The 144,179-nt window shown below is 41.4% G+C and overlaps 4 long non-coding RNA genes across 6 annotated transcripts in view; 3 read left to right on the top strand and 1 right to left on the bottom strand.

Annotated features, from left to right (window-relative positions):
• Positions 1-490, top strand: part of LOC111928953 (uncharacterized) — a 13,615-nt gene extending 13,125 nt beyond the window's left edge. Inside the window, exon 4 of the long non-coding RNA XR_015287164.1 lies at positions 1-490. This exon is cut by the window's left edge and continues 2,270 nt beyond it. This is a non-coding gene — a long non-coding RNA (uncharacterized LOC111928953).
• Positions 491-34,758: 34,268 nt separating this feature from the next.
• Positions 34,759-73,686, top strand: LOC111928801 (uncharacterized). Of its 2 annotated transcripts, XR_002864316.2 has the most exons (6): positions 34,947-35,106; positions 61,167-61,336; positions 66,611-66,727; positions 67,673-67,784; positions 72,078-72,199; positions 72,586-73,686. It is a non-coding gene; the product is annotated as an uncharacterized LOC111928801 (long non-coding RNA). The 2 variants fall into 2 exon arrangements; XR_015287103.1 differs by lacking the exon at positions 61,167-61,336 and having other exon boundaries at positions 34,759-35,106; positions 72,078-72,591.
• A 2,108-nt stretch (positions 73,687-75,794) lies between these two features.
• LOC147653116 (uncharacterized) lies at positions 75,795-78,089 on the bottom strand. Its single transcript, XR_015286792.1, has 3 exons — positions 77,671-78,089; positions 77,168-77,244; positions 75,795-76,447 (listed from the first exon to the last, which is right to left on the bottom strand). It is a non-coding gene; the product is annotated as an uncharacterized LOC147653116 (long non-coding RNA).
• A 163-nt stretch (positions 78,090-78,252) lies between these two features.
• LOC111928800 (uncharacterized) lies at positions 78,253-120,804 on the top strand. Of its 2 annotated transcripts, none has more exons than XR_015286791.1 (5): positions 78,253-78,429; positions 113,254-113,332; positions 113,631-113,700; positions 115,198-115,245; positions 116,457-120,804. It is a non-coding gene; the product is annotated as an uncharacterized LOC111928800 (long non-coding RNA). The 2 variants fall into 2 exon arrangements; XR_002864314.2 differs by having other exon boundaries at positions 78,257-78,429; positions 115,764-120,804.
• The last annotated feature ends 23,375 nt before the right edge of the window (positions 120,805-144,179 follow it).

The following is a 144,179-nucleotide window of genomic DNA, read 5'->3' as shown; positions in this document are numbered from 1 at the left end:
GCCTCTGCTGGGAGCCCAGCTCGAGTCTGAGGGATTAAATCTGGATGTTATTAAATTCTGCTGATCAGTGACAGAAATGCCTTCAGAAAGCAGCACTGAGCAGCTGCTTAATATTGTTTTCATGGTGGTAGAGAGGCAAATGTCTCTTGCACTGGCTAGAAAAAGCAGTTTGTCTCATTCCTAGAAGCATTATATTGTAGAAACACAGCTCAGAGCAATACTTCACAGGCTGGCTGCCAAAACTTCAGCAGAAACAGAAGAGCTTCAAATAATTAGCTAGACAGTGCCTAGCAGGTGTCACTTTGGAACTCCTTGGTGATGATAATCCTCAAAGACTGCAGAGAGGTGATTTGACCAGAGAAATCAGGTCCACTACTCACACATTCCTTCATGAGCAACCACTCTCCTTGCTCATGCAGCAGTTCTGATAGGAAGCAGCTTGACAAAAACATCTGCAATTTGATCTAGAAAGAAAGAAAGAAAGAATAAATTACTTTTTTAAGTTGGCAGGGAAAAAAAAAAATAATCCCCCTACCCCCTAACAAATCAATACAATGTCTTGCATTGGGAAAGGATGCTGTGTAATTGGAATACAGATCCTGCATGAAACCCTGATTCTAATCTGAGGTATTTAATGCTTTCTGCCACAATAAAAGAAGAGAATTAATGGACTCAGTGGGAAATCTAGATGGCATTTAGCTCTGAATCAGACTATTATTTTACACTTGGCATTGATAGGAGTCAAAATGGGGCCACAAGCCCAAGACTTTCTCAGCAACTTGTGAGTGCCAATTCCCTTTATATTCCCATGATCCCTGCTTGGAGGCTTCCCTTTCTCCAGCTCTCAATCACAGCAGCAGCAAACTGAAGTAATAAATAATGAAGCCACTTCAGGCTAAATGTGGGTAAAAAATGAATGCATTCCCTCTCTTTTTGAATGTGTGCCTATTGCACATACATGTAAGATGTATCTGACAGATTATAAAATATATTGTAAGAAGGCAGACATTTATTACAGAAAAATTGTTTTTTGAATGCATGCTTCCTCTATAAAGAAGGGATGTTTTTCTCACACTCTGATCTTTATATCATGCATGTATATTTAGGATAAATTAAATAGCGAGAGGATCTCAACAAATTTTTGCACTTTCTAGTGACAAAAATAATTATATATTTTTACAATCTTTTTTTTCCCCCAATATTAAAAGAGCATGTAAGAAATGGGGCAGGGGAGAGAATGTCATGAATAAAACAAAAACACGAGAAGCTCTCATATCCATCCTAGAGTCTCCTTCCAAGGGCAAGATTTATTTGGAAGGCATCTTTGCAGTGGCCCTCAGGATTCCTTGGATGTATCAGAGGGCTGTGTTGCCCTTCCCAAGCTCACTGTTGTGCTGACTGCAAACCACATAACACTGTGTGTAGAAGCTGTTATTTATAAATGTGGATGTCTGATGAGTCCTCGTGATACCTTCAGGAGCGGATGTGTAAGGTTATGAATATCATGCTCCAAGCCAAATGGCAAGCAGGGAGCAGAAATGAGGCTGGGATTCGAGAGCTCCCAGTTCCCATGCCTCTCTTACAAATCCTGTCACACAAAGATGAGGTGTGAGAGCAATAGCACAACAAGAAAAATGCTGCTGATGATCACCAGGTGCCATGTACTCATTCTGATGGTATTCTGGATGCTTCCCTTCAAGCAATCTGGCTTCCTTCTTGTCTGAAATACCTAAGGATTGGCCTCAGGTGTTTGGAAATGAAGAGGTACAGCAAATCATCAGCAATGCACTTGCCAGATCCCACAGAGCAGGGATGCATGGCTCAGCAGGAAAGAGGAGGGGCAGCCAGGCACCCTCCAGCAAAACCAGATGATGGACAGTAGGAAAACAAGGAGGAACCCTACTCCTGCAGGTCTTGTCAGAGACAGGGCTGTGGGACTGCACTGGGGAACAGAGAACCATATGAGCAACTCCTTGGCTTTGGGCTCAATGGCCAGTTTCATTGCAAGCATATTTTTTCCCTTTTACTTAGAAACAGATGTCTAGAAAGAGAGAAGAGAAAATCTATTTGAGAAAGACTTAAGAGGGGTTTCTCTCTCTTTCCCCAGAGCAAATGCTCATAACAGGAGATTGCACTGTGATATTGCTGGAGCCACAGAAACATTTTCAGGCTAGAGATACCCCATCTGAGTGCTGAGAGGAAGGGCTCAGCTGCAGGGCTCAGGTAACTCACGGCTGACTGGTTCCTTTCAGACCTGCAGTGTTTTGTTTCACAAGCCAGTCAGGCTCTGCAGAGACTTGAGCGTAGCTTGACAGAAGAACAGTGGTTTTGTCCTCCCTATCTTTTCTACCAAATTACCTTTGCCTTTGTAATCTGATGGGCTCAAATGTTTGATAATCTCAGATTTGTTGGTAGTGGATATCGCGTGTTGGCAATCCCCAAATTGTGCAGCCACGTTTTAAAAATAATTGTGCTGAAGTGAAGATAAGCTATTGTCTCCAACTACAGGCTTTAATAAAGCCTGTGTATCAGAGGATGGTGATCCAAGCCAATTTAACCTAATTGACCCTCCTAAGCCTTCTTCCTTATCTAAAGGCTCATTCTTTCCCAGTCAGGCTCACGATACCTGTGGCTTGAAAAGTGTAATTTTTAATGACCCATTATCTACAGTATTTCTGATCCAGATAAATAAATGCAGATATCCACCTCTAGATGGATGATTGATTTAGTTACAGTGGTCATGTTCAGTCATTTAGGGAGAAGCAGCCTGCTAATGCCAGCAAAATGAAGATGAGATTGGAGGGGGGCTGAGCATAGGGCTTACCTTGGCAGAGGAAGCAATTTCAAGTAAGGGGAATCCAGTGTTGCCTATTTAATAATCCATGGAATATGAAAAGGCCTTTCAAAAATAATTATTCTCTTTATAGTGTTGTAGCAAGGAAAAATTTAGTTGCTGCACAACTAATTCAAAATTTCCCTGTAAGTTTTGATGGCTCATTTGGCATCAGCTTTTGGAAGTGGAGAAGGAAGGAGCACGCCATGCTGATCAGCTCAGGGCTGGGTGGCCTGGGAACATGCTGCCAACAAATCTTGCTGGCTACAGCAGGAAAAAGGCCTCCAGCACAGCTCTTTGCTTTTGTTGTCATGTGTCCTGCAGTCCAGTGAGAGTGTTCAGACAAGAGAAGTGGGAATACAACTCCTGTGGCATGATGAGGAATACCACATAGCTCGGGCAGAGAGGGAATTGGAGAGTGATGCTGGGAGCAGGTAGATTAATCCATCTAAAGGGCACACAGTGGTTTTGCTGGATACCTGATGTGAATGCAGAAGAACAGATCTCCTTTTTGCTCCTGAGTGGGAATACAAATGAGAAAATCAACTCAAACCCTTTCCACCTCTTAAAGACGGAAGCAGGACCCAGTGTGCTGCTCCACCAAAAGCAGGGCAGACCCAGTACAGTAACAAGGCTTGCTGGGAGGCCTGAGAAATCTACTGATTGGACATTTTTGCTAGTTTTTTGTTGTGGAGGTTTGCTCTGCTCACTCCCATGGGCTCTGCTGGCAGTGGGCAGCTGTTTTGAATCACTGACCCCAGCTGGCTGGAGCAAACATCTGCCTTTCATCCAGACACAGCTGCTTCTGGGGTCAGGACTGCAGCATAAGGAGGAGGCTTGCCCTCAGTTAAACCTTATGTTGTTGCATTTAGGGGGAGGAGTGGAAAAGAAGTGTTAGCCTGTATTTAGTCCATGTATTCTCTGCTTCTGTTCGAAGCCTCCCTGTGGAGGGGTCTCTGTTTTGCTGTTGGCTCAAAGGCTTGGTGTTCCTCATGCTGTTCCTGGTAACACAAGAGGATCATGTGTGCACACACTCACATACATGCATACACTCACCTACATGCATGCACATGTACCTACAGAAAAGCATGCAGGCTTCCTTCTGCCAGCTTTTGGGTAGCATCCTGAGAGGCTGTGTCGAGTGGCACTTTCTATTGTTGGCTCGGGAACCATAACCTTTGGTGTTCCTGCCTGGTATCAACACTTGCATTTCCAAATGAGCCCTGTGTCAGGCAAGCTATTCACACTAGAGTCAGTCAGGGAGACAATCTGGGACCACAGACTGCAGTATTTAGCAGGACTCAGCTGCAGCTTGCAATAAAAGACATCTCTTTCTCCCACCTTATTCCCCTGAAAACACACTATTTCTGCAAAGCATGTGGAAGGATTTGACTCCACAGGCAGCAAAGAAGAAGGGGCTGGTAGGACTGACACCTTTGTAGCATCAAAAAACGTCCATGGAATTTATTTTTTTTTCCCTTTTGCTATTCATATTCCATGTATGACTTATTGATGTAGATGCTGTTGCTGTTCCTTCCTGCTCTCTGTGTCTGGTGGAAATGGGCAAGAACTCTGTGGTCATTGGCAAATAAACTGGAAGTAATGATTGTAATACATGGAAAAAGGATGGTTTTGACAGGAGGGCCCACACATATTGCCCTAGGTTCCAGTCTGTGGCAAGGAATTTGCTTTGGGACACTGGCAGGACCCACCCACCACCACAGCAAAGGTGGTCTCCTAGACCTCTGCTGCTATTTTTCTGCTCTAGCCCGAAACTTTGACTTCTGCAGCATCTCCTGCCATATTTAGGCTTTAAAATAAAATGTCTGAGCTGTACCAAGCTTGTTCACCATGAGTAGAAAATTATCAGGCACCATGACATTAATAGACCCTTCGCCTGGGTCTCCACCTGCAGGGTCCACCCTTAGCACCCACCTGAGCCCTGGCCCTAGGCATGGCTGAGGGTGCTGGGAAGCATCATGTGCTGAGGAATAACTTATGGAGCAAAATGAGTTGGTGGGGGTACATACTTGTCTCCTCCAGGAATTATGCAGGTTGAGTGAGCCTTTAATCGCAGTCAGGGGAGTTCAGGAGCAGCTGCAGTTCCTCTTGCTTCTGGTGGTGTGAGAGAGTGCAAGTCAATGCTGACAGTCCAGTGGCTGAGCCTGTGGTCTGCTGCCTAAAAAACAAGCAGAGATTAAGGTAGGGACTTCTTTGTCCTGGTTTGTAGGGAGCAGTTGCTCTGTTTCTGAGCATGATGTGATGTATTGTGGTGTTTGTGACCCAAGTGTCATTTGAAAGCAGTTTCTCCTTCTCTGGAATGCCTGTCGGGGAGAAATCTGAGCCCTTGGGGGAAATTGAAGTCTGCAATGCAATCTCAAGGGAGGACAAGATGTTTTTTACCAAGAAGGGTCAGAGATGGGAGGAATTAAGTCTGTTGGGCCATGGTGTGAGTTTAGAGAGACTAGGTTAGGAGGTAGAGGAAGGTGTTGCTGCCTAAATTACGGCATTTGACCTTTTGTGCCTATAATAAATATCCCAACTGAATCAGAGTCCAGCTGCACCCATCTCATGCTTGTCTCACTGACTATCACCACACTTGAAGATGCTTCAAAGGAGCGTGCAGTCAGCAGCTGGTGTTAGTCAAGAGTAATCCCACCCTACTGGAAAGGAAGCAGGGGAAATATTTTTGACAGTGAGTGAAACAGAGCAATTTCAGTAGATTGGCCCAGACCAGATTCAGCAGAGAGGGAAATGTAGAGAGGCAGCCCAGAAATCAGTGCATGGAGGAGAATAAATGCCACTGTGTGTGTCAGGAGAGACGTGATGTTTCAAAAGCGTGTGGTGAACTAACGTAGATTTCCCCTGCGGATATACGTATTTATTTAGCTACAGAAACAGAAAAGGTGACATTCTCTGTTTCCACAGTGTGGCCCACCTACAGAATTCAATATTGTAATATTAGAGAAAAGCCATTAGTATGGTCTTTAATAAAATACTTGGACCTGACAGGTAGGTTATTGACTATTATAAAGCTGTTAGATTTAATATGAATCTCCTTGGCAAACCCTGGTATTCATCACATTTTCATGAGTAGGGAGAATTTGTAGATATTGCCAGATGTGGTCTCAGAGTGGAGAGCAACTCAGATAAAAATTGCAAAAGCAGCTAAAAGATGCATGGGCTGAAATCCCACTTCCAATCAGACCCAGAGGATGCTGTGAAAAGATTTAGTGAGTTACCTCCCAGCAGTTTGGAAGTCTTCTGAATGCTTTACCCAGTTGCCTTAGGAGAGAGTGGAGTGGGCAGAAACTGGTTAATCTGACCTTTATATTAATTTTATCATACAGATTACTTTAAATCCTGAAGCAGAAGGTTATATAACCCTGTTAGTATTTGTTGCTGTAGCTTTGAAGTGCAGCACAAGTGTCTGATCCCTGATTTTGTTTTGACTTTTTTAGCATCTTACTGTAGGCAACATCCAAACTCTTTTCGCTGTATGACATGCTGCTCTTTTTAGCACTGCCTTCAAGTTTACAATTTCTCAATAATATCTTGTGTGATTTTGGAAAAATAACCTCCCTTCTACTTTCCCTGGCACACAGTTTATTCAGTCCTAATTGATCTCCCAGAGAGGAGAGGGAAGGGCTGCTGTGAACTTCCCTGATTTCTCCTCTGTAACTCCACAGCTTCTATTTTCAGCTTTTAAATTTATTTTGAAGTCATGCCCAGAGATGTTCCCGGTGAAAGTCTTAGTGCTGTTCCTCTAGGTACTGTACAAACACAAAAAAGGAACCCCATGTCTTTGGGAACAGGAGCTGTGGGGTTCCTAAACAGAAGGGATAGGTTTTCAGAGAAGGGCTTTGCTAAGACTGATCCAGCTGCTGCCTATGAGAGACGTATACTCTTGCAATCACAAAGCAAACATGCATCATCTGATTTCCCTGTGCTGGGATCTTCTTCCTTTGTATGGTTTGGGGGTTTTTCTAAGATAAGATGCTATAGCACAGCCTCCCTGCTGAGCATTCCTGTTGTCCAGGCTTGTGCTATCAAGTTTTGCCTTTGCCAGTTGGCTCCTGCACTTGGTGTTTCCATAAGTCTGGTGTGAGCTGTGAATGCTGTTGTGGCCTCTTCACGGGCTTCTGAATCAGATCAAAGGGTTGCATTGAGGGAATTAACACTTTTGGCATAAGAGATGATAAATAAATGGTGATTAAAACAGGAAATTTTTTGGTAAATTGAAGGCATTGGCTGAAAAACTTTGGTAAAAAAGTTTTTGGAGATTAAGCTACTGTCTGACAGATATCATTGTCCTAAAGAAAGCACCTAAATATGCTGTGTGGACAACAGTAGGAGAACTTGAAAGAGTTAACATCTAATCAGAGATTTGGTTTCCTTGATTGACAGACAATTTTCAAAAAGAGTGTGGTTTGTCAAGAAGTCATTCCCTTCTTCTTCCAGAAATCTCTCTTTGAAACCAGGGCAGGCAATTTCCTGCCTGTGATGGCATTCAAGACATGAGATACCCTTGTGTTTGACAGCAAAGGACACTGGTTTCATTTGAGCTTTTTCCTTTATCACTGACAACAATAAAATTGTCAAGTGTGTGATTTGAAACATCAAATTCAGTATGAACTTTTGTGTAAGCAAGGGACATTGGACATAATAACTTTTTTCTCCCATCTGTACTGATATATGGGACATCCAAATTGACAAATGGTAAAGATCGGCTGATGTATGTGTATGGTAGCTTATGTATGAACTATCAACACACCAGCAAGGTTATAATGAAGTCATCTTTTGAATTTAATAATAAATTTCCCTTTCTCTGCATTGGTCCAAGGTAATGAAGTGGTGCTTCTTAGCAGTGAAGACAAAGAAAGGCTTTGTAGCTGAGGAAGTGCCCATTTTCATTGCAAGTATGGAAATAGCGTCTGTCAAATCAGGGTAGTACTATTTTATTTTTATAGAGAGGCTGGATGCATTTGTACCTGACCCAAACCCCCAAAGCTATCTCTTTTCATTTAGAACATATCAATCATGTTAAACAACTGATGATTCTGAGTATTTTAGTTCTTGAGTGCCTAAACAGTAAGATTTGAAAGTCACCTGCATTTTAGATTTGCTAACTTCAAGTCTGTGTGTTATGTAGAGACAAATGAGATCTTTATATCTCCTTTCAGATACTGGCCTTGAGCTTCACTTTGTTGAAGTGTAAGTACTACAAGGTGTGGCTGAGCTGGTTCATGGAGAGGAGAGCAGTCTTTGCCTCGTCTTTGAGCCATGACTTCAGTGTGAAATGTCAAACCACTAATCTTTGTGTGATATGTATCGCTGTGTTGTAGCTCTGGCCAGGTGAACTGTAAATATTAGTTTTTAAACCTGTGGCTGAGTCCTTAGAAGGTTTCAGCTTGTCATGGGTGTGACACACTTTTCAAAGTTTTGTGGGCTTTTTTGTCTTTTAAAAATAAATTGGCATTACCATGAAACTGTGCCTCAACACCTTTTAAAGTGGGTCTTTATAGGAAGAATTATCTCAAACTACCAAATATTGGCCTGTAGACTGAGAGCAGCCATATCCCTAAGCCAAAGTTGCTTGTCATGAGCAGGGATAGAGCAAAAGGTTGACAGTGATCAGAGCTTACATCAGCTACGTAAAAGTTCAGTGGAAAACTAAATGGGCACGTGTTTAAATGTGATAAACTCACAGCAGTGGTTGGTCTCTGATAGAAATCACTCTCCACACTTGTGCTTTTGCCCCTCCCCAGGCACACTGCCCTGCACTTTCCCTTTACCACTGGGGTTAAGTGCAGCTGTGGGCATGGCTGGTTATAGGGTTGGATCTTGCTGATGTTAATGTGGTGTATTGCCATAACCCCACTGCATTCCACATTGTGCCTACACCCAAAATTTATCCAAACAAGAAAATTGGTGGCACTATCCTGAGCTGATCAGAAACCTGTAGGGTCCCATGGAGGTGATCCAGAAGCATCACTCATTTTTATGTTAGTAGACAATGGCCCCCAGGCCAGAACAGTGCGTTGGTTTTAACTCCCAGACCTCTTTCCACTCTTAAATTACTACTACCTCCAGCTCCCAAGGAGCAGAAATACATGATGCCACAACTTCTTTGTAAGAGCAATTTAGCTTTTGGTGCTGAGTGGCACTGTTACCAGTTGAGTTATGGGGAAAAGCCTGAGTCTAACAGGGTATTTATTTTACTTAGCAAAAATTATCCAACAGTAAAAGCATAGTTGCTGCCATTAGAAATATGACTGTTTGAATAAAAGTTATGGCAATAGTAAGATTCAGCTATGGTATGTTAATTTGAATGTGCAGTAAATCTGTCGGGATTGCAAGTCAGTTTAAGAGCTAAAATATAATTGTTGTAAAACACTGAACTGCAATTTATATGTATTTTTCCCAACTGCTTGTGGGCTAGCAATATTTTAGTTCTATAATCACCATTTGAACTTTTTAAAAGGGTTTGGTTTTTTTTATACAAGTCAGCAGAAGTGGTATTTTATTACTTTTCTTTTTGTGGAGTTCTTTGAATGCAATACACTTTTGGGGAGGAAAATGGTTTAGGGATAAAAATCAGCAGAGACTACTTTACACTTGCTTCTCTTTTCTGAAAGTTAGACATGTCTGAGTGTGCAATGAATAATTTGTCAATCAATTTGCAGCTCAGTGAAAACAACTGTCAAAGTGGGCTTTTGTTACTTAGATTTCAAATGCCATTTGACCCTGCAGATATGCTTTCTGCAATGATGTTCTGTGATATCAGGTAGATATGTTTTTTAAAATAAAAAAAAAAACTAGCAACCTAATATCCTTTTTTTAAAGAAATTACCTTGTTTGCATAATTGAGTAGGAAAAAAAAATCTTATAAGCTGCTTTCATTTTGATTCAAAAGTTAAATTAATGCTCTGTCAGCTTTCAGTCTCAGGCATCTTCAGGAATGGTGTTTCAAGGCAGTTGCCTTGCCTGCTGGTTACTCAGGATCCACTGCCCATCTCCTCAGATGAGCTGTGTTGTCTCTGAGGAAGCAGAGGAGACATGAGCCAGGCTACTGCATCTTGCTTTGAACATCTGGTTAATACCAGTTATGTGATGGTCCTCATACTCTCATTTGAGAGCAGGCAACACCTCTGAAGAATGGCGTGTAAGCATCACCCCCCCAGCAGAAACTCCAAGGGATGGTGGAGAAGAGGCTTTAGAACCAGCCCAGCCTTCACCAGGCAAAGGGTTTGGTGCATTCCCATTAAACTCATCTTCACCTGGGTTTTCAAGAGAAATGTGTTTTCATGTTGCCTGACACCCGCTAAAGAAAAACCCCAAATGAGTTGGATGGTGTCTTTTAAGTCCTGAATGTTGGTGCATATCCTTTAATTAAGTAAGGAGGTTCTCTGAGCTTTTAGAAAAAAATCATCAGCTTGGGACAAAGAGATAAAAAATTTATATTGTCTGTTCACAGGCAAGAGTTTTGGGAAGGAAGTCTCCAGGAGCCAAATGCCCTGTTTGCAGGAGATAAACTCATGAAACAAGATTTGAGGGGGACTGATGGCTTTGGGTCCTTATGGGTTAGTGGTGAGACCTGAGGCCTTGGGGTCTCCTGTGGTCTCTGCTCACACTTGGGCTGTGTCGGGCTCCTCAGAGGGGTTATTGCCAAGGGTGTGGTGTTGTGTTGAGTTCAGAGCCACAGAAGATCCTCCAGAGGTACCCTGGGAGCTGCCTGAGGAGGAAGAGAAGGCAGCCTGTTCATTTATCCTTATTAGGAATTACTTTTCAAAAGCTTGTAAAGCTTCACTGCTCCAGAGGAAAGTTATGTCTGCTGATTGAGGAGAGGAAGGGAAACAACAGAACAAGTTAGGCTAATGCAGCCTTTTGAGTTTTGCAGTCAGATGAGCTTGAGAGATTAAAAGGAAAGAGAAAAGGATGGTGCATATGCTTAAGAAAAGGATAAATCCTCCTTTGTACTCATTACTTTGCTGTGGTTTTGCATTTTACTTCCTTCATTTTGGAGATTTTTAAAGCATTAAGAGAAAGAAGACTTGACAAATCTTTGGCAGATACGAGCTGAGCCTGAATTAGTGCAGTGAGACCCATCTGCATAGCCTGGGCTGCTGTGACTTTCAGAGCTAACACACTTTACATTAGTATGGTGTGATGGTCAGAGCACAGAAAAAGTGAGAACCAGGGATAATTTTTTTAATTTTCTTGTTAGTTATGTTGAAGCATGGCATTTCCTGCTTGCTGCCAGGAAGGGGCCAGGTGCTGCTTGCACTGAGGGGCACATCTTGCATTTAAATGGCTCTCTATCAGCATCTCTGGGCAGAGGATGCAGAGAATACCCAGCCCCAGAGCATTCACAATCCACTTCAGAGACAGGAGGAATAAGGAAGAAGAGGCAGCATATGGAGAGTAGATTCCCAGTAGAAGTCACTACTGGCCCCAAATCCAAATGAGGGAGTTCTGTGGATCCCAAGCAGGGATAATTGTCACCATGCCTATAATACCACACTGGTCCTTCCCTGGCCATGAAATTCCCCTTGTTGCAAGTCTAGTTGAACCATTAAACTAGAAATTCATTCTCTGCAGCCACACTCAAGGCCTTGGCAGGGTACCAAGGGTGTGCCAAGGTCCCTCCACCGGCAGGAAGGGCAGGTGCTTGCAAGGATATGGGCCACTGGCTGTAATTCAGCACCTGAACTGGTGTTTGCTGACAACTGTCTCTCTGATTGCATGTGTTTTTCAAAGTCAAGAGATTGCTGCATATAATGGGAGAAAAAGGCCTTTCAGATGTTGTTTGTGGTCTTTGGGTTTCAAAATCAAGACATCATCCATCTGTCAGCAAACACAGCATACAAAACTTGCAGGAGAATCCTCTCCAGTTGCTCTTTCCCTGTAACAAGACAAAACAAGAAAGAAGAAAAGGCATTTTATTGTGAAGTCTCTCAGGCTTGCAAATGCACTCTGCCATCTCTATGCTTTCTTTTGTTTTGTGCTTGGCTTGGCAGGAACCTGCTCTGTTATCCTTCCCCATCCCTCCTGCTTCAAAGCAAAGCTGCAAACCCCGTTAAGAGTGAAGTGCAAGGGGTGCAGAGCTTTGGACAGGGGAAGGAAAACAAGCTGAGAGAGGCTGCAGGCATAAGTGCTCATACTGCATAGGTTAAGATGGAGAGTGACAGGGCCCAAGAGCAGGATTTAAGGGAAAGGAAAAGCCCTCCCAGGGCAGAGGGGGGTGTGTGGTGACACCATGAGACAGTCCCAGCAGGTAGCTACTGTTAAGAGAGAGTTTGAAAGTGTGGAGCTGCAGAGAACAGTGGGATGGTCTGCTTGTTAGACCCTGGGGACTGCAATGAGAGGATGACCAGATGCCTCTTCCCCAGAGCTCTCTGAAAAAGCACATGACAGCCACTGCCCTTTCTTGCCATTTCCCCCCTATTTTTTATCTGCTTTTGCATCAGGTAGCACACTGTTTTCCACCTCCTGACTGCTCAGGGCTGGAGGTCACAGAAGTGGAGCATGCCCAGTGCTGGGGCCAGCTCTGCTGTCCCTGTCTCATTGTTTAGGAGCAAGGCATCAAAACCCCCTGTTCCTGCCCGTTTGGCTGGACAGGGCTGAAGTAATTTCTCTCTAAATATAACTCTGCGCACATGGTGGAGCCGAGCTCTGCTGGCATAGCAAAGCACAAGGAAAGGGAAGGCCAGATGGCTAATTCATGCTGAAAGGCAGCATGAGGCAGAAAAAGAAGACAGGCAATAACTTGGCATGGTTACCACTTTCTTGGATGCTTTTGGAGAGAGCATTTTACCTTTCTGTGCCACTTTACCTTGGCTTTTCAAGTTTTTTTTTCAAATGGTGATACCTATTTGTCAGGGACTGTACCTCCCAGAAGGGGATAATCATGGCACACAGACTTTAGGCACGTAATATATGAGATATTTAATCAAAAAAGGGAAGCAGGTGCATCCTCCTGGAAATCCAAATCATCCATTTCTGTGACTACAGCAAGTCTTGGCAGGTAAGTATGATGGTGACTTCACTCATTTGTACCAAACCTGTGTCCTGTAGGATCTCCTTGCCATACATGAGGTTAGAATTCCCTTAAGTCAGCTGGGGATATCACTTTTTTGTTTATTTTAAGAGGACAGACAGTACCTGTTGGAGCTGACCTCTGTGGATTTGTATGTCTTTTTGGGGGAAGGTTATTTTGGTTCTGTGAGCATGGACCAGCATGACTTTTGGCTTAATGCCATTTTTTGACTGAGTCATAAATAAAGGTTTCCCTTCTTGTGGAGCTACAGGTCTGACACACAGGTATTACCCAGAACAGATGCTGATACAGATTTCCTGCTCCTAAACAAAGTGGGTGAACAGGATCTTTGTTTGCTTAGGACTCAAAAATGGTTTAGTTTATATGTGACTTTACTGTGACTTTACTCAAGTCCTCCCTTTTTGTACCCACTCTGCCTGAAGGCAAGTTTCCAGAGTCCCTTCAGTCTGCCTGCCAGAATGGCTTTCTGTCCTCTGGTCCTCAAGCCAGGGACCCTCTCTGTCCAAATGTGCAGGTTGTCCATGGATGCAGCTCTTTTCTTGAGCTGGAACTCTGAGGGCTTGCAGCCTAGTGCTGTAGCTCTAATTGCTCATTCCTTGCACAGGAAGCTTGAGTGCTGGTCTGTCCATGGCTGGCTTAGATGTGTAGGAATGGGGCACAAGGGAGATGGAAGGATGGAGTGACTCCTCAGTGGATGCTCTTATGTAGGAAAGAGAGGAAGATAGCACTCAGACAAAGTTTCTGTCTCAACACTCAATATTTGCCTGGGCTGTTGTATTCTTGGGGGCAGAGTTCTGTCATCTGCTCTGGCACATGTTGGCTTTGCAACTGCTGCAAGAAAAGGTTAAGGACCACCTATATCCTGCTCAGAGTGCACTTAGGAAAGTACACTGTGCCACCAAATGGAATGCTCACAGGTATTTCTTCCAGTGTATGTGTGGTTCATGTGTGCCAAGAGTGGAGAAACTGATGCCATGCTGTGCCCCAGGCTTCAGGTGACACAAACAATTACAGATGATGAATTATGTGCAAACATTGCAAATTATCACCTCCTTTGTTTACAGGAGGAAGATACAAGCCAGCTGACCAAAGTAGCACTGTGATGATAAAAGCCTGAAACCAAAGCAAGACAAAAGGTCTCCAAGACAAAAGGACAACCTCTGCTAGCAATCCCTGAGATCTGGAGCTGGGATTTCTCCTAGGCTGGGGAAAATGAATGCAGTTAGTTATTGGCTACTTGCTGAACACCCACAGACACCATAAGTGGGATGTCAAAGTAACTGGCTGCAGGGCTGCAAGGTTTACTGGGTTGCTATTGAGCCACAGTAGATGAGATGAACCCCCCCAAATTTGGGATAGATTAAAAGATCTAGAACTTCAAGGCCTTCCAAGCATCTAAACAGAAACTGACACAATGGTCTAGAAACTTGATTTAGTAACAGCAGGAAAGGCGTGGAGAAAAGAGTCACAAACCCGAAGTTTACAGCAGTCAGCCCGGTGTTACAGTGATTTAATCTGCAACAAGATTGTGCCAAGGCGTGTGAACCATGCCTAGTTCAATTCTTGTGGCCCCTCAGATCCTTCCCCATGCATTTGGTGTGGTAAGAAGGATGGTCCCACACACCCACATCTGGTTCAAAAAATGGGGTGTTGGAAGAAGGTAGCACAGCAATGAGTGCGTGTTTGCTTCTCAGCTGTGCATTAAGGAAGACATGAGGGCAGAAACAGGGAGATTCTGCAGTGAAGCCTTAGAAAAACCCAAAGGCAAACAGGGACAGAAGTGGCACTGAGGTAGCTGTGTAGATCTGCTCTGTGCTGTGAGTGAAGGCAGAAAACCTGTCTTCAAGTTCTCTGGATTAGGGAGAAATGTTGCTGGCTTACCAGGTGACAGTGTGAAACACTGCCTTTCTGCAGGAAAATGAGGCCTTTGAATAGTTCCTGTACTAAACTACTGTGGCATTTAGAGTATATTCAAGCAGAGTCCAGAAGTACAGTTTGCTGGCTTGTCTACCTCTTGAAACCAGCTTTACTGATGATCTCTGGGCATCTTGGACCTGCCCCTCCATGCCCTTCTCACAGTGGAAAGTCGATTATACCATAAAGTATCTCTGCTATTCTCCTTGGAGTGTAAAAGGAGTATAAAAGATATCAGAACCTCCTCTGAAGCTTGCATTCCCCTGCCACCGGGCACACAAACATTAGTGGGATTTCAGACTCCTAGATTCCAGAAAGATTGAAATCTTGCTTCCCAGGGCAAAAGATTGACTTGGTTATTTGAAGAGAATCTGGCTGCCAACCTTTTGCAATCTCTGCAGAAGGAAATAGCTTCAGTACTGCTTGCTTTATTCATCTGCCATGCTGAGTTAGGAATGGCTGAGCACAGGGCTTGCAAAACAGGATCCAGGCTGTGCTCACACATCCTGCTCCAGCTGCAGCTTTATGGATGAAGCCATTCACTCCCCCATCCTGGGCTCCCTCCCCTCTCTTCACCTCTTGCTGCCAGGCATTCATTTTTTTCATGCAGCCAAGGCAACTACCAACCAGAGTGTAATTGTACCCAGTCAGGCTTAGTAAAACATACAGATCAAGATAAACCTATTTACCTGGTCAGTCTCTGATGGCACAGCCCTGAAATGGTTTGGGGAAGGATGATTTGAGACTGCTGGAAAAGGCAAAGGAGCTCGAGGCCAAGTTGCCTGTGGGGTTATCCAACATCAGCCAGGTCTGGACAGGAGCAGAGCCCCCCTTCAGTCGGAGCTGCCAAAGAGGAGTTTTGAAGGGGAGCTGCTGTGGAGTCAGATGCTCCAGCAGTTCAGCATGGGGAAGACACAGGAGGGCCATGACCCATGGGATATGCACCTTGTGGCTTAGAATGGCATCACCTCGCTGAGCAGAGCACAGCAAGCTGCACATCTGGAGCTGTGGAGCCTGTAATTACAGATGTGAGGCACACTGGGTCACTGTGCTGGCTGCTGAGCTGCTGGAGCTGTTTGAGCCTGGGCTAACTTTGGTGTGATTCATGGTGTTAATGATGCACTTTCTTTGCAGTGAAGGAAAGAAGCCTTTTGTCCTTTCTTTGTTTCAGGATGGCTTTGCTTTACATCTGTCAAATATTATTATTTTGTCTCCAGTTTGTATTAATTTTTGCAAATTGGTCCCCACAGTGAGAGTCTGTACAAAGGTTTTGTGCTGCATCTTCTAAGCCTGCCTTAATGTCAATGTTTATCTTTTGAAGCTAATAATTAAAAGGGAAAAAATACTGTCTGTGGATTTCTGTCGTGATGCCAGTTGAGTCCATTTTCTCTTGTTGGTAGCTATCAGATCTGACTTGCACCCACAACAGACTGTGTTTGTGGGGGGAAAAGTGTCACTGCTTTTATTTCATGTCTGGCCTGACAAGAATAATAATGAGAGCGGCAAAGCACTTGCATCCCCCAGTTAGCCAGCTACAAAACAGGCAGGCTGAGTCCTCGATGTACTGTCAGTTCTGTGTGTTGTGTAGGCAATTAACATTGATGCTGAATTAATTAATGATGAGAAAACATCAAAGGGTTGGGGTGCTTCAGTTCAGATGAGCACCAGAAGCTCAGATTGTTATCAGATTGTCTAGGAGTTGTCTGAGGGGATCTTATAACCAGTGTTTTGATGCATGCCAGGAAAAGGCTGTGGCTTCCACCCTGTGTGTCATGTGTTCAGACCTCTAAAATGTTCTAGGAGACATTTTTATGGAGAGTGAGCATTTCTCTTGTATCTATTATGACCTGTTTTGCAAGTATCTCATCAAAAGTCTTACAATTGTTCTGCTTTAGAGATACATTGCATGGATCTTCTTACAATAGGTTATTAGTCTCGACTTGTGCATTTTTAAGACAACGAATGAATTCTTATAAGCATGGTCCCTGGAACAGGCATAAATAGAGGGAAGGAGGTCAGCAGTGAGGCTGCAGGTACAATTTGCCATCTAAGGCAACATTTCCATTCCCCTGTTTCTAGAGGTAGAATTAGTCTGTGTATTTTATGGAATTATAATTATTGAGCTTGCCTTGTCGGATGGATCAGAGAAACCCACTGGATTAAGTTTGTGTGACAAGGTTTTGGTAGCAAAGGGGCTACAGGGGTGGTTTCTCTGAGAAGCTGCTAGTAGTTTCCCCTATGTTGAAACTAGATTATCTTTAAAGTCTCTTTGAACTCAATCCATTCTGCCAGTTTTTGATATGTACACGTTGGGGGTTAGGTGTCCTTCCTTTTGTTCCTTCTCACCTATAGCATTTCCCCCTGACTTTCGGGGAAACCCAACTGCTGGTATTTATTGGGTGCTTGAGAAGGCAAAGAGTTTGGCTGGGCCCAGGGGGAAGGGGGGCAGGTTAAAAGGAGGATGGGGGCAGCTGTGGTGGGGCTGGCTTCTTCATCTTCACAGCTCCACACACTTGGGGCTGGTCTTGCTTGGGGAAAGGAATTCACCATAACCCAGATGGAGCTGCTGCTTTATCTTTTCTTCTTCTGCTGCTACTGCTTCTGCTTCTTGTAATTCTCCTGATTCTTCTCTTCCCTCTTTGTTGGTGGCCTCACACTCCCTGTCCTGCCGGGACGTGTGGCAGTGCCAGCCACCACTGTGGAGCTGCTGATACACCTCAGCCACCGGCCCAGGATCTCAGCTCATCCCTCTGCTGATCCACCTCAGCCACCAGCCCAGGATCTCAGCTCATTCCTCTGCTGATCCACCTCAGCCACCAGCCCAGGATCTCAGCTCATCCCTGCTGATACACCTCATCCACCAGCTCGGGATCTCAGCTCATCCCTCTGCTGACACACCTCAGCCACCAGCCCAGGATCTCAGCTCATCCCTGCTGATACACCTCAGCCACCAGCCCAGGATCTCAGCTCATCCCTGCTGTTCCAGCCGGCTGTTCCTCAGAGCCCTGCAGGAGCACCGGGACCGCCCGTCCGAGGGGTTTGTGAAAACAAAGCCTCTCCTCCATCCCTTCCCATCTCAGCCAAGAAAGCTGTCATGGGGCCCCTGGTTCTGATTTCCTGCTAATACTGTATTTATTGTTGTTTGTTTGCCTGGTTATGCCAGTAAAGATCTATATATACTATATCTATATATATATATAGATATAGATATAGTATATACTGTCCCCAGATCTCTGCCTGAAAGCCCCTTGATTTCAGAATTATAATAATTCAGAGGGAGGGGATTTACATTTTTCATTCCAAGGGAGGCTCCTGCCCTCCCTAGCAGACACCTGTTTTCCAAACCAAGACAGTACAGCAATGTTTTTGGTCCCATCCTACAACCATAAATGTCTATTCTTCCTACAGAGCAAAGCAAGTCACTGTGTTAATGGCTGAACTGTCAGCTGTAGGAAGGCATGAGAACCAGAACTGATCAGCATGAGAGACATTGAAAGGAAATCCCACCAGTGTGTGGAGTGTGGCATACAAGAGCTGCTGCTGGGCCACGATGCAGAATTTCTTCCTGCATTTGTCCTCAGAATATAATTAGGTGTGTGATCCCACATGTGCGCCTGAAAAAGTTTCTTACTGACAAGAATAGCAAAGTTTTAAAATTAAAAAAATATGAACCAAAGGGAATGAAAGTAGTCAATGTTTTATTATCCAAAGAGAACTTTGATGTAGAAAAGTTGCACACAACCCAAACCATCAATTAAATTCACCTCATCTGTGGCCTGCTTGATTTCAAAGGTCTTTGACAGGACTTGTACAAAGAAAGTTTTAAAAGTTCTTGCATTGTAGTTAGTATTTAAAAAATCATGACTTTTTTTTTTTTTATGACTATACATACCCCATGCCTCTTCCTAAGGTAGCAAACCAAACATCTGTTTTTTAGTCTCAAAGATGCTTGGATCACGATCAAAGGGAAAGGTTGCCAATTAACCCCCATGATCTCCCCACCATGTGTGTTTGATGCCATATTTTTTCCATCTGATTTATTTCATCTAAGCTTGATATTAAATCCCTTACCAAAGTCAGATTAGCCATGGCTTTCCTATTGCTCTCACAACACATCAAAGCTCCAGAGGACCCAGAAGATTGAATTAGCCACTGTCTGAGTCTTCATTGAGCTGCTCTTAGAGACATCTATCTGTGTAAGGAACAAAGGGAATAAGTGATATCTCTGCTCTGAAACTTTCAGGAAAGTTAAATGTGTATAAAGAAAGACTAAGCTAAATTTAAACAAGTACTATGCAGAGTGAGCTATACACAATAAAGTGGGCTCTTATTCCTTGTAGAAAAATTACTAGAAAATAAGCAGCAACAAAGATCTTGAATAAATTGGAATAATTTTAGTACATATTTCATCAAAATGGGATGCATTGTGTTACTAAAGGAAATATGTTTGCTATTTGTATTAAAATAACTTTAGAAATGGAGGGAGGAGTAAAAACACACTGCTTATTGCAATCATTAGTTACCTTCTCAGCCCTAAGGGACAAACACTTTAAGTCTGTCTCAGGGAGCTAGGATACTGCCAGGAGGATGCAGCAGTGAGGAAACTTGAAGGTAATGCTTGGGAGAAAGAGGGTAACAGTTTGTTTAGAAAGGGGGAAAAAAAAGGAGACTCTGAATTTAGCCTTTAGAGCTCAAAGTTAAAAGACATTGTGTACAAGACTGGATTGACCTCATTGTTCAGGTAAGAGAGGTGTGCCTCATCCCCAAGGAGGAGAGTTATTTATTTTTAGGAGGCTGCACATGTCCCTCCCACCTCAGTGAGCAGTCTAAATCAGAAATAAATGAGCTGACTTTGGTCCCATGCCATTGGCACTACAACAGTGACAATGAGCAGCGGGTTGGGCAGGGCTTTGCTGTCACTTTCTGGGGCAGCTCCCTGCATGTCCTCTGTGAAGGCACAAGTAGTGTCAGATGCCATGATGTCTGTATAATTGCATCTAGTCCATTCTGTGGGAGAAGGTGCAAAATCTTGGCCCTAGCAGTTGAAATTAGGATTCTGTCACAAGGGTTGTTCAGAAGTCAAGGAAGACCAGTACAAATCTTTAGGCCCATGCCATGCATTGTTTTGTGTTTCTCCTTCAAACACATCTGCCACTTCCTGGTGAACCAATTAAAAATTTTTCTGTTTTGGAGACTGTGGGGAGTCATTTCAGATTCAAAAATGAGAGGAAAAGAGTAAAGGAGGGAGTTGTGGTTTGATGAAAGGACTAGCCAAGATGTGGGGCTGAGGAAATCCTTTGGGACCTTGAGTAGTAGCTATGCAGGATGGGAAGAAATACCTGTAAGAGCAGTGTGGGTTTTATTTTATTTTACAAAGGCAATTGTGTAAAATAACAAAGCATGATACAGAGGAACTGGAAGGGCATTTCTTAAAAAGAAAAAAAATCCTTGTTTTAAAAAAAAGGAGACGGTCAGAAGAGAATAATATAAAATACAGAGTCAAATGTGGTCACTCTCACACAATGGTCTGGTGGAGGAAGGCTCCCCACTGTAAGAAGCAGTGCTTGTGTTAGGTAATATTTATGCTGCTAAAGCAGGTGACTGAGGTCGGAGTTTGGAGCCATGTTTTGTTCTCAAGCCTTGTCTTTAAGTTGTGTTGTGTGGCCAGGTATGAAGGCTGCTGTGAAGAGGCAGGAGATGAGCTGCTCTGAATGGTGGATGGGACAAGGAGAGACAGTTTGATATGGCAACAAGAGGAAATATTCCTGGCAACTGGCTAGTACTGCCTTGGTCTTAAGCCATCTGCAGGAGCCTTGGAATATGAAACCTGAGGTCTTGCTCCACTCAGGTATATTTAAGTGCATGTGTAAAGCTGAGTATGTAAATTAAACCATTTGTTTTCAGTGTGTGATGAATCTAAGAATGTTTATTATCTACAGCCTTTGAAGTCTTGGCATATACTGACATAGTTGCTGTTAAACTTTGGTGCATGTGTGTGGGTGGAGGGGCAAACATTGAAACAGGAGAATATTGTTTTTCAGCAGCTGATTGGAGTTATGGGCCAGCAATGGCCAATGTTATGCCAGTATTTAGTTAAAAAAGAATTCCAAAACACTCACAACTACACAACTTCAAAAACAGACTTATCATACCCATCAGCATCCCAAATATGAGTCTGATGTAGGAATGTTCAGCAAAGATTCAGGAATTTATGTACTCACATCTCTAGCACTTGGAGTTTAGTTTTTCCCAAATGTGCCTACTCAATGCCAGCAGAACTGTTTTGGTTCCTTTGCTTCAAAAAGATATTTTAAAAAAAAATGTTTTTTCTCTGTACTGAGATCACGTTCAGCTGTACAGATGGTTTTGATTTTGTTGTAGCACAGTCTTACCTACATCACTATCTTCCTTTCTAAAATCTTCCTTCCTTTCCCCTGCTTTATTTATACTGGCTCTTGGGTAACATGAATCTCAAATTTTTCTCTTAATAACAAGTGTCTCCAGACAGTTTATTTTCAGACAAACCAACATTCATAGGCAGATCATGAAGTTTTCTTCCAGAGAAGTGTTGGAAATCTTGTGCTGTTTAATGGTGAAATGGGCTTTGTTTATTTTTAAATATTTTTTGGGCCAGAACAATTTTTTCTTTAGAGTGCTAAAATGAGCCAGAATAGAGCCAGTATCATCTGCTGATCCCCTTCAAAATACAGGGCAGAAAACACTCTGCTGTTCCTGTCAGTAAACCTGGCAAAGCTTCTTTACCTAAAACATAATTTCCATGAAGATCAGTAGTCCTGACTCCATGAATTCAAAAGGAGAAAAGTCACAGTGTTTTCTGGCATGTCTGGTGCTTACTGGTTCTTGCCATTAGAAATCTTGTACTTCAGTCTTAGCTGACCTCATCCAGCTTTGATTTTAGCTATGAGTATTCTTAATGCTTTGTCTTTGGAATAAGGAGAAAAAAAAAAATTGGTTTCTCAAATGCCATTTGCAGTCAGTCAACAAAAAAGAGGCCATTCAGAGCAGCTGAAAAGCAACACTGAAATGGTAACTGAGGTATGAACCCCGGTTCAACCTGCTTCCCCCAAGTTTTCATGTAGGCTGGGAAGGACAGGAATCCATGGGAAGACTTTCAGAAGCAGAAGTGATGAGAGTTTTAAGTTGCTTTTGGTTATTCCCTTTGTTGTTCTCAACCCTGGGACTGAGCAGGCAGAAAAGAGAGTGGAAAATGCAATGGGAGAGGCACAAAAATGAGGCTGAGTGCTCAAAAAGTGAGCCCCTCATAGCCAGACTATTTTCCCATGCTGCATGTCTGAAGCCGATAGTAGAGTTGGTTACAGAAATACAGATACTTAGAGCTCAATTTTCAAAATCAGATTTTTAATCCAGCAATTAAACACCTGCACACTGATTATTCAGAAAGCCTGTCAGCACTTACCTCTTACAGTGGGTGTCAAGTGCCAATTTTAGGTCTAAGTGCAGATGTAGGTGCATGAACAGAGGGTTTCAAGATTGGAAGCCGGGCTCTTAACAACAGGTTCATCTGCCTGTGACTCCCCTGCACTGAGCAGCAAAATCAGCTGAGCTTAAAGGGGTAAAAGACTAAGAAAAAGGAGCACAATCCAGCTAATAGCTGCTGTTATGAAACTGTTGGTAGATGACTTGCTGCCTGACAAGGAAAGTCCCGTTCTGCGGAACAGGGCAGCAGGCTCTTCAGTTCCACATTTACATTTCCTTGCTTTGCTTCCTTTTAGCTTCTGAACTGTTTTTCAGTGCCTTTCCCTGTAGACTGAGCACATAATTTATTTAATGGAGTACAGCACCTTCTGAACCCAGCGAGCCTGGCTGCTGTTTGACATCCTTCTCCCATGGGGTAGTGGTGCTGTGCTGAGGGGCACCAGTGTACCCTACCTGCCAAGGAGTGAACAAAAAGCCTGAGTGCTAGAGTCTGAAGGAACAGAGGAAAGGAGTGTAATGAAAGACAGGATGCAAAATGAGACATTGAAGGCAGCAGGGCAAACACAGCTCCTGTCGTCAGGTTTCTCCCTGATCTGGGGACAGATGGCCTATCATTCCTAGCTTGTGCTTCAAGACCCCCTGGGAGCTGTGGTCAAGTATTTTCTTTAAATACAGGCTAACACATTGATAGTGTGAGCCACATATATCACAGATTTGAGGTATGGATTTCTGCTTTGTTCAAAGTAAACCCAGAGAGAAAGGCAGCCTTGTGCTAATATCTGCTGGGATATTTCTTGTGTGAAGGAAAGGAATCAGCTTCAGGTTGTGAAAAGGGGGGCTCTATTTCTGTGCATACCCAGCCAGAAGCTGACTGAGAAGAAGCAGCAATATTTCCAGTTTGTAAGGCTCAGGGCTGGGACAAAACACCATGAATATATTTGAACAAGACTTTCTAGAGAGACAAAAGAAAACCCACCAAACGAAGGAGCTCAAGCTGGTGTAAAGAGTCCTGCAAATGCCAGTAAATGGCGATAGAGCCTTGCTTTAAAAAGTTCAGCTCTTTGAAAAGAAAAACCCCTTCTCAACTAGAGCAGGACTCCTCTGGTTCACCTCATTGAGATGAACAAAAGCCTGAGGTGTGCAACCAAAAAGGCAAATTTACTGTGGCCTTGAAGGGGGTGGAGGAAGTGCTCTGTCAGTGAATTCTCAAAAGTAAAAGTGATGACACCCCAACCTCTTCCTCCTTGTGGGTGGGAAAAGCACAGCAAGAGCTAATGTTCTTCCCACTATCAAAGGAAGAGATGCTGCCTGCCAGATAAGTGTAGCAGGTTGAAGTGGCATTTTAGAAAGCTGCCTGAGTTAGCCCTGGCCTCAGGAGAGGTAGCTCAGTGGTGCTGTGTTAGGAAGACTGGAACATCATGAAGAAAATGCTGCTTGGGTGCCATAGGCAGCTGCAGCTCCTGCAGCATGGAGGCTGCCACCTCTCCTGAGGATGGCAAAGGTGAAGGCTCCTGGAGGGTTTAAGATTTAGAGCATTATCAAAGTAATATCTAACCAGTCCAGACCAGAGCCAGCAGACCTTTGTTCTTGTTTGCTCCTTTTCTCTTGCAATGTGGAGGACCTCTTCTCCTTTGCTGTTCATTTGTTTACTCTTTCCTACCCCCTCATGTGTTCCTTATCTCTGTCATGAGTCTTGGCACTACCTGCTTGGAAGAAGAGTGTATGAAATGAACAGCTGCCTAGAGATGCTGGGGCCTCAAATCCTTTTCAAAGCAAGTAAATTGGGAGTAACCACACCCAGCTGGATTGGTGGAAAGAGGTAAATGATTATTATCAGTATCCTAGAAATGTCAAATGATGTTATCAATAGTAGAGCCCCAATGTGCCTGATGCTCCTGTGCATCCGTTGAGGGAACACTGCCTCTATTCAGAGAAAGCAGGAAAGAGTCAGAGAGGGGATGAATTATCTTACAATAAATCACTGCAGGATTAGAACGTTTGTTTCTATTTACACTTGTGTCTCCTTTCTCCAAATTGCATAACTTATTCTAGAAAAAGCACCACCTCCCTGTCTTATGTCATGCTGGTATTGCTGAACCTTGAGTAGATGCCCTCTCATTTGAGGTTGATGGTGCAACAAAGCTTTACTGATTTAGTTGCTGGGAATTTAAAAAAAAAAAAAAAAAAGCCCCCAGTTATTAGACTTCTTGTTAAATCCCACCATAGCTGAATAACATCTGGCTTTCTATAAATACAGCAAGCCAGTCATTAACAGTGGGACTATTCACTGTTTACAGAGCTGCATTTGAAAAGAACCAAAATGCAAAGTATTTGCTGAAAACCACACAGCATCTGTCTGCAATAGACTTTTGATAAACCCTGTCTTACGTTCCAGTCATCTTCATATTCCAGTATTTGGATATTTTGTGTATGACTAGTCATCTTTTTTTCCAGTGTCACAGATACGTTGCTGCTACAAACAACATGAAGGTTTCTAACATGCACAAAAACTTCTCGTGTTCAGAATAACAACCTTGGACCCCTGTTTCTATTTAGGTATGTGCAGAAAGTTCATCAGAACCAATCAGCCTTTTATCCAGGTAAAGCCCTTTGCTAGATCAGGCAAAATAAACACAAGTTGTGCATTACGTTGGAGATTTCTTAGAAACATGTTAGTTGAGATCACACTGCAAACCCCAGCCTCACAGCTGTATGTTGAGAAAGCCAGAGGAGGTGTGCAGAAGTAAGGATCTCCATCCACTGAGGTTGAGCATCTTTATAATCCACAGGACCTCTGATGCACACTTAATCCTCTGACACTGCAGTCCCTCCAGGATTGGGCTGCCCAGACAGACAGACCTATTTGGAAATAGGTATGTTGAGCCAGACTTCCTTGCACATGCTGACAATTATGAAGCCTGGTTTCCACTGCCTTTTTCCTGTGCAGATATGCTGATGCTTAATAAAACTCATTAGAAATTTCCCCAGGGGCTAAGGAGAGAGGAATTTTTCCCTACCTACAACCCAACTCTGTCGCACACGTCTAGGAGCTAAGTCTGTGTAAGAGATCCATCTGTTGTACGTGGCTAAAAATTGCCAGAGAGGTTAAAGAGCGACCCTTGGGTGGACAGGCAAGACTATACACAATGACATTTCACAATGATTCCTTTCAGGGAAAAAGAAGACTGGAGGGGGATGTTTGCAGTCCATGACAGAAGTGCCTGGCACCGAGGCACTGGCCCTGTGTGGTGAATCCACATTGGTTTTTCTCTCAGTGGGGCTGCTGCATTAATGATATTTCCCAGCAGGATGCTCCAAGGAGGTGACACAGGAGGGCCAGAGAAATCTTTTTTATTCTGTGAGAAACGCCCGATAGCTGGCAAGGCTCTCAGCTGCTTTTGCAAAGGTACGTTCACCCATGTCAGGATGTGCAGGCTCCAGCATGTCTTGTAATTATGTTCAGAAAAATCTGTCTCTTTTTTCATTGTGAATAGACACAGACATGGATTCTTGCACCTTTTCCTGCCTGCTTCATGCTGCTCCTATCAGTCTGACCTCCCCTGCTATAGCATTGGTGGCAGGAGTCTCCTGGGGAGGAAGCCTTTCTGAAGGAGAATGAGTTTTTCGATGCATTAGAAAATGGATGGGTTTGAACTCAAAACCATTTTGAGTTTAAATTTTAATTTTAATTTTTTGGTATTATACTGCTATCCATGGCTTCTGAGTGTCTTCCATATGATAACAATTAGCAATTCTAATTAGTAATTTTATGGAGTCTGCTAGAAAAATATCCTTCAGGACTGTGCCGTAGGGCTGTAGTTTTCAGTTTCACAATGGTAGTGCAAGGCACAAAATGCCTCTTTTGTGGAGGCTACTGGTGACACATTTTCTGGTGTTATAGACTGGACATTTGGGGGAACTGGAAAGAATATGATCATTAAGTGTTTCCTGGATGATACTGTGGCTGCGTTCCAGTCTATCTGCATACACACACCAATACATATAGCCTGAATATTTTTTAGCCTTTTAAGAAAAAGATGCTTAAAAAAATGTCCTCAGCAGAAATACAAAAAAAAAAAAAAAATAAAAAGTGAAAGGAAAAATAGCATAGGGCATAGCCATTCACAAAATCTGCACAACAGAACTCCTGAGTGCAGGACATTCATGGGGTGAGATCTATAGGAAGATCCCATAAATTGCGTTTTTGCCTGGGACACTAAGTGCAGTGGTGTAAAGTGAGTAAATACTTTCCTGCTTTGTGTCAGCCCAGAAAAAAAAAAGTGAAGTCACTGTGAGTGACCCTGATCAGAGATTGGTCGAGTTATTTTTTAATCTGTGCTTACCCTTGGCTGTATGATGGATCATGAACCTGTGGAGAGCTGTGGTGGAAAATGCAGCCACAGGCCAAGATCCCGTATGGTGTGCTCTCCTCTAGCACTGTGTTCAAGAAGGCAAATGTGTTGGGGGGAGGAGGGAGGATGTGGGGGGCTGAACACTTTGAAACTCAGCTCAGTAACAGCAAGTGCTATAGAGTATGCACTATTTAAATATAGTCACTAAACCAAGGAAAGCTGTCAGAAATTGATGTAACTTTTGATGTTCAAAACAGTAATGGTAGAGGTTATTGCAGTTTTATGCAATATGGAAGGAAGAGATATTTTAAATTAAACAGGAAATTAGCATATAGTGATAACAGACAGTAATGTTTATTATGAGATACTTTCAACCTGTGGGACTGTGTACATGCAACATGTGAGCAGCATTTCTTGTTGAAACATTCATGTCATGTGCCCAGCCCAGAAAGAGACATGAAATCACCAAATTAGAAAAAGAGGCCTTTCCCTTTAAGTAAGGGAAAAATACAGGCACAGGAGGAGTATTTAAGGCTCTAAGAGACCCTCACACTCCCTTCATAGTCTGATCTTCAACCCATCAGAGCTTGTGGGGACCTTGGTGTTGAGTATATCTTATGGTTTCTAGAAACCATTGATGGATTTAAGTAGCTCAGGTCCCACCTGAAGAGAACGACAGCCTGAGGCTGAGATGTAAAAGTGCACAGAGAGCCAAAGCCACAGCCCCAGGGCCATCACCTCCACCAGTAAAAGCAGTGTTAAAATCAAAGCAGCGGTGCAACGAGCTCCTCTCCATGGGCAACACTCAGTGCCAGATGGAGTGAGCTCCCCAGAGCACCTGCCTGCTGAATCCCCTGAAACCACAGCTGTGTTATTCCTTTCACAGAAATTGGGGGGACGTTCTCAGCTCACTTAAATCTTTGGCTGAGGTATTAACACAGAACAGGAGAGGAATGAAATGAAGTGTGCACGGGACAGAAATGCACACTGGGTCTTCTGCTGGCTCCTAAGAAGAAATCCCAGTGTTGAGCAGTTTACTGTGGCCAGCTGGGATGTAAAAGTTGCACATGCTTGCAGGGCAAGACAAAAACTTCCCTCTTCCTTTCTGAGAGTTTTCTCCCCTCCATAAAGCTCTCTACTGCTGTGTCACCCTGCAAAGAGACTTAGCCACTCCATGGGGATGTGTATCTGCAAGCCCTTCTGGCTACATAGTTATCTACATATAACTAATCTGGGATAAAAATGACTCAAAGCTGGACATTTTCCAGCTTAATAAATTTCTTTAAAGCAGGGGAAGCCCAAAAACATAACCAGTATAGTAATATATTGCAGGAAATACTCTTCAGTTTTAATTTAAAATATTTTACTGCTGGCATAAGCTTTAGAATGGCTTTTAAGTGTATTTTTTCTGGTATTTCTATGAGATAAATTTTAATTAGTCTTAATCAATGGAAACTGGGAGAAGTGTGCACTGCCATGTAAAATGAGAGTTGCAACCCTGACCTATGCCAGCCTTAGGGAGCAGATGACAGTGGATGGTAAATGCAGGTCTTGTAGTATGAAATAGCAAGTTAACTGATTAGTAATTACTGTTGCTAATAAAATGCACTCTGAAATTGGTGCTTTACTGTGTTAATAAATTTTTGAGTAGTTTTTCTCTGTAAATATTATAGCCTTACCATGTTGAGACATTTTCCAGCCATAAACAAGGAGGCTGAACATGACAGTGGTCCCACCCTAGAAGGAGAAAGATTCTATTCCCCACAATAAGTTCCCCTATTAAAGCCCGTCTCCAGTGCTTCATTCCTCACATAAACACTTGCTGCAATTTCAGGTTGGTACTAAACTGGTAGGACTGTACCACATTAATGGTGTGTGAGCCCAAACTGCCTGAGAAAATACTTCATTTAAATTCAGGAGCCCTTGGATATGGCTAAAACAGCGGGAGCCATCTAACCTAATATCAGCCATCTAATAGTACTCTACCCCATGGGCTTTTAAGCTCCCCATGTGATTGATGCATAGTTCAAGGCACCTCTAAGAGCAGCCAAAGGTGTGGTGTGTATCCATAGGGGCACAATTTGGGCTTGGACATAGATGGCTTTGTTTGGGTGGTAGCACCACCAAACTGTGTTACCCACAGTGTTACTGTGACTGTAACTCAAGTCCCTCTTTCCTTGTTTGCTGATGTTCTTTATCTGCAACAACATTCAGAGGTTGTCTATCCGTAGCAGTTTTCATACAATGGATAGACTCATTCTGGGCCAAGTAATGAGAAAAAATGCTTAAAGCAGCATGAGAAGGAATTTATATTTTTCCCCCCTATCTGTGCCTCGTGAAAACCCCTTGATCCTCCTTCAGAAAACCAGGATCTTGGTAAGATGTACTCTAGCTTAAACCACAAGCCCCTAGAGTGTGTGAATATGTATTTAAAACAGATTTTTGGAGGAAAATGAGCCATTATTCCATTTTCAACTCTTGTTGCCTCTGCAAAGAAAAAATGTGGGACCTGTGTTATGCCCTGCACAAACGGGATGGAGGGCAAAGACTGAAATCAGGTGTGAAGGCACCTATCCAACACCATGGAACAAGACACAGCAGAGGCACAGGGAAAATTCTACATTGGGGGTGGAAGGAAGGAAAAGAGACTTGAAGGAAACTCAATGAAAAAATACACCCTCTCCCATTTTATTTTTCTTTTTTTTTTCCTTAAACCTAAATCTACCTGGCATAGTGTTAAGCACTATTCCAAATGAGTGTTGTTATAAATAGTGCTCTGCAATGCAGCCTTCACATATGACTGTGTCAGCCTGCCGACAGCAAAGCGTGTCTCCATTTATAACCTCACTTTCTTACCTTGGTTCATCACCTTAATTTGCCACTGTTACCTGGGAGCTGACAGCTTCCAATTACAGTCACATTTGCAATTCCAACAAGGAAGCATCAGGGTCCGGGTTTTAAAGGTTTGGTCTGTTCTTTCCTGAACAAGTGTTCTCCCTGAAGTCCACTCACCAGCTTGTTTCTGAGATTGTCATCTTTTTCACAGAGGTGTTTTGGACTGCAGTGAAGTGTAACCTGTGTGGATCCAATGTAGTTCTCACTAGAAATGTTATACACCATTACTGAAGATTCCAGGTGCTACTTTGAAAGTTTTCTGCATTTATACTAAGCAAATGACCTTTAAATTTGGATCAAAGTTTTCTTTAGAGATTTCTGCAGGTATAAGCTGCTGAGTTGCTCATTTAAAGTGGCTTGGTGAGTAACACACTGATGTGAAGACAGTTTGGAAAGAAGTCATGGAGAAATCAAGGCTGGCGGTGAGTGAGGTAAATTGGAGGAGAGTGCGTGGGAGCTGCTGCTGCTCAGGAGGCAAGCATAAAGCCTGGCCTGCCCTTCTTCCTTTTGTCATTTCCTTTTATGTCCAGACACTGCAGGACTTGAGACCAGGAAACCAGATCTTCCAGCTCCCTGCTCCCAAATTCAGTCTTTCTTCCCTTTTAACCAGCTTCTGAATAGGAATGAATAAGGGAAGAGGAATGACATTGACAGAGAGCGATTTCCCAAAGGGGCTGAGCACTGCAAGCTCTAGGGAAGCTGGTGAAGCAACTTGGAAGTGCTCTGGAGAAAAAAGCTGCCTCTGGGGAGAACCTTTGTGGGACATCAAAGGTGATTTGCATGGCTGAAGACAGATCTCAGACCTGATCCTCAGCTTTGCTGATGTCTGATCGCTGTGCCACCCTTTATGGCCCCAGGACATCAACCAAGTAGGTTGGGTCCAAAGTAGGAGCTGCTGCATCTGAATGATTGATTTTTTTCTTTTTCAAAGAGCTAAGCAGAAGATGAAGCTAAGGGAGAGACCAAGGGACTCCTAGATACTGGCAAGGAACATGTCAAACAAGCAGTCTGAAATTCATAGCCAGCTCAACAGAAATCCTGCTGGTAGTGGAGATGAGAGAAACAGACCAAATTTTCCTTTCAAATATGTGACAGTGGGTAGAAATGAAGTCTCTTCCATGTTACTTCTCCTCCCAGCTTCTGATGATGCCCGCTGACAACAGATGCCACAGTTAGAAGGCCACCATCCAGGAAAGGAAGCTGGTGTGTCTGCCACCCCCTGGTTTGTGTCTTTTGTTCAAGCTGCAGCCATCCCTCCTCTTTGTATTTAGTGGCCTCTAAGAGAGCACTGCCTCTCTACTCTGTGCAGGCAGGAGACAAAAGCAGCTCTGAAATAAATGCCTTCTCTTCACAGAAGGCTACTTGGAAGTGCTGCTCTCATCCTGAAGTGAATGGGGAATCCTTGAACCGGGCAAAGTTACACTGACCATGTCAGGGACAGCCCGGAGTTGCTGCTGAATCTTGCTTTTGTATTTTCATTTCCCTACTTAGAAGCAGGTTTGAAAAGTGAAGTCATTTCACATCCTTGTGTCAGAGGCATTGAGCCATTATTTAGTACTTCTTTACAAGATTACATAGAATCTCTTTGGGTACTTAATCAGGGACAAGGCACAGGAAATTGTATAGCTTTCTGTCCTGCTGGGATCTGAAAGTAAATAAGATCTGCTTTTTAATCACAGGATCGTCTTTAAAAGACAGTATAAAGGGCAATTCTCTCCTCTTTCCAAAGGAATTAATTCTGTGGTGTAAGAAATTGAGAAGGAAGCAGGAAGGGACTGGTGAGACTGTGTGGGCCAGAAGTCATATGCTCCAAGCAGCTCCCTAGTGTAGTTAATAGAGTTTGATTAAAATGTGTTTTTTTGTTTTGTTTTTTTTTTGTTACACTAGTTATCATAGAGGATTGTTCCCAGCTCTGAGAACCCATCCTTCTGGGCGCAGGAGGAGCTCCAGAAGCATTTCTCCAGTCCTATGAGCAGAGTGATCAGTTATTCCCAGGCGAGGTGGGCAAGGCAGCAGCCACAGCGTAGCTGCAGGATGGATTCCTGCATGGGCAGGATGATGTAAGCGTGCCACAGCCCATTGCCCTGATGCAATCCCTGAAATGTCATGGGCACACACTAGAAAATACCCAAGACGCTTTTGTTTTTCAAGGTGCAGGAGAGATTAGTCTGGTCTGATTGATCTCCAATGTGAAATGCAAGGAGAGATGTGAAGGGGCCTTCCTTGGGGCTTTGGATCCCTAAGAGAGGAGAAAAGGCTCTGCAGAGGGTGGGGTGGGACCCACCACCCACCTCTGTGTGTTTCTGAGAGGAGCATTTTCATCCATGGTGATGCTGGGGCTGCTGCAGGCTGCACCACACACACATCTGCTGTTTCCCATCTAAATATCATTCAGCATGGGTGAATAACAAGCAGAGACACCTGTGCCTGCACTTCAGTTGATCATTTTCCTAATTATATGACATTTTTTCGTGGGTCAAAACATACTAAAACAACCACTTAGTGGAAAGCTGGTTAGAAGTGTGTGACTGACTCACTAATAAAATTGCTTACTACACTGCCAGTGCCCTTAGTACCCTGTAGTACCTGTCAGAAGAGCCCAAAGCACCTACTGGATTTTGAGCCTGATTTTATTTTCCTTTACACCAATGCAAATCAGGAATGACCCCTATCAGTCATTGCCCGTGTATAGGCACATACATAAAGGCTAAGAGGAGGATGAAAGTCCTTAAGGATGGATGGGGAGATTAATTGCAGTGAAATGCCCTAGACAACTTGTGTCACCCTATTTGCAGCTGCACAGTGCCACAGGCTGCACAAAACATGGAATAATGAGTGTACATCCTGGGACTTCCTAGGACACTGCTGTCCAGTACTTGAATCTGACTACATGTAAGAGCTGGAAAAGAGTTTACCAGTTTGATGGTAGGATGAGGGACACAACACATGGAAAAAGAAAAGCAGTTTGAAAGCAAAATACCCTAAGAAAAAAAATTCTGTGTGGTTTAGAAGGATGAGGGCCTTTGTCTCCGAAGTTCTTGGAAACTGAAAAATGCAACCAAATGAGCAGGACTGGGAGAGATAAAAAATTATAAGTGTGTGTGAAAGAGCAGTTTCCTGAGGCACCTTTGGCATTGCCCAGGCACAATGAATTGCTGTCCTTTCCAAGAGAGGCAGTGCGGGAGAGAGTGCAAACAGGGAGGGAGGAACAGAGATCTTGCAGAAGGGATTTATTACCCACTTTGGAGGTGGGTACACACACAGTTCTGAGAGGCTTTCATTATGTGCTTTTGTCATGATTTCTACACCTGCTTCAATCCATGTTGCCGAGCATCCCATCGTGCCTGGGTGTTTGTGTTGTCTTAAAGCCCTTTATGAACCATGTCTGTGCTATGCAGGTATTAAATTTTGAAGAGCCAAGAGATCTAACGAGAACTTTTCCTGTCTCTGGCATAGTGCAATTATTTATTGGAAGAGAAGCAGTCAGGTATGAAATGAATGAATTTCATAAGCAACTTCTTTTTAACATGTTCTTTCAGTTCTTTTTCCCTTGAGACTTCCCACCATCCTGTGCCTGCTTTCCCCACTTGATCCATTGTGAGAGGATTGATTTCCAAAGAAAAAAAATACCATTTTGAAAGACTTTTCTGAGATCATAACTGACTGGCAGGGAGACAATTTAATAGGGGGAGATGAAACTGGGACACTGGAGATAAGAAGTTAATAGGGGATTTAGTCATATACACAAAACAGCACTAGACAGGTGGATGTAAAACAGCTCTTTGATTTCCTGCAGAGCTTGCTGTAGTGAACAACACGTTCTCTGAACGTCAGCAAGGGTACCTGCCTCTGTGACCACCTCAAATGTAAGTGGCCACTGTCTTGTGGGTCATAGATAGCTGGAGAGAAATGATGCATGAATATTCATGCCTCTCAGCTGTAGAGAACCCCACCATGTTAAAGCCCAAAAGATCAGTGTCAGAGGAAGATAAAAGATATAAAACATGTAATTATTTCACAGCAGAATTCTAGAATTGTTACCTGGCTATTTTCTTTTTAAAGTACTGCTGGAAAGAAAATTTTAGATGAGGATTTTTTGAGGGCACCATCAGTTTTATTGCAAGGGTCTGCAAGCACAACATGAGTGTGCATACTTAAAGCACAGTGTTGCATGTTTTAAACAACAGCTTTAAGGAAGAAAATATCCACAGAATTAAAAAGTTAAATGGAGCACCTCTACATCCCTTATGTTTGCACAGAAAAGAAGTCAAGTGTTTCCCTAGTCTGCAGGGATTTATTATGGTTCCTTCTCCTGGATGGCTTGTAAATGACAGGAAGTATTCCAGGGTATTCCAGAACTCCCATGGTCCCAGGCAATTGCTCCAGGACTTCAACATCATTCAAACACAGCAGTGTACCCTTTGTCAGCTCGTTGCAAGCAACACAAAGAGGTGGGGGTGTTGGCTGTGGGGCTGAAGGGCCCATAATATGGGCTCTTAGGACACAAGGCACAAATCAAATCCAGGACTGCAGGATTAAAAAAAAAAAAAAAAAAAAAAAAATGTAGAGCAAGTGGGAAGGTAGACCTTCAAATCTGTAAATTCACAGAAATTACTGCCTGACAGTAGATGACTCCTTAATGTCCAAATTCACCCAGTTATTTAGGTGTCTAACTCCCATCAATTTAAAAATACTTGATGGCCTATCCTTTTATCTCTTTTTTTTGGGCTTGGTCTTTTTTTGTGTGTGAATTTCTCACCTGCTCAAGGGAGGAGTAATAGCTTTTCTTTTACTTTACAGGGTGATGTGAGGATAAATATCAAAAGCTGTCAGGCTTGGTTAGGGCACTGGAAAGGAGAGAGCAAAATCACTGCACATCAACAAGTATGTGAGCTATCAAGCTGGCTTTAGGGCAGAACTGTAAGGATCTAATCTGTGAAAGATGAGGAAAATTATTTGGATCAAGTTACTCCTCATCTGCTGTTCACAGCTCAACCCAAATACCAAAGTATGCACTCAAATGTGAGGTGGATGCTGTTAATTTAATCTATTTCTTATTTTTACCTCAGAGATTAATATTTCTCCTATGGTTTCTCCTCACAGAACTGACCTTACTGGCTCAGTGCCATAACATGCCAGCTTATAGGTACCATCAACATGTAAAACTCATGAAAATGTACATTGCAGCTGCTTTTCACCTCTGACAGCCAAACCAAGCACAAAATCAATGCAGACTTGCCCCATGTGTGTCACTGAAGTCTTTCTACACCTTCTACATAGTCATCACCAATCTAATTAGAAAAAAACTTCCAGTCTTCCTTTGCCTCCCTCATGGCCATGTAGAGAAGAAGCAGCAGCAGAAGCCTTCAGCTGTTACAAGCACTGCTTTGGCAGCTCCAGTTGTTTTCAATACCCATTGATTAGAGCTTCCCTTCTTGCTGAGGCCAGGAATGTTCCAGTTCCTTCACCCTGTGCCCAGGCCTGGGCTCTGAAACAGCTCTCAGAACCTGGCTGAGTCACTGCTCACCACAGTGAACGTGGTGGTGAACAGTGATTGTGGTGGAATTTTCCTACATTGCAATGTACTTTTGCAGGTATGTTCTTTCTCTTTTTCTCAGGAATTAGAGAATGGTGGGGGGTCTTTTGAGTACTTTAACAGGTACTGGGTGTTTCTGGTTTTTTTCCAAAGCATGAGACATTGGCTTCTGTTAAGGTTGTTTTACTGGCATCACTGGACCTTTGAATCAGGTATGACAAATTCCCCATGATGCAAAACCAAGTTGCAGTGGGATAGGGAATAAGATTATATTTACTACTCTAGGCTTTGCATCTCTTTCTCCACTAGTTTTATTTCATTGACCTCTGCACAGCTGCTCTTGATGCTTTCCCCTGTAGAAAGAGAATTACTCTCTCCCTTGAGCTCTGCAATGCCTAAGAGATTCAGAAGCTAACTGGAAATTTTCAATATCAATTACACCTTTACTGCTGAAATACAGCTGCCTGTGAATAGTCATGGGTTTTTTTACTGCTAATAGGAAAAGAATCTCTCACAGTTGTTAATTAACACTGCTCCAGATTTACCATTATTTCAACAGGATAGCCTCAGGATGGATTTAACCCCTTGCTCTTCTGGAAACAATTTAAATGACTTAGTCTTATTCAAGAGCATAGGATGAATTGGTGGCTGGGATGTTTCAAAGCATGGGACTGCTGGTGGAGGCTGCTGCCCTGATGCCATAATCCAGCAGGATTTTGGCGTGGCTTGACCCAAGATTTTGGTATGGCTCTTCCCTGAGGTCAGGCTCTGATTATTGCAGTCATGGGCAGCAATTACCAGGCTCACAGTAAGTTGCAAAGGTCTGTCATCAGAGAGTCCTGATTGCCCAGAGCAAGAATGAATTGCATTTCTTGACCCATTAGTGGTCTCTAATTTTATGCAAAGTATTGCTGCTTAATTCACTTATTGAGGTTAATATTGAAAAGCTTTGCTTACTTTGAATGCTCTTCCTCTTATCAGTTGCAATTAACAGTGGTACAGTAGGGAGAAATGAAAGATCAATGGAGCCTCTCTTATCTTTTAGTACCCACCTTGTGAGGTGAATTTCTATTCTCTCAGAAGGCCACAGTGTTGGGTTCATTCTGAAGATGGATGTTTTTGAGACTGCTTGGCAACTTTCCACCACTTGTATGTCGGACTTGATCACTAATTCCTGTCTCTGTCAAAGGTTAATAGAGGACTGTTATGTGTGTAATCCTGCCTCGCTGAGGAAAGGGGTCAAAAAGGTTTATAGGGATGAATCTCTATTGATTGCCAGGAGTATTTAAAATAATTGGACTCAAGCAATTAGATTAGCCACTTATGCTTATGAGATGGTTCTATATGGGGTAATGTACATACATTGATATAGATTGCAACTGATCCAGCTTCATTTGTCTTAACATGCTGAATTTTCACTCATTTCCTTATTTAAGCTGAGACTAATTAGAATAAGTCTTAGGTACCAGTACATAAAATTGACTAGAAATTCATAAAATAATATTTATCTCTAGAAAATTGATAGGGAGGTGAGCCTTCAAGTATAAATGAGAGAAAAACCTGGGTGCTACAAGCATTAATGGGGTCAGCCCATGACAAAAAGAATGCAGGTGTCTCTCAGAGATACCCACAGAACATGCATCATTCTCTTGTCCTTGTAACTATTTGCCAGGGGGTGAAAGAAAACCCAAAAAAACACAAGCAAGAACAAACCACAGGAATTATGAACCTAAGCCAGAGAAGCACCATGCAAAAATAGCTTTACCACTTGGAGGGCAGAGACCTGCACTCCTATCCACCAGAGGCATCCTTTAAAAACCTATCTCCCCCTTCCTGCAGTCTTTTAGGAATGCTACAAGTGCAGACAGGAAGTGGGAAGACCCAAAGCTTAGGGGTCTTGCTAGCCAGGGGCTGCTTTTACACTGTGGGAAGGAAACTCAAATATATGATTCCAAAATGTTGGTGTCAAAGACTGATAATTCAGACAACCCAAAATGTGTTATTTTTGAAACTTTGCCCTGTTTTCCTGATTCCAGGAGGACCAACTTGCTGTTTTTGTTTTAAGCATAAGGTATTCATGACTTCAGATTTCAATACAAAACTGTGCTGTTGCTGCTGGGAGACGTTCAGGGTTACAATGCTGAGGAAGCAAGCAAAACCCTCCTACTCTGGCTTCACAAACAACAGAGAACTTCATCTAAGGCTTCCAAGCAAGCAGTGGAGTTATTAACAAACCTGTTTCTTTTTTAATTGTCCTTAAGGATTTCAAGTTCCCCCTACTTTACAGGTTACAGAGGGAAGCATTTACATTTGTACACCTTGGGTAAGCTGTAGCCCCTGCCATGTAGTACAAAATGAGCACATGCCTATGCCATAATCCAAGACATCACAAACTAGAAAATCTTCTCAGTTAGTTAAACTAAGGAAAAGATCAGGCAAACTTTGAGGCATTTGGAAAAATGTTTTAACCCAAATCAAAAGTCCAGTGACTTTTGTCCTGTCTTGAAAAGTGGAAGAATGGCCCTACAGGGTGAGACAATAGGGCCACCTGACCCACTATCCCAATTTAAAAGGAAATGGGAGAAGATGATAAAGAACCAGACTTGAATACAGCGGTGTCTTCCCAGCTTGTACTCTTAACTCTTAAGACCAAAAGCCAAAGGATCTCCAGGTTAAATAGCCACAATTTGACATAATTTAATGGTAGTCAGTGATATAAAAAAAGCTGGGTTGTCATGGGTATATCAAGGATCTACTTTCATTACTGAATGAAGCTTACTTTAAAAAAAGAGAAAAGGTAGTAGGACAATCTCACAAACCTGGCTGAGAGCCAGGCTCCAAGTTCATTGCTCTCAAAATAAAGACACTGTGAAGCAAAGTGGACTTTTGAGTCAGGAAAGGGGAAGAACAAGCCTGCTGTTATATTTTTAAATTGGCATTATCATAATCAGTACCGCTAGTGTAATTTGGAGGTGAAGAGTTCACTTTTTCCTGCCATCCCAGCACTTTTTTCATAGTCCAGATCCGCAGAGTTAATTGTAGCATGCCATCCTTTCAAATGCATGGCTCATCAAAGGCAACTGTGGCAACCCCAGGCTGCCAACACCGGGTGGGATATTCTGAATCAGGTACTGAAAAGGTTAAGGCTGTTGACACTTTAACATTATTAATTTGGTTCTAAAAGCCTTTTAGGTCATTATGCTGGAAGGCAGAGGTGGAAAGTTTCTGTTATTTTAAGATTCAGAAAGTTATTTTCACAGGCAGAAACACTTTAAGTGAAAGTTTTCATGCTGCAATAACTGGGATATCTGTGAAAAGATCTCAGCAATGCCTAGAATTTCTACAAGCACAACCCCAATTATCATCAGCCCCATGCTTGTCCATAGAAACAATTGTAAAAGCTACAATGGAATAGGGAAAAATCATTTTAAAAATTTGATTCTCTCTCTTTTCTGTGGCTTGCAAAATGTTATACCAACATTTGCAAACTATCCTCTTCACATAGTAAAGTTTTAAGTGGTTCTTTTTACGGGTGAGTGAATAAATTAGAGAAACATGGAGGGATCTTCCCATCCTCTGGCAGATCCTCTTTATTCCTTTTCAGCCCACCGGGCCATGTGTTGCTGGGAAGAGCTGAAAATCTTCACTGGTAATTTTTCAGTGAAAGCAGTTTTCTTGCACAAGATCTCTAGTATTTTGTCTGGGAAACAATTGAGGCCATACCTGCAGGGGCAATTAGAAACTGATTTTCAAATCATCCACAAGCAGGAGCTTGCCAGCCCTCGTTAAGGTGGCTTTTTGCAGTTCTGGGTTTCAGGGTAGCTGGTTTGTGCCCATGCTCTGTCACCATCCTTGTGCTGTCTTTGGAGACAATGAGGGAGAGAGGCTGGAGAGTTAGAGGGCTCAGGTTCACCAAGTCAGCCACAGGCACCTTGCAGGGCCCTTTTCAGCCTGGGGCAGCCCTGGGGGAGAAGAGGAGCCACACACAAACTGGCTCCTGGAGGGCCCTCACGAAAGAGCCTGGGACGTGACCTGGAGCTGTGCTGAAGGGGACACCTGGCTGCGAGGCTGAAGCTTTGCTGTGAGGCTGTGGCTCCTCTCTGTGCATGCAGAGATGCCTCTGGCAAGCTCCTGTGGCTTGGGTTGGCAAGGCAGCGTGTGTTTTTTTGACTAAGAAAGACCCCTCTCCTCCTTTCACAGAGTGGCTCATCAGGGAAGCATAGGGCTGAAAGGCCATTGAAGTGAGTGAGGCTATGACACGTTTTCCTATGATTTGTGTTAAGAGACTAGTGATTTTGAATCATGCCGTGGTCACTTGTTTTATTACTTCAGGGCTGGTCAAAGGTATATTCTCCAGAAGCCAATTTTCCTAGGAAAAGCTACTTTTGCCCAAGGACAATCTCAGCTGAAGTTACTATGTCACACATTTGAGGGAATTTTAAGCAAATGAGTATGGAAAGCAGGGGAAGAGGGGGGCCATCATGAATTTTTAAGAAAAAAAAAATAAGCATCTCTCTTCTGTTTCTCTCTGAAAAAAATGTAGGCTTAAAATAGGAAAAAAAAAAATTGAAATTTATTCTGAAAGTCTATTTCACCAAAAGGCCTTGGTTTCTCTGAAACACCCACAAAGCTTTAATATGGGTGTGTGGTACCCCTCGTTCCTAGTGCTGATGCTGCCCACTGTGGGGCAGAACCTCTGCCTGCCCAGTGCTGCTCAAAAGCAGAATAAAAGGATAGTCTCTGCTGCAAGGAGTTTAAATGCTACACTCCTTTTCTTAATCTTTCTTGGTATTTTGAGTCCTGTGACAGATTTTGTGACACGGGTGCTGTCAGCTTGCTGTTGTTGAGAGGTCTCTGCAGCAGGCAGGCTTTCCTTCACAATGCTGTATTAATTGCTATTATGTTTTGCTTTCTGGTTGTGGCATGTCAGTAATCTGCTACTTACAAATGTCTGCTCCCTAGGGAGAAAATAAATCACATGTATTTTTTGGAACCAATCCTGCTTCAATACTTAGGAAATGCATTTGGTAATAATATTGGCTGTAATCCTCCTGAGAGAAATTAATTATAAACATGTAGCAAGGTAATCAGGAAGCTGCTCTTGCTGTGACATTGAGCAAGGAACACCAAAGCAAGCGGAAGGGTTGGATTGAATTAAAACCGAAGCGCGTAGTGTTCCCATGGGTCAGATGGGATACAACTCTGTGCTTAGGAGCCCCTGGTGCAGAGAAGGGAGAGCTGGTTTGAACAAAACAAGGAATTATGACATGATGTTGTTATAACATGAGTGCTGGTGTGCCAGTCCAAAGGCAGAGACTGCTTCTGGTAAGGTGGTGGATGCTGGTCTTGAGTCGGGATGTAGATGTGTGCCTGAGTGCCTGTGCCTGCTCATGAGGAAAAATTCCTGCGTGTAATGAGTAAGAGAAAACACCTCAAGAGTTAAAATAATAATCAGTAATGTGTTATTTCACTCTTGTGTACAGCTGCCTCCTTGACCTTGTCTTCCCATTCATCCCTGGAACCTCACAGATCTCCATCCATTCCTACCATCTTCTTTTTGCCTCTCTACGCAAGCGTTCCCCCCCCCCCCCAGGTAGTTAAAGGGCTGAGTTTTGTTTTGCTTCCTCTTTGGCCTTCTTCACTCAGCATTTCCCAGCACTGTAATACCAATTTATTCACCCATAAAACACAAATGAATGTGGTTTTGTTGAAGCAATTTCACATGAGGGCCAAGAGAAAAAAAAAAATCTGCTTTTATCCCCATTTCTTTATTTTGTTTGGGTTTTTTTATTAGCAGCAGGACCTGTTCAGGTGCCTGGAATATAAGAAGTCTGTCCATATATATTGGATTAATGGGCTAAGCATGAGGGAGGTGGTAAAAAGTACAGGAGAAATGCAGCTTATCCCATGACACATATTCACCCTACCCCCAGCCACCCGAGCACAAGGTATAGATCTCAGTGCTGAACAGCACCACTGTTTAACTTATCACAGAGACACTTTATAGCCTGACAAAGTGAGAGACACAAGAGTCATTTGAGAGTATAGAGGGGAAATCAAAGCAGCAGCTCTGTGCTAGAGTGGTTTGTTCACCCTGGAAAACCCCTGCTGCCCAGCGGGGCAAGGCTGGGGGGACGGCAGCTCCAGAAGGCTTTGGCTCTACCCCTACATAGCCATAAATACTTTCTGAGCTCACAAAACCTCTTTGAAATGGCTGTAATGCTCACCTTCAGGTAGTTACTGCAATTGACCTAAGTTGCTTTCTGCAACATATAAGGCCTCAGAAACTTCCAATTCTGTTTTTATTGGTGACCAGGTTGTTTTTATAGAGGCTGTCCAGCCATTCTTACCCTCAGTCTTTATACAGGTTTCTTTGTCTCCTTTTCCTCACCTCTAGGCAATTACATCTGTTATTTTAAAATAACTTTTTTGAGATCTAAAGTATGTAGGAGAGGAAAAAACAGTTCAAAGAGAAGCAAAGAATACCAAAATCAAGATACTGCCACTGTCTTTCAAGAAATGACATTTTTTTCTCTTTACTTCTGAGCGATTAAAACTGAAAGCACTGATGATGCAAAGACTTGCCTGCATTTAGCTTTCTTAAGTAGTCACATCAACATAACTTGGATTGTTTCCACTCAGTGTATTTGTGTTGCTTTTAAGTCGATCATTGTCCTTTAGAAAAATCACCCCATCTTGCATAGTTCATTCTTCCAGCTATCTGTTTAGGAGGTCCCATTTTTCCTCTGAAATATATTTTGAAATGAAAATTCAAGGCTGAAATCCTTCAAGAAAAGTAATTTGCTATGGTCGAATGGCCAGCTTCTAATAAAATGACTCCTTTCATGTCTGAGGTCACTAACTTGGTAACATATGCCATCCCTGATCTCCAGAAAGTGCCTAATGACCACGCTCCTCAGACGCTGGAAAAAAACCTCAAGGTCTGTGTTGAAGGCACAAGAGCATAAAATCTGACACTGGTGTTGCAAGGTGCTAGTCTTCACCTTTTAAATTAGTGGAGTCCATGGATTACCAGGTCTCCCTGAAGGTCTGACATTGTCTGCTCTTTTCTATTTAAAAAGGCTTGAATACAAATAAATCCTCTGCATGGCTGCAGCCTCCTTTGCTTTAGCTCCAAGTAATAGCAAAAGGCTGAAGGCCACCAGGCAGGCTGGGCTGGCAGGCAAACGGAGAGGCAACGCTGCCGGAAGGGAGAACCAGAACATGCCAGGATGCTGGTGGGTTCATTATTATTAGTTTTGTATCCCCATGAGCCTGCTTCTCATGCATACTCGATAAAGCCCGAGAAGGTCACTACAGCTTGTTTACCCTCCATATGGCACTTCTGCATGTCCCTGCTCCGTGTGTGTGTGCATGGGATTTTTATCCTTTAGCCCATGGCACTCATCCAGAGCCCCCTTTTTCCTTACCTGATTAATTCATGGGCAGGGGAATAAAAGGACAAGCTCTTTATTATTCATCACAGGTGAAAAGCTGTACTCTGAGCAAACCTGAGGGGAAGCTTTCCCGTGTTTTGTGTTTGTGTGTGTATGCATCATTATGGAAGCCAATTACACAGAAATGGGTCTCTGGATGGACTGTTTACACTTCAGTAGGTTTTGCCAGTTTAGGCACATGAGTTGAGTTAGGCTGGCAACCCCCTCAAGGAGAAGTAAGCTTATTCAGCAGGGAGTCACTAGCCAGTACAGATTAAAGAGGTTGCCTGGATGGAGTGTGTTAAGCTTGCAAAGGGTGTTTTGCAGGGATAATTGCCTCTGTGTTTGCTTTTGGCTGGAAAAAACTGGCTGTGCTCAAGTTTCCTATTTCTCTGTGCCATGCAAACCAAGCTGAGATAGCTTTACTAAAGTGTGAATGAGGCAGCTCTGAGCTGCGGTCTAGGGAGGACAAAAGCTGGGCACCTGGGACATGGCAGCTCACAGAGGTTACTGGTGTTGGTGCAAAGTGGGCAGAAAGAGCCATGCCCCTGCAGTGCCCTTGCTCCAGCCAAGGGTGTGGTGAAGCAACTATTGTCCCTGGGAGATGGATTTGTGTTGCCAGTGTGAGTGATGAGATAGCACAGCTCCTCCTCTGACAGCACTTGTGGGTTTGACAGGCTTAAGAGAAGGGGCCCCAGGCTTGGACTTCTCAGTCTTGCTCAGTCCCTGGCCATGGCTTGTGTCGTGGTTTTAAACCAATAACTAAAAAATTACTTATTACTGACAGCCCTTTACACACATTAAGTAATTTCTGTTACAAGAAAGAAATGTTTTGGTATTCCTAATATGAGGAAACTGAGATAGAGTGATGATTCACACCAGAAAAATGAGTCACTCTTCTGTCATTAAAAATTCCCTGCCTTTAGATGCAGCTGCATCAAAACACAAACTTAGTGGAAACCATTTCAGCATTTCCTTGTCCTGTCAGAGATGAACATCTTGAAGACCTCTCTATGCAAAGTCCTGCCATATATCAAGTGTCCCCTGGTCCTCATGATGCCAGCCTTGTTCTTTGCCTCCTTTTAGGTACTTGCACAGAGTAATGAAGACAAAAAGTCTTTTTTGCTGTCTTGGGAGATGTGATCCAGAGTTGATCAAGTGGCTGATGCCTACATGGGCTAGCTGGTAAATCTGTCTGTGTTAAAAATTAGGAACAGGCTTATGTACTTTAGCTTGGAGAAGAGCAGGTGAGAGCTTTCCTCTTTAAACAAGATGTAACCACATCTGCATCTCTTCTAAAAGTTTTGGCACATGGTTTCTGGGGAAACATGGTGCTTGGCACACTGCAGTGGGCATGCAAGAAATGTCACAGCAACCAATACACACTGCTGCCATGAATAACATTGAGAGGTACAGAGATGAGAGAAACCATTTTGTGATTACAGCTGCTTTTCTCTCCCCTTCATCAGGTGTGTAAGGCAGAAGACACTGGGTATGGACTCTTAATAAATTGCGATAGTTTTAATAAATTTAAACATGCTCAGTAGATTTCCCATAAGGGAATTACTCACAAGGAACAAAGATGATTAATGTGAGAATTTAGCTGGACAAAACAGATGGTGCAGCAAAGCGTTTCATGTGTTTCAAAACTGCTCTTATTTGGTGATAATGAAGAGACTGCAGTCTCCTTGTGTGTTAACTCTCCACTGATTCTGCAGCATCTTTTCCATCCCTGTTCCCTCCTTTACTCCCTCTCTCCAGGGAGAGTGCTGTCCCTAGTCCATTCTACCTACTGCATAATAACCAGCCAAATAAAACAAGGTGGTCTGTAGTTTTTAATGATCACAGTGACCCACAGTTGTGCAGAAATTGTGACTCACCTTGTTTTTGCTAGCCTGGTTTCAGCACTGGGTCAAAATCCCCATCGAGCTGCCTTTCTCTTAGGAGCACATTGGTAGAGGCATGTGCTGTCAGGGTTTTTTCCAGTTAATAGTCTCACACGTGTGACTTCCCTTCAGTCACCCTTGACTGGCGAGACATCACTGATGCAGAAGCAGGGGTGGGGACCAGCATCTCTGTGTCAGATCTGTGTAAGACAGTTGCGAGGGGAGGATGGGGACAGCAGCTGCTCTGTAAAATCAAGCTTCCCTGGATACCTGTGATGGTCTTTGTCCTTTATCCCCTGTATTAAACCCTCTGTTCCTGGTGTCAATACAAGTCTTGTTATCACTTTCCAGTGGATCTGTCTAAAAGCAGTGGCAATGATGGTCCCTCGGGCCAGCCCCCAAATACCCTGCCAGTTTCTGCAATTGATTCCCAGTTTGGCACCAAGTAGCTCTGCCCAGCCCTGGCATGGAGGTTGGCACTGCCCTGTGCACTGACAGGCCAAAGTAATCCCACCATTCCCTTCTCCTGCCGTGGGGAATCCTGATACTCCTCTCCCATAGCTGTCTACACTGCAGCAAAGCTGAAAGGAGAAGGCAGCACCAGCAGGAGCTCTCCTGCTTCCCAAAAAAGGGCACCATGAGAAGGGATGTGAGATGGGGATAAAGAGGCAACTCAAAGGGAGGAGTTCCTCCAGTGGATTTAGCTGGTCAAAATGACCTTTGGGTCTCCACATCATGGACCTAACACAATTTAGATGATACAAACAAGCATTTATTGATTTTTGTGTGTGTGGGGGTGCTCAGATGTGCTTGGCATGCCCTGGTCTCTGGGCAGGGAGTAAAGAATTTTGCCATTCAATGGGAATCAAGAGAGCAGCAAGAAGTGCCTTTGAAAAATCCTACCTTCAGTTTACTTTTTAACACTAACAGAGAAAAGATGTACTTCCTGTGTCAGCTAGAGTTTTGTAAAAGATGAGAGATGATATCAAGATCAAATCTTGGGATTTAAAAAGACTTGGAGTTGTTTTCTTTCTTCCCACACAATCACTGATTGCTTGTTGTCCACACTAGAGAGCAATGAATTAATTTTTTCCTCAAAGTTCATGCTTTATTACTGAACTAAATAAAAAACCAATTAAGTACCAGATGACTGTGACAAGCTAGGGTTTTTTTTCTGACCAATATTTGAACACTAGAAAAAATTGTTGGAGAAAAGAATTATTCAATTCCAAAGTGTCCTCGTTTTTAGTATTTAATTAAGTGATGTTCTAAATGATAGCACATCTTTACAGCAGAATAGGGCAAGGGAAAAAGCTTTCTTCCACTCACTGCCATGAATATCTCTGCTAATTAGAAAAACAGTACTTTTCTGCAGCAAGTATTATCTTGTTATGTAGAAACTCTTCCTTTTCTTGTGTCTGGTGAAGGGAGAAAGAAATGTTTGCATAAACAGGCAGGAGCACACACAGAATTTATTTTGATTCACAAAGTTTTGGTCCACCCTCAACCCAGGTGCTTTTTATTTGAGTATTTTATCATAGGTGCTGGGGTTTCCTAATGTGATGATGTCCGAACAGTGCTGCTGTGTGGGAGGTTTTTTGGGGCTGTTTTTAGTTTGTTTGCTTGCTTTCTTAAAGGTTTATTGGATGGCTGTAACACCGGGGGGAGATGGGGAAAGGGAACTCAGAGTCACTTGTGACGGATCACTGGTAACAGGATCACCTGTTAGACCTAAAATTGAACCTGGAGGCAATTCAGGCAGTTGCTGGAAAACCCAACAGAGGCTCATCTACCTGCTGTTTGGTTTAATCACTCGCGCAAAACTCTGCAACGTTGTCATGGAATTTTGTGTGACTTGATTACATTAATGAATAACTCTTGCCTGCAGCTGTTAGTCAGCAAGAGGACACTCAGCCTCATGTCACCCCCTTATGTGCTCTTGATGTCTTTTCCACAGATACTGCATGTTTCCTTTAATCAGCAAGACAATTTCCTCCAAATGTCACTTGGTCAAATGACATTCCTCATGGTGAGGAACCAGGGAGGGCTGAGGTTGCCTGTGCAGGCAGAGAGGCAAAGGAGCGTGGGGATGCTTTTCCCAGCTCTCCTCCTGTAGGGAGGGAAGACTGCACAGGACTCTGAGAGCCCTCAGCAGCTGCTGGAAAAGGAAGAAAGGAGAGTTTTGGCCAGGTTTGGGGGGCTGGTGGAGGTGACAGTGATGCTGCATTTCTTGTGACACACTGCACAAATGTGCCCATCTGAGCTTGCTGCAGAGGTTTTGCAGCCAGTCACATCTAGCCAGGTTCATCTTCTCTTGGGATTTCTGGCTAGAAGGGGGAAATGTAAACTTTTGCAGGCTATCCCCATCTCAGGACTGGATTTAAAATCACTGACAGAGGGAGGGAAAGACAATAGTCTTATTTCCTTGATTTTTGGGGAGGGCTGATTCTCTCAGATGTTCTCTTAGGCTGTGATTCCTATCTTTCTTCCTCAAAAAAGGTTTGTCAAGGTCATTGAGATTGTCAGACTGAAGTCTAAATGAATGGTAATAATAAAAGGGATTATGCAGACAATAATCATTCTTCACCCATAGTTTACAAAAACTTTCTGCTCCATGGTATAAGATTATTTTTGATTTATTTTTTTAAGTGCTAAGCAGATGCTCTGCTGTAATGAGAGGAAACAGAAGTGGAAAACACAGAGGCTCATACTTAAACAAATGAACAGATGCAAGGAGTGGAAAACAACAAGGTAAACAAATGAGTACTTTGAGTAAACAACCTAAAACAAATAGGAAAAAACCCACAAACAATCAGCCTGCACCAGTCTGGAGCTGGTATTAATCACCTCCCCAAACTTTTCACAGATTTATTTATTTTTTTTAAAAATGGAAGTTGAAAATTAACTTTTCTAGGAATTTTGCAGTATTCCTTTGTGTGGAAATCCCTGCCACTGCCCCAGTGCTGGTGCTCATCTCAGACTCCAGACAAGGCTCCTTTAATGCTCACTGCTGCCTTCTCACCCCCCTAAAGCAAACTGAGAGCTGGGAAGGCAGAAGAGATGCTCAAGATGTAACCCAGATTCTGTAGGAGAGTCAGAACAGGGACTCAGCATCTTTTGGGTGCTCTGGTGGCTCCTCCAAAACTGTGGCTTGGCTGCTGAGCTGCTGGACATGGAAACCCTCTGTAAACTCTTCCATGTTTCATCCTAGGAGACGCACACAATATACTTGTTATAGACCATAATAAATAGCTCCCATACCTGTATAGTTTTCCTGGTGTCTATCAGAATTAGGGACTTATGCACAGCTCTGTACAGATGCTGACATAGGTGTCAGTGCTTCTGCTGAGGTGGGCAGAGGAGCAGGAGACAGAAAGGCCACTTCAAACTGGACAGGAAAGTCTAGATTAAATCTGTCTCTTGCTAGACGTCAAAAGCCCTTCTCAGTCCAAAACATCAAGCTTGGGAGTTTCCTGTTTCCAGGGATTGACACTGGAAATTTGGATGTGACGGCCTTTCTCTCTACTCTCTACATCAGCTGATGAAAATTGCTTTTCCTGCGTCTCCAGCCTCTGCTTGGTCTTTCCTTTTGTCTCTGCTTTAAATGTGCATCTGCACAGAAAGGAGCCAGACCCAGGGCTTTTTTGGGTCTGCTTTTCTGCAGAGCTGCTCTCCTGGCTAACAGGCTCTGCTCTGTTCTCCTCTATTAAAGGGCTTTGCATAACACACAGACAGCTTTTAGGGAAAACAAGCCCCAAACACAGCTGCTGGTGCATCTGAAAAGGGGATCAGTGTTGAGCATCATGCTACCAACTCCACTGTTTTCTTCCTCACTGCTGAGGGGAGTTGCTGCTGCCTGGAGTCTTTCTGTGCTAAATTGGGGGCCAGCCCAGTCTGGACAGAGTGAGCCTGGCAGTGGTGTGACCTCGTCCTCTGCCTTGGTGGTAGCTGCAGTAATGGCAAGCAGAGACAAAGGGAAGGGTGAGCTCCAGTCCACGCCGTGGCAGGAGACCAGCTGTTACTAACTCAGGGATGCACAGCATTTTCTGCTAGAAAATCCTTCAGTAAAGAGCACACATGTTGTAAGTAGCTGATGAATTTCACTCCCTGACATGCCTGAGATAAGGAAAAGATGGGCAGCACCTAATTTCTGAAAAACATTTAGACATTTTTGCAAGTGCTTACATAATTTTAACCCAGTGTCTCATTACCTGCTTTTGAACAAGGTTATTATTCATTCTTTATAAGATCTCCTCCTCTCTCCCTGTCATCATTTATCCTTCTTAATTAACAAATGGCATCAATTAAAATGTCAAATACACTCTGCACAGAACATGCCAAAGCCACACTCGGTTGTATGTTGAAATGAGAACATCCCCCTGTGGCTCAGCAGAGACGAGGATAGAAAATCTTGTCTGAAATGCAATTGCTTGCAAGCCCTGCCTGTAAGGAAGGATGGCACTTGTCTTGCACTGAGGAGCAGACCTGACAGCCACAAAACCTCTTTTCTGAAAATCTGCTCGTTAATTTAGATGGTTGGCTACTTGGGGTGGGAAAAAGCTTATTGCTTGGCACTTATCTTAAATTATTTCAGCCAGCTGGCCCCAGGGCTGGTCAGTGCTGAATATCTGGGATCCTGGGAGAGTCATCAGGAGCTGAGGAGGAGAGAAGAGCATTACCAGAGTGTGATGCAAATCCCTGGTTTACATACTTATTTTGGGATAGGATGAATCACCCTCTCCTGTGGTGAGGCAGGTAGCTCAGAGGGAAATGAAGCCTGCCTGAGCCCTGAATCTCGCCTGAGCACAGCGTACCCCAGTGACTGTTGTGTCTAGATAGTTAATTTTCTGACAGCTGAAATTAGCTGAGCTGTTCCACAGTGTTTAGTGTGGCATGAGGGCAGGCTGACTCTTCATCAGGGGATTCATCAGAATGCTTAATCAAAATGTGTTACAGTAAAGGGCATTTAGAGGGCATGACCATAATTTTCTAGGAACAAATACTACTTATCCACTAGGGCCTAATGGTACAAACCCTTCGCTGTGAGCACTCTGCTTATTTCAGGTCCATTGTATGAGGCAAACTCTAATTTCTGCTCGCACAGATGGAGCAGAAATGCAATTTGTACAGCCCAGAGCAGGCAGGTAATGCTCTTCCCTCAAGCATTAGTTCATGATGGGACTCTAAGCAAGGTCCCTACTCCCACTTGCCTGTGCCCCTGCTCTCCCAGGCACTCTGCAGAAAAGCATCACCAGTTTGGCAGGGACCTGTTGGCTGCACATTAGGTATTTGAATCCTGGTTTTTACCTAGGAGCTGAGGTCAGGGGCTCAAACCCTGTTCTACTAGAGGCTATAAAAATGCACAGTAAAAAAGGAGTTTGGAGAGGATTTTGGAAATAGCAGTAATGTGCAAAACTGGTAAAACAATTGAAGCTTATTCAAATAGACACATACGTAACCCAATGCAGGCTTCCAGCTGCCAGTCACAGCAACACCTTCCTCTTTGGTAAGATTTTTGTGTTTTCTGTGCCTGCTGCTATTGTACTGTGGTGCCAGCACTAGAAATCCTGCAGGAAGACCCTCTGTCCCTGCTCCAAACCAGAGTAGGTCCCAAAGCAGAGTGCAGTTTCCCATGTCCTGGGCAGCACAGTAAGACCAGAAGGAAACATTTCCCTGTTAAAACACAAACTGGCAGATTAAATGGCTCTTGCTTCTCCCATCCAAAGGTCAGGCAGAACTGCAGGGCAGCATTTGGGCTTCAATACTGACTTATCAAAGGAAATCTAAAGCTCAGTAATTACAATTTTTAAAAACCCTAGGTGCAATTCCTGGGATGTGCATGCACCTCAAGGGACTCCTGTGGCAGTAAGCCAAGGTCAGAGAGGCGTTCTCAAGATGTTTTATCTCAATTCAAATTTGGTAATGGCAATGTGTGTGTCTAGTGGGCTGCTGCTCCTGCCTTTCTCTTTCAGACCTCCCCTTGCTCTGCATCTCTTGCTCAGTGAAGCTTGACTCAGGTGAGGCACAAATAATACAATTCAATTCACATATAGGACAAACAAGGCAGTGTTTGTGTTTGCTGGCAGAAAATAATTCTGATGGACAACTCCCACATCTGTTTATTTCTTAAGCTATGCACACACTCAACCCATTTCCAGTAGGTGAAAGCCTAGGATTTAGGAAATGTCCTTGGTTTGTTTGGTTAATTCATTCAATAAAAGCTTTGTTCAAGAAGGCATCTCCACTCAGCAAAATGCCAAAGTTTATACTTAAATTCAAGCAAAAGCAGAATTCCTGCTAAATAGAAAAGGATTTGTTAGGTGTGTAATGGTAGCTTTGTGCTTAAAGATTTAGCTAACTAGGGTGGTATTAAACAGATGTTTGTGTGACTCTCTTGAATGGAAATCTGAGAGGGTACTGCAATAGGAAAATATCCCAAATCTGGGTTGATAAGCTGTCTGGAGCACTGGGTGAGTGCAGCTGTCTGTCTGTGAATGGCTTCTGGTCTGTATCAGGGAGGGACTGATATGCTGCAGATGACAATTTGCCAGTTGGGGTGACTCAAAGCCTTTTTTTCTCAGGATGTGAAAAAACACATTGGAAAAAACAGCATGGGGTAAAAAAAAGCTTCAAAACTTTACACATGTAGTTGTGAGCTCTAAAGTGACTGCTGCCAGTAAGAAAAGAGGTTTTAGACCCTCAACATCTGCTCAGTCCTTGTTAGTAGTTATGTTAAAAATTATTAGGAAAAGTGAATAGAAAATGCCCCCAGGCTGCTGTTTAAATACATGGTGTTTTTATATCTTGAATGCTGCATGAAATTTGTTTGTCTAGCTCAAAAATGATCTAGCAGATCTGGGCAACCTCCAAACCAAGGCAAAAAGGATTATCAGTAGTATGGAACAGCTTTCTTAAAGGGGTGATTAAATGGTCCAAGGCTGCTTGGTGTGGGTGAAAAAAAAAAGGTGTCTGGGGTGAAGATGAATGGGAAAATTATAGGAGTTTGTTGGGGAGGGAGAAGTCGGTTGGTCTGACAGCTCAGGAGTCCAGAACATCAAATGAGATTATAGAGTAGCAGACATGGTACAAACTACAAGAAACCTTTGGATTTTTTCTGACAGGGGTAAATGATGTTGTCGAAATCATTGCCAAAATGGAATCAGATCTTGAATTGTCTTCCAAGCTGGGGAGCAAGAACTGAAGTTTTCAGAGGGGAGGATCCTCTAACAGACAAGGGCACAAAAAATGTCCTGAACCACTAAGAAAAGATCTTTTTCAGTTATAAATTAAGCCCTTGTTTTCACAGAAAAGGAGTATTGTGATCTTACCCAGGGATTTAGGAATCCCCCTATGAAAACTAGTTATCATTTTCCTAACCTACTCTTCTGGTTGGAAATCTGTTATTGACAGACATAAACCACCTTCTAAATTGCCAGTCTTAATTTATTCATGACTTAGGTGAATATATTTGCTCTTGTACAAGCCTTAACGCTCAGAATGAGAAGCTTTTCTTTCTCCCCTGGTGTTTATTGCCCTCATATATTTTGTAAAATTGCAGAAAAGCAGAGTTGCAGGGGAACATTCATGGTTAAGTAGTCCTTACCCTCACTTCAAAGCCAATCCAGTCATCCTGATAAAATTCCTGATTGATATTTGTGTAACCCATTTATGAAGACATTGAGCAGAGAAAACATCCACACTGTACTTGGCAGGTGCATGCTGGTGTTTTGCTTCTCCACCTTCGCATTCAGAAGCAGAAAATGTGCTGCCTCATTTTCAACTTCAAAGGGGAGAATTAAAAGAGAATGTGGAAGACTGAAAAAGCTTACTCTCTAGCCATCTAGGCAAACCAGACAGGAATAAATACATAAAAGGAACAGTCAAAAGGGTCAAATTCTTGGATTATAACATAAATGCTTGAAGTAGAAGCTCAGACTAACTGTGTTACCCATGAGAAAAAAAAAAAATAAAGAGATTACAGTCAGTGCAGTAAAAAAAAGGCACAAATGAAAGCTAGAAATGATGTTTCAACACTCATGTACACACACACAAAAAGACATGCCTAAATTCTGGAAATTGCTAAACCCTGAGAAGAAGAGCCATGGGGGGAAAAAGAGGGGGAGAAGGGGGTGGGTGTGGAGCTGAGCCTGCTAAATGCACTTTCCACCTCCTACATACATCAGAAAAAGGGATGTTGCTGTCAGTACTGTAGGGATAATAAATGATTGAGGCACAGTCAGGGGCACCCAGAGAGGATCAGACTATGTAATAAAAAGGCATTAAAAACATTCACTTTGAGCAAAGTAAGGGATCTTTCTCATATTGCTACATCTCTTTCTGGGGTGCTTTTCTGACAATCTAACTCTAATTAAATTACTGATAGAAAAGGTTTCCAAGTAAATTAGCAGAAAGAATAGTAACCAACTGCAAAAGCTAACTAATATTCACACAAGAGGTGTCAAGGAATCTAAGTATGAAAGTGTTGACCTACCAGCTCTGTTCTTTTCATGAACTCTTTAAATAGCTCTTGGTACCACGGGGATGGAAAGTGGTAAATATAACAAATATTTTTGAAGTAAAGTCTTGGAGCATCTGGTGTAAACTGTAATTAAGAATGGAATGAGTAGGCATTTGGATAAATTGATCCAGTAAGGAAAAAAAAAAAACAAACTATGAAGTTTTTATAAAAAGAAAACATTACCATACAAATCTATTGAAACTGTCTGCAATGTGTGTATTAATAACAAGAATCCAATCAATACAAAGCACCAGATTTTTAAAATCTTTTGACAGAGATTCTCTGACTAGTCTTTTAAAGGTATCAGGGAATGAGAGAAAAGGTTAGGTAATTTTTATATCTTGTTCCTACGCATTAATTGTTTGTAATTCGTTTATTCCAAATACATTTCTTTTTCTCTCTCAAAAAATAAGTAATGAAGTGAAGAGGTAATGACAGTCTATACAATGCTCTTAGGACCTGGTGTGTTCTGTGTAGTCACAGGTGATTGCAAAAGGAGCGATTAGGAAGCAATAAAATTTCCTGGTATTTTCATGCTAGCCCAGAAACACAGATCTAAACTTGCCATTGAAATGTTGAAGACATTAAGTAACTGGCTGATAAAACAGCAGACAGAATTTGGTGTCAATAAATGTAATATAATACAATGGAGAATGGTGTTAAGTATGTGTACATAATAAGGGGCTTAGGTGAAATATTTTCCAGGAAAAAGAGGTTGAAATTATGGTAAGTTCAATGGAAACAACAGCCAAAACTTTTTTTTCACCTCCTCTCTCCCACTGAAAGAAATGTTATAATATCTTTCTAAGAAGGCTGTAGATCCTGCTAGGTCTCAACCTCCTTCCTCCAATATCCTCCCTGCTGTAAGAGTGCAGACCCATGGTATTGTTGTGCCTTTATGTCTAGGACAACTTTTTTCCTAATTCAAAATGCTGAGCTCTTCAATTTAGTTGACTACCACATATTTTTTTCCTAGTTTATCAAAATTTACCAGTCCAGATTTGGAAACAGAAAACTGTAGATGTCAAAGTGAAACACTCCATCTGGTCAGTGGAAGTAATTAACTGCAGGGAGAGATTGCCCAAAGGTGACAGCAAACCATCCTTCACATCAACTTTTTTGACTGAGATCAAACTCCTCTGCTCTGAGGTCAGTATAGGTTCAGAGCAGGACTTTGGGCTTGACTCTGGCTGAACTCCTGGGCCCCACACTCCCCACCTCAGCTCTCCCCGTGGCTCTTTCCTCACCATCATCTCTACTGTACGTGCACTTCTCCCCAACAAAACGCTGCTCGAACCGTATTGCATTTACTAATGAGGATAGCAGTTACTAATTAAGTTTAAATTCCAATGTACCAATCAAATTTTATTTCCTAATTGTGCTACATTATCACTAATTAGAATAGCAGTTTTTACTTAATGGATTATATTTAAATTAAGATGTCTCCATCCAATGTTTTTTCCTACTTACATTTTACCTAATTGGTACTGCAATTATTTAGTTATGTTGAAATTGAAAATATATCAGGCTGGTAGGGAATCATGTGATAGTTTGCTTACGTCTGTATGATACTAGTAGGAATGATTAAGATATAGTCCAGTTAATTAGCTCTGGAATCAAAATAATTTCCTAAGTAAGTGAATGTATGCTTGTCCCTTGCCACAGCATTAAGGAGGAGCTTATTATGGGCTCAGTAAAAATCTAACATGGGTACTAATCAGCTCAGATTCTATCTGCAAATGTCTGGGCTCAGCTTCAGGAGGGTATTTCAACATATATGTATATTTAGGCATGTCCTTACTCGTTGTCCCACATTTCTGAATCAAAATCTTTTGATCCCTACTTATCAACACTTTACTCATTCTGAGGTCCTGTGATTTAAGGGTGGAAGGGGCCACTGGAAGACATCTGGTCCAACCTCCCTGCTCAAGCAGGTTTCGCTAGAGCACTGTGCTCTGGATTATGTCCAGATTGTTCTTGAATATCACCCTTGAGGGAGACCCCAAACCTCTCTGGGCAGCCTGCCCCAGTGCTTTGTAACCCACTTTTGTTCAGGTGAAACTTCCTGTGCATCAGTTTCTGCTCACTACCTCTTGTCTTACTGCTTGGCACCACTGAGAAGAGTCTGCTAAACTGGCTCAGCTGCATCAGTCTTTTCTTCTAAGAGAGGTTTTCCAGTCCCTTCATTATCCTTGTCACTGTCCACTGGACTTGCTCCAGGAGTTCCATGTTTCCCTTGTCCTGAGGAGCCCAGGACTGGACAAACACTCCAGGTGAGATCTCACCAGGGATGAACAGAGAGGCAGGATCACCCTCCTCAGCCTGCTGCCAGTGCTCTTCCTAGTGCACCCCAGGAAACCATGGGCCTGCTTGGCCACCAGGGCACTGCTGGCTCATGGATGGCTTGCTGTCCACCAGCACCCCCAGGTCCTTTTATAGAGTTGCTTTCCAGCAGGCTATCCCCAGCCTGTGCTGGTGCCTGGGGTTATTTACCAGGATCAGGACCCTGCACTTACCTTTGCTGAATTTCTGACAGTTCCTCTCTGCCCATCTCTCCATCCTGTAGAGATCCTGCTGAAGGGTTGCACATCCCCCTGGTGAATTGGCCACCCCTCCCAACCTTGTGCCATCAGTGAGCTTGCTGAGGGGGGGCTCTGCCCCTTCATCCAAGTCATGGGTAAACAAGTTAAACAAAACTGGGCCTGGTATTGAGCCCTGTGGGGCACCAGTAGTGACAGGGCTCCAAGTGGAACCTGTGGCACTGATGACAGCCCTGGGATCTGCCGTTCAGGCAGCTCTCACTCCACCAGTGTTTTTATGATGGCTAAGAGGAAAAGGTGTTTGCAGTGTTACTGACCATGCTGTGCCCTATTCTGTAACACCATCCAAATAGATGTTGGTAATGCTGCACAAACACAAGACCTATGCCAAGTGCTGACAATTAGCAAAGAAGTAAAGAGCGGCCTTAAATCACAGATACACGTCACAGCTCAGGATGAAGGTTTATTACCAAGCTAGACAGAGCACGGAGAGAGAATCATTGCTGGCCAAAGGAGTTGTGATTCTTGCTTTCTGCTGATTGTGACTTTAAAGCAGTATGTGGAGGACTGCATTTTGGATTGCAGCAAATACCATGACCTGGAGGTTTTAGCGCCACAGCCCTTCAGAGGAGCATGGTGTGCAAGCTGCAGGCCACGCTTGTCCTTCCCCAGTGCCAGCTTCCAACAGCACCTCAGCTCAGCAAGGGCAAGGGACTCTGTTCTCAGCAGTGCACATGAGGAAGAAGAGCTACAGCCTTGGAAAATCCTGTGTGTTTTCCTTTTAGTGCCATTGTGAACCTAAAGAAGAATGGGGTGGCAATCTTATGGAGACTCTGCCTTTTGTTTTTTGTGATCCAACATGTAAACCTTGACTGCTTGAAAGCAGCTGGGCAGTTTTGTTACAGCATTGTGACAAGAAAATATCTGGGAAATGAAGTCTAGAATGACATACTCCTAGTTACAGAGTTGCAATATTATTAAGGGAAGGTGAGGGTGAGTATAATGACTCAACTGATCTATAACAGGTTAGCAACCTTCCTCATAATAGGTGATGTTAAAGAGACACCAGCTAGATAAAATAAGCAAATAAATACATGAATTAAAATGAGGGTTAAATTAGAAGGAGAGGTTACAGGTGCTTCACAGGCAGAAGATCCCATTAAAAAATGTCATTCAATGCAAAGTTTTGTGTCCCTGAGGTTTTAAAAATACTCCAGCATATCAGCTCACCTCACCTCCCCACCCTAAGAGAGGGCAAATTTCAAAAAAGGCTCGTATTCAGCAATACCCTCTTCTTCCTCCCAGCCTATGCTTTCTGGGCTTTACAGAAGCAGACTGGAACTCCAAAGAAATCCTTTAAGAGAAATCCAGTCCTTTTAAAAAACTTGCACCATGTAAGGATAAAGGCAGAAGAAAAGGTATCAGAAAGTCAGATTGTCCTCATATTAAAAAAGATGGAGTTTTGAAAGTCCTGTAACAGCCAATGTCATCAAAAGCTCCTGGTGTATTGAAAAAGAACAGAAAATGCCAATGGAAAACTACTTAATAGAGGCAGAAAGATCAGTTTGAGAGGTAGGAGATGATAAGCCAAACTAGCAATGTATGTTTGAGAGACTGATTGTGTCCTTCATTGTAATGCAGCTATAGACATGAAGGCAGATGCTGTATGATTATTCTTTAACAGTGAACTACGAGGGGATTTTATCCATTTTCTTTCTAATTTACTCTGACTTTGTAAAATCCTGGTACTCCAATCTCTGCTCCAGCATGCTAAGGACTCCTGTCTGTACAACGTGAACAAATGATGAAAGACCTGGGCTGCGTTTTTCCCTCTGTGTAACTTATTTAAGGCAGAATGTGGAGTCTTTTTCCCAACAAATTTGGATGGCTTTTAGAGTGTAGCTGCTTTTGACTGAAATGGGGAACCCAGCTGAGAGTCATGGCCAGGCAAATTTCTCAGAGGTGGGTCAGATCCAAATGGAAAGTACAGATCTGCCATTGGGTGAATACCCAAGGGATGCAAGCAAGCATTTGTGGGCTACTCAATATAGTACACATCCCACCCTGAAAATATCTGCATTTCACCCTTCAGCTTAATAAGTAACAGAAACAGGGGGACACCTTGGGTTAGATTAGAAATTACATGGAGATATCCTGATTTACTGCAGTGGCACCTGTGCTGCACCAAAGAAATGATTTCATGGTCTGCAATTCAATAACCACCTTTGATGCTTACAGGAGGTGCCCTCAGCCAAACCATATAGGGACCAATAGGAACATTTCTGATTGAATTAGTTGCTGTGAGAATATGATGTCATGCCACATCATAACTTTTTTGAGCTATGTATTTCTTTTAGTCATGTTTCCACATATTTCTGTTTTCTTAAACTCATGGGGCTTAGCACACCAGCTTTGGATGAAAAAAAAGAAGCAGGTTCAGACCCTTCCCCTCTGAGTTGCAGTCATCCAAAGAGAAAAATTGCCCTGATTCAGACTAAAGAATATAAAGAAGACTTAGAAGAATGCTGTATCCATAAGGCTGCATGCAGGAAAAGCTTAAATTTAGTTTAGTACGAAGGTGAGGGAACCCAAAACGATGGGATTCCATTTTTATAAAAATTACCCGGTGGGGTCCGGTCATGCTCCACACTATGGCTCAAGACCTTCAGACCCACCATGAAATGTGTACAAGCTTCCTGTCTGGTCAGGTTTATATTCAAAGCATTATCTAAACCTAGTGTACAATAGTGCTCATGCTTTCTTATATAAAAGCAGGAAGGTACAACTGAGCATAAATGGTATGAAATCAGCAGGGAAGCAGTACTGTTAGAAGCTCTGATTGCAAAATCTGAATTTCAATGTACTATTTTTGTTCTCAGTAATTTAAAAGGTTTTAAAGAATTATACAAAGCACCATGTGTGTGTGTGTAACTATGATAACTATGACAAACTAGTTAGCAAATCTGAGGAGCTGGTGTTTAAGTTAGACAGACTGAGTTTACACCAAATTTTATTTAACTGTAATTCTGGTGGAGAAATATCTTCTGATCCTTCTATGAAATTCTTCCAGCACAGCCCTCACCCCACAGAGATGGGAATTCATTTGCTAAAAGGACAGCTGGCAGCAAAGACCATCCTGAGCTTTGTGGGCTATGTCTCTTCAGGAGACATTATTATGGCAAACACTCCCTCTGCGCTAAGACATTTAAACAGTCTTCCCGGCAATGTTAAAAATGTAAGGCGTGCATGATTATGAAATATAACTATACAATGACTTTCATATTTAAAAAGCAGCAGAATGTTTTCCAGCTGTGGCCAGTAAAGTGTCAGAGTATGATATTACTCTCAGCATTCATTTCTGAAGGCAAAACTATTCCTGCTTCCCTCACTTCCTCTCTGAAGTGTTCTCCTCCACACCTGATGGTCTCTGTTGTTTGAGGCAAGTCTTCATTACTCATGAACTACTGAAACTGACTGAGAAATCCAGACCCAGAAAGCAGTGAAAATCACTAGTGAAAATTCTCCCAAATCTTTCACAGGGACAACATGTTCATAGGTATAATCCAGATAAAAATCTCCTGCAATCCAGATAAAAATCTCCAGGGCAGTTTTGCTGAAGATAAGCGAAATATTCCTCACAGGAACACAGCAAATACCTGCCAACTTTTTGACTGAGCAGAAGGTCATAAAGCAAGTATAACTCAGAAAAGCAGAGGCATATATAAGCATCAGAATGAGAGGTGAGAATTGAAAGCAGCTTTTGTACATATGGGAGTGGAAAACAGCTGAATAAAAGAAACTCAACATTAATGCCAGCAGGCTTTTCTGCCTAACAAAATGCAAAGCCATATGTGTGGAGCAAAAGAAGATGGCCACACCAATTTCTAGAGCTGGAAGAAAAGTCAGAAGGAAAAGAAATGGAAGGTGAGTTGGGAGCAGCAACTGCTGCATGCTCCCAGGATCTCTGAGACCATAAAGAACGTGAGAAGATGTGGAACAAGAACAAGAGTGAATTGTGATGTGTTTGCCTTCAGTGAATATTCAGAGTAACAGCAACACAGCTCTGTGGATTGAAATTCAACCAGTGACACAACCTAGTCACAGACCAGTCAGTAATTCTGCTGTTATGGATAACAGATGTTCTGTCCAAAGGGGCCAGGAGCCATCTGCTTATGGGCTGATCTACAAAGCTCCACAACTTGAGAGAACAAAGAACCTGGGAGCCTGAAATGCTGTGTCTCTTGTCCATTAAGTCTGACAAAACTTCCCTTGGCAAGAGCAATTCCTCTGGGCTGCTCAATCCACTACTTGGTTATAGCTGCATTTCTGTAGATCTGTCTTTATTGTTGCTTTCTGCTGCTGAAGGCTTGTTCTTTCTCATACCTGGTTTATTTGTGTTATTTTTGACTTATTTATACTGTATTCTCCATGGTTTCCCTTTACCAAGAGTGTGTGTTTGCCTTGCTCCTTTCTTGATGCCTTTTGAAGGTCCCTGACCATTCCTGACCACTGGATGACCTCCAGCCATCCTTACTGCTCAGACTTCTGGCCTCAGCTGCACCTTGGCCAAGGTATTGGATTCTCTTCTGGGTTAGAAGGTCCTCACTCAGCTGCAATCTCTCCATCTACCCTAGTGATCCTTATCACATAACTCCAGAAGCCATATCAACCTAAATGGGTCAAAAGAAGAGAGTAGAGAAATGAGAGGCACCTGCAGTAGTCAGAGATTAGATGAAAGGCCCACAACATCCAGGAAGATGCATCCATTCTTCTTTCTGGCTGTCAGTTCTGGCAAGTCGTTTGTGTAACTAAGTCTCAGCAGCCAAAAAAAAAGGAGCATCTTTTTTTTTTGTGTCATCCAGTGCTTGTTAATGTAATACGTGTGCTTTGAGTGTTATGATTATTTATTATTAAACTAAGGGAAACATTGCGTGAGTCTGTCAGACTTTCAGGAATAGCTTGCACTCTTGCACATGCCTTTCCCTTATGTACAGTTTGGCACCTTTGAGCACATTGTTTTTGTCTGTGCTTATTTTAAACTGAGAAGCTTAAAGAAATGCAGTAACAGTCACAGGGGAAAAGGGAAACTAGTTATTTATAGCATTGAGCAGCTAAGCTTTCAGGATGGTTATGAGCGTGTTCAGTGGCAAGCAGCGCCCTAATTCTCGAAGTTCTTAAGGACATTCTGCACTTGACACATTAGGCAAGGGCTGCTCTTGGCCCAGTCCCCCCATGCCACCAGGGCCATCTTTGAAAGGACATTTGTGCTCAGAACAGATGTGTGAGCTACGAGTCTGGGCTCAGGCATCGCTGCATGTACCTCGAGACCATCCAAGACCCATCTGGGTGCCTCAGCACAGCTGGCAACTTCATGTGGTGTCAGGATGGCCAGCCCATGGGGAGGAGAGCACCTTCTCCTCCATCTGGATAGACAAGATGGTCTGCAGAGTGCAGAAGGGCGTGCCTGAAGGTGTCTGTTATGGGGTCATTTGCAGATACTTGTCTGAGAAGGTACAGGGCTTCATCATGCTGCCAAAAAGCAGAACATTACAGGGAACTTCTGGGCTTTAAAAGGAGGGTATTTGTCATGGGAAAGAATCCATGGAGACTTTGTAGCAAGTGCTCATTAATTTTGTCAGGTTAGTTAGGTTCTAGCCATCAGGGATTTTTCCTGGTTTTTTTCTGTCTTATTTCCCCTTCCAGTACAAATTTGTCTTTTATTTTTTTTTTTTTTTTAGAAATGTTTTTCTAGGATGCTCCACACATGTGCACTGAAGGGGAGTTAGTGTTCAACTGATGCTGTTAGCATTATGAAGAAATGCTGATCCTGACAGACACTTTGATGTGCTAAACTGAATCCCAGCAGGCACAGCTACCAAGAGGAGCCCTGCAAAAACACGACAAACAGGTCATCATAATTGGCCAGATTTTTTTTTTTTATTGTAATACATCAATATTTGATTAACAATAAGTCTTTCCTCTGATCTCACTCTTGCTTAATAAAACTGACAACAAAGGTAGGCTGGGATCTATCAAAGTTCACTGGGCTAGTCTCAATCTCTTTTTGAACTCAAGGATATAAAGCCCTGTAGCACCAGTGGGAGGTAAGTTATTCCAACAGTAAACACATTTTTTACAGTCTATTGCTTATAGGTACCAGAACAACGTAGGACTTGGAGCTGTGTTTTACCAGAGGGTATCAGCTGTGGCTTAATTTCACAGTGCCAAGAAGGTTGGGTTGATAACATGTTTGAGAGAAATGCCAAATCAATACGTGAAAACTTAACAGCATAGTAGAGTGAAAGTTGGTTTTGCCTTTTAACATTTATTAACTCTACATTTGTCACACACTATAGTCCATGGTAAGACCTACAGATATTCATCATTACATGGGGAACCAGTAGCAAAGTTTCATACTTGCCACATGAACATATCATGGGCCTGTGATCCATTCCACAATGGTCTCATCTCTAAGATGGGTCTTCCAGAGCTATAGGTTTAAAAGAACACATCCCAGGCACATCCTGGGACTTTTATTTTCAGCTTTTAGGCTTTGTTAGATGTGGAACTACAACTATTGCACTTTAAAAGAGAAAATTCAGTCAACAAAAAGTTTATAAAAATATTTCTGCCCTGTATAAGATGTTGTTGCAGAGGGTTTTCTTTCTGACCAGCAGCTTTTTGTTGCTTCCTGATTGCAAAAAGAGCCACAAAGTTATTTTCTCTGTCTTCAAAGATTTTTTTTTTTAAGCTTTTTTTTTTTTTTTCACATTTCAATTATTTTAGTTTCTTCTGGACTCTCCCTGCCACCCAGGACTCAGAGCTCAAACACATCTTTGCCTTGTGGTAGCACCCCCTCTCCGATCACACACAGCCCTTCTCAGAGGGAAGGAGAGGCTCAGAGAACAGCATCTGCACCTCAGCAAAAGTGCATGTCCCCCTCTGCTTCCCCACATAATACTTTGGAAGATTGAAGGTAATGAAAATTATTTTAACCCATGTTATCCACTGCAGACCTACTCATGGTGAGCAACAGGTTTAATTAACTTAGCTACTGTTTGTTTGTCCATCAGTTATCTAGGAGAGATCATGTCTGCCCAAGAATAATAGTTGTCATCTATATGTGATAGTATTTCAGTCTAACTTCTGCATTATAACTAATGGTTCAAATATCCAATCCACAGCCAGTTGTTTTGTCGTTTGTTATAGACTCTATGTTTCCTGGTTTTTTCCCTCCTGACAGATGCAATTTTTTTGTTAAGGACATAAATAAATCCCACGTAATCACACAATGATTCAGCCACAAATATGTGTGGTTTCAAAAATGTTGACAGCATTTTTTATTTCTTCTCATGTGCTACTGAACAACTTACCTTTGCATTAATAAACTCTGGGCACAAGAGTTTTGGAAGTAAATTCCAGAGAGATTTACTGCAGAGAATATTAGCCGATTCTCACTCTCTTTTATTTTTTTTTTTTCTGTTTTCTCTCTCTCCCTGTGAAGTCCTAACCACAGCTCCTCAAGATGAAGCAGGCTATTTTAAAATAATTAAAAGTTTCTGCCTTAGCATGGCTTCCACTGACACCACATCTGCTTGAGCATGGTAGGAAGCAGCTTCAAGCCAATTAAAAGGAGATGGGTGCATTGTACAGCTCCCTTCTCTCTTAGTGAACTTTTGACCAAGAGGGCACTGTATTGATGAATTTCATTTCTTCCTAATCTGCTTGTACTCTGCTTGATAGCTTGGGGCTTTGCTCTCTTCTGTTTCAGTACAGTGACCCTGCTCTTGAGAAAGCTGTGGGTTCGAGGCAAAGATTTCAAGTTATTACAAGATGTTGAGCACACAGATCTCTCTCCTTGGTTGTCTGCAAGATGTTGCCTGAAAGTTGAGAAAGGCTCTCACCCCAGACAAGAAGTAGTAAAGCATTATTTCACAGCTTTCAAGGCAGTAACAAAGGGTTTCACTCAGCACAACATAGACAAATAGACTGAGTCCTTCAGGGTGAATATGTGAAAGGGACAAACTAAGTGTACCTGGGGGCTGTGTTAGTGAAAGACACGAGTTGGATGAGGCTTTTAAGAGCTGTTCTTCGGGCAGGTGCTCACGTGCTGCTCAGGCAAGAAGTCAGAGGTCCCCTTACGAGTACCTCTAGACATATGACAACTAAAGGATGTTTCTGTACCACTCTGTTTCTGGGATGGTGCCATAGGTATTTTTGCAGAAATTTCAAGCTGTAATTTTGCCAGCCTTTCTGCCTGTTCTGTAATGGCTTGTCTTGAACAAAGTCTAGTGAACAGGGCCAAGGGTGCAGAGTTGCAGGATCCACACTCCAGCCTGGCCGCTATTATGCTAACCAGATAAAGTGGGTTTGCTTTTTGGCCTTGAGCACTGCTCAACAAAGAGTGTTAGTCTCAAATAATGTTCCTTGAATAACCAGGAGAGATTTTTTTACCATTTATTGCTAATACTTGGGTGTTAGATGTTAATTGAGATATGCAACAGCAGAACAGGGCCACAGATCACACCTTGTGAGCAGAGGATGATGCTGAGAGGAAAGCAGTTTACATGTCCTTCAGGAGAAAAGCAGAGCAACACAAAAAAAAATTATCTTCTTAAACATAGCTACAAGGAAATACCTGACACCTACATCTTAATGTTGGAAAGTCCTTTGCTGTTCAGAGGCCGTACGTTCAGGATCTAAGTGACAGGTGGAAGTAACATTCTGAAACTAGTACACCATGAATTTCTATTTCCTTAGGAATTTAATATTTATAAAGTGGCTTAGCTTTGAATTGCTATGACAGTATCACAGCATTAAAAGACTTGCCTGTCCTGATAATATAAATGTAACTGCTTTCCCCAAGAGCATTTTTGACTAGTCCCTGTTCCAGACTATTTTATTTTTTCTTCAGTTATGACACTTTCCACACATACAGAATGTGTCTTTTTGGCATGGAAAGAAAGTAAGCATGACCTTTATCAAATAAAAAATATTCATTGCTTCTGCAACAAAGACTAAGTGTAGATGAAGTAGAGAGATTTGTATTTACTCAATATCTGGAAGACAAATACTGACCAAATCTTTTTATCACCAGTACACCACTCCAAGTTAATTGGAAAGACAGAATGACATCACAAAATCTCATCAAAGGGATTTAGAGGTGTCAGTCCGAGTTCCTAAACTTACAGTGAATTTGGCACCTAATTTTTTTACCTAGTCTTTTGGACTTTCAGGATAACAGAAAAGAAATAATGGAATGGATAGGATAATTTAGGAAGAGATTGTGTTTGAAACCACATTATCAAATAAATCAGCCTCTGTGGTAGAAAACAATAGAGTGGGACCTTGACTTTACCGTTTGGATAAAGATAAGTATTCAGACAGAGACAACTAAAGCTCAGGAAGATAATAGCTTGTCCGTTGGGGCAATGTTGCCAATTAATGTAAATAGCAGCATATAGATCTCCTCAGTATTGCTATTGGGCATGCTGGGAATATTATTAACACCTGTGTGGCCATCTGGTATCAAGGAATTGGAGGAGCAAAAGGAAATAAGAAGAGAGGATCAGCTTCTCATTGGAGATGCAAGGGTTTCCCCTTACTTAAGCAGCATTTTTTCAGGTTCGAAACAGAGCAGGAGTGTCCGCATTTATTTATTCTGTGACTCCTTCACAAAAACACCACATTTTGAAAACCAAGATCAGAAGAGATATTTTTCCAAGAGGAAAGCATAATTTGTGCTCCTTACAACACACAGCTTGAATAGTTTGTTAATGTTACTACTTCTTTCTTTTAAGTCCATTAATGTTTCAAATGAGGACAATTGTCTACTCTTCACCTGGACAACCCCATGGAAGTTAAAAATGGATAATTTCCTGGAGGCTGTGTTTTGTGGAAAACTTACCATTATCTTATCTCAGCTCAGCTTATCTGTTTGAAACTAGAGGAAAAATAACTTCCATAATGGTTTTCATTCTAGGCAAAGGACAATTGTGCCCAGAGCTAGTTATTAGGAAAGATTACAAAAGTATTGTGGGGCTTTTTTCAGCAAGATTATTTTTTCCCCTGTGGAAAATGGTGTATTAGAATGTTCTAGTGGGAAACAGAAATATTGTGGCTTAAATCCACAAATAAATTAATTTATAAATACTTCTCTTTTACTTTATGGAAGCTGCAGTTCTGGGCTGAACAGGAAAGATCAGATACATGAATTACGTGGCTTTGTCTGTGTAGCCACTCTTGGCTCCTGAGCAGGGAGAGAGGTCAGTGGCATCATGAACATCCTGACCATGGTGCATCATAAAAACTATCTTAGGGCTTTTTCTGCACAAAAGAATGACAACCCACAGCATTGGAACCATAGGGTGTCAAAAACTATGCAATCATTGCCAAATGCACACCTTTTCTGGTTTGACTAAGACACCTAGTTTTCACTGACTGGTTTCTCCATGGGGTTAAAAAAAGGGGGAACTAGGTGCTGTTGGTGATCAATAATACCTAGTTTAGTTCCTCAAGTGATATACACAAGTGCTTTTGCATTTGCTTTTATCTGATCGAAGTGGAAATATCAGGAGAAGATTAACAGAACACACCTTGTATCAATACAGTAGCAGCTGCAACAGCATTAAAAAACAGTGGAGAATTTTAGAGTGCCGCCAATAAAGTCCTTTCATCTCAAGTCTGAGCTTACAGAACCTTCTGACTTGTACAACAATCTTTTCAAAAGGAATCTCTGAAATAACGCTCAGAGTTAATGTATTCCGGAAGAATTTGTGTGACTCCTGGTTTTGGTCCACTCCCAAAACCAAGGTTAGCAACTGAAAAGGGCTCCAGCTAAGAAATTTTAAGCAATCTTAATAGAGATTTAACAGCAAAAATTCCAGGTAACAAAGGTAAGTGCATTGGCCTGACTGACAGACTGATGGTGGGAGATGCTTCTGCCCTGCATCCTTGTGTCCATGAGCAGCTGGGGGCTCTGACTGCGAGTGAGGATTTTGCTGAGGTGGCAGTGAATGTGTGCTTGTAAAGTTCCACGGCCTCAGCTTTCCACTGCATGACCCAGTGATGGGCAGATTTGCCCAACTGCCAGCAAAAGGCAGGGTCTGCCAAAACAGCACTAGGGAGTTCTTATTGATATATGTCCTTCTTACTGAGACTTACAAAGAAATGAATTTTGCAGGGTGCTGGCCACAAGCCTGAGAAGATTGAGCTTGTCCCCTCACACCACTAATGAGAGCATACCAATCAACACCGTGGCTAATTGGCTCCTCAGTCCACTGCTTCACCTTCCTGGCAGGTAAGGATCTCCTCCATCCTCTTGCTATTACCCTGCTCTGAATTTAATTTCTGGTTTGTGAACAAGGATTGCATCATTGCGTCATAACAGCAGTTAATTAAGAATGAAAACCCACCCAAATCAATTACAACAAATCAAATTACTCTTAGGACAAAAATGCAGCAATGACTATTGCAGTGAAATATATGAAAAAGCTGTCTTGATGGTTCAGTATTTATAGCGGCCAGCAGCCACTGTAAATTCCCCAGTATAGCAGGAAACAAACAGCGTGTGTGAAATGATCTCATCTTGTCAGGGTGCTGATTTTATGAGCACTTCTGTTGGTGCTTATCTTCAGACATGTAGATAGATCTACATGTGATCTGAGCATAACAGCTTTTGGAGATAGCAGGAAGAGAAAAGCAGTGAATAAATACAGGGGGGGAAAAAAAAGAAAGGAAAGAGGTGATGGTCGGAAGGAAAATAGTTAAGGGGCAACAAGATCCCTCTATTTGGTGGGTTTTGTTTTGATTTTGTTTCATATTTCTTTCCCCTTGTGAGTGAGATGAACTGTCCCCTAGCAGCATTGTTTTTGCAAGCAAAATGTGTTCTCACACATGTGGTCTGAAAGAGAGATCCCAGCAAGGCTTGTGCGAGAGGAAGGGGCAAGCTCAGGCTTGAGACAGAAATGAATGTTTTGGAGAACTGAGATTTATATGTAGACAACATGTAGAGGTGATAGAGAAGGTGGGAATGCACCACTGCTTTAAGCCATAGCCACAGGCACAAGTAATGAGACATGGGATGCAGTATAAGGCTTTAGAGTTTGGTCTCTGCTCAAAGCAATGCATGGCGTTAGGTACGGCTGGTAGAGATGCCCACTGCTCGGGTCCCTTGTAGGCTTTCATTCACAAAGTCCAACCACCAGGAGGTAAATTAAAAGAAAAGATTTAACCTACTTTACAGATCTTTGAGGGTGAAAAATTCCAGCATTTTCAAGTTCACCTGATTGCTGACTTCCCAAGGAAGAAGATGCGAAGACAGAGGAGAGAGGAGCAGGACTCCCTTCAAGAGACAGGTGGGTTTGGGCAAAGGTAAGACTACAAGGAAAAAGCAACAAAAGGAAGAAAACAGAGCCTTGCAAAGGGACTGGGGGTGGGTACTGGGGTGCCAGGGATGGCTGTGGGGTACTGGTGCAGAGACAGTGGGATTTATACCTGCAGATAGGATACCCAGATGAGAAATGGTCATGTTACCACAGGGAATTTCTGAAGCTTTTTACCAGGAGTGTGTTCTTAACAGCACTGAAAACACGGCTGGATGGAGCAGACGACAGCCAGCATAAATCAACAGAGGGCAGCTAATTAACAGCAGTGAGGGACACAGCCCAGTGTTTCAGCTGTTGTGAGGTGCTGTGCTTTTTCTAGCAAGGGGGTTTAGATGCAGAGGTGAATTGACGCTATTTAAAAAGTTTCCTTGTTTTTCTACATCTGTCTGTTGGGATGGGCTGGTCTGACCCCTCTGGATGATTCTCTGAAAAGTAAATGGGTTTGGAGGGCTTTGCCTATGTTGGGGGAAAATAATCTTTCCTTAATGAGAAATACTCAAAGACCCTGAAAAAGACTTTTTTTTTTTTTTTTTAATCAATCAATGTGTTGAGGATATGAGGCTGCTATGACATTTCTTTCTATGTCTGACTCCCTCCTGTCCTTCCCCAAGAACACGTTTCCAAACTGGTCAGACTCACACACAGGTAGGTGAGGTGGCAGAGGTGTTAGGATATTGGTTTCATGGGATCTGGGGCCCAAGCAGGGGCAGGAGACCAGTGCTGAGCTTTCTTTGGAGCATGTGCTCTGCTAGATACCAAAGAATCAAGTCATAAGGTTGTTGCTGTCTCTGCTTCCCAGACAGGAGCAGAAAAAGTTCCACATTTCTTAGGGAAAAAACTTAGGATTCTAATGAGGATGATGGAAAAGTTGTGGGTTGTCTTCTCCAGAGTTTCTTCCCATGGCTGAGGGAGGATGAGAAAGGATGCATGACTTTCCTTGAACAGTAATGCCTAGGAGCCTCAGATAAAGCTCTCATTTTATTTTCTGTTTATACATCAGATGGCTGCAAGTTTCATAAGACTTTGAGCATCCTTTAAAGAAATGTGTTTATGTGGGGGCAGGTTGCTTTATAAGGCTGGAGGTTTGTTTGAGTTTTTTGCGAGATAGGGAGGAGCAGTGTCAAGAGGATCAGAGATGTTGGGGATTTTAAAGAACAATTGGACTGAATGACAGCAATGCTCACAAGTGCAGCTCCTAAATGCACATAAATGTTTGTGGAAGAACTTCAGAGTAATAAACACAAAGTGCTTGTTTATTTATTTTTTTATAAACAAAGAACACTAAAGGAAAATTAACATGATTGGAGAAAATAAGGAGATGAACTCGAACAGCTTGCTGCAGTAAATGGATTTTGTCAGCTTTAATGTATGTGCCAGTGACACTTCAGGTATAAATGAGGACTTGAGAAGCTCTTAAATCTGAAGATGGAAGCTGATGAAACGTGATATTCTTCCTGTATTTAAATTAGGCTTAGCAACTATTAGATGATCACTTAAACCCTATCTGATCCATCATTTCCATGTCTTAATAGTCCTTAATTTCTCCAGCTATTTCGAAGGAATTTATAGCTATTGTCCTGTTAAGCACCTTCATTGAATTAATTTTTGGGTTAGCTTTGTTAACTTTGAATAAAGATGAAAATCAAGACCTCTGGGTGGAGATAAAAGATGACCATATTTTGCAAACAACAAATAGAGAAAAACCTCACATGTAGTGTAAGCATTTCTAAGTAATTTGATAATAACTCTTTTTGCTAAAACAAACAAGCCATCAGGTGTTGTGTTATATATGTGTTGCCTCTCTATAATGTCTTTATGGAGAACTGAAGATTTTCCAGGTCTGCTCTGTTAAGTTTAGTTCAACTTGGGCTCCACTGATTATGAGGCCTTTTATTTTTCACAGATATTTTCTTTGCGCTCATAACACTATTCATGTCTCTGAGGAAAGGCAGGAAGGGGGTAAATACCTGCTACAACCTAAATGACAGCACTGTTTGTTGGTACAGAATAAAAGCCTGAAGTTTTTCAGCATGCAGTGAATAGATCAATGTGTACTTAGAAGCAGAAAGAGCCTCCCTGGTTACCCAGGCTCATCCCTGCAGGCTGTAAGTTGTGAGTGATTCAGCTACCTGTCCTTCTGGTAGAACTTATTTTTCTCCTCCTGCAATTAAGTCCTGACAGGGGACTGTTTGAAAGCACAGTGCTTTTCCATTACTTGGTGGAGACAAATGGCTGTTGGCTGACTGAGTGTGTTTGGGTCAGCCCCCAGGGCTGCAGGTGCTGCACACAGAGATGCCACTCTGCCCTGTTTAACACCTCTCCTGCCTGGACATCACTGTACCTTCCACCCTGCTCCAGCCAGCAAGAGGTGGCTACTCACTGTGCTTAGCTGCAGTATTGCCCCAGTGGGGAGGAGGAGGCAGGTGAAGGGCTCCAACCTCTCCAGAACTGCTGCCAAGAGCTGATGGTCCAGGTGCCATGGCCATGCTCACCCTTCTTTTGAGGCAAACAACAGTGCACGCCCAACACAAAGGAATTTTTTATATAAGCATGCATAAATCTACCGGCCAAGAGGATGAAGAGAAACTTTCTCTCTGAGATCCTTACCTAGGAGCAGCATCTATCTGAGGCATTGGTGTGCTTCTCCAGAGAAGCATGTCTCTTGCTCAGCTAAATAAAACACAGGAATAACTCCTAGTGCAGTGCTTGGGCCATTGTTGAGATCTGAAGCATTTTTTATTAGGCCCTTTAATCTGGATTTAGAAACTACTACTCCTTGGCTTTGAATGTCCATGTCTTAGAGGGAATTGCTTCCCCCCACCCACTATCTCTCTGATCCCTAAATATAACTGCTTTCCAGGAGAACTGGTTAAAATTTTAAGTGGCTGAAAATAAAGGATGGGATAGTTCTGCTGCTTGGCACAGGCTGTGGGTTACCCAATTTATGCTTCATGGTCCCTAGGGAAGTGGAAGCAGATGTCCTTTGCCTGTGTGACAGAGCTGGGAAAGATGAGATGCTCTTAGTCCTGAAGAATCCAAACAGGGATCCAAAGATAACTGAAGATTTTTATTTTGCACTCTCTGGACACAATCTCCCTGTGCTGGAGAGAGAGCTTAAAGCAGGGCTAGATGAACTGGGCTTGTGGAGAATCCAGATTTATTTCTGAGCCCAGCACAGGGTATGTGAACTGAGTTCTTCGCTCTGCAACCATTCCTGATTATTAGAGCCACTCACTCCTCATAGTCTACTGATAAAAATTATTAGCTTAGAGCTCCTCTGTTATGGAATGGTCCTAGAAGAAGCCTTTTATTTGCTTTTTCTTCACATTAACGAACAAATTACCTGCTCCTGCTCTTTGCAATGATAACCTAACAGCAAGGACAGCACTTGCCATAAACTACTTCTGTGCTGGTTGCTTTCAGTCAGACTTTCATCAGATTACAGTATGAAATGAGGTTTTGCTCTGTCAGCAGGAGGAGTTAAAAGAAGCTGGCTTGTAAACAATGAACAGTTGTGCTGGGAATCAACTTCCAAGGAGAGGACAAACTCCTTCAGAATATAACCAGGTGGAAATTAATGTTAGGCAAATGGATAAGGTTTCTCACAACCATGTCCAAGTCAACCAGAACACTTAATTTCCCTTGTCCATTTTGCAGATGAAGTTTGTACTTTTCTTCCAAAAGAATTCCAACATGTCAAGCCCCGACTCAGTAAAAGCACATGGATTTTATAGCCTTCACAATATCGCTGTTGCTTTTTTTTTTTTTTTTTTTTTTCTGTTTTAAGAGTAGAGGAAAAAGGAAAATTGCGAAGAAGGAGGCTAATTAGAGAAAATGGGCTTAATTTGGAAGCCACAGGTACCTCTTTTATAAGCTTTTGTTGAGCTTGTGCCCACAGTAAATTTAAACAAGCTTTAGAGAGATGGTAAATCTCTGTTTGCTGTGGCCGGCTTTAAATGGGGAGCTTTCAGCACTGCTTTGCTCATAGCTAAGGGCACAGATGAGGTAATAAAACCAACAAGTCCTGGGAAATACCCACTCAGCTGTGAGAAACATTTCCTTGAATCGCTTGTTTTTTTGGGTTCATATAAAACAACTTTTATTGTTTCAATAAGATGCGTGGTAGCTACATCACTGTAGGTTTAACAGGGGCTGTTGTGAGGTTTGATTCCTCAGCTCTCTGCTGCCTTCTGTCTTGCCAGTCGGGCATTTCAAGCCTCTTTCAGAAAGAATGTAATTTGTTATCACAATTTCATCTTGCAGGTCCTGGTCAGCCTAATTGTGGAAGGTTTCATTGCAAGAATTGAATGCTGATCGAACCGAACCGCCCCAGCTGAGTGAAGCGTGACCTGTGTACACCTCTCCATTGAACGGGAGTCACTTAGGTGAATTACTGTTAAAACAGTAAAAATCAAAGCAATGCAATCACATTTACAAACTGAAGCTGCATTTGGTTGGAGGTACCTAATTAGACATCCAGGGTGTAGTGCTGTGGCTTGCACAGTGCTGAGGCTGTGCAGGACCAAACTGAGGGGTCCTCTTTTCAGCAGGACCAGTTCACACTGAATGTGGTGAATGTGTGGGTGTCCCTGTGGCACAAGCTAGCCAAAAAGGGCTGCCTGGAGCAAGTCAAATTGTGATGTCCCATTACTGCTTGCTAGCAGCAACACTTGTGCTTTTACCCCAGTTAAGGACAGGAATAGCGTCTCATGACCTGGAACCTCAAACCATGGCTACACCTTTGTCACCTCTCTCTTTCCTAACTTCACAGCAAGCACTTGATCTGGAGAGGTGAGAAATGCCTGTCATCTGCAGTAGCTTCAACTGGATGGTGAATGGCCCAGCATGTTTCTGCCTGGGTCTCCTTAGGGAAAAAGGTCTGCTAATAGTCTTAGTTGGTACCAGTCACAGCCTAGCAGCTCTGGAATTCACATTTTGAGAGCCTCAGTTAGGTCTCTGGTGTCACCCTAATGACTAACACATTAGCAGCTCTGAAAATCCATGTGCAAAGGAATTACCTGCCTAAAGAGCACTGTGAAAATCTAGTGGCATGTGTCTTGTGTTAGTTTCCAAGAGCTGAGACACAGTCATTGAATGTTTAGTGTCTTGCCTTCTCTATGACACCACCGTAAAAGTGGAGTGATTCACACCTGCTGGTCAGGAATGCATGGACTGATTGAAAAGGGTAAGAGGTCTCTGTGTGGTTTGTATTAAATTTGTTGTGCCTCTTAGCAAGCATGTTAGAGTTGTATGGGAAGCAATCTCGGCATAGGATGGGGATGACCAATGGCACTTCACGGTCTTGTGCCACTGAAGAACTGGAAAGTTGTTTCTGTCTGTAGAGGAAAAAGCCACAAACCCCAAATCAAAATTCACATCCCAGCTAAATACTAAAATTCCCCCTCAGACGTAGGATGGCAGTAGTACCAGTCCCCTGGTAAATCTGAATCCTGAAGAAAAGCTGTGCCACTGAATTCCAGCCCTCCACTGTTATGAAGGACTGAATTTCCTTTATGAGCAACCAGAATGGCTATGCTTCCCTGAGACAGGGGAGGTGGTAGTCTTTGAAGGGGAACCTTCAAAAAAAGAGGTTTTAGCATGACACTGATTTTATTAAAATACTTGGCTCTTTAAAAAAAGTTTACCAGCCAGGCTTGAGTCTAAAAAGCAGATGTGGTAGATATAAATGAAATAGAAATAGTAAAGAGCTCAACAGTGACAGATGGGCTGAGCCCAGGCTCTGGAGGCAACTCAAAAAAATAATCAGATTGAAAAGTTGAAAGAATTAAGACTTTAGGTATGCAGGCAAAACTGGACTCAATCAATGTATTTATTTCTTCTTTTAAATAAAATTTCAGTTAAGATCTCCATACATATATGTAAATGTAAATAAAAATAATATAATAAAATAAATAACAAATAAATAAAAATTAAATACATAAATAAAATTAAAAAAAAATTAAATAAAAAATAAAATTAAATAAAAACCAGAAGCTGCTCTGGCAGGCTCATTTTGTTTTGTGTTTGTTTGTTTGTTTTTGTTTCTGTTGTCTTTTCAAACAAAACCACCTCATCTGAGCACAACATTAGTAACTACTGTAATTCTGAAAAAACATTTGAAGAAATGTTTGTAAAGTCTCAACAGACTCCATGCAAGATTGATTTGGGAATGACAAATGGCCATTAATCCAGGAAACTCTGGCCCTTTAATGAAATGGCTTAAAGAGCAGCACAGGAAAAGATGATCAAAGGCAGATCCTTTCTTAGTAACTACAAATGTGGAGCAGAGATAAGAAGAGTGAACAAGTGTCTGATTGCCTTTTACAATGAGATTATTACTCTGTGTGATCATTAGATATGAATGAGGTCTTTTAATCACTGTTGCTAGGCCTGGTCATTGCCTATCGGCTGAATTCTAACAGAGGTGTGGTGTAATTTATTTAATATTAATAAAGATATTCCCTCCCTCACCAAATAACTCACTATCTGTTTTGACTTGCAGACCTTGCAGAGCATTGGGATGGTGCTGTCTGCCATCTTTTGGCCATTGCTTTTGGCTAGTGAATGAATAATGACACATTTACCACTTTGAAATTTCTTCAGAGCAGCAATTTGCAGTGTCCTCATTGAGCTACCTCTGTGGAAATCTCATCTTTTATCCCTCACATCCTTGAACTCTTCATTTGCTGTAAGACACTCTGTGGAATCTTGAATTTTACCATCATAAACTTCTGTCCACAGCTGGGCTCTGTCACACTGGTAACTACTGGTGCATCAGGGACTACTGGATTTCTAGGTGCTATGGGGTCTTGCCCCATTCTCAGCTTTCAACTTTGCAGCTGCCCAGATTTTCCTTACAGCTGGCTGCTCCACCATCTCTTTGCAGCATCCTGTGTCAGTGTGTATTTCTATATCTGGACATTTCTGATGCATATGGCAACGTGTCTTGTACACCCCTCTCCTGAGCCTCTGATGGATGGCAGACATCCTGATTACTAATCTTTTATCCAACTGCTATTCAAATTCATTCTCAAACGCCTCATTACATCATTTGCACAGCTACACTAATTAAACATGATACTTCTCATGGTTTCCAAGCATCAGTTCAGCATGTTCCACTTCACTGCAAAACCTTTCTCTCTTAATGCCAGTCTCACTGCTGCCATCCCTGCAACTACCTTCAGTATTTCCTGCACTTCCCAGTCTTGACTGAGCACCAAACTTATTGAATCTACCTCTGTCCTGGACTGGCAGTGAGAGAGATAATGGACGTTGTCTCCACATTACTGGCATTTGACATTTTGTGATAACAGCTCCCTCTACCAGCTACCAGAAGGCACTGAATAATAATACTGGGAAAAGAGCCATCCCCACTAAAACCTGCAAAATTATCCTAATAAAATCAGTAATGAGATCTAGTTTTAAAATAACACACATCCATCTCTTGAATACAGATAAAATGCAGACCTCCATTGACATCCAGTGGATGCCAAATTCAATCCACACTGTGGCTTGAAGATTGACCTTAAAGCATTATTTGTTGCTTTTCTTTGGGTAGTGCTCCTCATCTTTAAATTCTTTTGAAGCACCTGACCAGAAAGTTAAAGTCGTGAAAGAAATGCAATATGTAAAAGTTCAGTTGATTTAAGGTACAGAATATAGAAATTACTGTATTCTGGATACCATAAATTAAAAGGATTACTGACAGCAGTGGTTTCTGAAGAGGAATTTCCAATTTGAATTGAAAAATCAAATATGTTGGTGGAGAGAAGGGCTTCTTTTATCACAAAAATTAATAACAGCTCCCCTGGTTTAGCTGACAGTTTGCCTTTACCTCCAAAGATAATTGTGTTATTTTACATGGCTGTACAGAGATAGTTATGCTGCTAAGCACAAAGTTGCCATAGGTTTGCTAAGTGCTCACAATATAAAATAGCATATATGCTGGAGCCCTCTTTATCTTGTGCTGTAAGTCAATTACTTTTCCCTCCAGATGAGAGTGGAAGTTAATTATTTTGGGAAGGGTTAACTTGACCTCACAGATTGTAGTCACATTGCAGCATTTAGAGACAGATTTTCTATTATGGCTGTATTTTTCTCCCTGAAGTCAAAATCATTCAATTTGAAAATATAAGTCATAATTATTTGCCTCCTGCTGACGATGTTTTAACACATCATCTCTGAGCCACGTACACTTAAGTAGAACTGGCAAATGCATGTAGGTGTAATGCAAATTTTTGGTGTTAAAATCTACAATCTCTATATATATATATATGTTTGCCCTCACAAAACATAGGCTGCCTTAGAATTGGACTTCAGTCTCTGGATGGCTATTATTGAAACCATTCAGGAAAGCTGGAGATCAAAATCCATCAGAGAGTTTTGGAAGCCCCAGAGAATTTCAAAAGTGTGAGGCTGAGTTCAGACCCAGCACAGGGCTTTATGCTGTTCATCCACCCGTGCAGCAACTCAAGTTTAGATGCAATGAGATGGCTCTGTTGTATATTGACATCAGGAACTGAGACAGGGAGGGCTTAACCTGGGAGTTTCTGTGCATTAACCCACAGGGTGTCACGCTGATTGATGCAGCAACGCCGTGTGCTGAGCCCACAGAAAACACTTCAATGCAGGCTCTGTAGCAAGAGAGCTGGAGAAAACATTTATGTTGTGCTGTCTGCACACTGCAGTGTTCAAAGTGACAAAGGCAATGGTACCCATGTTTCTAATCCTGAGTTTCTGTTGTAGTCACTTCCGTGTGTATTTTTGGGACAGCATGAAGGAAAAAAGAGGGTGATGTATTTTACATGACTGTAATCTGCTACTAGGATGCCATTTTTATCCTCCCTTTCATCTCATGGTCGTTCTCACTTTTCTTTCCTCCACATGGTTATACCTGTTCTTTTCACATTCTGCAGTTTAGGCCTAGCTCAGGTATCAAGAAGTAAGGGGAATAAAACTGTGAGCAAAATGGGACTGATAAAGGAGCCTAACTGAACAGAAACCATGGGAGAGACAAACACAGATAACTACTCCCTGTGATAGAAGCAACCAAGAAATACATTGTGAAACTTTGTAATGATTACCAGGTGACTGATGCCATGAAGAACATATAACCAGTGGGAAATTGTTACCAAAAATAGAACCCTTGTAAGTGCCATACAAGTAAAACCCTATATAAACGCCTTGTATACTCAATAAAATTGGCTTCTGATCTCGACTCGGATGTCCCCGTCTCTCAATCGCCAGTAAAGAATTTCAGTTCTAGTTCGTGATCAAGAATTTGAGTCCAATTTTAGTTGTTTTCAGCAACTGATATTATTTCTACTAGCATTTATTGTTAAAACTGGACTTACTCATATTTCCTAATAAACTGGAAATAAAAGTTTCTTCTTTTTCTTTGTAAAACCCCTAAGAGGTGTAGCTTGAGTCTCTGCAAAATACATGAAAAGAGAAAATTGTTAATCTCTGGATGCAGCAGCCAACATAGTGTGAAATTCAGCTCTGTGATGACAACAATATAATTCCATAATATTACCACTCTTTATACAGATAAGCTTTTCAGCTACAGTTTTGTTCTAGTTATACCAAAATCATGTTTTAATTTTTCTTAATGGAATGGCAAATTTTTCAATTGAACAGTGGTTTTGTTAGTAAAAATATTACTGCTTGGTTTTGAGCAGCAGAGTCTGTGGCTCCTAGATCTAATTTCCTTTTCCTAAAGAAACACTGCTAATGCATAACTTTTGGAAGAAATTCACCCAACGAGGAGTAACAGGAATTAAATGATTAAACAACATGAAACAAAATTAATCAAATGAACTTAATCTGTTAAAAGTGGAAGGTGGGAGTAAACTACCTCTTATCTGGGTTTTTGAGCATGTCTGAAACTTCCCCATGGAGCTGCAAGCAAAAGTGGATGGGGATGGACATGGAGGCTGGGAATGCTGCTTTTACAGGTGTGCTCAGTTCCCAAAGGAAATAGCTCATCCCATTGTTATGCCTAGAAGACATTCCCAAACCAGCAGTATTTCCTCTTTGAATACAGAATTAAGTTTTTCAATAATGTAAAAATGAAATTAATTTCAGGTCATTCCAACTCAAAAACAGACAAGGAGAGCCCTTAAGGATTTGGTTACTTCTAGCAGAGCTCTTTTGCCTAAAGTTATACAGATAACGAGGCTTATCAGATCTTCCAGTGAAATTCTTATTTGTGGATGTGTGAGAACCTATGAGAAGCTAAACTGATGAAATCTTATTTCCTATATTTTTTTTACCTCCTCTCAGGCTGCCCTGCATTTTAAATAAGTTAAACTAGGTTCCTTCCAGACCTCTCAAGCATTCAGCAAGGGCATTGCCCCTGTGGATTGCTTTCACTTGAACTTGATGGTGATCAGCTGGTGACCCCATGGCAGAAGAAAACCCTGAACAGCTCTCACTCAAGTGCATAACAGGGTGTGAGGTCAGTAATAATGCTGAGAACAAAGGTCTCGTAAAGCGAAAGTTCCTCAGTCTCTGGAACATGTAACTCTACTTCCTGACCAGCTTTGTGTTTCCTGTGGACTTCCAAAGGATTGGACTAATCTTTGCTCCTTGTCTGGCACCACCAAGGCAAAAGGTGGGAATATATTTCTGTTTGATGCAAAGGAGGATATGTCTGAATTGACACAATAAAACTGAATGTAGCATATGAATCAAGCTTACTTTAAAAGCCAGTTTGGTATCAGTGCTCTAAGTTTTATTTCTCATAATAATAATTTGGATTTTAATGTAACTTCTGCATAGTGCAGTGTGATTTTTTTTAGGTCTCTACAATAATTTTTTGCTCTTTAGTCTCCCTTAAACTTGTCTCTAGCCCACATAAATGATTTGAAGATCTCAAATTAATGCATGTGTGCCACAGTGCAATTGTAGCTGCATGCTCTTGCAAAGAACTCCTGAAAGTTTGTTTTAACTTGGAGTTCCTTAGTATTAAGTGCTCTGCTGTTAGAGTGACTGTTTCTGCCTTCAAGGCAGAGGCAGCTTCTTGCTGCGGCTGGAAATTGGAAAAGAGACAGGTTTTGTGTTTGCTTCCCTTTGTCCCTGGACCTCTCTCTTCTCCAAAGCTACTCTTCACGTCTGCTTATTTTTCACTGTATTTTGACTTCCCTATCAGCTTGCTTGAAAGCTGCAGGTATTGTGTGTCCATTTTGCCAGAATTTTTTCCTGACCTCATTAAAAGAGATTTTCTCCCTGCGGGGGACCATCTCCTGCAGGGGTGGGGGGAGGAGTGGATCTGTAGGTCAGCCCAACATACAATAAATAAACTAGACAACCAGAAAAATAATTTTGAGGAGTGCAATGGGTTTGAGATGGCTTCAGCCCACCTTCTCCTTCCTGGTGATCAGGGATGCCTGTTGTTATGCCAGTTGGCATATTACAGTGATCAGCAGTGGGAATCACATTGGAATTGTGACTGGACTGTGTATTGGAAATGCTATCATTTACTAAGCATAATGTACCTTTGTATTATACTTTCAGTACATTTTCTATTACTCCACTAAATCAGAAATCCCATGTGACACCAACTATATTCAAGCAAATACATTTGAAATTAAATATTTAATCTTCCATGTGTGGACTATCTAAAAGAACCTAGTCTGACAGAAAAAAGGAGGGGAAAAAAGGCAAGATCAAGATTTAACCTTAGCAATAAATTCACACTGACCTTGTTCTGGAATGGTCTTGATCTCCAGTGGTAATGGATCAAGGCAAAAATTCAGTCTCTGATTCCATGATTTCATATGGTAATGGATCAAAGCAAAAATTTAATCTCTAAATCCATGTAACGTGAGGTACAGTAGGCTTCTCTTTATTTGTGTTGGGGACAAGCTAAAAGAGTCCTGTATCACACATGGAAAATGCCAAGTTAATTTAATAGGGAAAGCTAAGTAGAGCTGCATTTAGGGTGAGAACAAGAGGCTTGCACAGATAAGACTGGGGATGTACATACCTTGAGGCTGAAGATGGAACACTCCTTTCAGGGCAAGCATGCAATGTTAATTTAAGTACTCAAAGTGATTTTGTATAAGCAGGAGGGCAAAGGGACACCAAGTTCTCTTACTTTGTCATTGGGTGATACAATATAGTAGCTGGAAACCTACTAGAAACTTATAATTAAAGGTCTCTGCAGAATATATGAAGGTTCTGCTGAGCTTCCTGCATAATTCTCAGTGAAAGGAGAGGAAAAAATTCCTTTGAAAATCCAGGAGGCAGTGAATCTGTCCTCTCTGTGTGAGAGAGCTCCAGCAGAGCTGCTGAGGCCTGATGTCACTGAAGGGATATAATACTTGAAGTGCAGCATGATCAAATAAAATAAGCAGAAACCAAACACAGCCTTAGGCTCATTTCCTTTTAAGCAAATAAATAAAAAACTGCAAGGATATGGCAGGGAAAAACAACATAGGGAAGAAAGCAAACCTTTCATTCAGGAATCTGAGGTACCCAGAAGTCACTTCTGTGGCCACAACAGGACATGGATATTATTTGACCCAAGTTACGGACCACACTCTGTGGTAGTCTCTGTGTTTCTGAGGGTGCAGAACGTGGTATCCAGAGCTGTCTGCTCAGGCCCTGCTCTTCCAAATTGATTGGTATGGGTGGACCTGATTGCCTGTTAAGAATCTCTGTTGCATCTGTTAGGGCTATTTGCAGATCTGGTTCTACGGTGTGCCTATGTTCATCTATTCTGGGGAAGGAAGGATAAATAAAGCTCATTTGCCAGCACATCCCTAATTGTCACTGTGAACTGATCTCCCACCACTGGTGCCCAGCCAGTGGATTCAGTCTCTCAGGCATTTTTGAGCTCAGATGGAAGCACATCCAACTGGTGGACCCCTTGGGGGGACTTCTGTGATCCCTTGCCATCTTCCTGTGCTTCCCCTTCCTATGTGCTTGCTATCCAGACTGTAAATGCAGAGGGTACAGCTGAGTGGCTTGTGGTAGTAAGCAAAAAGTGCACCTTCACGAGATGCAAATTGGTCTCATGCTTTGATCTGCTCCCCCACCAGACTCCCCAAGTTTGTGGTTTAAAATAATTGTTTCTGTCTTACAGTTCTTGTGCTCTGATAAGCCTTCTTGTCCACTAGTCTTTCTGGATCAGAATTTTGTCTTTGATCTTTGACAGAAATTGGATAGATGAATTAACATATCAAAACAAATAGGCTCCTTTTTATTATCTTTCTCCCTAGTCAGCTAACCTGGAACTTGTGCAGGAGCAGAAGCTCCTCCATTTATTACCTTCTTTTATGCTGATCAAGGTTTGCCATCTTTGTGTAATAGGACACAGAGCTGGGAATAGAAGGAGATGGTTCCTACCAATTTCTGTTTGATCTCCTCTTCACCACGCTGCCATTGAAAGATTTTCCCCACCCCTGCAGTTGGCTACAGTGTAAAATAGCTTGCTGCTAACAGTGCTCTGTCGCTCTTCCTCAATTTATCTGCAAGGTTGGCTTTGGTGTTTTTTTGGCACTCAGCAACTGATAGAGTTGGTTCAGCCCAAGAAGTTGTTGGGCTAGAAAAGTAGAGGAAAGACTTTATCCCATAAAGACTCAGAAGTTAAAGACATTTGTTTCCTGTCTTTTCATTTAGTTTGTCTCTCTACCCAAGATAAGGTCAAGGGCAAAATATAATGTCACAGTGTTCTCATATAGAGGTTTTTTGTTTTTTTATTCCTGGAGCATAGCAATAGGAATTAGCTATTGGGAAAAGGAAGGGGACAAGTTGCTATGAACTGTCACAGTCCCCTGTTGTGGTTGCTGACTTTCTGGGTTTTATGATGTCTCAGTAGTTGAAGGGCAGCTCAGTATTCCACCTTCTTAAGGCAGGTGTTTCAGTGAGGCTCTGAGCTTTCATGTTTAAAACAAGGCAGTCCTCCCAAATCCACATTTCCCAACCTGCTGGCTATGTAAGAAGTGGTAAAACATGTTTTCCTGGTACCAAGGACTTCAAAACTGCTGGGCATTTTTAAATTGCATGCTGCTGATCCTCTTTCTCCAAGTGAAATAGTAGCACGTCCCACTTTGTAGACAATGGGAGTCTTATCACTGCTGTGTTAAAAGCAGAGTAATTCCAAAGCTGAGCTGAGCTGTTCTGAAAATCCCTCCTTGAGTTCCCAAGCTTTAATCTCCTGGTCCTGCAAGTAAAGCCTGTACATTCCTTCAGTCCCTCTGTGGCTTTAAAAGAAGTGCACCTTCTTAGTAAGCTTGTGCCTCAAATGTGAAGTGATATGGGGATGAATGAGAAGGGTTTACATGGACTTGGAAGTCACCCTTCAGTTTTTTCACTCTATTGTCATAGGAGCAACAACCTTTTCTTTGTGTAGTAAAAAATTATCAGTCTATGCTAGCTAAACTTTACGGAGGAGGATGTGACATGGTTTATCTGGAAGGATGACAAGGCATGAAAAATAATCGTAGTGACTTGAAAACCCAAATGTGCAATTTTGTGCATGGTGCCATTTCTGATTTGCATTTCACTGTGTACCAATGGCAGGAAAAAAGACATAATTAGTGCCATAAAGCATGGACTTTCAATCCCCTTGAGAAACACAGCAACCCCTTTAGAGTTTTAGTTGACATGGTGATATTTAAAAACAGCAATATAAGATCTTGGAAGCCATGGTAACTCTTACTGCTCAGAGACACTAAAATGTAAAGCACCCTGTGGTGAGATAATGCAAAAGGTGTGTGTTGGCATTGGAGCTGCCCCGCTGGGAAGCACTTATGATGTGAAAGTTGTCAGGGGTGGACGGTGTTCTGTACCTGAATTCATGTCTCTGTGCTCATGAGAATTACCTGTATTGCCCAGTGCTGCCCTTCTGCAAAGCTGCTATTACAGGGGTCACTCTATTGACCCACCATGTGGGTCTTGTGAAGGAAGGTGGTCTGCCAGGCAGTGCATCAAGGTGCAAAACCCAGCATCCTGTGCTCTATGTCAAGCTCCTCTAGAGGTCTGCAGTGTTGTGTGGCTTTCTGCTCTCTGCTTGGGTCAGAGCTGTATCTTGGCTCCACTGAAATGTGCCAGGCTTTCAGCCAGAGAGGCTTGCAGCAGGGATTCTGCCTGAGAATACTGTGCAAAAATTTACTGGGGCCCCGATCTTGCTCAGAGCTTCTAGATTGCTAAAGCAATATAAAGGTTAGCAAGAATAACTCATTACAGACAGCCTAGCAAAGCTGTTCCCACAAAGAGTCCTAGAAGGGTCGTCTCTGAGGTGTATTTGACTGGCTCCACATACTTCTGCCTAATGCAGAGCTGTACTTTCACACCGGCTTCTGGCAGGCTTGAGCAGTCAGTAAATCACCTCAGGTCCTTAAAACCACGACTGCCAGATGTCCTCCTGTAGCCAGAGGGAAAACTGCACTCTGAGTTGTTGTGGTGTTTCCCACCTTGGGGAAGGTGGCTTTTGTTTTTCCTACAGTAGTCCAAGGAAGCTAAGTGCCATTAGTGTATTTTTTGTAACTCTTTCTGGCAGCAGGTGATGGTGAATGGATAAATGCTGTTATTCCAGACGTTAAGACTTATACCAGTCTGAAGCTATAATGACAATACCAAAAAATATCAATATATTTCCAGGTTTAGAGAGAAGTGATAGCTTAGTATTAGTGTGAGTTTTTTTCTTTTTACTTGTTTCTTTTAGACATATCAAAAAAGGTTCAGCTGTTCCCAACAATATTGAATGAGCCTCTAAAATTTTTCCAAACATACAGTGGTGATTGACTTCATACTGGTGATCCAGGGGCTGAAGAGACTCATGCTGCAAACCTTGTAGAGGATTTTATGCCTTCATCAGTCTCCTAAGGTTCATGTTTTACTGTGCAGATAATTGTATTTGTATGCTGTTGTCATGGTTGCATAGGTATGGACTTTGCCATTCTGGAGGACAGAGAGGAAATTTAACAGTATGTCACTGAGCAGGTACAATCATGCAGGGACACATGCCTGTTGAAGCAGCAGGATTCTGTTCTTCCTCTTATCTTTTCTCCAGCCCCTCTTCCTCCAGTTCTTTACTCTCATTTTAATCTCTGTGGCACATTCCCTTCAAGGGGCTCCTAAGCTCTTTACCACTAACCTAAGGGTTGATGTTGGTGAGAGCACTACCACAGAGATAAACAGAAGGGCCAGACCAGTGCACAGAGCTTCTGGCAGTCCACTTTGCATCTCCCAGCTACATCCCAGTATAAATCTGCATGGATTTCAAGGGGTTTTCTTCCCCTCCTTGCACCATTTCTTACCAATCTCCCTTTTCTCTGCAATAGTTACATCCATGAATCTCTGGCCCTTAGACTTCCTTTCCTCTTCTGCTTCCCAGGGGTCTTTACTGAATTCTTCCTTTCATTGTGTTCATGTCTGCACTTGCAGGAGAGGAGAGGTTGGGTCAGGAAGCACAGGTTTGCCAGAAGAAGGGAAAGGATTAGAGGAACTGTGAATGTCCTAGGCCAAAGTTAGACCTCTAGAGCTGTAGATACCAATTCTGACCTCCTGATGCTGGATAGGTTTGAGCAACAGCTGGAGGTGAGCAAACGAGCAGAGTCCTCTGTCACCATTTGTCATCGTGTAACGAGGCACTTGTTCTGTGACAGGGCTGTCAGTGATTTCTCTGTCTGGACCATTTAGGCAATTTTGTTTGGGCTCTTTGTAACAAAATAAGTGTGATCACAGCAAGCCCAAGCCAATGTGTAGTGTACTTCATTGATGTAGGTAAGACAACCACTGAAGATGCACCAGCAAGATGCCCCCAGCCAAGGTACAGATGCTTCCAGTGAGCTGGATATCTGTTTTGGTGACTAAGGAGGCTAGTCTGGTGTGACCAGCTGGCAAGGCACTTACTGGTGTCTGAGACAACAAACTGGTTCTGCACTAGAAGTGGAGGAGAAAGAGGTGGAGATTTACAGCAAGTGCTGAAAGCCTTCCTGGTTTCCCTGAGAAATTCATACTTGGCTGATGTGCCAAAACCTACTTTGCTGCAGTTGTATCCCTGTTGGATCTTTCAATGCAGCACAAAGATGTTGGCGTTTGCTGCCAAGGTGCCTCTGCTCTGTTGTGTAAATGCATTCCTAATGTTTCTCGGGATGTATGACTTTAAGAGCTTGGTTTTCTTTGGGTTAGCAAAGCAAGTAATGGGAGTAGCTGTGTCCTGTTGCCACTTTGAGAGGAATGGAAAGAGACAGAAAGCAATTATTCAAATTATAATACATGCCGAGCATTTTTATTATTGTTATTTATTGTTTTGTGGTCACACGAGTAGTGCTGCGCTTCGGAGGAGGCAAAGCGAGCCTTCGGCACAGCTCGTGTAAATCACCATGGCTCAATGACACCTCTGGATTTACACCAGCTTGCTTTCTCTACATTCTGGCCCTTGGTTTCAGCCTCCAAAAATTGCTATGTGCATTTTAAATGTGAAAAATTGGGACAGCAGGAATGATGAACAATAGAGATAGGATGGGAGGAAGCAATCTGGCTTTCTGCCTGATGTGAGATGCTGGGTACATGGGCAGCACATGACCTTCTCTCCTCTCTGATTTTTCATCTGAAAAACTTTGGTAAACCTTTTCATAATATTCTAACAGTTACACTGGAGAAGGAAATGCACTTGGGAGGAAGGGCATGTTATAAATCCTTGAGGTGAAAATAGCTAAAACAGCTAAATTCCTGTTTGCATTAAAATGTGTTGGTTTGTCTGCTTCTCTGGCTGTTCAGCTGGCAGAAGTATTTTTATTTCTTTTAAACATGTAGATGAGTATCTCCTTGTTCTGCTTTACACACATGGAAGCTGCTACACAGCCTGAAGGTTAAATGTGAGTAACTCAGTCACTGGTTTGGGTTCTGCCATGATTTAGAGCCTTTTTTGGCTGTCGTGGTTTTCCCCATCCACATCTGAATGCTTAAGATTTCCCAGGGTAGGGAAGTGCAGCCATGAAAAACCATGGAGGTGGTTGTAGAGAGTTGGCGAGAAGTTGTGTAAAAAGAATGTTTGCAGGGAGGACATGTGCGAGGATTTAGTTATTTATTTATTCTGCTGTGAGGGAGTGGGAATGCGGCTTTCTGACCCCTGTAGCTTTGGAAAACTTCCTGTGGTCCCTGTGGCTGCTCTGCTCTGTGCACCTACCACCTAGGGACCCTGGCTGAGTGGGCCACCAGCTGCCACTGTTCCTGCACAGAGGCACAGATTGAGGGTGGCACTCCCCCTCCAAAGAGGGGCAGGCAATCCCTGGGTTTTCCCTGTTTCCTCCAAGCAGGTGCCTCTGGGGTTGCTGCAGGAAAACCGAGGAAGAAGATGGTTGTGTGGGCTGGCTGAAACCAGAGCACTGGCATGGTGGTGATTGGGTTCCTGATCCTGGCAAAACCCAGAGCAGTCAATGCCATCAAGATGTGTAGGATAATAAGACACGGTAGCTAACAAAATTTAATTCCTATTAATTTCCATGGGTTTGAAATTAGCTTAACCTTTATAATTAGCAAAATGAGACTTTCAGTCATCATCCCCAGAGAAAAGGGGACTTTTAAAAAAAACCAAAAAAACCCCCAAACAATAACCCAACAACAAGCAACAACCTTAATTTTGCTCCATCTTTCTATGCTAACTGCTAAGGCACATTTTACTGCTGTCTCTTCCAAGCAGCCTAGGTGAGGTGCCCTGCTCTGCCATCAGGCTGTGCTCTCTGCAAAATGTCCCCCTGACATCTGCAGCCTTGCTGTAATTCACCTTGAGGGTGCTTATCAGTGTGTTCACTGCCAAAACAACTCTGGCAAGCTTTCCAACTAACCTTTTTAACTAATCTTTTTTAACAAGCTGTGATGTCAGTATTTTCCACTCTAGCTGTTAACATAACACTGTAAGGTTTTCATTTCAGCTCGATTATTGTAGCTTGCGCATTTGGCTCTATCTGTATCCTTGCGGTCTCAATACTGACAGTGCCCTAACTCCAGTTAAAGTGAAGCTAAGTCTGCTGAGGCTTCAGACCTAAAAATGTCCTGCTTGCATTTTTACAAAGTAGAAGTCGTAACTTTTCCAAGCCTAATTTGCAGTTTAATTATGCAAAGTTGTGAAGAGATGTATGGAGAGAAACAGAAACTCTCACAGAATTTCAAATTTCTCCTAAAGAAAAGCCTAAGCCACTCATTGATCTGAATGGAGAAATTTTTATTCTTGCATTTTTTGTAAAGCAGGAAATGCAGCTTTTTTGCCTATCAAAACCTGGAAAAAATATTAGAAATATTGTTTCCCCCAGTGGAAAAAAAGGGAAAATTGTGCACTTTACCAAAACAAAAAAGAAAATACTTCTCAGAGGAGAGAGAAACATTGTGGCAAGAAATATAAAAATGCTTAATTTTGAAAGTGGTTGGTTTGAACATTTTCATTTCTACTTTTACCTGGACATACCTGTCAGCTAAATTTAATTTGAATTTTAAGATATTTCTAGATAAACCAGAACAATATTTTAGACTTCTTTTCCTTAGTATTTGATTTTATATTCACATGAAGACTGTTGTCTAGAAACTATTAGCATAACAGAGCTGAGGTATGACCTCCAGAAATAACCTCTGAAACTGAAATTTGCTGTGTATTTGCTGTGATGGAGCCACCTTCCATCACCAAAAGAAAACAAGTCCCTCCCTAGTCCTGGCTTTTTCCCCAACCTCTTTATGGTGTTTCTGTTCCAGCATGAGTTGTGTTTGGGGGTGTGTGAGGGACTGGGTATTGTTGCAATGGACAGAGCCTTTCTTTTGGCGTTAGAGAATCACAAAAGTTTGGAAAGGACCTTGAAAGATCGTCTGATCCATCCCTTTGAGGGAAGGGGAGCCTTGATGAGACCATCCAGCATGCTGTCTGATTGCACCTTGAAAACCTCCAGTGACGGACACGTTACCCCATTCCTAGGGAGGTTGTTCCAGAGTCTGCCTGATTGTTTCACTGTAAGAACCTTCCTGCATCAAGATGGAACCTCTCTTGGTGCAACCTCCAACTGTTGTCCTTGTTTTGTCCATGTGACTCTTGTGCCGATTCTTCTCCCTGCTACGCGCATCTTTGCAGGAACACGGTGCTTATATCCACATATTAGTGGCAGTGGGGTGCTGGGAAAGGAGGACACCTCACTACTTTGCCAGGCAGAGAGAATGTTGATAAATATTGCAGGCAGAATTTGTGGTGAGCTTCACGGAGTTTGGATGAAGCTGCAGGGAGCCTAGAAAAAAAAATAAAAATGGAAAAGCTCAGAGAGAAGCAGAGCTAATGAATCCTAACTTCCTATGTGTTTGTATTTTGAGGAGCAACTCCACATAGGTTTGCTGGGGTTTGGTCAGTGGGAGCGTTCATGGTACAGTCTTCTCCCAGTCAGGGTCTTAAACACTATTTTCACTTGCTCTCCTGCTAATTCCTGAAAAAAACATGAATGTTTCTGAGGGCGCTTCCTCCCTGCCAAAGGCAAGGGAAATTGGCTAATGAGCTCAGAGTCAGCAGAGGGAGGCAAAAAGGCACATACAGAGCATTTAACTGGTTTGGAAGCCAAACCACAAACTTAATCCTTGGAGAACATAGTCATGTGGCATGAGGAGTTGAATTGCCAGCGGGCGTGGGAGGGAGGTGAGTGGGTTATTACCCTAGCATGCATGGGGATGCCTCAGTGGGTGGGAAACTCCTAAACCTCAGCTTTGACTGGGAAGTGAAATCAGTTATTAAAAAAAGACTGCTTTTCTAAAACTGCTTTGCTCCCTCTTGTGTCCCATGGTATGACTAAGGGGCCTTGCCAGTGGAGAGGAAAACAGAGTTGGGCTCTCAGACAGTGAAAGCTCCCTGAGGCTGTCAGTGCTTCAGGGCTCTGATGCCAGCAGGGCTTCCAAACTGACTTAGAATGAAATGAAATAGTGGGAAGGGAGAAGAGGAGGCATAATTATTTTTTCCCTTGTTAACTTATTTTCCCTTTTTGTGCATGAGCTAATGCGATGGAAAGCAATACAGCTAAAATAAGTGCATTTGTTGGGGTCTGCATGCTGTGCTGTGAGTTATGGCTGGAAATCACTCACTGGCCAGCCCATTCCTTTCCTGCACTGTATCATCATGTGCTCCCAGCAGTGCTTGAGGCAGAAGGCCCCTGGGAAGGGTAAGGAATGTGGTGGGGTGACAAATGCAAGTCTGGTCAGCACACAGAGCAAGGGCCAGGCTGTTCAGCTGTTTTCTCCATCGTGACTGTGGTTCAGCACCTGAACCCAAAGTGAGGGATGTCACCAGCCCTGGGGGCCCAAAGTGAGGGATGTCACCAGCCCTGGGGGCCCAAAGTGAGGGATGTCACCAGCCCTGGGGGCCCAAAGTGAGAGATGTCACCAGCCCTGGGGGAAGGAATAAAAAAAGGGCAGACTTCCAGGAGGACAGATCATGGGATATGCCACTTCCTTCAGGATGCAAGAGGGGGCTGCTCAGGGTATGTGCACTTTTGAGTAAGGTTTCACTCCTTACTTCTCCTTCTGCCACCTATTTGAGAGACTGTCTCTGTTGCATCTTTACCTGGTCTGCAGCAAGTCACCACAAACGCTGTAAAACAGTTCTACATCGTAAAGCAGTTGTAGCTGTGAAGTGCCTCATGTTTTCCCATGGTGCACATCTCCTGTAGAGACTTCTCCCTCCTGGCCTGCATGTTCTAAATGAAACTCTCATTCTGATGCATCTTCCATCTGCTTAAGTGTTGGCCATAAATAACAACATATTATAAAATTGCCTTCTTGTCAACACACAGATTGTTTATGTGTCATTTCCTCTATCCTTTGTGTTGCTGCAACTTCCTAGGGAAGGAGGATTTATTGGTATAGCAACATTTGGGAATGGAACCAAATCCTATGGAGTATGAAATAAATATAGTCAATTTTTGGTACTACATTTTTATTTATTTTTTTATGAGACATCTTCTTTCCTTGACGGCTTTGCATCTCACCATGTGGCATCCACTAGCTTTGCCATATCATCTGTTGTTTAGGGTCTTATATTTCCAGAGTATGTTTGCAAGCTGAGTGTAGAACTGTGAACCACAGTCCCACGGTATTTTTGACTGAAAGCTAATCTGGAATTTCCACTTAATGTAAACTAATCTTAATGTGAGCTAATCTTGAATTACCACAGACTCATTTTGGTGTCAAATTGAAAGAAGGGCTCTATCAAATTTAAAATGCAGTTGGGAGATCGGTCAAGGGTTATATTAGGATAGAAAAATAAGTTTCTGTCTTCTATGATCTCTAAATCAAATAGCCTATAAATAAGATCCCTCAACTTAAGTATTGCATTTCTTGTGCCACTAAATTGTTAAAGCCCTTCCATTCAGAAGGCAGGGCACTTTCTTTTGTGAATGCTCCCTTCCCTAGTGGCTGACTGGGCCTGGCTCTTTGGGGACTGCCATTGCTCCAAATGCAGAATTTTACAAGAGCTCGCAGTTTCCATGTTGAGCACTGTTGGAATGTTGTTCTGTCCTTCTGAAATGTGGAAGTATTGTTCCTAAAGCTGTTAAAGGCCTTGTATTGTCTCAGATAAGTGCTCTTGTCCCAGTGAGGTTTGCTCTAGATGCAGTGGATACAAGGGTGTCCAGACTCAGACCACTGGGGAGGTGGAACTGGAGAGCTGGGTCTGTCCTTTGTGGCCCTGGGCCAGCAGTGCCACAGCTGTTCTTGATGTTGGATTGTGCTATTCCACATTTGTTTTGCAAAAGCAGGCTTCTTGAATTCCTGCTTATGGAGGACAGTTATATATGTGCTATGTGTGTAGCTCATCTTCACATGCAAATGTATTTCTGAGCAGAGCTACTCCAGGATGGAAATGCTTGCCTTTCTTTCTTTTGTACAAGGATAGTTTTGTTCCATCCCCCAGAGGAATGGGGTCTGGCTAAACAAGCCAGGCATATGCTTTTGAGGGAAAAGACCTCATCTAAGCAATGAATATTTCTGGCTCTAGACGACTCAGTTGGACTTGGAGGGTTTTGATGATGATTCAAGAACAAAAGCGTTGCCTTAACAAGGCCTGTTGCCATTTCTGTGTAGACATAAGTCAAGTCTGAGACATGCTGCTAGCCTTTTTACAACATATGTGACAAAATTTCCAGAATCTGCTGCTCTAACTTTTCCAGAGGGATAGAATTTGGACTGCTTGTTCACCTTGAGGTTTATTAGATCCTTTGGAGAACTGACAGCATGGATAGCTTTTCTTAAAAAATGCTCTCCTTTAATCTTCACTGAGCTTTCCTGGCTTTACTGGTGCTATGTTTTACAATTAACACTGGTGGATTTTGTGATGTAAAGATCAGTGGCTTAACTCTGTTTCTGTTCAGATCTGCAGTAAGCCTCCCAGAAAATCCCCCTCTTCGTTTCCCTCACCCAGAGCTTGCTTATACAAATGTGCAGGGAAATTTACCTTCTCCTGCATGCATGAATTAGTCCCTTGGAAAGAGTTGATGCTCATCTTCCTTGGAGAGGAAGCTAGAAGTCTTCAAGCTGCTGAGAAGAGGGAAGGGCACCACAGGGTCTGCAGAGCTCAGGGTGGAAATGCACAATTTGGCCTCTGCTGTGACAGGTGGACACATTGTAGGGACCCCAAGGCTCACATAGAATTTGCAGAGAGCCTTGGAGGTTTGGTTGAAGCCCCTTGAGACATGCAGTGAAAGCAAAGCAAACAGGGGGATTATTTATGACCTGCTTCTCTTCAGGTTTTTTTCATTATTTTTTTTTATTACTTCAAATGAGAAAGTTGGCTAGTCCTGCTTATTTCTGATGAAAATTTGTCTTCTGAGATTTAAAGATCTCTTCAAATAGCTAAAGATGTTTAGTCTTTTGGGGGCATTCGTTGCTAAAAGCAGAACAAAAAATTCTGGCCACATTATGTTTGTAACACAAAATGGCTCTGTTTTATTCTTAGTATAAATGTATCTTTGTCTTATGGAAATAGATTTTGTAACTGATCTTGTGCTGACCAGAAAATAAGTGGCATTAATCATAAGAGGCAAAACCCTGATGTACAAATTTCTTTTGTACCAATAGTGAAAATATTGTAGTTTTAAATAAGGTGGACACTCCACAGAAATTATTATTTTGTTGCCTGCTTAATCTTACACTGAGATTCTAGGGAGATGTATTACAATTTCTAGGTATAATTCTCCACTTTAAGGGTAGTGATGGTTATCAGAATATAAGCATATCTGAAATAATCTTCCTTTTAAAGAAAGGAGGAAACTCATCCACTATCCCCCCATTTTCTAGTGGATAACATGGGAATTTGCTTACATTTCTGGAAGAAAAGATTAAGAACAAGCATTCCAACAGAAAAGGGCAGGGGATTAGACTTTCTGCTCAGGATCTGAAGTCTCTGAGGCTGGTCTTTAATTGCCAGTCAGGCAGAGACATTGATCAGGAACGACGTGGGCAAAACTGAGCTTGTATTGAGATGGAAGTTTGCCCTGGAACTCCTGGAAGTCCTTCCCATCCCTGTGGGTGCATGATAGTTCCATACTCTGTGGACTTATCTTCCTGACAGCAGTTGCTTCTCGTTGGATATATGTGATTTTTGTCTCCCTACACAGAGAGTAAGCTATATGTTGAATAAACTGAGGAACTATTTAGGAAGGAAAAATAAGGGAATAGTGGATGAATTCCCAAATAAAATGCTAATTAATTATAAAACTCTGATTCTGCATGGGTTTATGTTGATCTTTTGTCCTTTTCTGTGTATATTTTTCTCATGGAGCTTTAGCTGAATGATCTAGCTTTATTGTTTTTCCTGTGGAATCCCTGTCTCAGCCTGGGCAGTGCTTGCAGAACTGGTAGCAGCTTATTGTTGGTTGTTCTTCATGCTCAAAATCAGTTCCTGTACATTCTCTACTTCACACTTCATCTTACTCTGAAAGCAAGGCATCTTTATTTTCCAAAAGATACTTCCAGTGTTGCTTCCTACAGTAATACTGAATAATTGGTTAAGTGAATTATCAGTGAGTGCAACTCACTGTTATCATCTTCATCCTGCCTGAGATAGTCAGAGAGACAGACAAGCTAAAATCAGTAAAAATGTAAATTTATTGTTTTAACTCAGTTGTTTGATAGTGCAAATTCTTATTTTTTGCTGTGGTCTCAAACAGCAGTCTCTAGGCAATGCACAAGTTTGAGTTACTTGCTGCTCTTTGACAAGGTGGTTCAACCTGAGTGTTTAGAAAATGAGATTTACTCAGTTAAAGATCATGCAAAACTCTATGGTTGCCAAGCATTATAAATATAAAAGTGTGGTGTCCCAAGTCATGGCCTTCATGCTCTTTATTTCATGCCACTAAGGTCCTACTGGACAAAAATGAAAGAGCTATGACATGGATGCTAACGTGTTTTATTTTCCTTGCAGTGCTGAAAAGCAGCTCTGTGGAAAAGGGTGATGTCACCATGTGTGCCATTTCTTGGGTGGATGTTCCTAGCCAACACATTAAAGCAAAATCACAGACTGAAGCAGAGCAGGGGGAATAAAATTGTGCTATTATTTTTCAGTACATTTGAAGTCAGACTTGCTGACAAGTCTCTGCCCAGTGTTCACTTGATGGGTTCTTTTCATTGTTAGTTACCTTCTGTTAGGTGTTTGATGCTGTAGGAAAAAGCGGTGTTAGCACAGAGCCTTGTCCTCATGTACAACTCATGAAAGCCCTTTCTGTTGTAAGACTGCAGGTTCTCTTACTACTATGATTAGGTTCTGCTGAGCTGTCTCATTGAGCAGAGCTTTTTTTCCCTGCTTCATTTCCTCTGTTCTGTTTATTGAGATTTTCTTGTATTTTTGTGGGTGGTCAGGGTTTGGCCCTTCTACTCCAGCAGTTAGAGCTCCAGCATGATAATGAAAAACAACTTAATAGCACTTTTACTGTCTTGGGATGGAGGCAGAGATGCTGTTCTTAGGTGAATTTTGAGCATGTTTTATGCACAGTTATGAAACCTAGGCTGCTAAGAGGACTGGAACTATCCCCACTGTAGCAGCCAACAATTTTGACTCAATAAAAGAGAGTGTTATCAGACATTTTCACTTGGTTTTCTTTTTAGCATTTTAAAATCGTTTCTGTCTTGGAGAAATGTGTACATAAGGGCCCTGTCTTTCAGACTTCTGCACAGAGACAGCTCTTAACGTGACGCAGATCACGCTGTTTCACCATGCAAAAACGTGTAGCATCCATAGGCCAGCATATCCAGTAAAGCTGTTGCTTTATGGGAGTCTATTTAGACCTTTGCAGCCCTGTTTATGAGTTTCTGGCTGAACCCCCGTGCTTGCCAGCAGGTTCTCTGGTGTGTCTTTCTGTCTCACCACTAAGTGAAGCTATATTTCTGTGTGATGCAGCGGTGAGGATGCTTCATGAGCGGTGCTTTTCGTCTGTGTGTGGTGGGCTGCTGTACGAGAGAAGCCTCGAGTCCTTGGTCCCCTCTGTTGTACGGTAACCTGAGCTGTGGGGCTGTGAAATGCTTAGTACAAGGTCTGTCCTGCTTGGCAAAACTCGAGCTTTAACAAGCTGCTTGCCAGACAATGTGTCTGTGGAGTGTTTTCCATGGAGTTCCTGACCTTTTAGCAGTCTTAGCCCAAAAAAGTTCCCTGCTCTCTTTAATATCTGGCAACCAAGGAACTTTATAGCTTCATCACTGCTTTCTCCTATTATTCTGCACTGGATTGAAAGTTGCATTTCTTAGGAGTGCTGCTTTGTCTTTGATCTCACAAATCAAGATGAGGGTAGAGGACCTGGAACCGAGACTGGGTCCACTGAGAACACAGTGAATGAGAGCAGAAGCGGGTTTCTCTGCTACATTCATTTCCAGATAGCCAAACAATTAGCTTCAGGACTTCAGAAAACTATTGCTGTTGTCTTCTGACACTTCAGCAGTGGCTCCACAAGAGCCATTACCATTCGAGCATTTGATAGAAGCGAGATCTTCACTTATGGGCCGCTGATGCGTACAATATGCAAGATGAATTTTCTGCTCAGACACTCCCCAGCTTATCGTAGGAGAAAATTGTGCTCGGTGCTACATTGTTTCTTTTGCTGTACATTCTGTGTTATATTTCCCATGCTTGATTTAGGGTTGCAAATTTCTAGAGTTATGCGATGACAGAATAACCTTGGAACTATTTCAAGACAGCGTGGCAGGTAATAGAGGCCCCATATTTATATTTGGTAATAAAAACATGGCTTCTATGAAATTTAATATGGACATAGAAATATTATTATTATGACTTTTCAAATCTCTGCAATGGAAAAGCTCCTCTGCATGGTTTTCTGTCCAGAGGCAGCACTTGGCAGTGGTGGTTTCCTCACTTAGGCTAAATGTGCCTTTGTAGTTTTCAGTCTTACAGGGTGATGGTAACAGAAGGAAGTGGTAACAAAAATAAATTCAATTTTTATTGTTGGCTTAGTTTCAACAATCTAGGAAGTTTTTAATAACTGCAGTTACTTGAATAATTTATAGGATGCATCTCTGGTTTTTCCACATTAATTATTTGATAATTTCCCCTGATTATTGTTGTTTTATAATTACAGTGGTGCCTAGAGGATCAAATTAAGTTGAGGGTCTCTTACTCTGTCTGCTAAGATGGAGTTCTTTCCTAAAGAAGCTGCAAACTTAGTTGCTGTGATAAAGATAGAAGCAAGAAGATGAAACAGTTTGCTTGGGGTTATAGCAAAGTCTCTGGCAAAGTTGTCATCTTTTTAATGACAGACTGGAGGTTTGTTTGAATACCCAAAGTGGTATTTAATAGAGCTAAGAAGTCTAGGAGGAGAAATAAAATCCATTTTGTGCCAATGGGAATGAATCCACGGAGGCTTGGATGTGAGGGCTGTTTTAACAGGTTTTCCTGGAGCACTTGTTTGTCATAGCTTGACCCCAAGGCATGGACCAGAGGTTTCTGACTCTCACATGGGGTGTTTCTTAGGCTGATCTCAACAAAATTCAGTATAAATTTCAGATTCACCCGCATGCTTTCCATTGCCTTAACAAGAAAAACTGTTGAAATTGTCTAATTACATTTCTGTTTTTATATTGCTTACTGTAATTTGCTATCTTGGTTTAACTTATGTACAGTGTTTGCCATTGTAGCTGAAGTTTGAGAATTCAATAAATTATGAGATTGAATTATTTCCATTAAAAAAGTAATTCTGAAATAAGATTGCTCCTCTGTCATGCTATAATTGAAGACTGAAACATAATGAGAGCAAATGATTGTTCTTCTGTGGATTTCAGCAAGCCATTAAAAACAAGGGAAAAAGAAACTTTGAAAACCACAAATTCACTCTCTCTGTTTTAGTTTAATAGCAAATTCAGAAATGTAGCTGCTCACTGAAATCAAGACAAGTGGCTTCATTGTGTTCAAGACCGAAGAAACAGAATTGAATTAAAATATTTTATGAATAAGATAATTTGCTTGAAGATGTAAAGTATTGTTCTCTGCCTTTTAGCATTACAAACCTTTTCCAGTTTCTTGTTGACTTAGACCAACAGAGATCCTCTGTGCTTGCAGTTGGATTTTGGTGTAAGCCAGTGAACAGGAGAGATCAGTCCCAGAGGATGATTCAACCTGTGTGTCTTAGAAGGCCATGAATGAACTGAACTCTGGCATAGATTTTCTTTCTCTCTTAGACCACCTTGGAGTAGAACGTTAGTCCTCAGGACATGAATGCTTAGGACTGAAATGTCTTATATTTGAGCTTTAGGAAAACAAGGGATAATTTCTGGGAAAATAAATATTGCACATCTAGGTTTTTAATTTATTTTTTTTCCTTGAAACTGTGTGGAATCCTAGAAAAATTGTTCAGGGATGAATCTCAATGACCAGGTAGTCATTTCCTCCTATCTGAGAGAGGATATATTTATGGGGCTTTTTTGGTGCACATTTGTATGAAAACTTCTTAAAAACCTGCCAGCAGCCAAGATTCCAAATACCACAGTGCAATCGGTTTCCTTGTTTCGGTGGTCTCTGGCCCCTTGAAGTTCCAGTTGCAATTAGGAAGATGGTTTTAAAAGCAAAAAGCTAACTTGTGCTATTTTTGTGTGCACTTGTGCCAAGTTTTGTAATTTGTAGAACCACCAGGCATCGATGCTGTAAAGGATTCCTGGAAGTGCTTTGTTATTGCAAAGAGATTTACTGTATGTACCAAAACAGAACACTGTCTCATTCTTCATGTGTCTCAGTGTTTGCAGGATTAAAATTCAGGTGCGTGGTGTGTTGTGGTGTGTATGTGTGTGGTGTTTCATTTTGGTTGTGTCTTAAATACATTATTTTGACATTTTCACATTCCTTGGCACATGACCAAGGTTTCTTTGCTGCCTGTGGACAGATATTTGGATATGGAAGCATCAGTGCTTTTAAGGGGAATAATTGCCTTATTTTAGGCAGTAGTGGAGGCTCACATGCCTGTGTCCAGAATGGTATTATGGAGGTTCACCTGTGATTGGTAGGAATGCAAGAATCCTTTGAAACATAATGCTAGAGCTGTGCCAGAGTAAAAATCAGTTTGCTGCTGCAGGACCCGGAATCTGATCGCCAGCTCCTACAACAAAACCACTCCAGTGAGCCTAAACCTTTGTGGCACCTGGGTTCTGTCCCATTAGGTTTCATTGATTTGTCGGTCACACCTTTTCAGTCTGCTTAGCTGGACAGGTATTCACTCCATCACCCAGAGGGAAAGTGGCTGGCTGGGGATATGGTAATGAGTGACGTAATTACAGAGGTCACCAGGCAGCCTGGCTCTGTATCAGGACACGTGTGACTTCTTGATTATTCCCAGGTTACCCATGTTTTAGGTCTGTTTATTTTCAGTAAAACATTATTGGTGCATGAAATTACTGCTAAGATCTCAAGAGGTTCCAGAGGAGAATGTTAATATTGTTAGGATCTCGCACTTAGAAAAGGAAGCTGGGAAAAGGTGCACAAAGGTAGGGAGGCAGGGTTTAATTATAAGCCCAATTAAAGTATCTGAAGGAATAAAAAGCGTAGTCTAAGAGGTAACATAGACAAAACAGAAAACAAATCCATCTCTGCACTGTGATTTCTTTGACAGAAACCAGATTGTGCTCTGGTTTTACAAGAGCATTGAGATTCCTTAACAAGAATACTCGGGAAAAGAGAAGGATATAAAGTAAACCCATTATAGAAGGTTTTTGTGTAGTAATCAGACGGGTGGTGGTGGAATTGTGTGCACACAGCAATAGGAAAAAGGTTGGTTTCTAGGCCCCCAGACTTCCCCCCAGCTCCACTCCTAAGGCCAGCAGGGCTTTCCTGTGCTTACTGTTTCTCAGCAGAGATAATTACATGTGTGTAGGACCCTGAACGCTGGCTCAGCCACTGCAGCTGAGTGATGCAACTGAAGACCAGAGTTAAGAGCATTGAAGGTGTCAGACATGTTTTAAATGGATTAAACAGAGTGGAAGCTGTCTGTTTATACATCTCAGCAGGTCAGGCTGAAGCTTAACAAAATGTTTAATGCATTTGCTTAAATCCATTCCTCTGCCACAGAGCAATGGTAGTTGATCTGTAACACTGAGTGTGTTGAGGCTTCAGTGGAGGTGCTGTGCTGATTGACTTGCAGGCTCTAGGCTCACATGCTCTTTCTAGATGTACATTTTCCTTTCTCCTTGCATAACTCCTTGCTATTTACCATGCTGGTTTAGCTGAGGTGCTGGCATCAACCAAAATATCAGGATGTTTCCTGAGACTGAAGTTCTCTGCCTCTGACAGTTTGTAGATAGAGATGGGTGTTTCACAGCAGAACCCGAATGGTAACTGAGTCCCTTTCTGTTTGGAAAGGTTGTTCAGCTAAGAAGTGCCCTGCAGCTAGATCCAGGGATTTGTTCTACTTATTTCTGTGGGTGTCATAGAGGATCACGTATTCACAAGCATCCTTGCGTTTTTCTGACTTCTCAGCAGGGTTGCTTTTTAAACATTTATTTTGGCATTAGTGTTAAAGGTGGCATTGCATTCACTTGTGTTTCAATTTATTCAAATGAATGGGATTATTATTATTATTACTACTATTATTAATTTCCCTAGCTACCCTTTCAGCTCTGTAGTAGAAGAGATTTCTGGACTAGAATGGAAGTTGTTTTCTACTTTGCTCTCAGTGCAATAATTTTTTTTTTCCCAGAGCTTTTATTTGTTTTTCTTGTCCCTAGCCTTAGCTACTTAGTAGCATATTCCACAGAGGAAAATAAATTGTGAAGCACAAATTGTCTGCACAAAAAGCAAGATTACAGAGTGGATAGGTAAATTTCTTCAAGGGAGAGGAAAGAAAGAAAAGGGCAAAAGAAGGCTGGAGTGTAAAAAAAAGATGGAGGAGTTTCCTCGAGAAATGAAGGTAGTAAGTCAGGCTATTCTCCTGGGTCAGCAGTCTATAATCATCCCTTATCTTCTAGAATTGCCAGCTGTATTTGGGATGTACCATGTTTCACTGAAGGGTCTCCTTGTCTTGATGAATATGCACTTTTTCAGGAGTGTCCTGGCCAGACACGAGAGCTGAGCGTCCAGTTGCTCTGAGACTCATGTGGAGAGTTAGAACGTTTTACACACATTTCAAAAGCTCATTTCAAATGCCCCTTTGCTGAAGCACAGTCACATTCAAGCTGCATGACTCATGGCAAACTGGAATGGAAAGCTGTTTGTAGGATGACATTGTTTGTAGGATTCTGTGAGACATTTAATAGAGAAACAGAAGGAGAACCCTACTAAAGGGCAAGGGGACACAGCATGGTTTACCAAAGACTTTGGTAGAATCTCTAGACATTTTTTAATCCCTACTGTATGTTTTTCCACAAGATGTCCTCATTCAAGTGTACTTTAATTTAGGAGAATAGTTTTCCAAAGGTCAGGTACAGTAATCGTTGAGGTATTTCATGTCTTTGTTTACATTTCTATAGGCACTTAAGTAAATGGTTTCAGGGGATGCTAAACACAAGAAAGACATAGACAAGAGGATTTGTGCTGAATGGAGTACAGACTGAAAGCCACTAAAACACAGTTCTCCACAATAATAGTTGTGTATACCTGGCACCATAAAGTGTTGGTGTCAACTGTATCTTCTCAGTTTTTCAGCTGCTAAAGAAAGTAGATTTTGCAAGAGCTTGCAAATCAATAGTCATGAGACATTTCCATTCAGAAACGCCAATAACATAGCCTAACATCTACATTGTGTGCAAACTGATGACCTTGGTATAAAGCCTATAACATAATAAACTTTGAAATAGGTGGGAGGAAAGTGATTCGGGAATTGCAAGCTGTTTGGAAATTATATGACAATGTGTCTGTATATTTCAAGAAAAATCAAAAGCTTCATGATAACTATTTAGCATTTGTAACAGCTCAGTATAAAACCAGAATCAGAGGTAATCTATTGATTTAGCAGATTTGGGTTTGTTGGGATTTTTTTGGTCTTTTTTTGGAAACAAAACAAAAACAAAAAAATTGTTGGTGTCTGGTTTAACTGTGAAATGACCACAGGAGGACTAGGGCTAAGCTTGACACCCATCTCTTTCCAGTCCTTCATATGCTGAGCTCTTGCAGCAGTAGTTGCTGGTAGGGTACCCAGAAGGAAACCTGCAGGGTTTGACACAGGAAATGTGCACCCTCCAAATTTTTCTGGAAATGGAAATAAGCATTCTGTGCTCCTAGTAGCAGTCAAAAAATAGCATCTTTGGCTCCTGTTGAACAAGAGCATCACACAATGCTTTCTGAAAAATAAACCTCTCTATTTCTGACCTCCTGTTTTAGTGTGGCCAGCCTGATCTGGCCACTGGTGCTTTCCTCAGCGCATTTCTTTGATTTGGAGCCAAAGTGAGGCATCCAACTGTGATGTCTGCTTTGATGGAGCCACTGAATAGGGCAACAGTTAATACTGCTGTCCCTAAAGCAGAGGGTTCTTTCACCCAGTGTTCAAGAGCCAATCTACAAAAGAGGTTGAGATATTTGATTTAATTACCATTCTACAGAATAAGGTGCCAGGCATCAAATGCTGCCAGCACACCACCTAGGAACAGGAAGTCTTTTATCCATAAAGGGAATAAAGAATGAATAATATAGAAAGTGATATCTGTTCACTCACAATTATATAACAAAATTCTTTGTGTGTGTGGTGGTCTTGGTCTGGTTCTTTGTGTTATCACCTGCATGTATAAATTTCCCTGGATGTGTGTTTTTAGCATTACAATCACCTGGGGTAACTTGAGGTTATATTTTCATCCTATCAGCTAAGACCAAGTTATTATTTAATCATATACTCAATTACAGTTTCTGCTTGAGTCTATTTGAACAATTAATTGTCAGTGAAATAAGGATTTATAATATTCTGTTCCTGGGGACACTTCACTCTTCCATTGCTCTGGTACACTGTTGTCATGGTTTCAAAACCAACCCAGAGTTACTGTGAACTTCTTTGTGGATTTTTAACCTCAACTGACATCAAATTCTCCCCTCTGAGAGTTATGGACATATCCGCAGAACATTTCTTATAAGTCGCACCCTGTGTTTGAAAAAAACACAGTTAATCCTGTAACTAGAAAGAACACAATAAACATATAGTTTTTGATTTTGTGATAGACTTTGGTGCATCAATATATTCTTTAAGGGCCTTATAGCTGTATGTGTACCCACCAGAACAATGTAAGGTCCTTTTCACTTTTCTTTCCGTGGCCCGTCTCTCCAAGTGTGGATATAAAGTTTCCACCTTGAAAGTTGTGTGCTGTCCAGGGGAAAAGGTGCTCTCTGACTGAAAAGATGATAAAATGTGAGAAATAGACAGCAAATAAGCTTTTATCATTCCTTTCCCTTTAACATGCATTTGATTGCTTCAATTGCCCAATGTTTTAGCTGGATATGACTTCCCCTACAATACTTCAAAAGGACTCACTCTTTCACTGACTTGTTAAGTGAGTCTCATCAAGACAGTCAGAAAGACCTCTACACATTTGATTTGAATTGCCAGGAAAAACTTTGAAAATTTTTTTTTGTTGTTTTCAATCATATTCTTCACCTTTTAGCTAGACTGGGGCCTAGAGAGGGTAAATCCCACTAAATTGCAGAAACTTTGATACTTCTTGGACATCTGTTCCCATCTGAATTTTTTCATGTAGCTTTTTGAGAAGGATCTCATAATTTCAGCAGTTCTGACAATGTGTTGATTTGGAGTTCTCCATCATTCTTCTGATTTTTATTTGTTTGTTTATTTTTTAACATTTTGGTATTTCTGCCCATTGATCTTTCTTCTTTCATCAACGTATTCCAACAAAATTACATTGTTATTGTAACCTTGCCATTGCTCCAGAAACAATATATTTTTGCTAATGTGTTACCAAACAGAGTGGAGCTGTTTTCAATTCATAAGGGAGCACAGTACAGCACAGCTGCATCTCTCTTCCCATTATGGGATTCTCTGATTTGAAGGCAAAAATAGTTTTTCTTTTTGTCAAATAGGATAAAAAAAAAGAGCATATTTTAAATCCAGAACCAGTAAAATAAGCATTTGTTTCTGGAACCGAGGCTATCAAGGTGTAAGGAGTAATATGGTGGGGTATGTGTATACATATATATATATATGTATATTCATAGTTATTTGGTTTATGGCATTTAACTTCTGTGCCAATCCATATCCCTGACAATGAGGCTTCTTTACTGGTAAAATAAATTTAATTCACACTGATACTCCCCAAGCAGTCCATACTGCATGACAGTATTTATCAAGGGCTCCAATCCTTTACACGTTCCAGTTTAATAGGGTATTGATTTACCCTCCCTGGTTGTGCTCCTGGCTTGAGCTCTACTTGAAGTGGAGTTCACATTCCCTGCTTTGCCTGGTTTCTCTGAAGCCCATCCCCCAGAAGGATTACCACATTCAGTACTGGATCTGGGATGTCAGTCTCAGGTTCATCTGAGATCTGGTCCATTAGTAAACATATTTAAACCTTCTGTGCTGTTTCCTGTGGGACCTATAACTTGTACAGACTTCCTTAAAAAAAGTTTTTTGAGCATTTAACATGCATCCTGACAATGGAAAGGACATTCTGGAAAATATATATATATATATATATATATATATATATATATATATATATACTTATGAGGAAGTTTAATATCTCCATTGTACATTTTGTAGGTTGCCAGAATGGCTGCAAAGTTCTTTTTCCCATTGCTCCAACCATCACTATTGTGACACTACTTACAGGCCCTCTCTGCTCATTATTATTGAATATGAGGCTCTGCTGTCTATTAAAAACTCTATTGCTTTGTTCCCCAGCTTTATTGGAAGTACAGCATCTGCTGGGTATGCTTTGATACTTTCCCCCAGACTCCTTCATTCATCAGAATCCTCTAGCATCGTTATGTTAACATCCTCTAATTGACCCTCACTGCCTACAAAGAGCTCATTGATTCAGGCTCAAGGTGGGGGAGGCCTTTTGGACCCCAGAACCTCTGCCTATCCTTTTGCATTCTTTGATATCAACCCCTTTTCCTCTGCAATAAAAAGGTGCTCAATACAGTCTGCTCCATTAGGTCATGAGTCACCATAATATTTTCTAGAAGTTGATACATTCCTTCTGGATTTTCTGGATTCTCTGAGTGCAAACAGACCAAATCAACAAGTCTGAAGTACTAAATGGGACATTTTCAAAGAGCTAGCAGACCCTCTGCCCCCACTGATTGTCTTAGAGGTACCTTTGTCACTGCCTAAGTATGCCCTCGAGTCCAGCCTGCAGCAGGGCTAAAATTTTCATTTCCCATAGCTCAGTGACTCTCCCAGGGGGTGATCTTGGTTCTGAGGAACAAAAGGGGCATTTCTAAAGCAATGGAAATGGAAAGAAAGGCAAGTCTTTTCTTGGCCCCTGCCCAGTTCTTGAGACCAAATTCTGGGCATTTCAATACCAGGAGTGGGAATGACAGGAATGGGAATGACAGGCTTGTTTTGCTTCTTCATTCTCATCTCTTCAGTGTTTTGACATGTGTTCTTTGGGAGTGTATACTACTCAATCCATGCATCAGGCATGAGTTATTAGAATATGATCTTATATCTGCAATAGCCACATAAGTTTTTCAGCATAAAATTTTAATGTTTTGCTATTGCAATATATACTTCTTATTTTTTTTATTTTTTTTTTTTCAACTGAGCTAGGGGAATGGCAGATTTTTTTCAGATCTTGTCCAAACTTGGGTAGGAAGGCTTCATTTTTAAGGGACCAAATGTATTTTCTGTAGTAAACGTACTGTGTACTGACTTAGTGGCATCCTTCTTCTGGCACAGAGATGAAGGGGATAATTTGTTATCAAGTGCTCTGTGTACCATGTAACTTGGGAGCAATCAGTGATCAGGAATGATGGGTTATAAATGACTCTGATTGAGGACTTGTTGATGTTTAAGACTGCATTCCCACAGGTAGGATGAACCCCTCCTCTCCCCAGCCTCTTGCTTACACACACCTCAGTGTTCCTTCTCTGAGAACTGGAAAAATGTTGCTTCTTTCTGTTATCACACTTTTAGAAATTTAGAGCTTAAAGAAAACATGCTAAACAAGGGCTGAAATGGCTCAGATACAGATGCAATTTGCTGTATGCTACGCTCCAACCTTGGAGACTGCCACATTTATTAGCTAACAGTAATAAAATCCCTTCTGTTAGAAGACTTATGGTAAATGATTGACATGCTGCAAGTGTTTTGATCTAAATAATTCAAGCAGATTGTGATGCAGCACTGTTGAAATGTCTTAATTCTTCCAGATTATCATGTCCTGTCAATAGCAATGACTTGAGATTGCTGGTGCTGGATAGATGAAGGCAAGCTTGCATTTGGAGTCCTGTGTTAGCTGTAATTATCACTGTTGGTGATTATAACCTTATTACCCTGTGGTAATGCCTCAGGAAATCTTCTGTAGGGCTTGTTGTGATGATAATTATCTTTTCCCTGGATAAGTTTCTCTTCTGCTTGGCAATGGCATTGGACAGTGAATTTCTGTACTTGAAATACTTTCCGTTCAGTGCTAATTTAGTTAAAACCAAACCACAGCTGAAGAGATCTAAGAAATCACTCTTAGCTCAATGCTTTTCAGTGGTGTAAAGGCTGTAAAATTAACTGGACTCCTGTTCCAGTGTCTGCTGATCTGAGACAGCATTGAAAATACCAACTTTCCTCCTTTCAGATCCCACAGTGGAAATGATATCTGGCCCACATGGAGATGGGTCTGCATGCAGTCCATCTGACTCTGGGATGTCCTGCAGGAGGCTGTTTGGTGCTTAGGCACCACCTCACACTCAGTATGAGCATATTAATGGATTAGAAACAGCAATGGAGACTCTTGTTTCTAGTCCTTCAGACCCAGTTCTCTGGCCTTTCTAGCAGCTCAACTCATTACCAAGGTATAGACTGTGGAGCCCATATGTTGAACTTGATCATCATTTGCTCATCTCACATGTCTAATCCACACAGAAATGGTCTTCCATCTGCTTGGGGTAGAGTATGAGCAGGCTGAAGTCCACAGTAAATTTTCCTAAATATTGGATATTGGATATTTTGACTGTGTTCCCTGTTCTGCTCCTCTGGACAGATCAGATGGATCCTCCACCTGAGTGTCCCTTGCTTTGCTAATGATGGGGTCCAGACTTCGTGGTGCTTTGAGACAAATTAACTTTAACTGCTCTGCATTATAATAATGAGGAGTCAAAGTGCATTTTAGAGTTTCTTGACTGTCTTTTTTTATTATAACAGTGGTGGTTAGGAGACAAGATTAAAATTCTGATTTTAATGATGAGCTGCTTAACTTTTGACATTAACAATCTTCAGTTAAAAAGGGAAAATGTGTCCAAATCTGCTCTACAGCTAGCACCTCAAATTTAAGCCTCAATTTACCTTTCCCTTTTGAGGAGTTTGTACAACACCTGCAGTCTGATTTTTTTAGTGCCATCAATATAAATCAAGCCTCGTAAATCAAGCTGTAACTACAAGCCTTTTATCTCTGAATTTTATTTGCGGTGAAAATAGGAGGCTTCAGGAGGTGAAACTGCTGCCATATGAGCTATATTCACCTGTCTGGAGCAGCACACAGACTATCCTGGTCAAGAGAGAACTTTGTTCTTGGAACTGATCTACAAATAGATTTCCAAGCCAGGAACCTACCACATATTGTTGGCATACATTTGAGCTGCACTGAAAAATGGCACGGTACTGATGGCCTTTCCTTGGGATATTGGCATTTGCCCTTGCTTTGGCACAGATTTCTTATGGATTGCAGGTGTTTTACTTGGACTCTGTGTGGGAAATTGCCAGTGAGTGATGTGTGAGTAGGCAAGGAGTGAACAACTGTGTTAATTATCTTGCAGAAAAGCTACAGCACATGAGAACCTTTGCTTTTTATGTTCCACATAGGCTTTTAAATGTACAAGTCATTAAGCTATTAAGTTTCTGTATCTCCTTGATCCTAACATGTGGACAAGTTCTTTTTTTGTGTCATTTGCCCCATATAAAAAAGAGATAGCAGTTCTCAGCTGTTTCACAGAAGTGTCACAAGGACAGAGGTTTGAAAAGCTGCCACTGTGGGGATTGAATGTTGTCTCTTCCCTGCTACAAAAAATGAGAATAGACTTGCATGGGGGTGTTGCTCAGCCTCTCAGAATCCAGGGCCATGGTTTGCTGTATAGCTGGGTTTCAGCTTTCTTCTTGTGCTTCTGCTGTTGAGGTGGGAATTTGGAAAGGTTATGATGGGGAGAAGATCATCTTCCAGTGTCTAACAGGTCCTGCTGCCAGAACATCCTGCCTTTTGAACTGCAGTAAAACTCAGAGCACAATGGTCCCTGCTCTGAGGCAGCCCCAGCTGCTAAATTGTGAGTGGAGTAATTCAGATTTGGACTATAATAAGGGTGGGGTTGTTTTCCAGTGTGCTCCAAAGGGTGACAGAGGCTTTCAGATTCCTGGATCTAGTTTGTCACTGAAAACACGTAGCATTTCATTCAAATACTTGGATTATATGTCTTGTGTCTAAATGAAGAATGTGTATATTTCTGATATTTTGAAAAATCTCATTGTTTTTAAAAACTTAGATCAAATGACAAATGCATTCTTCAAAATAAGGAGAAACTCCTGTGGACGATTTTTCAATGCTTGACACCTTCCCAGCCAATTTACTTGTTCTCAGCAGAATAAATGGAAGTAGCTTTTCTCTAGTATGACTGCTGGCTATTTCACACAGCTACCTTGATGCTCTCTAAATGGAGCCCATAGAGAAATCATTGCAACAATAGAAGAAAGGACTGAAGTTCCAGGGAGCTAATTAGTTTTCAAACATGGAGGTTGTGAAGCCTTATTTTGACCTCAGACAGGTGAGTGAATTTGGTTTGGAGAACTCATTTAGGAATTAGTGAAGATATTTTTCCTGACATCTGCTTGCATGAATTCTGTGGACACATAGTAGATGTAAGAAATAGCCAGGTGAACTTAAGTGCTAGCTCTGAATCTTGTCTGACAAGTATTAAGGAGTGGTCAGCTTTGGGTGATTTTGAAGGAATTGTTACAGCACCCTTTGCTAAAAACTGCATTTAAGTGCAGCCACACCATCAGTTTTTGCCATGTTTTCTCTAGATCTTCTTGGATAAGAAAAAGCTCTCATTTTGCTTTTTGCCTTTGCAAATTGATGAGTGGTACAAAACAATTACCTGAAGCCACAGAGAAGGTCTGAACTTCAAGGCACTCAGACATTTGTTTTCTGTTCAGATGCATAATCCCTTGGAATCTCAAAACTCTTTGGGATATGGAGTGAGGAGAGAGAGAACCATCTCTTTGTTGCATTTACATACACACTAGAGGCAGCAAGGTGATGCCACTGCAGGAAATGCAGTCGTTAATATTCTGGAATGTGTTAATAAGAGTGAAAAATATCAGGTGCGAGAGGTAGTTGTAGTTACTCTGCTCTACTTGACAAAAGTGTGAACCTGGATGTGTTACTGGTTTCTACTCAGGTATTCCTAACTCAGGTATTCCTGAGAGCATGGAGATTCATCTTTAAAGTCCCATGGTGATGCCTTATAATTTTTACCAAGAATTATAAGCTGTAAATGTTACCTTTAAGAAGAGAAAACTGCTTGTCTAATCTAAAAGAAAAAAAAAAAATCTTCCTGTGCATCAAGAACTCACAAGAGAAGGGCAACATACAATGAAAAATGAACCTGTCTTTGAGGTTAAGCCAAGAAGTAATTAATCTAATTGGAAGCAATAGAGATCTTAGCTTGATATTAGGTAAACCTTCCTCACCTTAAGCACTGAAAGTATGCTGCCCACATGCTCAGGCAGAAGAATTGAATACACTGCACACAAAGAGGGACAGAGCCCCCACCTTATTTTATCCTGTCTCTAGGTTGGACATACCCTGCATTTCTCTGTTTGTTTGACTGATATTTTCTTAGAAAGGGCATAATAAGTGAAGACTTCTGGTCCTTATGGCTTTGTTTTGCTAAGACAGAACAGTGTGCTGAGCTCTTTACAGGATTTACATGAACTTGTACTGCATGCCACAGTCAGACTTTCTCTTCTCTTCATTATTTGGTGTCTCATCATCCTTTCTGCAGAGCATCTCTGTCACCCTTAGAGAAGGAAATTCTCTTCTAAAAAAATAAATTAGATACAAGGGAGAGTTTTCAAATAGGCAAAAACTCTTCATTGTGTTCACCTATGCAATAAAACGTTAGCAAGTGTATTAAGCACTTGAACTGTTTGCCACGTGGGAGGTGGGAGCAGTGACTTGTTGAGCTTCCTTAATGCTCTGTGATTCCCCTTATGGATGAGATGTGAGTTGGATGAGATGTGAGTTGGATGAGATGTGAGTTGGATGAGATGTGAGTCGGAGTGCTGTACATCCTGTTTGGACACACAGGTGCTCCCTCTGGTCACACATACACTGTTCATCGAAATGTTCCTATCTCAGAAAATGCAGCACTTCACTGCAGCCTGTACTCTGGCTGATAGATGTGTGAAACTGCTCACTCCACAGTTCTGGATAAATGGGGGGCTTGCTTTAAAGACAAAGTGTAGGGCTTGTGAACCTGTGCCTCTACATTGTAAATAGTATTCAGTTTCTAGTCTCTGTGAGACACCGGTTCAAAATTTTGCTGTGGTGTCAGTGGATAAATGAGGAATACCTTAAGGGTTCCTGCATTCTAGAGTTAAAGTACTTGTATGGAAAAAAAGAGCATTTCACACATCCACTTTAATTTTGATAGATGAAAAAAAAACCAGCAAAAAAAAAAAAAAAAAGGCAGTCAAACCTTCTTATGTGGGGTTTCTCTGGTATGGGTTGAAGCAGCTAACATTTGTATCCTGTGCTGGGGGCCTAGGTTCCAAAGAAGTTGACTGCTGATAACAATAGTTTTCTAATAAAGTGATCACAAATTATGGAATTATAACTTAGATTATATCTATGCTCTGATTTATTTTCCTGGTTCAAACCCAACCTATCTGTGCTTACCCATTACTTGAATTCAGTCCTGCTATGCAAAGAAAAGGCACATTTGTACTGCTGTGTTCATGTGTACACTGCCTTGTTTGTGCAGAGAGAGCTCTGCAACAAGATTCACTGCAAGATTCCATGAGCAAGTGGTTTCAAAGGAGATTTTTCAAGATGCTTCTTTTTTTCTTTTTAAAAATGCAAATCTTCTTTTGCTTTCTTTCAGGAATTCACTCTCTGCCCTACCCTCACTTCTAATCCAAAAGCCTTAACCAAGACACTTTTTGTCCCAAAATTTTAAGCCCAAGGTTCTTTATACTAGTTATGTATGGGAAGAGTTGGTGGAGAGAAAGATCCTAGTGATCACTATTGCATGGCATGTTCCACAGTTGAAGACTATTTCCCACAGTGTACCATTTTGTTCTTCAATAAACGATGTAATTAATTACAGAAGAACCACAGGAGAAAGGGGTGATGTGGGAAGTGTGTGCACCTGCACTATTCTGGTCTCCTGATCAAGGAAGGTGGATTTCAGAACAAAGACAAGGAGGCTGGAAAGAAGAAACTTCCACATTTTAGGGAACTAGGAAAAGTGACTTTCTAACCAACAATATTATGATATGGAGACAGAAAAAAAAAAAAAAAAGATTAAATAGCAGGTGTTAAATGCTGGGGGAAGAAATTAAACACTCATGTGGTTAATTGTCATGTGTGAATAGGACATTCATGTCCTATGACAGCATTTTGTAGTGGGACAAAAGCCCATAAATGTCTAAAAATTTAGCTTAGACTGGAAACTGGTAGAAATTTTGATATAGCAGAGGGAGGGGAATGAGCTTCTAAAACAACTTCCCAGTGAGTATGTGTGTGTAAAGGGGACAACAGGCTTGCTAAACCACTTCTAAATGGAGATAAATCACTTAATGCCACTATGTTTACAGTGGCAGAAGGATGGATTTGATGAGCCAGCTGAGAAGGTCAATGCAAACACTATTCTACCTCCACGCTAACATATAAACATGAAGTGATTTAATTATTAGATTTCTTCAGGAGGCAGGAATATCTTAAGTGCATTTTGCAGCCCCATGCTGTGGTTTAGGGCCTGACACCACTGAGGCTTTGCTACAATTAACATAAATCATACAGCATGTGGATGTTACCCAGCCATCATGACTGTGGGCTACTCTGTCCTGTGTTGAGACTGCTTCCATTTAACAAGGTTTGCCACTGTCCAGTTTATAAACCTGCCAGTTGAACTGGGAATTGGGATGGATTCTTGGGCAGGCTAACATCTCAGAGACCTAACAGCAGCTACCAGCATTATCTGGTCTCATCATCATCTCTTCTCATGAGCATAAAATCCGTCACAAAAAAAGCAAGCAATTTTTGATGCTTTTTTAATGAACTGTCTCCAAGAGAGAGTGAGAGAAAAAAAAAGTGTTTGTCACTAGGTTATGTGGTAAAAATTGACTGTAGAAAGCTCTGGACTTTTTTTGTGCTTGCTTCATAGTTTGTAATACCACTAGGAGTGCACTCTGAACCTTTCTAGCTAATACTACATCCTCTTAAACACAAACATTGAATCTGGAAACAGGCTTATTGCAAACACTCCGAGAGCAAAGAAGATAAACACAAGAAAATTGTTTCAGTATTTTGACAATCAAGTCTGAGAGCTTTTACACATTGACTCTTGACAGTTCAAGATGTCAGAATACTGGAAGTGAAGGGTAGTGACAGGAAGAAGAAAACAACATAGGAACCCAACCCCCACAGCAAAATAATAATTAAAAGGCAGATCATAGAGGAAAGATGTGATTTTTCCAAGGTGCTGACACAAGAATACAAGATTTTGTGTGGTCAGGGTGCTCATGGGGCTTCATTAGGGCTTTTATGACTGCTTCTGTTAACAAATCAATGGTGTGTCCACTAAAACTCAACATCAGCTGTTGAGTATCAACATGGGAGCTATAAAAGCATGCTGTTTTCTCCACATCTGCCTTTTCTTCTTTGCATATAGTCCCTAATTGTAATCTCTAGTTTGAGGTGTTTTTTTTGAGTGGCGACCTTCAGTTAGGTTAAGGTTGATTTGCTCAAAAGATTGACAAATTATGTTAAAGTTTGACAAGATGCAGTTCCTAAGAGCTTCAATGATAACCAAATGAAGTATTGGAGCAATAATAATCCTCAGTAGCTTCTTCCGTGCCAGTTTATTTTTATTTTTTCCCAAAGGACATTTCCATGGCTGTTCCTCTTCACCCTATTTATATAAAAGAAAATTATATTTTCTTATTGAACAGTGTTCTGGTTACATTCCTCATATCAGTGTGTGATGCCTAATTTTTATCATATTACTGTGGTCATCTCTTAAATTTTATGTACATGCATAGTGCTGCTTTGTGTTTTTGTGTTGTTTGGTTTCCTCTCTGGTGGAAGACGAATGGGATTTTCAGCTTGGGGTTGAACCTATGTTGTTGAACCTTCTTGTATTTCTTATCTTGCTGCCCATGGGATTGAACCCAGTCCAGCAGAAAAGCTGTTGGTGGATGCTGAGTTGATTTCCTCAGTACATGCTTAGATCTGTGTGACCTCCTGCCACAAGGAGGCAGGGAAACTGTGGAACTGAGGTATTGAGAAGGTTAATGTTGTACCTTGGTCCTTATGCGCTCCCGGTTTCAGTCAACAAGGCGTCCTCGTATTCTCCTCTTCTGAACATTCTTAGTACATTTGTAGAAACAAGAACTTACACTAAATGTGCAACCTTTAGATGCCTTTAAACAGGAGAGGACTAAAGATGTCTTTTTGAGCTTCCTAACAGATTTTCACGTGCGTGACTTTCATATGTGCTTTGCCCAGGGCCAGCGCTGAAGGTGTGGCACAGAGGGTGAATCTGTACATCTCAACATCTGCGGTTCTCAAACACGTGCATGCATGCACATGTGAACACAAATGTACATGCTCTTGTTTGTCAGCTTCTCTGCTCTTAAAACTCTGCATGACACAGGCTTACACTTGAATTCAGGAAGAATTCCTTCGCAGAAGGGTTGCTAAGCTTTGGAACGGACTGCCCATGGAGGCAGTGGAGGTGTTCAAGAAATGGGTGGATGTAGCACTCAGTTCAATAGTCTGGTGACAAGGTGGTGATTGGTCAAAGGTTGGACTGGATGGTCTTGGAGGTCTTCTCCAACCCAAATGCTTCTGTGACTCTGTGACTTGGCAGACTTTAGATTTGGGCAGCAGGCAGCGGTGTTTACTCAGAGCTGCTGATGGCACTATGTGAAATTGTGGGTCAGTTGACAAAAATTGCTGAAGCTCAGATTACAGTAAAGGTTGCAGAATTGCTGCTGCCACCACAGCTATTTTCCTTGGGTTGTCAGGTGTTTACTCTTGCAGAGTGAAAAAGGGAACACTACGCACCTCCAGAAAATCCTGTAGCCTGGATGTTGGATCAGTCCATGAGGTTGCAATAGGAAGGATTTATAACTGAATTGTTTGTCCTGCTACCAAATCCAGATTGCATCTTTAAAACAATTCTTCTTTTGGGCACTTTGCATAAAGGAAGAAATTAAACATCAGCACAGTAGTAATCTTCCCTGTTAAATTTTACAGAATGTGGAGTATGGAAAATGTGGAAAAACATTGTTTTTTCTCTTGCTGATGTAGAACTGTTTTTTAAAGTGAGATCTGTGTCTTTACAAGAGCTCAATACTGTTCATATGGCAGTCCTCTTTGTAATAAGATTTCGTCTTCCACTTCTCACTGTGTGGGAAGAGGGCTCTGCGTGCCATACTGATCATTAAATAAAGATTGTGAACATACTACTCAGAATGTTGTTGCTATTATAAGCAGTGACAAAACTCGGCATCGAGTTTGATGTCAAGGGTTTCAATTAGTCATGCTAGTGAGTTACGTTCTGGAAGATGCTGTTTAATGGCCTCTGTTGAAGTGAACTTGGACCATTTCCTTACAGGTGTGTGACTCATGCTCAATATGAAGTGCTGTTGCATCGTGGGCTTGTATTTCAAGACTTGGAAATTGAGACCAATAAGGCAAGTTTAATTGACTGGTATTCCTGCTTGTATGTGCAAGGCCTTCAGCCCACAAATCACCTTGGAAACCACAGTACCTCAGGCCTACCAGCCAGCAATGAGTGTAACAGCACAGAGAGTCATCTGGGAGATTGTAGGGGAGGCTTCCAGTGTTCCTGAGCTGGAGAAGCTTAGCTCTAGAGAACAGACTTCTTATGGTGCTAGCATGATAAAACCCTCTTGCTGTGCATTAATAACAGAGTACTGTGCTTTTTCAGTCTTCTGGATCTAGTCTGACTAAGTTCTGGTCCTTTTTAAGGTTTCCCAGGATAAATCTGAAGAAGTGGACCGACGTCCTTCTGCCTCCCTCTTAGGCTCCTTTTGTCATGGTAACCAGTGGTACATGATATTTATGTTACTTTTCTCTGTCGCTGGGCAACTAGACAGGGATGATGATTCCTAGAGTGTGGGAAGGGACATGCCATCATCCAGCAATAAGTGAGATAAATACCATGTTGCTAATGTGTACAAAGCATCAGTAAGGCTCTTCTGTGTGATTGAATCTAAATTGTGTGTTGGGGCAAGCACACTCACTTCTTGGAGCTATGCTGAAATTTCATGTACTGCTGCTCCAGAGGACTGCAGTTTAAGGTAGCTCTATTTGCCTCGTAGCCTTGGGTTATGTGTTGTGTTTTGTTACCAGATAGAAAAGCCCTTGGGAGGCAGCAGGGAGTAGCAACAGCAGCTGCTGCTCAGAGGAGAACAGTGCAATTCCTTGTTCAGCTATTACTCCTGGCATGGCTGAGAGAGAGCAAGGAGAGGATTCTGCAGGGTTTGGGAGGTGGCTAAGGGGAGGAGAAAACCTTCACACTTAGTAGATGCTGTTCCTGTTGTCCTAGTGGTGGGGAACTTCTGCTCATCCTCCTACTTGAGTGGTTACTGGGAAATATCTGTGCCTGATATTTCAGCCAGGGGGACCATAATGCATGTGCTCACCCTGCAGTTATTTGGAGGGAATGAAGCTGTAGTATGAGTCTCCATGTGGTACTGGTATCTATAGAAGCCTTTTGGGTGGATAAAAACATAAGATGAGATCAGCAAGAAGGTAATGGGACCTGTAGTGCCTGCTGTAGGAAGTAAAATTTTGGGTGGGTAAAGGCCTAATTGTGTAAAAGACTATCTGAGAATACTAGAGAAGAATCCCAAAGACTTGGAGGGACACAGTGTCATGGAATATTGCCTGTACATTCGTGTGTCCCGTCGTTTGTGTAGCGCAACAATTAGTTGGGGATTCTAAGATGTGTTAGGTGAAATTATGCCAAATGTTGCTTTGGTTCTATAACACATCACTCCACAAAGGTTATACTTTTTTTAATTTAATCCCTTTTTTTTGTTTGTTTCTATGCAGATGGCTAAAATGAGTTCCTACTGGTTAGTTATACTGTAGCTGGCTCCTACTCCAACTCTTCTGGTTCATCCATTTATAGTGATAGTGGAGGAGTTCTGTCCTTTTTATTTCAGCAAAAATCAAGCAAGCTGGTTGTTTTGAAATACAGCTGGGAAATACTACCTTAAATATGTAGCTAAGTCCTTAGAATAGATTAAGAGTCTGATGTTTCTAATAATAATAAATTAGCGAGACAGTGCATTTTCTGATTGGTAACTGACTGGAAGGCAACAAGATTACTTTCACTATTTAGCTCCAAATATTAGTTTTCTCTTCCTTAAATTGCATTAGTTACATCTAATTATAGGTACAGTTTGTGGTAATCAATTTGAAGCATAACGATGTGAGTTGCTTCTCTCTATAAAGAATATATTTTGACTTGGAACATTAGAGGTATTTTGAATGCTGTGTGATTTTCATTTATGATTTGATTACACAGGTAATTGAAATGTGACAAACTCTGATAACATTTTGTTGGAAGAAATCTGTGAGTTCAACTTTTTTCTCAGTTATATTTTTTTGCTTTCATAAACGCAAAAGAAATGAGTTTTTCAGCTTCCTGACATACCAATACTTATGAGGAATTTAATCTTTTTGCACTGGGTCTTAATTTTTCTTTTCACTGTGATGTCTATTGGAAGGAAAAAGCCAAACAAACAAACCTCAATTTCCCCAGTTAATAAATCCAGCAACAGAGCTGTTGCTGCCCAGTGACAGTAAACCAGAATTAAGTGCACTTTAGCCACTTAGATGTAGATTTTAATGAACTTATGTCAGCTCAAAACTGTGCCATTGAAATTATGATATGGTAGTGTTCACAAATAAGATATCTAGTAATTCTTGGCTGTGATGAATTGTAAACCTCTGCAGGAACCTAAAAGCTCCAAAGCTGTACAATATTCAGTAAACATCTGTAAATGCTGTTACAGCTTTTTCCAGTGAAACAGAATGACCAAGCTTATGTGAAACATCAGTTAAAATAAGTCTTTTTTACCTCCATTTTAGGTCTGACTGACTGGGCCACAGCATCCAAGTCACACAAAAAACCTTTATTCAGAAATAAACTATTAAAATAAAATTCAAATGCTTTATATGCAGAAGATATTTTAAGGAATTAGGTTGTACCTAGCCAAATTTTTGCCTTGAGTAATCTAATTTTAGACTCCAGTCATGAAAATGTACACACCTAGATTTACTTATGAGTACATTAACTGCAGCAGGTTGTTACCTAACAATGAACTCAAGTGTGTGCATAAATCCACTCAGCACTGGGCCTTAAATATGTTGTGATAAATTGGTTTGTTAGAGTGGGTAAAAACAAACAAAAATAGGCTAACCAGAAGCTGTTTTTTCCCTTTGGTGGAGAATCTGAGGAAATACAGAGAGGGAGTATAGAGAGTAAAATGAGAGTTGTTCTTTACCTGCTGATAAGAAAAACTTGACTCTGAAACTTCCCACAGAATACAAATATACAGTATATTAAATCAGGACTATTACCCATATTATTATGGGCAGTATTAAAGTGTTTCACTGGGAAAGTGTCTAAAATTGAATTTACATAATGTATTTATAGATTTGTGCATAGATATGTGTGGAAATACGCTCTACAAGCATGAGTGTCATACCATATGTAATATTACAGGTCCTCTTCTAGTACCATGATTTGCAATTTTTTATTTTTTCTTCTGTTATTTGTAGATTGCCAGCATTTCTCCATGGGAGATGTGGATCCCCGTGTGAGGTAGATTTAAGGTCTCTGAAAACAAGTCTGCTCTTCCTGGTGGATTTTGCAATCGTCACAGATTTGCAGAGTCATAAAGTTGATAGCAGCTTAGAACTACTTGTGAACATTTTGGCAGTGGCTTTACTCTTTTCAGTTCATTATCAGCAGCGTTTAAAAACAGGAAAACAGTCCCGATAATACTTTTTTGGGGGTGTGTGTGTGTGTATTGTTCTGTGCCAGTAGGCTTAGTGTGATGCAATTGCAGAAGAAGGTGGAAAGGTTGCCTTCATCTACCTGTTGGAAGATGGGCTGCTCCTGAGGTTCTGCGGCTGCCGGCTGATCCTCAGCACAATTCCGTGGAGCAGAGCTTCGCCTTATGGCTCCTGCCATAAAGTGTCCTTCCAGTGCCACCTCTTGGTAGGTTCAAACGCTGCCGAGCTAATTCCACCAGTGAGGAGGTCAGCACACCCCTGACACAGAAACAGCCTCTGCACCCTGAGCTCTCTGCTGTGCTAGCACTAACCTCGTCTGCTACCAGGACTCCACATTTATTAGCTGGAAATACTGCTGGTCTCATAAAAAGGAGTGGCTGGCTGATGTAGCGCTGCTGGGTTTAGGGCATGATGCTACAAAGGTTTGCATGCATTTGGATTTAGCCCAGTAAATCAAAAGCTGTAGAAAAAAGTACTTTTTTTTTGTAAAAAAGTAACATTTTCCAGCAGGTTTTTGTCAATTCAGTGTGTCTTGTTGCCTGGATTATAGTGCTGAGTGGTCAGCAGTCTTTCCAGCTGATGTGAAAGGAGCAGCGCTTTCGGTGCACCAAGGGCTGCATAACCTTATGTGCTCGGAGGAGTAAAATCAAGCAGCATGTCCTTTCTGGGCTTCCTTCTTCCTGCTTCTCCCAGGATATCCATAGCACTTCAGGTTTTAGGGAAGAATATTTTCAGGTGGATAATGGCATTGCACATTCAGCTTCCTGAAGAGGGATCCAAGAAGAAAAGAAAAAAATGATGTGGATACATAGCGCAAACACTCCAGATATTTTAGTTTATTCATTCTGCCTCAATTTTATCCCTTTCTGCTTTCTTAGGCTGCTGTCTGGGATTTTATGTTAATTTCCATAGCAGCACACATAACTGGTAGATCTGCAGGTGTACACTGTGTGCCCCCAAGCCCTTGCATGCATGGGGATGCTTTGGCATGGCAGAGCCCCTCCTGTAAATTTTGACCTTTGGTCAGTTTGTTAACATCTCTTCTTTATGGAGATGCTATCAGTGGTTATAGTGCTCTAATCAATAGCTCCCTTACCCTTTACTTTGTTATAGATTGTACTTAAAAGTGCTGATAAAAGCCAGAGATGAAGAAACAGCTTTGGAGAACACTCCATAAAGATGCTCATCTAATCTAATAATATAGACTGAACAGAAGAAGAAAAATTGAAAAGCGCTATTCAAATATCAAACAATGCTTAAAGGAAGCATCCTGCAAAAGTGTTTTGCAAGGATAATTAGGAAAGAAAAAATCCACTTGTAGCTGTACATAATCAAATGTGGAAGGGAGCATTTATATTAGCAGAGAAGGTGAAAAGATTAATTTTTCTTTCAAGTTTACTCCTAATGAAGTTGTGGATTCCTGACTGACAACTAAGCCCAAAATTCCTGCTGCCAATCTCTTACTTATTTTAACAGCAGGTACTTGTTTAACATTTTAACAGCGGGTATTACAAAGTTTAATTGCTCCAGTATTTCCATATGTTTTTACAGCCTTTCATAGTGATTTTTGAATTGTGGCATACACAAGCATCCTCACTTTCTCTTGGTGCCACTGGCAGGGACAATCCAGTGGCAAGGCACAGGTCTCTAGGTACATAGAAAATTATTTTTCTCTGTAGCTTATCTTAAAGATGTTTCTGGTTACTCTTGAAAATCAAGATTGTGCTGTTTGACTTTCTCAGCTGACTGTCCTATTAAAAAAATATAAAAAAAAATAAAATCACTAAGCTTTGGGTAAATGTTACTAGGCCAGTAAGAAAAGTTGAAACATTTGAGGCTCTAGATTTATCAGTAGGACATTCACATGGGACACAAGTGACTGTACTACTTGGAATGTGTTGTTTTTATAGACAATTCTTCTCTTTGCATCAACATGGAGTTAATTTCATTTTGTGTCAGTCAGTGAGATGTTTCTTGCAGCTTTTTTCACCATGGTTTTGTTTGAGTAGTTCAAAATTTGGAGTTTTGTTGGCTCACTTTATCGATGAAGCAAATTATGTGTTTTTCACTGTAAAACAGTGGGAAGAAAGCCAATCTTCCTAAACTGTTGCTTAAGCATGCCTGCTTTATATTACTTCACTATATAGTAACCTTAGTCATTCTGTATTTATTCCTACTAATTTTAGATATTCTGAGTCAAGTGGAGTGTTTCTGAAGTACCCAAACCTGAGTAGTAGGTGTTTGTAACAAGGCTTGAATTCTGAGTGCAGCCCCTTCAGTATTGGATGGAAATTTGGTCCAGCTGAAGCTGATGCAATTACCTCCTATCTTCTTTTCCTTGAAACCAGCTTCTCCAGCCCTTCTGCTGTGTCCAGAGTGTCAACACATGCCTCTGTGTCCTACTGTTAGGAATTACCTGCATTAAAACAGCCAAAGGAAGGACTAAAATCAGGCTTTGATTCTGCTGTCACATTCAAATTTCTGGGAGAGTTAACTTGATCCAGAAAAATTTCCATTAGGATTTGAGGAGGACATTTTTGTGTCTCAGTTCCATCTGTCTTGCCTCGTGTATAAGGCCTACATTGTTGACATGGCCAGCTGCCTGTGCCCATTGTAAAATCAGCCTGACAATTTTAGAGTCCTTGATGCCTTTCTTTGTAATTACATGTTGTTCTCTGAAACACAGCACAGCTGATCTTGGTCAAATGTGGTGGTTTGTCCCATAGCATATTTTACAGGGAAGTGATTACAATGTAAGTATTGTGTTGCAACTTGAAATGGGCAATAATACTAAAAATCATTAATGTGTAGTATTAACTCAGATGTATGGAAACCTGTCTGAATAGCTTCTATCATTTTGTGCCATATATGTATTTTCCCTTTATATGTTTTTTTCCTTATAAACCACAGAAGTTTTAATAGGATGTGGGAGTCCCCCAAGACCTCATTCATCACAGGCATACTTATTGAAGTGTGTCTTTATTTTCCAGGAGATGGTCTGTAAAGGTTCTCTTCCCTTATTTTGATTAGGGATGGGAGGGGAAGGGTGCATAGAGTGGTTAGAAGCACGCATCTTTACTGCCTTGCAGATATGCACCCCGGGCTTGTGGCACAGGGAAAAATTACTGAGGCAGGGCTGAGTTTTCTGAAACGTGGCATGGTTTAGTGTTAGATTGCAAGTAAGATTAAGTCATTAGTTTTGGTGATGATATTCTGATGCATTGGAAAATTGGCTATGGCACTGTAACAAGACTGACAGAACTAAAGTGTTGTTCTTGATGTAAGGTGATACTTCTACTGTGAAAGCGCACGAAAAAGAAACATTAATAATGCAAGTGGTACACTGATTTTAGATGCAGTCAAAGCAGTAGGGAGTTTTAACAACTTTCAGGATAAGTGGAGCACTTCAGAGGTCATTTTCTCCCTGTGTACATTCCAGACTCACATTGATGCATGTTGAAGAACAGCTGGAAAAGAGCTGTAATACAGGAAAAGACCTGCTCCTTTCTTCCTTGCCCTAGGAACTGACCCATCAGTTTCCTGCTATGGTGACAGCAGATGGTCCCAGCTGATACTGCAGGAGCCAGGGAGCACGTTCAGTCACCAAGAGTCAAACTGATCTCTCCCAGTATTGGTCACATCACCTAAGCTAACACTCAGGGCCCTTTCTCTCACTGATGGTGTTTTCTCTTAGTGCAAAACACATCTAAAGTGGGTGAACTTAGCTGGCTTTTGGTGACACCTCCTTGGTTCCTAATGGGAATCTTTTAAATGTTCCAGACAGGATAGTTCTATCTGACAGCAGTCAGGTGGTCCTGTGTCTGGAAGAGATACGTATCAAAATTAACTGCTGGCTCCAGCAGTTGCTGGGAAGAGGTGAGGAAAATGGAGGGTGAATTAAATAACAGATAACTGAATAATGCATTTGCTTAGCTTCATAAGAACTTGATCACACTCTCCTTTTGCATTTACATGTTATCTGAGAGTTGAGCACTATTTACAGCTTTATTCCATGCTGACTTATTTCATCGGCTCATTATTCCAAATAAGAACTTTCTGTAAGTCTCTATCACAGGTGAAGAAATCTAAATAAATTAAGCACATCTGCAAACAGAGCTGCTGCTGTATTTCTTATGAACAAATAGACAAATGTTAGGAAAAATATTCTCGGCTCTCTGCTGTGTCAATGTGTCAAATCTCATCAGGATTAACTTCAACCCCTGGGTATCTGTGTATCTTTCTTCACAAACATTTATGATTTCCTGGCACTGGTTACCCTGTCCTTACCAACAGAGAGACTTTTATGCTGAGATGAGTTACACAGATTGAAGCAGAAACATTAGCACAGCAATTTGAAATGATTGATATGTGCAGTGCCTTGTCTGCAAAGCTAGTTAGTTTGCTGCTTTTGACAAGGCAATCCAACAATAGAAAATTGTTGATAGTGATCAAAATAGATCGCCATGTGAAGATGGTGGGTTTTTCAAATGGAATCTAAGCTTTGTAATCCTCCTAGTTCTGCCAAAAGCTATTTACCTTAAGTTACCCAAGTTCTTAAATTACTTAAATGCTTTGGAAATACTGCCTCTAGAAAGGGGCTCCAGAGAATCACAAAACCTAGATTTCATTTAATTGTCACAAGGTAAGATTCTAAAAATTGCCCAAGTAGGAATAGGATTTGTGCATTCATATATCTTTGAAGTCTGGCTTTAGAACTTCAAAGGCAGACTGTGGAAGTGAACTCCAAAGAGACAGAGGTGTGCTTTGGTATTTCATCTCCAGATTTGCTGTTTAAATTCATGGATTTGCTATACAAATAGAATGTTGTGGTGTCTTCTAAATTGACAATTTCCTTCTGAAGATCACTGTGTATTCCCTGTGTTAGCCCTGAGCTGCATGCAGCCTCAGGTTGGCTTGTGCCATTCTGATGTGTAACAGGGGAGCTCTTCACCTGAGGTGCCTTTCCTTCTGCCAGCCCTCAGTTGCTCCTTGTAGATTTCTGTACTCGTGTTATTCCTCATGTCACAGTGGTGCTTGCACACTCCAGCCATGCTTAGGCTGCTTCTTGAGCTTGATGCTGAATGAGTGGTCTAAAGGGATAAAAGGTAGGGACAGAGAGGCAGGAGCACTTGGGAGGACCTGCCCAGGAATACGGTTTCATAGCCTTTGTTCCTCCTTATTTTAGTTGAACCAAGGATGTGAAGGTTGTGTCCATTGGCCTGGGTGGTGCTTCTTTGGAATAGCTCCAGCTTCTGTCATCTGCTGTGGGAGATGTGTAATGGCACTAGAACAGCATGAAAAGGGGATAGCAGCCCTGGTTCTTGGCACTTCTACATTTTTCTCAGCTATGTTGAGCTTCTGTAAACAAATGACTGTACTTTTATCATTGTTGTTCAGCTTCAGGTCACTCCCATGATCTCATCTTGTATGAAAAAGAAAAATCAAATTAGCTTCTAAAAAAAATTGAATTTATGAAATCCAGTTTATGACAGTAGTCTGGCTTCCTTAGAGCAGCAGCTCTCTTATCAGGATTACAGCCTGAGGAGCTCCACAGCCCCTTTGTTTTTATGGTAATCAGATTCATCCCAGAATCCAAAATATTATTGGAGGATATTCAGTATTCTAACCATTCCATGTGTCAAGCAAACATTTGGGCTGCATCTAAGGTGGAAAACAAAATTACATGTTTTTTCCTCTTCCTCTGTCTGGCCTCCATTCTTTACACATGATGGTGAAAGGATTTCCTTGAGCCCAGCTATTGTGGGGAAAGGTGAACTTGTATCTTGGCAGCCACAGGAAAACCTAAATTTGTTGGTCATGGCAGAGACACTGCAGATTCTGAAAGCCATTTTATGATTGATGAGGATATGGGTGGTGCTGGAGGAATTTTCCAAAGCATCCAGAGTTGACTGTGAGCCTCTTGCCATAAATTACTCTGGAAAATCCCATTTGCAAAGTGATTTTATAAAACAGGCTGGATATAGAAGAGGAGCTGTGAATGTCAAGCATGATTTCTTGCCCAAAGCAAGATTGTCTCATGCAATACGATGTAATCTATGTACCTGTCTTTTACAGACTTGATTATGAGGGTAACTGATATCTTCTTTTTTTTTTTTTGGGGGGGGGGGGAATTCACCTAAAGACTCTTTTTAAAATCATAACCCTCCTTACCCACATAGCAAGATAAGAGACAATGTTCAGACAATATGCCATGGTATATTTTGCTAGGTGAAAAGAAAAAGCAAGATGTTCAGAAGACGTATTATTTAATTTTTAAAAAAGGTAGTTAAATATATAAATCTTTCCTCATAAATTCTCCCTGAATGGCCCTGTTTGGAAATTTATCACGTTGAAGTACTTCAGTTTCACAATTCATTTTTTTCTACTTTACATCTTTAAGTTGAAGACTGATGCCTGATTAAAACCTTTTTCCCACACCAGAGAAATTTCCAATTAAAAAAAAAATCCTCAGCAAAAAGGAACGTGTCAAATGAGAAAAATCACAGCTACCTGCTCTGTGGGTTTTCTACCAGATACTGACACCTGAGCTCTTTGTAGACTACAAGAATAATTGCAGTGCATTTGCATAGGCTGGTGCTGAGTTCCTGCGAAGGAAATCCAGGGAAGGATTAGCATGCTTATTCACATACCTTGCACATTATACAGTGGATTCTTGAGCGAATTGTCTCCTCTCCACCCACACCATGTCCCCCACCTCCCAATTTTATTGTTGTATAATGTTTCTAGCTTGAAAATTTTAGATAGAAACTGGAGATATTGGAATTTGTGGAGGAAACAAAGCAGAAACAAAATCAGTTTCTTAAGTAAATATTGACTCTGCCTGACTTTCTGTAGGTGCTCTGTGAGAGTGGGACCTGCATACATCACAATCTAAACAGCATTTTCAGCTGGTTGAGGCCGGTCACGACTCTCCAGCAAGAATGAAACACCAGCCTACAGTTTGGGGTTTCTTTGCTAAAATGACATCTAGAAGCACTAGCTGAGTGCTAGAACCTGAGTACTGGGTTCTGTACACAAAGAAAGCACATTCATCACAGGTCCTAGGGGAACAAGACCCTTGCCCTACCTACTGCATCTTCTGCCTTTTCACTTCATAGGCTCTTCTGTTTCACTGCGAAGAAGCAATACTCTGCCATTGGTGATTGGAAAGGATTTCCCTGGGAAGGGAAAATGAAGGAGAGCTGTCACTGTTTGCAGGTTTATGAAAGGCTGTTGCACTGATAGGACAAGCAGGGATAAGGCTGAACTTCAGAAAGGATGATTTAGATAAGATGTGTTAGGTGAAACACCATAAGACTGGTAAGAGCTTGTGCTGCCTGGGTATGATGCAGAGTCTCAAGTAGCAGAGATACTGCAGGAAAAGCCTGGGCATGATTTTGCAGAGGATAAAGAGAACTCTAGGCATTCTTCTAAGGTGCTTTCCTGTCCTGTGTCTCTGCCTTTCTGTGCCTTCAAGGAGATGATGCCCTCTCAGAATTATTGATTCATTAGTGGACAGAGCACTAATGGGTGCATACAAGGACCTGTTCTCTTTCCAGTTTTATTGCTAGCCTGATGCATGACTTCTTGGTGCTGCTGATCAGGAGACTGCAAGAATCTTCTTGTGTGTCTTTATAGGGACAGGTTACTGCACAATCTCTCAAATGTTAGAAATGCCCCTGTCTTTTTATGGACATCACTTCTTTCAGTAAACAGCTTCTATGTTTGAAGCAATTCTACAAGCTTATGCACTATATTTCAGAAAAAATAAATTGTTTTAAATTTTTTTTTAGTTATTTCTATTATTGAAGTGTCTACTGTATTACTTTTATTTATTGCAATTTATTTCTGGGTACTGAAACTGCCTTGTTACTTTGCTTAAGAGATAACACAAAATAGATAAATGAATTAATTATTTTCCAGCTTTGGTGTGAATTTCAGCCCTTTCACTGTAAAGTTATGCATTGCAGAAATTATTTTTGATCCTGCAGATTGAAGGGATTTTGAGATTATGGACTAGTCTTTTGGAAGTGCTCCCTTAGAACAAGGGAGAAGAGCTCCCCCATCGTGAACAAAGGGACTCGTGAGGTGCAGAGCAGTTTTGAAACTTGATCCATACAGCTTTAGACTGTGCATTTTGTTAAGGATTCTCTCTGAAGATTACAGTAGAAAGGCTTGGTTTCAGCAGGCAATAACACCAAGGGATTTGAACTGATGCTTATTTTTCCTCAGTTGGGCAAACTAGGGCATACAGGAAAGCATGCCTCCAAGAATCCAGGACCGGAAGAACTATTTTGTTTCCAGCCTCAAAAATTACCACTGCTGCTTAGTATAGGCCTGCTGCATTCACACCTATTTTTAAGCCCCAGACTTCCACATGTTTATATTTCTTCCTTAGTATTTGCACTCTGACATGACAAGGTTCTTGCCTGCTTTTTTACCAGTGAAGCCTACCTTCAGTTCTTGGTCTCTCTCATTTCAGGACTCTTCCTTTACAGAAACTCTTGGGGCTGACTTTTCAGAAATACTGATCTCTTCACTCTGCTTTCCCACCAATAAAGTCTTGTGCTAAGGCAGTAAATGCTTCTCAACACGTACTTTCCTGTGAGAAAGTTGAATGGCTGCAGTTTAAAAGCAAGTATCTGCATTTCTTTGTTGCCTGTTAATGTCACAGTATCAAAGTGCTTCAGTACAGACTCTCATATCTCTGAAAAGCAGAAAAGTGTTTCCATATCTAGTTTGCAGAAAAGATGTAGTACAGACATGGTATTGCATGACATTTTACTTAAGAAGCAGAAATAAGTGATATCAATATGGTCTATATTAAACAACTTATAATGAAAGCGTAAATCTAAGATTGTTGGGTAGGGGCTTGGATGAGTTAGTCCTTGGCTCTGCCTGTATGACATTTTCATCAAACAAAGCTAAAATCCTTACTGATAAAATCTACAGATGACATTAAGGCTAAAGGAATAGCAAATAAAAAAATAAATGGAAATCATAGCAGTCTGCATGCAGCTGATTCCAAATCTGCAAACACTGTGCATTCCAACAGGATCTTGTGAAAAGGTGCAGAATGCTCCCTGTACTTGCATGGGTGGGGGCTCTGTCCTAGGACATCAGGTCTCCAGAAGGAAGCTGGGGACTCTGATGGTTGATGAATGGGATATTGAATGTGGATGCCCCACAGTGCTTATGAGTCAAGATACTTAAATGAATTCCAAATGTATAAAGATCAATTGTACCATAGGGGTACAAGGTTTATACTGTGCTTTGTTGCTGTTGGGACAGCTGCTGGAGCACATCTTTGATTTTCATGTTAATAGCTAAAGAATCTGTGAGAAAATTGAGGAGAACTGTGAGGAAGATAATTGAGGACCTGAAAACCAAGTAATTTATTTAAAAGCATACTTGGCTATGAATTATATTTCCTCAAAGAAAGCCTGGATCAATCAGATCATGGTCTAGCAATGCATCTTTGAAGGTCTGAGAAATACAGTAACAGGTGTCCAGCCTTCAAGCGAAGGAACAACAACATACAGTAATGAAAAGTTGAAAGCTCTGCTTCATTTTGAATGATCAAGATAATTAATGACTGAAATATTCAAGGGTAATTACAGATTCACTCCACACTGAAGATTAAATAAGGAAGTTTTGCTAGTGTGTGGTGCACCAGACTTGAAATTAGAAGGTAGAATTGGTTCTAGTAAGACTGTAACACCTGAGTCTTGGGGGCAGTACTTAACAATTAACCCCCGAGGCTGGGGCTGCTCAATTTTATTTTCCTTCCTTATTTTTTGAGCCACCTGGATGCAACATGCTATTTCCAGCCCTACAAACTGGACCTATCTCAGTGCCCTCAAGATTAGAAGCTGTGGTGGTCTGCCACAACTGCTTCTTAAGAAACCAGGATAACAGCTAGAAATACAGGGAACCAGTAGGAAACTATGAGGCATCCCCTTTGTGCAGTGAAACCAAATTTACCTGTATACCAGATTTAGGTGATTGCTATGTGAGTAGCCCAGTACCACCCTCTTTCCTATTCATTCGCACCTGCTTGTCTCAAAATTCATTCAAACCCAAAGAGTAAAATATCATCTCTAATGCTTATTTCATTACATCTAGGACTGAAGCCACCAATTTCAATAAAATATATCCAGAAGGGCACTGTGTCATTTTCCTGAGCATTGCAGGAGACATATTAAAATGTATATGCTAATTGAATGTAGGGAAGCAGGATTTGAAGGTTATGAGCTCTCTCTTGCTTTGCCTAGCTATTCAGTATTTCCCTTATTTTCATGTCAGTTCCCTGCCAACTTCTTTTCTGTATGAAGTAATCATATTCAGCATTAGATTGTAGGATAGCAATAATAATCATAATAATAAAAGACTTTCTGAATATTTTAAACAGCATGGCATATATCCATGCTCAAAAAATTCTTTGAATATGACCATGATCTCATTTCCTTCCTGTTCTTTCACCATCACACATGCACTGAAGTGAGGGACAGTCATTGCCAAGTTCTGAATCGCATGAGATCCAAGGGGTATTTTCACTTCTTTCATCAGCCAGGCTGAAGTGTTCATTGCAACCACAGTAAGGTCCAATAATGTGCACATTGATGAGAAAACTGCAGAGCAAACAGAAGTACGGCAGCTCTTTGTGTTTGAGATTCAGCAGGCACACAAAGCTGAAAGCGTCTCTTCTGCTTTGACATTATCTACAGGTTCAATCTACAATATGCTGATTCTATCATAATACAGAAAATTGGTTAATTCCCTCTGGAAATTTACAATAAAAATAATTCTCCCCTTGAACTGTTCTTGCTTCTTCCTTTGATTGGATGATGCTATCGCCTTCATTCTTAAGTGGGGGACAAAGACAGCATTTATATAGCCAAGTATGTGCATTTATATAAAATCTGCACACTTTATGCATATACTTTGCACTTTCTTCAAAAGTATTGGCAAGTGAAGATAATTAATCAAACTTATTTCCAAGTCACTAGGACCTGTGCAAAAATTATATCACTTGCAGTTGTTATGAAATCACTTTGTTAATTTTTTTTTTTCCCCTCCCCACCACTTGGCTGCTTCTTTTCTTTTGAGCATTGTCCTCATCCAGGATGTCCAATTCAGCACTGGAATTACAGGTCACCATGTCAGCTGATACAGAGATTTTATTATCCCAATAGGAACCATTTTGCAAGTTAAATGGATGCATTTTATTCATTCACAGGCAAGAAAACTTGGCAACAACAGAAAAAACTAATTTGGAGTTTACATGTTTCTGCAGAACACAAACTAGCCAGAAGCTAGGAATAAGGCAGACATTGTTTTGGCAGGGAATTTAACTGAGCACCGGCAAAACATAACTGTCATGTGGATGGTCTCTAAACTTCCTAAAATAACTGCTGAGGATCTGACAGACATCATGAGCTTTTCTGGTTGTTAGGAGAAACATGGGGGCCATAGTTGGTGGCATGAAGAAAGATCAAATGAAGGAGATGGTGATCGCCTTCTTTCTTCTGGCTTCCTAATCTCAGACAGTGTTCCCATTTTTTTATGCATTCCCTGATTTTTTATGTCCCTGAGTTTTTCAACCTGCTCTTGAAAGTCATGTGGCTCTCCTGTCAACACATTGTGACAGAAGCCACACTTAATGGGATGCAACTCCTATTTTCCATGGGTGCCATCGTGAAGCTTTAAGGCATCTTTGTGAAGCTTTGGCATTCTCCTGAATTTTATTATGGGTGGAATTCACGTCTGATGAAGGGAGTTCTCAAAGCAGTGTCAACTGTTTGCCTTCAGACACAAGTTAGCACACACTGAGTCTTTGACTAGGAGCGAGCATAGACCCATAGAAGAAAGCAGATCTAGAAGGGCTGCTTTGCCAAGCCTGTGTTTTCCCAAAAAAACATTCTCAAAAATGACAGGCTGGCTGTGTAGTGTGTAGGAAATAACACACCTTGATAACAACCAGTTACAAGAATTGTGGAATAATAGTAGACTTATGGTGAGCTCATATTTTTTGTCTATTAATAGTTCTCTTCTATTAGTAGTGGCTGTGGTAGAAAACACAGATATAGAGAAGCACAGTTTTGTCATGTACCTCTGCAGACTTTGAGGCATATTGGCAAATACTGGAATACCATACACATGCTGGTTCCTAAGCTTGGAAGGCTTTGTGAGAAACTCCCTGCAGTAGAGAGTTTCTTACTAAGAAGTGTGATTTCTGATTCCTATTACTGACTTGCTTGAGATATACTGACTTGCCTAGTTTCCCATAAAACAGAAAGACAGAATCCACTGTTTAAAATATTTTTTTCTCATTTTTCTCTTTTTAATTTTTTTTATCTATTTGCAAGGAGCCATTTTATGAGCAATTAGGGTTTTTTATTTGCCCCAAAGTAATATTTTTGTTTCTGATTTGGCATATCTTTATTAAGCTAAATAAAAAAGATCTGCTTAATTTCCAGAAGACTAAAGAAAAATAACATGTCTGCCAAAGACATATCATGTTCATAGCCAGGCACTTAAGCTTGATATTGGTTCAAGTTCAGCAAAAGTGCAGAGAGGAAGGGCTGGCTCTGGCCAGAGAATTGCCACAACCTTTGCACTCCCTTCCTTGCCTATTCTAGGTTTTGGGAAAATCATGCTACTGGCCCATGACAAAGCCAGGATGGAGTGGAAGCAAACTGGGTCTGGTTTTGAGGGGGAGAGCAGCTGTAGCCTCTACAAACGATGTTTCTGATACCAGAAGCAGGAATAGCTGACCTGGGCTTCCATTTGGTTTTATTCCCCTAGGAACTGACCAGTCTCCTCCTGTGGCTGGCAGAGATGTGCCTTAAACCATTTCATGGTTTCTGAGAAACTGTGTGATGTATCTGCAGGAAAACCAGATAAAACATGCAAGCGATCAGTCTCCAGGGAAAAGAAAATGAGACTGAGAATCGAGATGTTTTTAGGGCTTTTCTCCTAGATCTTCTGGTTCTAAATGCAACAGTCTAATATTCCCACTTCCCCAAAAGGGAATGGAGGAATATGTTCTGAGCTGGCTAGAGGGCTAAGCTAATAGAAATAAAATGAGGGAAAGAGTTTAGAAATATCTTAGTTGCTTGCATTAATCAGGATTTTTTTTTTTCATTAAAAAATTATCTCAATAGAACAGAGCTTTTAGAAGCAGTTAAAGAATAATAACAACAGCAAGATTTAGTTTAGCATTGAACTCCTTATATATACAAATCAAAAAGACTACTTTTTTGATCTTTCATAAATATTAAAAACTATTTTTTTGAGAATTACTTTTCTTTTATATTTTTTGGATTTTTTTTTTAAACGAAGCAACAAAGCAACCTCTCATTCATAGGGAAAACAATCTGTAAATTCTGTATAATGCTTTTGTCTATAAAGTGGCTTGCCATCACTTGGTATAACATATTCCAGCTTGCTGACAGCCAAGTGAATTTATGATTCTTTTACTAATTACAGGTGAGTAAAAGAATAATTTTTGGTTTTTAATTACTTCTGTAACTTAATAGAGGAATAGCAAACTGGAACACTACCTGCTGTCAGAACACACTCTCTAAATAACCTCACCCTTAATTCTACATTACATAAGAATGATGCACTTTCAGTTTTGCATTAGAATATTAACACACATCCTGATTCCAGGATTTTTTTAGAGCAAGAGCTTACAAAAAGACTTTTCTTGAACCTAACTATACAGCTCTGAATATCTATTAGGTAGAAATCTCCACCAACTTCAAATTAGACAAGACAGAACAGGATATGTGAGGTTCTGTTCATGTATGCCTTTTGAAATGGATATATATATATATATATTACATCACTCTCATAAAACAAAAAAAGGCACTATCATAATGGTCTTCTTATAAACACTTTGAAAGTTCCAGGGCATGGAAGAAATTATTCACTTATTTCGAGCTGCTACTTCCTGTTATGACATAGACAAGGGAATAAGGGTGAACTGTAGAGTCCTGATGGATGATTCTCACTGCAAAGTATCAGAGTAATCTCTTGCTTGCTCAACAGTTCAAATTTTGGTCTTGCTGAGACATTGCACATGTTGCTTTCAGCAGCTGTAGTAACTTTCTGTTGTCCCTCCTGATACAGTCTCTTGGTCCTTTAATTAACCCAGATATGTCTAATAAGCAAGAGATAGCAAATTTTACCAGTCAGACCAAAATAACATGTACTGCAGAGAAGATTGTATTGCTTTGACTACTTCATGTGTTGAGTTTCCTAGAGGAGAAAGCACTGGAAAGCAAAACAGGAATAATAAATAATTTTATTAATGATAGGGAATCAATTGGGATAACAGTTCAGATATAATTTTAAAAGTTAAAGGAGAGAGGGATGGTTTTGCTGATGGTTGGCAGTGGCATCTCAGCAACAAGGAGCCAAAATTTCTGTTGGCTCACAAAACCAGGGAAAGTGAAAAATGTAAAAATAAAGAGATGAAAAAATCCCATATGTCTGTGTGATCCTGATGAACCTTGAAGACACAGTTTTGGTAATCTGGTGCCAATGCTGCCAGCAATAATTCAATAGGAGCCTCTTAGTGATTAAATATCCTTTTTAACATCAGTAATAATTACTGTGTACACTTAAGCAATAAACTAATTCCTGACTCCAATCCCTTATAATTAAGGTTAATGAATTGAGCTGTCTTTAGTATCAGATAGGCCTAAACATTTATAAAACTACAAGGAGAAGAAATAAAACAGGAAGCCTTTGCAGGGATAGTGTAAAGATAATGTGACATGCTCTTTCTTTAAAACAGAAATATCTGAAATGGAACAAAACACGCATTTATAAAATAAAAAATGTCAACAGAACGGTCTCGCTGTATTTTAGCCTTTTGTCTCACTCCATCCCCTGGTTATAAAGGCTTGAAAATTTTCAGAATTCTAAGAAATGTTTTGATTATCCATTCCTACTCTCTTTTTAGCTCACTTTCCCATGTTATTTCTGAAGCTATTGTAATGGGGAGGTGTTTGGATGATTCAAGTAGTCACCAGTAAGCTGGGTTTCCAAAGCTCTCAAGAATGGCTTAATTCTGTTTGCCATTCAGCATGAGAAGAAGCAGTGTTAGGGCCAGCAGAAAACTCCAAGGTAAGGACTAGAAAACTATTCTTTCTCATTCAGTTTTGTGGAATTGTTAAAAATAAAAATTAACATTAAAAAACTGTTCAGAATTTCAGCAAAATTTCATAGCAAAAAAAAAGTTACATTTCTCCAAGTTGTTGCTTCTCATTCCAAGAACTCAGCAGTATGAAGAGGAATTTCATTTGATCCTGACAGGTTCCTACCTGTGTGTAGTACAAGCAGTAGCTGAAAATGGTTGAGGGATGAGGAGGGATGCTTCATCCAGTAGATTCATCTTGGGCCATTAGTACCTGCTGTAAGGGGGAAGAAATACATTGAGACTGTGGTTCTGCCTCGATGCCTTTGCTAGCTGATCCCAGTGCAGAGTGATTTGGAATCTCATCTTTGTCTGGATTGCATGGTCTTTGGTTCTGTTGCTCATGCAAATGTGAAAATGCACCGGGGCCTGTATCAAAATCTCAGCTGGGATAAACTGATGTCAGTGGACTTTGGAACAAATTGGTGAAGCCCCAGAAGATTGACAAGTCTGAAAGTATCTGGATCCTCTGCAGGTTTCATGTGCCTACATGCACAGTTTAATGGCTATTTAGTGTCTTTAAAATGTCTGATTTATGCTAGTATTGCCTTTTCTGAAAGTTCCTTTAGATGGCACTTGGGCTGCCTTTAAAAAAATATCTGACTCGGGTCCCTTAAGCAATCCCCGTTAAATGAAAATGTTCAGCCATTTCAATCTCAATGGGAGATTTTTGTCTGAGACAGAATTTAATGTGGTACTCATTCACATCTGTAGGAATATGTTTAAAAAATCAGAATGACCCAATGTACTAAAATGAAGCACATAAATCATATTATGGCATTAATCAGATTGCCATATGCAGTTGCCAGCCTCTGCTTAATTTGACTGGGATATATGAAAACATAATGCATCAAGTAAAAGGTATTTTTAAATGGGCTGAAAGTAGAATATACTCCATTACCATTTATATTTTTTTTATTAATGATCAAATGGAAAAAGCTCATTTGTAGTGTTGATAACTTGAAAACTTGGCAGTGGTGTTTTTGTGTTCTTCATGAAATAAAAAATGTGAGAGAGTACATGTGCCTCAGAAATGGCTCAGGTTTGTGTCCATACATAAGTGTGTGTTCATATTCACATACTTTACATAATCCCATGTAAGGGCTTTTTTACAGATGGGGCAATGGAAAATGCCTTGAGTGACACTTCTCTAGATATCCCCTGTACTTTCAGTGAATTATGTAAAGGTCCAGTGAATTGAGTGCTTTATAAGGAAAAGTGCCTCTGATTTTTCCATCCTTGATGCATATGGGATTGAACATTTAGTTTTCATGACTCAGACAGAAAGCAACTGAATTGCAACTGCCTGTATGATTTTAGCAGTCTTTTAATAAGGTTTTCCATTCTGCATAACACTTTCTCCCGTGAAGATTTGGCTGTTTTTTCACCATTCTCATCAGATTTTCTCTGTCTTTTATTTTTAAAGAGTGTTTTCAAATGGAAACAACTCATTGTGGTTTTTAGTTCTTTCTGAGTCTGACATTCATAATGAAAATCTAAAAGTGTCAGTGTCACTACTGTGCTGGAAATTGATATAATGCATGCTAATGAAGACTTCAAAAGAGGAACTGTTTTTATTATTTTAATTTAAAAATGACAGAAATGTTTTCTTGAGTCAAGCCTAAAAAGCGCATTTGAGGTAGATCAGCTCAGAGAAGAAAAAGAAAGAGATAATAATTTGTGAAGTGGGAAAAGCTGTTTCTTGCCATCTTTCTTTCTGAACTCTGACAAATTTAGGTACCTTTTGGAAGAGCTTACATGGACTGGTTGGAAGTTTCTGTATTGGTTGTACACTATCTCTTTCTTTCTGTTGTCATATTTTGTGGAAATAGGATTGAAAGTGCCAGCATTGTAAACAAATCACAAGCATTGAGTAAAATGTAAAAATTAACTACTAAGTTTAGGTGACAATTGTAATAAAATCTCTAACTGTGGGAAGAAAGATAAAGTTACACATACACTTTGGTCTCTGCCTCAGAATTGCTGATGTGGCTTTTGAAGGGATGAAGCAAACCAGGTGTCCTGGTTTAGGGCAAATTTGGGACCCCAGGACAGCAGGTTTTTTTCCTTTCCTGAAATCCATGTTGTCATTGCCCTTGTTTAAGATAATGTTTCCTTTTACTGCAGGTCATTGCATCCAATGTTTTTGCTATAAGTACTTTAGATGCCCATGCTCCTGATCCTCCTACATCCCTATTTCAAGCCATTTGCTTGTGTGATCCGCACGTTTTTAGTGGCCTGATGAATGGGTGTTTATATGGAATGGGAAAAAGGTACCTAGGGGCTTCATTTGAGCTTTTCACCTCAGGCTTCAGCAGCATCTTTTCCAAAGGCTGCTTCTGAAACAAGATGGACAACTGAGTAAATGGTTTTCATGTTTTATAGGGAAGTCACCTCTGGTTCTGGTTCAGCTGAAGCTGTACTTGCAGAGCAGTAGGGCCAGATTTGGCTCACTTTCTGGCCCTGCTGTCCTTGCCCATCTGATCTCTGCAGCTTTCTTCCTGTGCTGCATCTGCTAAGCTCCATCTTGCTCTGTCTTGTCTCTGATGTGTTTATCAGCTGTGTCAGTGGGCTCATGACTAAAACCTGAGTCGTCTTTATCTTTGAATATGTTTTTCAGCATAGAGTTAATTGCTGTGTGCATTTCTCAGTGACAGAAACTTAGGGGTTCATATTCTGTTTATGCTTTTCCCTCTCATGTTCAGTAGCTTGCTCCATATTGCATTTGCCAGGCTGTTGGGTTTCCACTGTTTTGCCATATTTTTCTAGTCCAAGTCTCCTTTAGAAAGAGTTTTCTTCTCAATATTCTTGCATGCCTTTTACAAGAGCTGTGCAGGGGAGGTGATAGACTCCATTTCCAGCCATAGCCTGAGCTTCTCTGACTTGTATTTCAGAACTAAAAACCAGCCTTGCATTGCTCGTAGCTTTATAGTTCTATTTCAGAAGCTGCAACTTAAAGTGCTTTTTTTTGATTTTTGGTGTCACATATTTAAGAACTCTGTCATCCAGCCTCTAGAAACTAGAGGGGGAAATGTAGGAAACAAAAGTATAGACCTTTGTGGTGACTTTCAGGGCTAAACAGCAGTTTAGTCTTGGAAATTGCTTTTCTTTTCCTCTGTGGAGCTGTGTACAAAGCAGGCTACATTTCCCTCCTGCATTGCACAGTATTCTCTGCTCATCAGGGGTACAGGTAACTTTCAGCTTGTCACTTGCTTGATGTTTCTAGTGCTGCAATAGGCTTTCATATGTGTGCATTCTTGCCAAGTATATGTTCCCGTGTCTGGCTCTATTCCTTCTAGTTTTTAAGAGTATGTGCCACATTAAAAACATTGGTGGAATTATCTGCTGGGAGATGACACTCCAAGCTGAAAAAGTGAATGATAAGTAATGAGGGAAGTGGGAAGTTATGTATAAATGCAGAAGTTTTATGCTCTGAAAATTACTGTAGCATCGAAGTCCCTAGATGAGTAAAAACAATGTGCCAACATTTCATCACAGACTCTCATCAAAACTTCAAATAGAATTTTTACATCCATACACTATCATGAAGTATTTATAATTATTGTGCCAGGAAATCTAGTTGGTGATTCTCAGAAATCAAAGGATGAAAAATAAAAGATACATAAATGAATAAATAATTACCAACTCTCTCTGTGCATCCTCTAAACCTAGAGTGTCAAAGTTTTTCTGTAGTGGGGGATGACTGACATTTTCAATTGAGCTCCCTAGGAGAGAAATATAAAATATGCCAGTGGAGGAGGGAAGGCTCCACTGTACAGAGCTCCCAGTGAAATCAGTAGGAATTCTAGCTGTACTGTTTAATAACTATGCCCTGACAGTTAGGGGTAGGTATCTTTTTCCAGATATTTAGGTACTTGATAAATAGGCAAAAGTTTGGTATCTAAATATCTCTCACTATGTGGTCCTTGTACAAGTGAATTGTGATGTTTTTTCTGCAGCACATAAAAATTGTGGCATGCACTGCTGCATCAGGATTTCCTTAATTCTGATTGAGGGCTTGCACTTTCCTCATTAGGATCATAGAATCTTAGAAAGGTTTGGGTTGGAAGGGACCTTAAAGATCATCTAGTTCATGGGCAGGGACAGCTCTCACTAGACCAGGTTGTTTAGAGTCCTATCCAACCTGGTCTTGAACACTTCCAGTGATGGGGCAAACACAACTTCTCTGGGCCATCTGTTCCAGTGTCTCACCAGCCTCACAGTGCAGAACTTTCTCCTAGTATCTAATCTAAACCTACTGTCTTTCACTTTGAAGCCATTGCCCCTCTTCCTGTCACTATGTGCTCTTGTGAAGTAGGGGAAAACAAATTTTTTTTTGGAAATCTTTGAGGCACTGAGCTCCTAATACAATCAGGATAGAAAGATGGATGAAGTTGGATGCTTCTAGCTGAGTGGCTGGGCTGAGGCCCCTGTCTGGGGATATCACATGGTGAGCAAGCCAAGGTGTAGGGAGACATGGATGGTGGAAAGCAACAAAACATTCTTGACCAGAAAGTCAGTGAGGGAGATTGAAAGCACTCATTTTGCTGGTTGATATGGCGTGAGAAAGACATAATTGATTTCTGCTCAAGTTTTACCTGGGGCTGAGTAGAACTTGTGTGACTGCAATTACTGTGAGCTGAGCCCAAGGTAAAGCATTGTGCTGGGATACCCTGTGTCCCTACCTGGATGCCAGCCAGGCTGGGGCAGGGTGAGACTGTATCCAAGTGATGCCCTTGATGTACACTTCCTTTTTGTGAAGTGCCACGTAGGCATTGTCCTGGTGGAGGAGCATAGACCTGGTGCCACCTTTGCTGCCTCCAACTACACAGCTGAGACAGAGGTAGCTAAAAACACTGCCATGATTTGTAGGGACTGCCAAATAACACAAAACTGACATTTTTATTTTATTCTTTAAATAGTATTTTACCAGTTACCTGTGCCTTACTGGTCATGTTGTCAAAAGAAGCTCAGTTTGTGGAAAATAAATATATCCCAAAATGGACAGACTGGGATGGGAGAGAAGGAAAGAAAACAGAAGCATGTCAAGATCCTGGCCATGACTCATCATCTAGACCCAGCAAGTGGTTTTACCCTACCAGATCTTAGTTTTATAGGAAAATATTCCATACTCTTTTAAGGTCTAGCATGGCAGCCTTATATCTTAACTAACACATTTTTCAGTTCTTGCTTGTAGTCTGTTGTTCTACTCCCACTGCAAAGCTGAATCAATCTTTGTGCCACAGATAAATACTGGATGATTTAGTGTGCCATCAAAAACTGCATAAACTGCCTATTAGAAATGTATTAAACATTCAGTAGGAAATTGACTGTTCACATATCTCCTTGCAGTAACAATACCCAAATAATACAGCAGTCATTACCCAAATTATCTAAACTTGGTTAATTGTACAACAATGTGATCATGGTTTTGTGACTGATGATTTTGATTAATAGAGTGCAAGAATAAAGTATGACAACTACATTTGAAAAGATGAAGCTGTGTTTCCATGAGTAAATGACAGGGAAATATTTGCAGTGGTGTTCCTTAATCCCCACCAGGATCTACAATTCAGACCTGTGACCTTTTCTATAGTAGGTAGATCTCTGCTCTAGTAATCACAATTCCAGTGGTAACAGCAATGAAACAAATTCAGTGCACTTCATGCTAACAGCATGAATTTACTTTGCCAGATTTATGCCAAGGAGAGAAACAGTTTTTCAGATATGTTAGAGTTTTGAACGGACCTGAAATATCCTTCGAATCCCAAGATGATAAATTGGTAAACTTTACTGATGAAGTAGGCTCATTGGTGCATTATTACTCACCCACAGTAGCAGAAAAATCCCACATATTAATCTGTAGGTTACTCTCATTTTGTTAGGAAATTCTGGATGGGAAATCAGTTCTAATGGTTTCAGAATGTGATACAGTTTATCAGGGTGCTTAAAAATGCCTGACACCATTTTGAAATAGATACTGCCTTTCATATGGTTAAAATACTGAGAGAATATGTACTTACCATCTAGAATGAGGGGATCAGTCCAAAGAGATGATGGGGCAAAAAAAGCCTGTTGAATGAAAGATACCATGAGGATACTCTTCACCATCACTCACACATTGGATGAGGCTGCGGATGTGACGGCCAGAATTAACTGTTCTCATCATATCTGGCATTTGTAGGAAATTATGTGGAGCGCTGCCATGACTCATAGCTTCCATCTAAGCCTCATTACTTCCATCATTACTCCTCTAAAATTCTGTCTGCATTTTCGGAGTATTTCTGTGCTTTCATTTTTGAAAGCACAGAACAGCTGGAAAGAAAAGGAGTTGTTTGGGACAGGAAGCATGCCTTGAGTTAAAAGGAATGCAGAGGATATCTGGAAGAATTTCTAACATCATAAGGGAATTAAATATTTGCCCTGAATAGCCAGTTTGTCTGTGGAGAAAGGGAATCATTAAAAGGAATGATGGTCCTCTCACTTTCACCTAGACTGATTTATGGTTTCACAGTCTCTAAGCAGGGAGCTGACTGATTTGTCTCCAATCTGTTTCAAGGAGTACATTTCCTTGTCCCATCTTCCCCAAGGTTTAATATTATGCCTTGCCCTCTTACTGTCCTGCAGATTTTCCTGAGGTGGAAGGGTAAGTCCTTCTCATATGAGAGCTGCAGGTTCTAAAGGAAATAATTTTTGTCTATGGTTGGGCCCCAGACCCAGGAGATATCAGAACCTAGAGACAGGTTCCCTGTCCCTATTTAGGGTCTATAAAATTGCTTCTCTTTGCCTAGACCTAAACGTTATTTTCAATCATGAGAATGAAAAGGAAAAAAAATGAAATATATGCCCATAAGGAAATGCATTGGAAATGGGTGCAAATCAGGCCTCCTGTTGATGCTGGCTGTCCCATTGGGATGCAAGGACATTTTTTTACAAGATTTACGTCATAGTCCTACACTGTAGGCAAAAGACTTGAAATGCCTCCTTCTTTTCTTGTCTCTGTACTGCTCAGGCTTTTGCACCATCAGAGGAATGAAAGTGTTTAACTTTTAAACATGTTGTTGAAATATTAAACAAAGTTTTTCCCGCTGATTGTTAATGCCGTATCAAAGCAGGTTTGAAAGGGCTTCATAATCTCTTACATAATGCTGTCATGCTGTTCGTGTCACTGATGCTATTTCATCCTGATAGCTGCCACCAGTAGGAGGCTCAGAATTGTGATTGTAACCATTCTCAGTGCATCTTAAATACATTTCACAGATTGCTCTTGGGGAGAGGTGCTTTCTTATGCTACAGATTTTAGGTGGAAACCAAAAAACTGTAGAGTGTTCCATTGCTTCAGTCTCCTTGTTTGTGCATTGCAACACAGATAATCCTCCTCTTCCTCCCAAAAGGTGGAGTGTGCTTAAAATAGTTGCCTTTTGCTGGAATAGGGTTAAGGAGCTAGAGCACAAACTCTTCCTGTGCATTGACTTCTTTCATGCAGATGGTTGGAGAGTTGAATGGTGTGTGGTTATCTCCCATTGCACCTAACTCTGGTGCAAGATAATCCCTAGAGAGGAGTCTGTGAATGAAATCAAGAAGTGTCTCCCGTCCCCCACCCTGCAATCTCTGGTAGCTGATGAAGGGATTGATTCATGTGGGGTTAGGAGATCCTGCTTCATCTGAGTTAGATCAATAACTTGAGTAATGTCTTTCCACTTGAGTGGCCATATCAGTGTGCCTGGGTAAAGGAAATCTGTTGTTCTTTGGAGAAAAGAAAGAATTCTTCAGAAAGAATCCAGCTTAACCTGCTATGGACTGAAGTACATACTGAAACAGCAAATATCTTTTGCCTGTTAGGAAAATGACTTAGATATGGGCATGAGAATTTTTTCAAGATGATATCCTTCAAACCTCTTTGTAAGAAAGTTACTGAAGCATGTAATGATGTCTTTTGGAAAAGGCATGCTATTGACTGCTTCCCTCAGACAGAATGTTTCCTTGGAGTTAGCCTTCAGGTAATATATCTTTTGGTGTGTTAATTTCTACCTGGAGCCTTCAGGAGCAAGCAGGCATTGGTGGTCCTCACTTGGAGAATGGTACAGAATAGTGTGTGTTAGGTGAGGAAAGGGAAAGAAAGAGGAAAGAGAAGTAGACTAGGGCCCCCCTTCTTCCCATTTCCAATTTGGCAGAGTATTTTAAATCCAAAAGAGAATGTAAACCCTGAGGTACTTATTGTGTGGTTTAATAAAAAAAAAATTACAATTGCTTTGCCTTAAGAAAAGATCAACTTCTATGAGAAAATGCTGCCACGTTTCTTGAAAATCAGACATGTTGTTTCCATAATCAAAATTTGTACAGTCTGGTTTGAAGCAGCAGTGGTAATCTGGAAAGATAAAAGTTCCACTTTGGGATGTCATAGGAAATGTTGATCTAAGAAAAAAAATCAAAAATTCTGCAGTCTGAAGGTAGAACTGAAGAGAAATTCAGAAATCCATGAATGCAGCCACAGCCAGGAAGGAAGGAGGACTGAGAGGCTGAGAACATGTGTGTACACCTGAACTAAACAGGAAAGTCCCTGGAATTACAATAAAGACATTTCCATCAGAGTCCCAAAGCTTTGGTCTACTTTTTTGCATTTCTATTGGTATTTACTTGATTTGGCAGATTGTTTTGATTTTAGTGGCTCAATGTACCAGGTGTCTCATGAAGTATGGAATAAGTAGTCAGCTAAGTGTTAAACCTTATCTGCTGTCCACTTAATTTAATAGGAGAACTTCTGAATTTGCAAGATGATGGAACAAGTTCCAACCAGTGCAGCCTTTTGAGAGCTGTAGGTGTGTACACAGCGTGCTGGGCAAAGATAGGGGCTGGCGTCAGACTCATTGCTTGGGTGTTTATCCTTTCTAGAAAGCATTTTTTTCTCTTTTCCTCTTTGATACAATGCTTTCCCTGGCTTGTTATCACTGCATTGATGAAAGCACACTCAGTTTATGCAGTTCAAAAACCTTACCAACCAGAATTTCAGTCATCTGAGGAGTATTTTTACCCTATAGGAATGTATTGAAAACTGGATTACTGCTGTTTCTGCTGCACAGAGAAGCACTGTTTGTAAGCTTCACATGCATGTGAATAAAAGCCTTATAGGATCAGGCCCTTAAGAACTGAAAAGTGTTTTGGAAGATTTTTGGAATGCACTCATCACACCTAATTGTTAATGATAACAAAAGAAGACCTTATCTAAACTAATGACAGGAAGCTGTCAATCCATGTATTTCTTAAGGAGAACAAAAAAAACCCCTCAGGATCTTTAAAAAGAGCAATGAATTTTAAAATATTTTAAATACTGCACGGATTACCTGTCACTATGCTTCAGAGTGTGATATTTACTATAATTTTTCCATCTTGATTTTTCTTTTTGTAAAGGAAATTCACAGCAGAGTATTATTTATTCAGTGTTGGGGTGGGGTTTCCAGCTCCAGCAGAATAGTGACTCACTGTTAGCCCACAGCTGATCACCAAGGACCAATGCCAGCCTCACAGTTGGCTGCTTTCTGCACACACACTGGAAAAGCACAAAAGGTTCTCAGCCTCATTCCAGCTATGCTTTCAAATCTGTCTGGAAAAGATTCTTCCCCTTCAGCAGTCCTGGTGATTAATTAGCTAGCACGAGCCTCTGCAATAGCTCAATCACACTGAACAAGTGGTGTCACATTCCCTTCCTAAATGTGATTATTGCAAATGTCCATGACATAGCAGCAGGTTCCTTCAGTGAGATCTTTTATGGCTGCAGAGATTACAGAACATTTGCTGCTTTCATTTACTACCAGAACATCTCAAACAATTTTAGCTATAAAGTCAGGGAATACATATAGAGTTTTTGGATGTATTGGAAACTTATCTTCACTATTAAAAATTGAACACATACAGGATCAAACTGGATTTACAATATAGGTAATCTGGAGATTATGTTTTATGATTGATATTTCATTTTGAAAATGTGATTCTATTGCTTGCTCTTGTCTGCCACTGCTTGCTTGCAAACACCAACCTCTTCTCATGTGGTAAATTGTCGCCAATTGCACAGGGCAGATATTCCCTGAAGATATTCCCCATGGCTCCCCCACTTTTTGGCACAGCTGACCCCTGCCTCTCTTCTAATTCTCCACATGCTCATATCTAGGGAAGACAGGCACATTTTCCAAGAATCTCTGAAAACAGTAAGCTGGAGTTAATTACTGAACAATACAATTGTATTATTACCTCATAGTACTGTCACTGGTATTTGTGCCTGAATTCTGAACAGGCTGCCATGTCCTCCTTATTGTAATTTCAGCATGTCTCAGAAGGATCATCCTAACATCAGCATTTGCAAAACAAGCTGTCTTAAAGCCTTAAAGCCTTTATTGTGGTATTTATTAAAAGATAAAGGCCATACTAGAAAAACAAGAGACCAAGGAAGTGTTTAACACCAAGGCAAGCATCACACTGGGACCAAAGCAGAGAGAGAATTGGGGTCCTGTTTATCCCAACCCAAAATTGTCCCAAGTAAACTGCATTGCAAAAAATGCAGATCTGAGCTCAGGATTAAAGGACAAAGCAAGAACAAAAAAGTGTTTGCTTTCCTGCATTACAGTTAAAATCTTCCTAGATGTAACTCTTTCTTACTAATACATATATGGAAGATAGTGCAGGGTTTTTTACACTGAGGTGTGTAGTAAAGATGCTCAGTTTTAGAATATTTTCAGGTTTTTCTGACTTTTATTGTTCTTTTTGTTGTCTCTGCAGAAAGTTTCAGATAAATTTTCTGGTAATGCTGTTTCTCTTCTGGAATCTACATGCTCTGGTGTCACTTTCATTAAATTTATTTACATCCTGATCCACAAATGTCACATGCTGATAGTTATTAAAACTAGAGATGGGGTCTGAGCTGCCTAGCAAAGGAACCAGTGGGAGATTAGCCTCTGTGAGTACAGCTCCAGACTGGAATGCATAATTCAAGCGGAGATAAGGGACAAAAAAATGAAACACAGATAAATCCAGTTTCAGTTCACAGGCAGTGCTCCTATTTCAGATGCCTCTATGAGGGAATTTTTTGGGTAATCAAGAAAGGTGCATAGCAAGACTTCTCTCTGCAACTGCTGTGTGTTTAGTAATACGACATCTTGCCTAGTCACAGTGAGGACAGGCATCTCTGGCATGTTCCTCCTCGGCAACCACAGACCTCCAGGATTTGGCTGCTGCTCAGTGTGCGTTTCCCCCACAAAATATTTAGGTCAAAAGAAGTGCTTGTATGTCATGTAGATATTACCATTAGGATAACAAGGTCCCTGAGCACTACAGGGCAAGACACTGTTGGAGGAGGGGAATATGCAGTCATTCCTGCTCTGCAGATGTTTGGGAAGTGTGGTGTGCTGCGGTAGAGACCATCACCTGAGAGTTACAGTCCCCTCTTATACTGAGTTTGCTCTTTAACCTCCAGCATGACATCTTCCTTGTCTCCTTCTCTCTCAAACTGTGCACACAGCTGGGATTTGTCCCTGTTGCTAGGTGTGGAGTAGATGTTTTACTTTTAGCTGTTTGGTTTACACACCTAAGATGTCATTAGAGTAAATTCTGAGGGACAAGAATCCATGTGGAAGAAAGGAACTGAGCTTTCAGGCTGTACATTTCTCCTTACACTGGCACTAGGGAGCCTCACCAGCAGGAACTTCCACCAGATATCTAAACTGCGTGTCCAGGGTTGACTGGCAAGGTGTCTTGCAAATGAGACAGAGAAAAAGTAATGTTTTTAAAAGTATGGTCAAATCTGGTCTCAAGAGTCAGGTGTGTTGTTAAAGGTAACAGAGATGCTAATAGTGTACCTGGTAGTACTAGACAACTAAAGAAGTTGTTACCTTTCAGATGACTCCCTGTATCTTGCATGATTTCAATCATCCTTACAGATATTGGGTTATTAGGCTTTGTTTTCTAAACCCTTTTGTTTCAGAAGATATTTATTCTTGTAAGAGTAAACTGAAAGTGAGAAGCATCGTGGTATTTAAGTGCCTCCTTCTTAAATGCTGCCAGTAAACCCTTGGCCTCAGTTTCCACAGCTGAAAAAATACTATGATCTACCAATGCTTACCTTCTTCCTGTGATTACTTGGCTCTGACGTGGCTAATTCATTCCTATGTTCAAAGCACAGTGGGTTGCAAAATTATGATTATTAAAGCCAGCTATTAGAGAGTGTTGTCTAGTTTGAGAATATTGATTTAATCACATGTCTCTCTGTATTTTAAGTCTGAAGTGATATG

This window comes from Cyanistes caeruleus, chromosome 5 (assembly GCF_971803275.1).
Source record: "Cyanistes caeruleus chromosome 5, bCyaCae1.hap1.1, whole genome shotgun sequence".
NCBI classification, from domain to species: Eukaryota; Metazoa; Chordata; class Aves; order Passeriformes; family Paridae; genus Cyanistes; species Cyanistes caeruleus.
This window is presented reverse-complemented; position numbering and strand designations above follow the sequence as displayed.